The 142,430-nt window shown below is 33.0% G+C and overlaps 15 protein-coding genes, 2 long non-coding RNA genes, 1 other non-coding gene and 1 pseudogene across 21 annotated transcripts; 10 read left to right on the top strand and 9 right to left on the bottom strand.

Moving 5' to 3' along the window:
- Window positions 1-1,134: 1,134 nt before the first annotated feature.
- Window positions 1,135-6,515, top strand: LOC133679486 (abscisic acid 8'-hydroxylase 2-like). The gene is made up of 8 exons (XM_062102091.1): window positions 1,135-1,772; window positions 1,927-2,245; window positions 2,365-2,514; window positions 2,755-3,006; window positions 3,342-3,431; window positions 3,633-3,818; window positions 4,409-4,527; window positions 6,214-6,515. The coding sequence occupies exons 1-8, from the start codon at window positions 1,537-1,539 to the stop codon at window positions 6,320-6,322; spliced, it is 1,461 nt and encodes a 486-aa protein (XP_061958075.1). The 5' UTR covers window positions 1,135-1,536; the 3' UTR covers window positions 6,323-6,515.
- A 2,735-nt stretch (window positions 6,516-9,250) lies between these two features.
- Window positions 9,251-14,878, bottom strand: LOC133679557 (uncharacterized). Of its 2 annotated transcripts, XR_009836172.1 has the most exons (3): window positions 13,527-14,878; window positions 9,703-13,001; window positions 9,251-9,585 (listed from the first exon to the last, which is right to left on the bottom strand). XR_009836172.1 is itself a non-coding variant. In XM_062102184.1 (2 exons), exon 1 carries the CDS (start codon window positions 14,754-14,756, stop codon window positions 13,539-13,541), a length of 1,218 nt encoding a protein of 405 aa, XP_061958168.1. In that variant the 5' UTR covers window positions 14,757-14,878; the 3' UTR covers window positions 9,251-9,585; window positions 13,527-13,538. The 2 variants fall into 2 exon arrangements, 1 of the variants encoding a protein (XP_061958168.1); XM_062102184.1 differs by lacking the exon at window positions 9,703-13,001.
- Window positions 14,879-21,278: 6,400 nt separating this feature from the next.
- Window positions 21,279-26,088, top strand: LOC133679708 (ATP-dependent zinc metalloprotease FTSH 10, mitochondrial-like). Its single transcript, XM_062102381.1, has 8 exons — window positions 21,279-21,532; window positions 21,611-21,836; window positions 21,925-21,996; window positions 22,080-22,219; window positions 23,178-23,660; window positions 23,794-24,561; window positions 24,749-24,976; window positions 25,262-26,088. The coding sequence occupies exons 1-8, from the start codon at window positions 21,482-21,484 to the stop codon at window positions 25,733-25,735; spliced, it is 2,442 nt and encodes an 813-aa protein (XP_061958365.1). The 5' UTR covers window positions 21,279-21,481; the 3' UTR covers window positions 25,736-26,088.
- A 6,044-nt stretch (window positions 26,089-32,132) lies between these two features.
- On the top strand, window positions 32,133-34,351 carry LOC133679588 (uncharacterized protein C24B11.05-like). The gene is made up of 9 exons (XM_062102230.1): window positions 32,133-32,242; window positions 32,553-32,635; window positions 32,733-32,798; window positions 32,913-33,010; window positions 33,112-33,149; window positions 33,251-33,338; window positions 33,442-33,750; window positions 33,940-34,005; window positions 34,115-34,351. The coding sequence occupies exons 2-9, from the start codon at window positions 32,575-32,577 to the stop codon at window positions 34,268-34,270; spliced, it is 882 nt and encodes a 293-aa protein (XP_061958214.1). The 5' UTR covers window positions 32,133-32,242; window positions 32,553-32,574; the 3' UTR covers window positions 34,271-34,351.
- A 604-nt stretch (window positions 34,352-34,955) lies between these two features.
- On the top strand, window positions 34,956-37,653 carry LOC133679587 (uncharacterized). The gene is made up of 5 exons (XM_062102229.1): window positions 34,956-35,186; window positions 35,401-35,501; window positions 36,311-36,392; window positions 36,509-36,591; window positions 37,186-37,653. The coding sequence occupies exons 1-5, from the start codon at window positions 35,145-35,147 to the stop codon at window positions 37,445-37,447; spliced, it is 570 nt and encodes a 189-aa protein (XP_061958213.1). The 5' UTR covers window positions 34,956-35,144; the 3' UTR covers window positions 37,448-37,653.
- A 1,141-nt stretch (window positions 37,654-38,794) lies between these two features.
- Window positions 38,795-41,610, bottom strand: LOC133679956 (scarecrow-like protein 14). 2 transcript variants are annotated; one of them, XM_062102700.1, is made up of 2 exons: window positions 41,315-41,610; window positions 38,795-41,220 (listed from the first exon to the last, which is right to left on the bottom strand). In XM_062102700.1, the coding sequence occupies exon 2, from the start codon at window positions 41,143-41,145 to the stop codon at window positions 39,004-39,006; it is 2,142 nt and encodes a 713-aa protein (XP_061958684.1). In that variant the 5' UTR covers window positions 41,146-41,220; window positions 41,315-41,610; the 3' UTR covers window positions 38,795-39,003. The 2 variants fall into 2 exon arrangements, with proteins under 2 accessions (XP_061958684.1, XP_061958685.1); XM_062102701.1 differs by having other exon boundaries at window positions 38,795-41,251; window positions 41,315-41,530.
- Window positions 41,611-41,733: 123 nt separating this feature from the next.
- On the top strand, window positions 41,734-44,048 carry LOC133679957 (uncharacterized). Its single transcript, XR_009836245.1, has 2 exons — window positions 41,734-42,612; window positions 43,341-44,048. It is a non-coding gene; the product is annotated as an uncharacterized LOC133679957 (long non-coding RNA).
- Window positions 44,049-47,230: 3,182 nt separating this feature from the next.
- LOC133679128 (uncharacterized) lies at window positions 47,231-48,964 on the top strand. The gene is made up of 3 exons (XR_009836107.1): window positions 47,231-47,367; window positions 47,686-47,837; window positions 48,733-48,964. It is a non-coding gene; the product is annotated as an uncharacterized LOC133679128 (long non-coding RNA).
- Window positions 48,965-52,531: 3,567 nt separating this feature from the next.
- On the bottom strand, window positions 52,532-54,707 carry LOC133679162 (scarecrow-like protein 30). The gene has a single exon (XM_062101670.1). The coding sequence runs from the start codon at window positions 54,581-54,583 to the stop codon at window positions 52,613-52,615; it is 1,971 nt and encodes a 656-aa protein (XP_061957654.1). The 5' UTR covers window positions 54,584-54,707; the 3' UTR covers window positions 52,532-52,612.
- Window positions 54,708-62,927: 8,220 nt separating this feature from the next.
- LOC133680114 (scarecrow-like protein 14) lies at window positions 62,928-64,904 on the bottom strand. The gene has a single exon (XM_062102937.1). It carries the CDS (start codon window positions 64,902-64,904, stop codon window positions 62,928-62,930), a length of 1,977 nt encoding a protein of 658 aa, XP_061958921.1.
- A 12,172-nt stretch (window positions 64,905-77,076) lies between these two features.
- On the bottom strand, window positions 77,077-80,689 carry LOC133679272 (scarecrow-like protein 33). Its single transcript, XM_062101815.1, has 2 exons — window positions 77,662-80,689; window positions 77,077-77,486 (listed from the first exon to the last, which is right to left on the bottom strand). The coding sequence occupies exon 1, from the start codon at window positions 80,129-80,131 to the stop codon at window positions 77,753-77,755; it is 2,379 nt and encodes a 792-aa protein (XP_061957799.1). The 5' UTR covers window positions 80,132-80,689; the 3' UTR covers window positions 77,077-77,486; window positions 77,662-77,752.
- Window positions 80,690-93,151: 12,462 nt separating this feature from the next.
- On the bottom strand, window positions 93,152-96,434 carry LOC133680301 (scarecrow-like protein 14). The gene is made up of 2 exons (XM_062103159.1): window positions 96,018-96,434; window positions 93,152-95,758 (listed from the first exon to the last, which is right to left on the bottom strand). Exon 2 carries the CDS (start codon window positions 95,756-95,758, stop codon window positions 93,497-93,499), a length of 2,262 nt encoding a protein of 753 aa, XP_061959143.1. The 5' UTR covers window positions 96,018-96,434; the 3' UTR covers window positions 93,152-93,496.
- Window positions 96,435-98,281: 1,847 nt separating this feature from the next.
- Window positions 98,282-103,494, bottom strand: LOC133680113 (18S rRNA (guanine-N(7))-methyltransferase RID2-like; annotated as a pseudogene).
- A 4,009-nt stretch (window positions 103,495-107,503) lies between these two features.
- On the top strand, window positions 107,504-108,225 carry LOC133679631 (uncharacterized). The gene is made up of 2 exons (XM_062102285.1): window positions 107,504-107,985; window positions 108,064-108,225. Exons 1-2 carry the CDS (start codon window positions 107,571-107,573, stop codon window positions 108,177-108,179), a joined length of 531 nt encoding a protein of 176 aa, XP_061958269.1. The 5' UTR covers window positions 107,504-107,570; the 3' UTR covers window positions 108,180-108,225.
- Window positions 108,226-110,312: 2,087 nt separating this feature from the next.
- LOC133679349 (large ribosomal subunit protein P3-like) lies at window positions 110,313-111,322 on the bottom strand. Its single transcript, XM_062101918.1, has 2 exons — window positions 111,043-111,322; window positions 110,313-110,648 (listed from the first exon to the last, which is right to left on the bottom strand). Exons 1-2 carry the CDS (start codon window positions 111,241-111,243, stop codon window positions 110,475-110,477), a joined length of 375 nt encoding a protein of 124 aa, XP_061957902.1. The 5' UTR covers window positions 111,244-111,322; the 3' UTR covers window positions 110,313-110,474.
- Window positions 111,323-113,713: 2,391 nt separating this feature from the next.
- Window positions 113,714-116,237, top strand: LOC133680112 (probable xyloglucan galactosyltransferase GT14). The gene is made up of 2 exons (XM_062102936.1): window positions 113,714-115,763; window positions 116,108-116,237. The coding sequence occupies exons 1-2, from the start codon at window positions 113,776-113,778 to the stop codon at window positions 116,235-116,237; spliced, it is 2,118 nt and encodes a 705-aa protein (XP_061958920.1). The 5' UTR covers window positions 113,714-113,775.
- A 246-nt stretch (window positions 116,238-116,483) lies between these two features.
- TRNAG-UCC (transfer RNA glycine (anticodon UCC)) lies at window positions 116,484-116,555 on the top strand. Its single transcript has one exon. It is a non-coding gene; the product is annotated as a tRNA-Gly (tRNA).
- Window positions 116,556-119,281: 2,726 nt separating this feature from the next.
- On the top strand, window positions 119,282-124,759 carry LOC133679404 (PGR5-like protein 1B, chloroplastic). Of its 2 annotated transcripts, none has more exons than XM_062101992.1 (7): window positions 119,282-119,572; window positions 119,727-119,789; window positions 119,879-119,965; window positions 120,209-120,389; window positions 123,514-123,587; window positions 123,751-123,849; window positions 124,406-124,759. In XM_062101992.1, exons 1-7 carry the CDS (start codon window positions 119,336-119,338, stop codon window positions 124,484-124,486), a joined length of 822 nt encoding a protein of 273 aa, XP_061957976.1. In that variant the 5' UTR covers window positions 119,282-119,335; the 3' UTR covers window positions 124,487-124,759. The 2 variants fall into 2 exon arrangements, with proteins under 2 accessions (XP_061957976.1, XP_061957975.1); XM_062101991.1 differs by having other exon boundaries at window positions 120,209-120,446.
- Window positions 124,760-125,034: 275 nt separating this feature from the next.
- On the bottom strand, window positions 125,035-128,602 carry LOC133679405 (uncharacterized). The gene is made up of 5 exons (XM_062101993.1): window positions 128,265-128,602; window positions 127,961-128,064; window positions 126,078-126,207; window positions 125,220-125,933; window positions 125,035-125,149 (listed from the first exon to the last, which is right to left on the bottom strand). The coding sequence occupies exons 1-4, from the start codon at window positions 128,391-128,393 to the stop codon at window positions 125,895-125,897; spliced, it is 402 nt and encodes a 133-aa protein (XP_061957977.1). The 5' UTR covers window positions 128,394-128,602; the 3' UTR covers window positions 125,035-125,149; window positions 125,220-125,894.
- Between the last annotated feature and the right edge of the window lie 13,828 nt (window positions 128,603-142,430).

The following is a 142,430-nucleotide window of genomic DNA, read 5'->3' as shown; positions in this document are numbered from 1 at the left end:
TTACGAATCAACATGTATCTAACGTGTCAAAATATTGGATTAAAACTCGAAAACTAGTAAAATCGGTCAAACTCATTCAAACTTGGTAAAATCGGACTGATTTTACGAGTTTGAAAAAAATATAAAATTGTGCATTCTGATAATTTGTACCTTAATATTTTTATTGTTTTAAATTTATATCTTGCAAAACTTGTGCAATTTGATAATCAAGCGCTTGATTTTGACTATAATTATTATAATTTTTTTAACAATCAAGTTATTTGTGGATTTTATTTCTGTAAAATTAAAATACCTATTCATTCTTCACAATTTCTTATGTAAACTATTAACATATCAATTGATATATTATTATGTTTTAGCTGGTAAATATATAGAATAAAAGTTGTAAATTGGCATGCTTGACCCTTGAAGTAATTAATGTTAAATGATTTATCAAAATTTGAAAGGACTCGTTTTTTATAAATGACGAAGTAAATGGGTCAATTTGTTCAAGAAGTAGAGGAATCAATGTGAATAAAATAAAGGTGTTTGGACTTTTTCTATTGTTTATTTTATTTTAATTTTAATTGTATTATATTATTAATTACTGTTTAATTAAAATTATTAACATATAATTAGTTAAAATATTTTACTTATAATTTTATAATTTTATAATTTAAATTTATATTATATATTCTATATAGTGTATAAAAAATATTTTTGACAACCGTGTACTAGAGCATTAATTGAAGTCAACTGGGGTGAGTGGATTTAGTTTATATTCTATCGGTGCAATTATAAATTAATTAAGATGACTTGTGTGGTGATATTTGTAATGTAAATTACTAATTTGTCCGTTCTTTTCTTTTATATATACACACACACGTTTCTTTTTATTTTTATTCTATCTTTTTTGATAATGCATTAATTTTATTTTTCTACAAACGATCTTTTAACTTTTTAATTAGAGGTTATTTTTAAAATTAATACAATATTCCATTATTATAAAAAAGAAGAAGATATCATTGGTTGTCGATTGGCTTGGCTATTGCATGATATATATATATATATATATATATATATATATATATATATATATATATATATATATATATATATCATTTGTACTGGATGACTTCTCATCTTTTCTTAATAGAATGACTAAGTAGCAAGTAGTATAAGAATTAGTTGTTGAAATTGAAGATTTGTGTGCGGCAAACGTTGAATTCATAAGGTATGATATGGTGGAGGTATTCATCGCGTGAGCCGTACATCATCGTCCGGAAGAACGTGTCCAAAGAGAAACAGTAGTATCAAGTCAAAAGGGCGAATGGAAAATTATTGTAAAGGAGGGGCTGAAGAGAAAGGTGCTCCATAAACGCGGTGACGCCTGTCCCTTCTATATAAGCCCCACAACTTCACCCCATTAGCCTCTCCCTCTCTCTAAGTCACCACTACGAGCACCTGTTCAATTTAGCCCCTGCCACATCTCTCTCTCTCTCTCTCTCTCTCCCCCCCTCCACTTCTTTCTGTAGTTAACTGTTCTTTATTACCACCATGCAACTTAGTTTATCAACACCTTTTGCTTTTGCAACTTTACGATATTCTCAGGTTGCTATTGTGATGGTACCAGTCCTGTTCTGCTGTTTTTCGCTGTTGCTTCTTTTTCTTCAATGGCATCACCCCAAAGACAAACGCCTACCACCTGGATCAATGGGCTGGCCTTATATTGGAGAGACACTCAAGCTATATACCGAGAATCCAAATTCCTTCTTCTCCAATAGGCAAAAACGGTATACAGAAGTTACACTATATATACATACCATATATAGCATCAAAGAGACATAGAACACATCCCTGACGTTCATATAAATATACTCCTACGTGTATAAATATGTTTTGTTGCTCGATTCTCTTTTGATCTCGATAATTAAGCTCATTTTGTAGGTTTGGAGACATATTTAAGACCCACATCTTGGGATGCCCTTGTGTGATGATTTCAAGTCCAGAAGCAGCAAGAATTGTTCTAGTGACACGGGCTCATTTGTTCAAGCCTACATATCCGACCAGTAAAGAAAAGATGATAGGACCAGAGGCTCTGTTCTTTCATCAAGGGCCCTATCATTCAAGACTCAAGAAGTTGGTGCAGGCCTCTTTTTTACCCTCTGCTATAAGAGGGTCTGTCTCAGAGATCGAGCAAATTGTCCTCAGACTTCTTCCCACTTGGAAGAGTAACACTATTAATACTTTGCAAGAAATGAAGAGGGTATGTATGCATACATGTCGGTTTCTTAAAAACTAGATTTATCTCTTACTACTTTAACTTTTGTCCCATTAAGATTCTAAAAGAAACGTACTTTTCTTTTCCTTTTCCCTCCCTTTTAGTATGCTTTTGATGTGGCAATGATTTCTGCCTTTGGTGCGAAACAAGACATGGAAATGGACGGGATTAAGCATCTGTATCGGTGCCTGGAGAAGGGATATAATTCTATGCCTCTGGATTTACCAGGAACACCCTTCCACAAAGCAATGAAAGTAAGGAGCTAGCTAGCTAGCAAGGTCCCCTCTCTCTTCAATTTCTGTGGTTATTGCTTCATGCTAAATCGGTGCATGTCTTTATCCTACGTTGTCCTCAAGTGCGCACACATTGTATTGTCGACAAAGTAATGAAGAAATAGTGTATGATGACTTTTCTATATATTAATTTATTGATTTTGAAAAACAAATAACAATGTAATAATTATGAGTGCTGGGTTTTGATGTTTGTTTGAAAAGGCAAGGAAGCTACTCAACGAGACATTGAGGAAATTGATACAGAAGAGAAGGCAAAGCGGGAGACGTGAAGGAGGATTGCTTGGAGTGTTATTAGGAGCTAAAGATCACGAGAAGCTGAATCAGCTTAGTGATTCTCAAATTGCTGATAATATAATTGGAGTGATATTTGCTGCTCATGACACGACTGCTAGTGTCCTGACATGGATCTTGAAGTACTTGCATGATAATCCAGATTTACTAGAAGCTGTCACAGTAAATATCTCCCACGTTAATCTAACTCCATCCCTTTTAATTAACTTTCTCCTCCTTCCATTCTTCTATCATTCTTTGGAACCTGCATTTTACTATTTTGAATGATTGTACAATTGTGTCTAGTTTCTTATGTTTCTACTCTTTTGTCTTATTAACTTTATTTTTTTTTTCGATTCATTTCTTTATTTATTAGTATGACCAATCAATATTGGTCTATTAAAACAATGCCTTGAGCAGAGAAGCTTGCGGCATAGAAAGCAATCAAATCTTAGATTTATCGATTATGTATTGTGTGGTCTGTATCACTCATGCAAAAAATTAATTGTTTGTTGTAGAGAGAACAGGAAGTGATTAGAAGCAAAATAGTAGAGGCAAATCGAGGGCTTACGTGGGAGGATACAAGGCGCATGCCGTTGACTAGCCGGGTACAAATATCAATTTTGGCATATTCAACTTAATTTAGTTTTCTTCTTCTTCTTCTTTTACTGGACTTGAATTAATGTAAGAATAAATAAATAAATAAAAGGAAAAAAAAGTCTTCGTTTTCAAACAAAAGAAACTAGTTTAATTTATATATAACTATAATGTGTTATAATTCTAATTGAAGGGATAAAAAAATATTTCAGGTGATCCAAGAGACGCTAAGAACAGCAAGTATACTGTCTTTCACGTTCAGAGAAGCAGTTCAAGATGTTGAGTTTGAAGGCTACTTTATCCCCAAAGGTTGGAAGGTTCTTCCTCTCTTTAGAAGCATTCATCATTGTGCAGATTTTTTCCCTCAACCCGAGAAATTTGATCCTTCAAGATTCGAGGTGAGGGCCAGAATGGTTAATCCACTTGCGTACGTACACTTAGCTACATACCAAAAACATACATATGCCCATATATATATATATATATATATATATATGTAGGTTACCTGTAATATTTGTATATACATGTGTGTGTGTGTGTCGACCTTGCATACTGTGTTTCTGAGTCACTGACCAAATTTCATGAAGTGGGTCATGCACTGCTACATTCTATCTTGTTTCTGAATGGAAATATAAGGTTAATAATTGCTAGATTATCCTGGTTGGCGAGTAATGTCCTTTTCAATTTTGTTTATGTGAATCTTTCCTGTATTTAGATGATCAATCAGCTGGTCATGAAATCTTTTAAATATCAGATCACGTGAGTTGGTTTTTGTAGGCTAGTACCAAGCACAAGCAGTGACTGTAGCAGTGTGATGAGCTAGTATGGTCTTGTTTGGAATCACCTATATGATATATCATCTCTTATTTGTGGAAAAAGATAAATATATTCAGAGCTTATGTAGTTGATGATGATGATGATGATAGGCAAGGAAATTAAGAGACGATATATAATGGGGTGTAAAATTGTATTTTCTGTGATGTTGCAGGTGCCTCCGAGACCTAACACGTACATGCCCTTTGGCAATGGAGTGCACTCCTGTCCAGGAAGTGAGCTAGCCAAGCTTGAGATGCTCATTCTACTGCACCATCTCACAACCACTTACAGGTCCCCCCCCTCATACAAACTAATCTATCAAGCTCACATCAAGAGTACTAAAAATAAGCTTAAGACATATAATATGAAAGGTTGTCATTATGTTAAAACTAGCATAGAGAAACAACGTTGTGATTAACAATGCTAGCATATTCTCATAGAGTTTGGTTCTGAGTACGATGTTTTATTAGAGAGTTGACATTTCTACTTTCCATTAACTTCACATTTCTATATATATTGTTTATATATATCCACAATATACACCCACTTGTAGGGGGGGGGAACAGTACTTGCATATATATGTCTACTGATTTTGTTTTGAAATGGGAGATAAAGGTCGAGCCACGTACGTAGGTTAGGTTTTCTTAAAAAGGACTTCTGTCTACTGTTGGTCGACTGGGGAGGCTTTGATGGAGGTGCTGTGGTGGTCCTCTTGGTTTTCCTTAAGCCGTGGAAGTGGTCCTTGTTCACAGGCAAAAGCCATCGGTCTTAGAGATATTTTTTTTGGTTCAAGTGGATTCGAATAGTGGATACCAGTCTAGCAAAAAACAGAATTCAGAATCATTCTAAAGACGCATGGCTTTCATGCACGATGTATTTATCTAACGTATACTTTAAGTCTATGGCCTTCGCACGAGACATACACGATGAGTTAGAATTAGAATTAGAGGATCAGCTAGCAGTTGATAATGGTTGAGTGGTGTGTATATATATATATAATTGCATGCTTGTAGATTAACGCGCGGATGTCACATACTCCACAGGATGCATCCTGATATGTCGAGTAGGCTTTATACATGATATATTAATGCATTAATGTGGTAAAGGATCGATATACCGATCGCCATACAATATTTTCTGAGATTTTCATTACCACATGTGCATATATATCCCAGAAAATATTTTAGTCGAAAAATACTTGGCTTCCTCTCTTATCTATATATAGCTCTAATCCATATCAACAGCGGCTCTTGGGAAATAGTAGTGAAGCACGCAAATCACAATCACACACACTCCTTTAGTCTTTAGTACTTAGCAAGCGACACAGTTGCCAGCTACGCCGTCTTAAAAATCAAAATGGCTACGAGCTAGCTGTAGAAATTAATTGCTATAGACAAATTCAATGGCGTGTTACCGATGAACGGAGTCAGGATTAGTTGACACCACAAGCTTAATTTCTTCTTAACCTTTAAAGTATGCCACATAATTTCTCTTCTCTTGTCCTCTCTGTTATGGGATCTACAGACTCTATTTTGTTTTGATTTTTTAACAATTAGGACAAAACTAGATCATCATGTGATTTAGAAAAGTAGATCAGATAGTAAAAAATGTTTGTTTTCTCTCTTCATCTCTTAAGCTCGAATCTTAAAATAATAATCAAAGGGAGATATTTTTTATGAATATATCTGGTTGCTAATATGAGAGGTGTATTTAAGAGTATTTAGTAGAAAAACTTGGTTTCAAATGACGTACAAATTCATTCAAAATATCCTTTACTGTTGGAAAAAAGAGGGTTGATGTGTATATAGTCATAGACTTTAAAATTGATCAATTTTTTAATAAAAAAAAATTAATTTGTTTTCATTTTTTTAACATTAGCATTGCAAGATTTTGACTTCTACTGTCGATTATCTTTACCTTTCTTTGCTTAAACCTCTGTTTTGATTTGTAATTTTGTGGTGCTCTTGGTATGATCAGGTGGCAAACAGTGGGAGACGAGGATGGTATACAGTATGGCCCTTTCCCTGTGCCCAAACTGGGGCTACCTATAAGGGTGAACCGCAGGAACAAAGCAGCAACATCCTGATTGGATAGAAATCGGATTCTCAACCGCGATCGGAGCTGTTTCAATGAGGCCAAAAAAAGCAAAATGGCCCCATTGAGTTTCTTCTTTAAATTTTCTCTTTTGTTTGTTTCCCTCTAGTTTTATTTTGGTTGTTAAAAATCGTTGTTGGGGATCCTTAATTTGCTAATTTGATGGGCTGCGTATGGTTTGTTAATATAGGTACGTAGGTTGGCAAGTCAATGTCAAGAGCATCCTCACGTCTAATTCTGCCTTTAATTTGACGTCTTGTAACATATAATTGCTTGCAGAAGAAACGAAAAAGAAGTAATAAAAGAATTGAAAACAGGGAACAAAAGAAATAAAGGAGGAAAGAAAGGTTTGTTTGAACTATGAATTTGAGCTTTTGGACACGAGTTCGTGTATTTCGAGGATCAAATGTATGTGGCTTTGAATGGTGAATGAAGAAGTCATCATGTCCATAGATTTTTTCTTTTGCTCCTCTGGTCTACAAAGAACCCAGAGAAAGATAACATTGGCAAATGTAATCAACTGGGTTTGCGCCACGTGGAATTACTGGGTTTGTGCTCGGTAGAGTTCCACGTCGGGCTGGCTGTTCACATTGGAGCAGAGCATGCATGTGATGGTAGGAAAATATTCACAGGGAGAGATTCTTTTCGTCGCGTAAATGTGTGCTTGAAAATTTCACAGGATGAGATAATGAATCGTGACTTGGAAGGATATTTAAACATGGTCCAGTCCTTGGTTTGATGCCTTGAATCGCCATGGCTTCCTCGAAGAAAATCCCAAAATTACTGTTGACTTTTTTAAAGTTAAAGAATCTAGCAATTTTCTTTAAAATCTCTTCTTCTTTTTTTCCATATAAAGCAACACCCAAATATATAAGAAGACCACCGATTTTGTCACGGGTGAAAACAACACCAAAAACAAGCAATAAAGAATTTCTACCGAATAACTTCACATTACCAGCAAAATGTGTGATGGTTTCTCCTCCAAGAGAATTTTTAGATATTTCCTTCACAACTTTTATCATCTACAATAAAAGGGAGGCACATTCTCCGCAATATACTTGATAAAAAAACCACATCTAATTTGATGTTCTTTTCATATATAATTTTATTATTAAGATTAGAGTTCACTTAACTGAGATCGCATGGAGTCATCAAAGATTAAAATTTATATATTGAAATCTTCTCCTTTAGCATCATCTTAATCATTTTCATCGAATTTTAATAATTAATTCAAATTCATTAAAGAACTAGAATCATAAAAAAATTTAATATCAAAATCATATTCATCTTTATCAATATATTGTCTCCAGCTTTTCTTGTGCCTATTAAATAGGTTTATTTGTGACTACTCTTCTCACAATTCTTTAGTTTTTTCTTCTTCAGCTTCACTAATGGTAATTCTTCAATTAGCCTATGCAATTTCATCGCCTCTAACTAAAATGTCAATCCTGCCATCCATCTTTATATATTTTCTATCATTAGTTCTTGATCATTTTTTTTTAAGAGAACTTCTTTATTTTCTCCTACATAAACATATTCTATTCTATGATCATCTCTTAACATCATTGTTATTCAACAACACACAATAATTAACCATAAAAAATCACAAGGTTCTGATATCAACTGATAAAGACAGAAACAATATAAAAAAGACAACAAGGGCTACAAACAAAAACTCTAATTTAAATTTTTATTACTCTAATATTTTCTTTAATCAAAACTCAATATTACAATTCTTTGCTTATATACTAGAAAAAACATTATAAACAAAGTTGAAAAAAAAATAAAAGAGTTCAAACCAAAAAAAAAAACTAAAATTAACTAAAAAAAATATAGTAAATCTTGAAGAATAACTTTCAAATCTTATTTGAAAGCATTCCCAACATGAAATAGCTATGAAATTCTAACACTATAGCAAACAATGACTCTAAAATCTAGTATAAATTAAAATCTCAATCTGTTAACAGAAAGAAAAGATGTGTGTTAAGAAAAAATCTCCTCCAACAAATTCACATGACCTTTGCCCCTTAGGTATTTTTTATTCTTGGTTTTTATTTTTAAAATTCTAAAACAGTCTTTAAAAAACAGAAAAGAGAGAGTAATATCAGAAGAACTAATAACTATATCGACAGGGACATAAAAAGTTCAAAAAAAAAAAAAAAAAAGGTTAGCATGACTAGTTAAAATCTTGAAAAAGGTTTTGTGAAAACTTTTATGATAAAAAAAGGCAACAGGCGAAGTTCTAGTGGTTTAAGCCACTGGAACTTGATATATGCAGAATCACAGCTACTGCTAGCCCTAATCATATGAAAAGCATAGATGTACCAGATGATGTCTTTAGTCAAATGAGAAGGCACCATCGTGCAGAACAATATTACAAGTCCAGAGAAGCAGCAGTGCCCATGATTTTTGCATGTCCTTTATTGTAAGATCACCTTTCCACTGTCGGGAGACTTGCAGGCTATACTAGTTGGGAGACTTGCATGCGCATTTAAAACCCAGAGACCATCTACAAGGATTCAACTCTAAGTTTTCAGGCTATAGACAACAAAACTTTCAAACAAAACTCTTCGACCACTGTGCTACCAAAACCAAATCATATCCAAAGTCAAAGTAAACATTCTAGCTGTTTCCTCGTACGTAATTTTTGTTATATAGATCAACCAGGACCCAAAACAACCAAATTCCTCTTCCCGTAATGACTGGATGATTTTTTTTATGAATATTATAGCTTTTATGGTGGGCTTTTTGTTTAAAAAATGTATTTAGTAGAGCTTGGTCTCTCAGACGAATTAGCATGTCCCAGACAGAAGAACACGAGCAAAGGAAAATGGAAGTTTCCATATAGTTTTACATGCGCTGCTAATAGCTTTACTAATTTGTTATATATCAATTTCATATTTGAATTATGGAAAGCAAGTACGTAAAACCCATATCCCTATTTCCATATGTAGCAAGGCTACAAGATTTCGTTAAGGAAGTGAGTACCAAATAACATGTAAAAATCATAGCCCCTTCCCATCTATCACAAGACTAAAAATGACACTTGGTACGAACCAACTTAAAAATTCCTGAAACGGGGAAGCACATGGAGAAAAATACTTAAATTATAGCGCATAGCTGGGACTGAAACTGGTAAACTTCCAAGAAACACGTTCGCAAAACATAGAAAAGTCATGCCAGCCAGCCTCCCCATCGTACACTTAAAAAAGAGATCAAAAGGTGATAAACGCAAGTGAGGAAACCTGGACATCCCTGCACGGAAAGTTCGACAGGTATATGAAGCCAAAAGAAGACCGGTTACCTATTTGCATGATAATGGAAAACATCAAAGAAAGTGATCTAGAATGATTTCCATCAGAAGAAAACAACCTGCGTATTTTCAAGTGATATATTTCTTGCTCTATCTTGAATTTTTCAACCGCCTGCTTACAACGTGGTGCAAAGCAAGTGTTAGTTGATATGCTTCTCATCATGATGAGCTGATTATCATGTGCATATGAGCTGGCTTCCACAATGCCCAGATTTTCTTTTTCTGGGACTGAACTTAAAGTGTTAATCTATATACCAATCAAATTATAGGGGATATTGGGTCAGCTTCCGTGAGATGTAGGCTTGTAAGAGAATGCAGTCCGCGTCACAATACTACAGCTTCAGCACGTGGCATAACAGTTCCAGCTGAATTGTAGATCATAAAAAAGATAAGGATCCACCTATACTGCATAAACTTTGCTCCGTGGTGTTGTAGGCATCAAGATGTGTCTTACAACAAGTCGTCCCTGTTGGATTGAGATACACATGTTTCTCCTAAAAAGTCAATGACCCTAAAATAAACAAACTTTGCTCCATGGTGTTTCTACAGAAATCATAAACTGCTGAATCCTATCCAAAAACAATGCTTCATAACTAACTATATGGAAGAGGAAACCCCCAAGCGGCCACCTAAACTGCACCGTAATCAAGTACACTTCAATTCAAGTCATAAAGGGATGGGGTTAAAGTTCGTATTAGGATCAAATTTAAATTATCATACATCACAAATGGTTCATACAATTTCTATCCTTTCAAATTTCAATGGACAGTCGAAATGAAAAAAATGAAATGTATTTGTCCTAATAAGGTCTCGTTAGATAATAGGGAACTGAACTCCAAGCAGAGAATGGAAGACAACAAGTATATTCAACAACACTTATATTTCCTAACAACATGTGCTCGATAACAAAAGATTTGACATGCACACATCATGCATGATATCACGACACCATCTTTCTCATAAAAAGTAAGTTGAGAAAATTAATGAATCATTATTTAGAATTGCAGGACGCACTTTATTTACAATTTATAGCTGAATATAACATTCATAATGCTACATATTTGTGCTTCGTTGCTTATGCAGGACAGCTTCAAGAATATAGAAATTTTAAGTTTTTACTTAGGATTTGGGATCAATCTGAACAGTCAATACGTGATTTAGCAATGCTTTGATAGAATTTGATCTGATTTTGTAGAAGTAGAAGGTGAGAAGGAATAAATAAGAAGATAGGGTATCGACGAGCAAGGGGGGAAACCCTAGGCATCAAGTCTATAACACAACTTAAAAACTCTCAATACCGTTCCATGAATCTGATGACAAAAAAGTTTGTGTAGTATGTTTTATAATAAGCAAAGTACCTCTAGATAGGTAAACTCCTTGTTCATCAAGAATTCCAAAATACAATTATTACTGCTAAATAAACTAGCCTTTTAAAATGAATGATGACTCCCAAATGGGAAAACAGCTAAACATGATGACCAAAGAAATCCCTCAATAACTTGTAAAGCAAACGCCCAGATTAGAAAACTAGAAACCTGAACTTGTCTTTAGACTTCACAAGTCTCTGTCGATGGAAAATTACTTCGTTAAGGTGTCCAAATTGAACAATTAATTTTCTAACAGTAATATAGTTGCGTCATCATATTGCTTATAAATACCCTTGAGATGAATGACTCTTTAATTATAAAGGAAATTCTTAGATATGACAACCTATACCATCTTGTCTCGTCACTGGTAGGAGCTGATTGTAGTTCCTCATAGATAGAATCAATTTCAATGCTCATTGTTGTCTTGTTACTAATTCATCCAAGTATTTTGATTTTAGCTCTTCACTTAAAATCATTAAGGGACTTGACTAACCATCATTATCAACCAGGATAGCAGCTGGTTTAATAGAGCAGAATAAACTATTCCCGGCATTTTCATTTCAGTAATCTATACAAGTGGAAGAAACTGCATTATAATGCTGCATATCTGACAGAGACTTCAACCTGAATTGCATTTGATTAATGCAAACTCTAAGCAAGAAAATGGTGAAAGCAGGGAACTTCGAAATTTAAAACAGAAAGTATTAATCACACAAACTTTTGCTGACCATCACAATTCTTCCAAAGCAGTGGTTCTATGTCTTTCAATTGCATTCTTAATATAATGTGTGATTAGTAAAGACACCCAACAAAAGAATTAAGCATTTTCCCCCAACTCAAACATAAATATCTCAATAACCTCAAGGCAGTGTGAACTCTTGAAGCAAGTCATCTCCAGAAGATATATCAGATGACACGTTACAGGATGAAAAAAAGAGGCTTATTGGTTTAAGCAAATTTTCAACAGATTGGAGATTTAAAGGCTCTTAGGCACACTATCAGTTCAACACAACTGCACACCAGGCAGGTCTAGCCACACCATTCTATGCTTACACTTTGCTAGACAAGACATACCAATAGAGGATTCAAATCATTGTGATTGCAAGTTCTATGACATTTCTCCTAAAATACCATTTGGACTGTTAATGATGAAACACCAACTCCAAAACTTCCATTTTTTTGTGTGTTATTAAAATTTTTAGGAACATAAACTTGGGATAAGCATCTTCTGAAAATCCTCAAAGATCTAAAATATTGATTGCCTTATTTCTACCATTTGATGCACGTGGCTAGTTCCTTTTAGTTTATCAAAAAGAGCAAAGGAAACAGTACAATCAAGTTGAGGGAGGAGCTTTCTTTGAAATTGTTTTTATTTTATTTCTGAAATAATGCTTATTTAATTAATTTAGGGTCATATGATTAGCATGTTAACTTTTAAATATTTCCTTGGAGGTTAAGTGTTTTTTCTTGTTGAAAAAGACTAGGGAACCCTTTTCCTACAAAAAGCTATAGAATTTTAATTAGTATAGATAGGATGCTGGGGGGTTAGTTTAATAGATGATCTTTTTTTATTTATCAATCTACTCAGATTTTTAGATGTTTCTTTATGTTCCCTATGCCTTATTGTCTTGTTCCAGCTTCAATTTTGTTCAATTTTAGCCATTAGATTGCAGTTATCTGCTGTTCCTTTTCCTACCCTACATCAGAAGTTCTAATAACGACAGACATTTGATAATCCAAATAATCACAAACGAACATTCTGCCAGCACTTTACTGTAGACTTTAACAGGGGTTGTTAAAAAAACTTAATTTTTTATCCTCTTCTTGAAACAACCCTATATAACTCAATAGGCAAAAGACAATGGCTAAGAGCTCAAATTTTTGAAAGCCACGGGCCATACATGACAAAGCAAGGCACCATGTGGAGTGCTGAAGATCTCCAAAGACCAACACCCACCTACTTTAATGTCCAGAATAGAAGTGTTCTTTAGCTTCAAGAGAAAAACACACAACATGCATGCGTAAATAAACCACAATTGATTCCCTAGTCGGAGCTATTAACAACTATCTATCAAATACTAAATAACGGATAAAACAGCAAAATGGCATGGGTAGTGCCAACACAGCCAACTGCTAGAGCAACAAAATTTTCAAATAAGCACTGTGCTATGGCAAAGTTGGCAATTATATATGCAGGAAACATGGAAATATTAAAAGATGATCACTTTTGTTTTTTTTTGTAGAATAAAAATGACCATTGATCATTCAAATGCTAGAAAAAAGAAAAGAAAAGAAGAAAAATGCCCAGACCAAATGGTATGCCCAGCAAGCTTATCTCTGGAAAACCATAACTCTTTCATGCAAATTACATGATGCATAGACTTACATGAAGAAAAGCTGAAAGACATAAATAACGATAATAAAATTGCACATAGTGTAATCTAATTTTTTTCCTTCTCATTCAAAAATCCAACTACTTATATCCGAGAAATCATTGAAAAATCAACAATGCATACCTGGAGGCCATCCTAATAAACCAAAGGAATGAACTTGTACTGAACTTTACTCATGTACTCTAGATACTTCTCCCCGAAAGTCTCGATCATTAAACCCTCCTCCATTTTTGCCTTCTGTGCATAATACATCAAACATACCGCTACCACAAACAACAGGCTCAAAGGTGCACGAAGCGCAATGAAATAAGTCACAAAGAGAAGCAATGTGGACGAATAGATAGGGTGCCGGACCCACCTATATGGCCCAAACTGCACAACAGCAGAAGGCACCACCACCTTCTCTGAATACTTAGCAAGGTAAAATGTAGAATTATATTGCATTAGCAAAGTTGCCAATATAAAAATCCAAATCCCCACATTGATCCACCCACCAGGAATAAGGTGCAGCTCTGGCCCTTCAAAAGCTGCAAGCCAGTGCCCAGCCATGACCCCAACACAGAACAAAAGGCGACACCATCTGGGCGGGTTTAAATCCCACTTGGGGTCATGCGGACGTGCATAATAATCCCCATACAAACGTTTCCTCACACTTACATTGAAGAAGAAGAAATAATGATACACAAAAAAGAACACAAAAGGCCATCCTTGTAGATATCCACTGAAATGGGCAGGAGGGACTAGAGTTAACCAAGTGAACACTGATGTAACAATTGCAAGTTGCTCAAAAATGCTAGCTTCACCGATTGAATGCTTATAGAAGCAGTATAACCCATAAACAGCAAGTGATATAGCCGCAAACCATGGCCAAAACAACCATGTCCAGCTAAAATACATCCAGAAAAACGGGTTAATTACCAAATTCACAGTCCATTTTGTGGCAGCAATTGCAGCCGATAAGATAGCAGACCACTTGATGATATCAACAGGGGTTAATTGCAAAAGGGTAGCTTTCAGTTTCTCAAGAGAGAGGTTTTTTAAGGGTTTTAAAAATTGGTGGGTCTGAAGCCCCTCTGTGCTTACAGCGCCGGAATATGAGCATTTGGGAGGAGATAACAAGTGGTTTCCCGTTATTTTCAGAGATGAAGTTGATAGATACAATGAAAAAGGAGGGTTTGATAGGTTTTTTACGGGTTTAAGGTTTTGACCAGAGAGTACACTGGTATTTGATAAATGGGATTGAAGGTGTTTGTCGTGATGCCGGAAAGAGAGTTTCCTTTTTCTGTTGTTGATGGAAATAGTGAAATTGAATGGAATTGTTTTAGAGTGAAGGAGAACTGATGTAGTTTCCATGGTAAAGTGCAGTAAGAAAGCAGCGAATGCCTTTGTAAGGAACAATTAAGGAAGTCTAACGTTAAAATAAACGGGATGCTTCATGTTCAACTTCCAGGAACATGATGATCTAGTCTGGTCTGGTCCAGAGTATAGGTTTAAAATCTAGCAGTGTTCTTATCTGATGACCTGGGCTAGCTAAGTCCAACTCCAGCCTCCAGCCTCCAGCCTCCAGCCCATTCTTCTGATGGTCTAGTGAAATTAAAGGGTCGAGCTGGGCCTGCTGTGGGCAGAGCAACTGGCAGATTCTGAGGGATGGTCTTCTTCTTTCTTTCTTTTTTGGTTAAAAAAAAAAGGATTTTAGTTCAATAAAAATTGTACTAAATAATCTAACCACGTACTTTTTAAGATTATTTTAGCTTAAGAGGACAAAAACCATCCTATTTAATTTATTCAAATATAAAAAACCCTTTTTTAATACTATAATTCCATTAAGAAGAAATTCAAATTTAAGGAATGTTAAGAGACTATTAAAGTAGATGATGAAGAACGTGAGAATTTAATTAAACATTGTATCATTGGATTATATAGTATATCACTAGTCAGTTTTCTATGCAGTGTTGTGAGGCCCTTTCTAATTTTCTTAATTAAATTATGTGGCAATTAAAATAAATATCAGCTAAAAATATAATGATTTAAATTCTAGATAAAAAAAATATTTTTTATTGATAAAAACTCTTATTTCTTATTCATGCGTTTCTCTTTTTATATAAAACATATATTTTTTATTAATAATATATTTTTTAATATAAAATTAAGATAATTAAAATAAATATTCATAAAATTTATGCTGGTTTAAATCAATAAATAAATACATAATTATTTTTTCAATCAAAACTCATTCCTTATTTATGGTTTTTTTTTCATGTTATTATGAAAGCATATCTTTTTTTAATTAGAAGCTTAGGTTTTTAAACAAAAAATTATCATGATTTGAAAACCAAAATTCAATAGCATAAACATAATCCATAACCTTCAAAAATGCAAAAACCCGTCTTAATCAATATGAAATAAAAAATCTTTTCAAGTTCAGATTTGTTTTTTAAGAGATTTCAAGATTAAAAAAATTCTAATTTGACCTCCCTGGTTACATAGAATCATTTGGCACAAAAATAAATTATTTTTGTGGCAGGAATCATTACAACGACAAGTTTCTTTCTATGGTGAAATCTGATGAGCTCCTCTCTCTTCCCACCCAAAAAAGATTTGAAATAAATGTCTGATATGAAAATTAAATTTTTTAAAATTAAAGGGATCGATCACCTAATAACGACTAAAATAAACTTTTCAAACAATTTTAAAAGTTATTATCTATTTTACTCGCTTTATCCATTTTAGACTTGTTTCTTTTAATTAAACTACTCTCCATCTCAAAAAATAATGCAATTGGATAATAATTTAGTTTTAAAACAGGTTTAATTATACAAAATAAAAATTCAAGGATCAATGTAATGTGAAAAAATTAAGGAGGAGTTTTATGATATTTTAATCATTGGTTCAATGAAATTGCATGACACATTAGAAAATACAAATGAATGGAAAACCTATTAATATACTCTTATATGTTATATGTTTTCTCAATGGCATCTTAATATAAAAAAATCAATCAATCATAATCTTGAGTTCAATTATATTTTCTAATATACTTTTTAAAAAAAGTGCTAATTAACAAGTCCACTTTTAAAAAATAAATGATCACGAAGTTCTATGATATTTTTTAAGAGCAATAAATTCATTTTATAATTTATCTTCCCAAAAAAATTTATATTTAATTATGATATCGATATCTATATCTATATTATGATTATTATCTTATATATATATATATATATAACCCTAGGTCCAAATATATTCCAGTGGTTATTTTGTTATTTTGTGTTCCATCGCGCGTTGCATGAAAATTAAGGTACAAGTGCAACTTGATGGTGCTCTGTCTAAGTACACGTACCCAAATCCTCCATCTTCAATTGGGGTCAAACCTGTTAGTTGAGGATTTGAGCTCCTCGAAGGTGAACATAGAAGGGAAAAGATTATCAAAGCCATAGATTCCTTTCTTAGACGTGGTGCTGGTGTGGTGCAGCTACGTACCGTAGTTGATGGTGGCTGACGATGGAGGTTTGAGTGGCTGGCGTGGAAGGCTGCTGTGTTGGTATTGCTGGTTTTGTGGTGACGGGGTGGTGCGGTGAGTGGGTTTTGGTATTTGCAGTGGAGGCTGGAAGGGGGGCGTTGTCGTGTGACGACGTTGGTCTATTAGGCAGTGTCGAGAGAGTTGATGTGGAGGCTAGTGGAGAGAGAGGGTCTGGCTAGTCGCCATTTTCCAGTGAGAAGGAGATGATGTGAAAGAAATGATAAGGGTGGTGTCTTTGTGAATAATATTTTTAAGCACTCATTAGGTATTAAAAACTTTATAATGTCAAGTCTGTAATATTTTAGATATTTTTTTGTTGATCGAGTTGACGAAGCAATGACTCAGTATGAACTGTAAAATTAATTATTTTAAATTGACATCGACTGGATACGTAAATTACAATGTATAAAATGTTGGTAACCAAAATGTTCAAAACACAAGATATTTTTAATAATTTTCCAACAAAATATGAACTTATTTATAAGAAAATGTTGAAAAGTGAATTTATTGATATTAATAAAATTTATTTATCATTTTATTTTTAAAAGTGTATTATACTATTAAAAAATAAAAAAAAACATTATCTTACTGTGTTGTTATACTTTGCCCACTCACATTTGCCTTTTCACCCCACTATTCATAACTTTTTTTTCTTTTCGGTTCCTTAATTTTTTTTTATTTTTTACTCTTTGACATAGAACTTTTTATTTTTAATTTTATCATTATTATCGTGTTGTGCACAACAACGAATGATGAAGCTGTCTCCTGATATTAAAAAAGAGTTTTTAGGTTTAATCATAAAATTATGATTATGGGGTTCAAAAGTTGTCACCTTATATTATAGTTATTAAAAAACCTAATGATTTGCGAGAGTCCGGGTAAGGAGGACTCGTTGTGCAAGGAAAAGATACATCACCCCAAGTACACCTTACCTAAGGTAAGTTGTATTGTTGATCGATTATTTTTCTAGTTCATGTTTCTATTCGTTGGTCTCATCTATTGTTCAAGGTAGATCTCTCTTCATAAAGAAATCTCTATCTTATTAGATTAAATATTAATCGTTCTAAGGCCTAGATTTAACATCGCATTTATTTCCTAGATATAACTAATTCCTAACGTTCTGAATAACAAACTAATTGTTATGACATTTTTGGTATTTTAGTCAAATCCTAATGGATAATTATAAATCGAATACAATATCCTTTTTTGTATTTTTTTTTAAAAACATGATAAAAATATGATTTTATCTTTATAGAAGATATGAATGAAAAACCTTTAGGATTTGGCTATATGCATGAAAACAATTTTTTTTTGTTTTTTGAAAATAAATTTTATTTTTGGATTTTTTTCTTTTTTTTTTTGGAATTTTGGAGAAAAATCAAATATTTTTTTATATTGGGTCCATGTCTTATAGTGTAAGTCTACGATCCGATATTAAACAAAATTGTTAGGAAAAAGGGCAATAGACCCACATAAAATTTTAAAATGATTTTTGAAAAGTTTAACAATTTTTCTTTTAGTTTTTTTTTATATATATATATATATATATATATATATATATATATATATAAAGAAATGGGGTGGACTTGACCCAACCATCTCGGTTAGCCTGAAATGGGTCCAGCCCATCTTGGTTTTTTCTACAAGACATGAATTAATTCACGTCCTGCATGCAACAAGAGATAAGATGCAGGAGAGAAGGACCCGAGAAGCTTACCTAGGCTGGATGGGGGTGTTGCTGGTTGACGGTCTTATTGGCGGCTCACGATGGAGCAATTAATGGCCTGTGACAACTGTTGCCTTAGGGAGGTGTTGGTCTTGCCGAAGATGTCATATTGGTAAGGGAGATGTCATTGCTCAAGGTGGAGGTGGCTACTGATGAAGGGGATGCATGACTGTTGGTGTAGGAGGTTGGTGTTGGTGAAGGCAAAAATGACAGGAAGATAGTTTGGTGGTAAATAGAAGATGTAGGGAGGTTGAATTGAAAAGGACCACAAAAAATCATGAAAATAATGATTTCTAGCTCTCTTTTCTCTCTTCTTTCTTGCCCTCCAATGCCCAAGATTCACTCTTACTTATAGAGGGTGAAAAAGAGACATTTTGTCTTTATTGGAAACCAATATTGGCTTTTGATTCAAATGAGAAGGATCTCAATTGTTAGCTCAAAGGTGTCATCATGAGCTGTAAAAATTTGGCTGCTAAAGGGTGATCGGGTTAGCCTCTTTGGGGTGGCGGCGTGATGGCTATAAAGGCAACTAGCTGACAAGAATTATATTAGGGTGTACTACGATATCAGGTTATTAGAGTGGTGTATTATTTGTCCGGTTTAGTGAAGAGATGAGACATTAAATACTCTTGAAAGATAGCCAACCGAGCAGCATTTCTGGTACAAAAAATTAAAGATGATGAACAGTAGCTAGATGACAAGTCATCAGGGTTTTTTTTTTCTGTGCTGGTCAAATAACATCGTTTTGTACCAAAACAATCTGTTTTAGTCAAAATGCAACATTTCATTTAAATGAAAAGATGTCATTTTAGGGTTTTAATTAGGGATTTGACTAAAGTTTAATTTATTCCTTCGACTTTTGATTTTTTTAATTGTAATCCTAGTAGACCTCAAACTTTTAATTTTATGCAATTTTACCCTTGTCAAACTCCAATATCAACAATGAATTTCTGCGCCTTTTCATTTTGGTTATTGGGTTTAAATTTCTTCAATTTAACCCTAATCTTTGATTTTCTAGCAAATTTATCCATGATTTAAATCAACTGACTTTGTAAAAATTAAATTTGGTCCTCTAAAATTTTAATCTTTTTTATTAAGCTCAAATTAGGCTCCTAAACTTAATTTTTTTAACAATTAAGTCCCTAATAAAATTAATTTAACCCATTAAAAGTATAATTAAGTCTTTGCACCTAATTAAATCTTTTAATTTGACCCAAATTAATTCTTAAACATAAATAAACTCTTAATTCGACCCATAATTAAATCAAATTGACCTATTAAAAATCTAATTTGGTTCTAGAACTAATTTTTATATGGATTCTTTCAATAATTATTTAATTTAACCTTGAATCTGTATTGTTTTGTCAGTCTTGGGTACAATAAGGTATGATGAGGCTTATAATTTTATCCAAAACTCCAGCTTGATTCTTTTACATATTTGAAACCTTGCTCAACATGTTTTTGCCAAGTTACCAATCTTTCTGTTATTGTTAGTTTTATTTTTTAAATGGAAAAAGATAAATTTAGGGGGAGGAAAGGAACCAAAAAATAAGTTATGACAATTACAACTTATATAGGCATGGCTTTATATATTGTAATCCATTTCGATTTGTATGTTCTCACATACTTGATATGTGTACATGATTGTTACATTAAATTAAAGATTGGTTTTATAAAATTAAAATTTAGATTGTTCTTGAAAATAAAATCCAAAAGCCAAAGATCGAAATGAAATTAAAAAAATAAAACGTCCTCTCGTATATATTGTTCAAAAGGTGAGAGAAATACAATTTGGTTCCTTAAATTTCATTTTTCTATCTTTAGTCTTTATTGTTTGAACTTTTTTATGATTTGATCCTAAATTTTATTTTTTACTTTTCAGTTTCTAGATGTTGAGAGATGAGGGAGAAAGTCAACAAAAAAATAAAAAGGAAAGCGAAAGCTCTTGAATGACCAAATTATAATTATCAATACTGTGATTTTGATGTTTATAGATTTTTTTTAAGTAAGTAGGGAGCTCAATAAGAGAAATCTCTTGAAATATGTTTTGTACACAAATGGGGGTTTAGATGTTTATATGATGTTATTTTAATGTTTTTAACTAAAAAGGTTTAAATGCCGGATTTATAGGATGATACAACTTGAATCTTGATTTTTCAATCACCAAAGCCACCTCCAATGATCAAAAGTTATGGTAGGTGGATGATATGTGGTTTTTTTAGGTGGTTGACTATGTTATTTATTTCTATTAATCCAATTGGTAAATGATGAAATTGAGAAAAAAAATCAATTACAAAAAAAGATAAAAAAACTCGAGTAAACTCAATTAACTCATAAAAATAATGACTCGAGTTATAAGACTAAGATAATCTTATAAAAAGTAAATTAAAATAAATTATAAAATTTAATTTTCAATAAATATAATCTTAAAAGATAAAATTTTAAAAAATATTACTGTTCCATTTGGACAATAATTGACGAGGAGAGGAAAAGTGATATATTCTTGTTAATAATTAATTAATTAATTAATAATAACTAGTATTTCTTCTAAGTTGAAAAAATAGTTATAGACTGGAGGTGGGTGGGAATTGAATATATCCATGGGTCTGTCTTGTTAAGCAAGTAGTCCAGTTAAAAATCTAACGCCTTGGCTGACCTCAACAATCCCTGCCCGCCCATTGCCCAAATATCCCATAGCCATCCCTTCTATTTCTCCTATAAAACCAGGAAGACAGACCTTGCACGAATATATTTTTCCTCTTTATATTCCAAAAATATAAAGGTCCCTGATTTCTTACCTAAACATCTTTCATTTTACATGATCCAGAAATAATGATATTTTCGAAGCTGGGCCGTTCTCTTTCTCGATCCTCCCGCTCTATTGTGAGTTCTTTTTTCTTTTGGTTTTGCTTGAATTGAATTGTATTGAGATGATCGATTGATTTTTTTTTCCATTAATAGAATACACTGCGTGCTGGAAATGGCGGTGTTTTGAGATCCTCGGCGGTTATTAACAACATAGAAGGAGGGTTCATCGATGGAAGGGGAGGGTTAGGGTTACTGAGAGGTTATTTAACTTCAATTGGAAGTAGAGGAACTCATAATCCTTTTTTATCCGATTTAAATTCCATTCTTGCAAACCCTAGAATTCGACGCTTTTTCTCCACGGAAGCTCCTAAGAAGAAGAGTAAGCTTCTGCTTTCCTCTTAATAAGATTTGTTTGGAAGTCAATAAGACATTTATCATTTCCTGGAGACTTTTTGATTGATTTGCAGATTATGAGAATTTCTATCCCAAGGGAAAGAAGGAAGTTCCGAAAGGGGAAAAGCAGAAATCTGAATCCAAAGGTAATTTTTTTGGATTGCTTATTTTGGAGGGCAAGCCCTAAACCAATTTGCCTTTTATTGATTCTTGCTTTCTTCAATTTCAGAGAATTCTTCGAATGCAGACCATGACGAGTCAGACTTTAATAAGGGAACATTCATGAAGGCATTCTATTTACTTGCCCCTTTATTTGTGGTTCAACTGCTTTTTTATCCCTTCTCTTTTGGTGATGGTGACAAGCAACAGGTAATCGTAGTAATAATAACCTTTACAGCATTTTGTGCTGTTTTTGCCTCCACTCCTATTAAACTTTTTGGCTTGGCATGCTAAAAGCTTCTTGTTTTTCATGTTATTTATTTTTTCTGTGTACCAAACTACATTCGGGTCAGTTTCAACTGCACGTCAGAATTGTTTTCTAAATCAGTAGGATCATCAAAACTAACCAATTTATCGATGTATTGTTGCTGAAGTTACGGAAATAACAGACAAAATTGACATTAAAAGGAATGTAGTCCATGTGAAGTTTTTGAGAATGTTTTTCTTTTCTTTTTCATAATATATTTTGGAAAGGATCAATTATTTGTGTCCTGATAGCTCTGAGGAAGAATGTCATATTCCTCTGCAGGAGAAATTGTGGATCTGACAGTAAAAATCTCGTTGAAGTAGAGCCATAAGTTACTAATATTATGACTACCGCTGAAGGGAACTCAAAACAGTCTACTTGCACAAATTGCCTAACAACTTCTTCTTTTGCAATTTAATATGTACAGTTCTATCTGCTAATGAACTTTGTGTCTTTTAACCAAATGATTTTCTGAGCTAGAGTGGTTTATGCCAACAAACCTGGTTCCATCATCTTAACTTCATAATACCAACTGGCAGTTAGCATTCAATTAATGTGGTTTCCTAAGCATCAACTACTTGATTTTAATTATACGTGTAACTAGTTCATTTTTTTTTCATCGATATCATTCGGGTTTGAATAGTAGGTGATAGGTTTCCTTATTTAACCTGCTTGCATGGTATCTCTTTGAGCAATTCTTATGGAACCTGTCCACTTGTGGTTTTGTTTTTGCATGGCATAACATTATGCAATTCATAACGTGTGTTTCTTTTTTCCTTTTCCATGTTCATTTGGTCCTAATATGAATTCATCAAGTTCATTTGTTTCTTAAATTTTCTCCATGTACTTTATTCTTGACAGATTAGTTTCCAAGAGTTCAAAAACAGACTTTTGGAACCAGGGCTAGTGGATCACATAGTTGTTTCTAATAAATCAGTTGCAAAAGTGTATGTGAAGAGCGCAGCACAGAATCAAACGAGTGATGATATTGTTCAAGGTCCAGTTAATGGTGTCCCTGCTAGAGGTCACGGGGGCCAACATAAGTACTACTTCACTATTGGAAGTGTTGACACTTTCGAGGAGAAGTTGGAGGAAGCCCAAGAAGCATTGGGAATAGACCCTCATAACTATGTTCCAGTTACATATGCCTCTGAAATGGTTTGGTACCAAGAACTGATGAGGTTTGCACCTACGCTATTGCTTTTGGGAACCCTCATGTACATGGGACGGAGAATGCAAGGTGGATTAGGTGTTGGCGGTGGTGGTGGTGGAAAGGGTGGCCGTGGAATATTCAACATAGGGAAGGCTCATGTAACCAAAGCGGATAAAAACTCCAAGAATAAGGTTAGCTTTCCATTTGTTTTGTTAAATATAGCAATTTACCAATTTATTGCAGTACCCATGTACTTAGCATGAAGCTTATTTTGAAAGATATTGATTATAATCTGTTGTTTCTCCCATCCTTTTGGGACTGCAGATCTATTTCAAAGATGTTGCTGGTTGTGATGAGGCAAAGCAAGAAATCATGGAATTTGTGCACTTTCTCAAGAGCCCTAAGAAGTATGAGGAGCTAGGTGCGAAGATTCCAAAAGGTGCTCTTTTGGTCGGTCCTCCAGGAACTGGAAAGACCCTTCTAGCAAAGGCAACTGCTGGGGAATCTGGTGTACCTTTTCTATCTATATCTGGTTCAGATTTCATGGAGATGTTTGTTGGTGTTGGACCATCCAGGGTGAGAAACTTGTTTCAAGAAGCAAGACAGTGTGCTCCTAGTATCATATTCATTGATGAGATTGATGCGATTGGGAGAGCTAGGGGGCGTGGTGGGTTCTCCGGTTCTAATGATGAGCGGGAAAGTACCCTTAATCAATTGCTTGTAGAAATGGATGGCTTTGGAACTACTGCTGGAGTTGTTGTACTTGCTGGTACAAATCGGCCTGATATTTTAGATAAAGCTCTGTTGAGGCCTGGCCGATTTGACCGCCAAATTTGCATTGACAAACCTGATATTAAAGGCCGTGACCAGATATTTCAAATATATTTGAAAAAGATCAAACTTGATCATGAGCCATCATATTACTCTCAAAGGCTTGCAGCTCTTACTCCTGGATTTGCTGGAGCAGACATTGCAAATGTTTGTAATGAAGCTGCTCTAATTGCTGCAAGGAGTGAAGGATCACTGGTTACAATGGAACATTTTGAGGCAGCTGTAGATCGAGTGATTGGTGGTTTGGAGAAGAAGAACAAGGTAAATCTTCTTTATTTGTTGTATTTGAGCTGTCTGATGTAATTTAGTTAAGAGGATTCTCTCGCATCTGGAGTTCCAGTTGTGGGTGAGGATCCTTAATTGGCAGAATAATGGTGATTCTTTTTGCAGTCCTCTTGTTTTGAGAGCTATAATGATCAATTTTGATGTTCCTGTTTTGTCAAATCAGGTAATAAGCAAGCTTGAACGCAGAACGGTTGCTTATCATGAATCAGGTCATGCTGTTGCTGGCTGGTTTTTGGAACATGCAGAACCACTTTTGAAAGTGACAATCGTCCCACGAGGAACAGCTGCTCTGGGATTTGCCCAGTATGTTCCAAATGAAAACCTACTCTTCACCAAGGAGCAACTCTTTGATATGACCTGCATGACACTTGGTGGCCGAGCAGCGGAACAGGTATCTACAATGCTGTCCTTTCCTCAACAGATAATGTTGAATTGTGATATGCTCAAAAGAAATGAAATGCTGTCCTTTCCATTGGCAGCATTGAACTGTGGTTTGCTAGTGTTTGTTTAAAACAACCCACATCCCTTCACATGCATCTTTTATAAAGTTAAAAACAGTTGGAATTGGATAAAGGGGCTAGGGAAACTAAAAATTGGTAAATTGATGAACAACTCAGTTGAATGCCCCCAGGGTCTTAGCTATGAAACTAATGCGTGGGATTTCTCTTGGATGCAGGTTTTGTTGGGGAAAATCTCAACTGGAGCCCAAAATGACTTGGAAAAGGTGACGAAAATGACATACGCCCAAGTTGCAGTGTATGGTTTTAGTGACAAGGTTGGTCTCCTCTCTTTCCCACAAAAGGAGGACTCGTTTGAGATGACCAAGCCCTACAGCAACGAGACAGGAGCAATTATTGACAGTGAAGTGCGTGAGTGGGTGGGCAAGGCCTATGGCCATACAGTACAACTCGTAGAAAAGCACAAAGAACAGGTGGCGCAGATTGCAGAGTTGTTGCTCGAGAAGGAAGTTCTCCACCAAGAAGACTTGATTCGAGTTTTGGGCGAGCGGCCATTCAAATCAAGTGAGGTCTCAAATTATGACATATTTAAGCAAGGGTTTGAAGAGGAAGAGAAGAAAGTCGAAACCGCAGCAAGTACTACTGACGGGGATGAAGACCAATCATCACCCATAGAGGCTGTACCGGCTTAACCGTGGGGACATTGGTGCGTTTGTACAATAAAATTTGTAATCTGCTTCTCTTTTTTCTTAGGCAAGTGAATTTTTTGTATACTGGCCATTTGTGATCATTGTAATCTTTAATTCAAAATTCTCAGAAGAAAAGCAACACCAAGCTACCGTGCTGCTCCACCCCCCATTCATCCTTGGAGAAATAATTTGTTGACCCTACTTCTTTAGTCGTCGTAATATTTTGTTATTATCGTGCCTTTCTGAGCCAAAGTCATGGTCTAGCTAGCAACAAAAACAAAAATCCTGTATTGATTCTCTCTTTCCTGGGTCATGATTCTTGAATTGAATTGAATTGGCAAGCAGACTTTCAACCATGTGTTTGAGTTGATGTTAGTTTGTACGCTCCTTTCGGGGATTAATCATATGCATATCTGGTTCTTATACCCTTTGACACTTTCTTCTTGTCATGATTCCTCTACTTTTTTTTTTAAGCTATCCTCTGCTTTATGGTTTTCTTTTGGTTTTTCTCAGACCAACTTCCATTTTTGATATCATGTAAAAAAACAATTACAAAAAAAGACGAACCAAAAATATATGATTAATCCTTCATTGGCTCCCAAATCTGATGCCACAACTTTCAAACAAGACAGGATTTTAATGTTTTAAACTTCTAATGGAAGAAAGCCTTGTTTTTCAGCAACAATTTGCTAGTCCGTGTTGTGGAGATAAATCAAATCACTTTCCATACAACTCTATCAAAATTTAAGTCCATTTTGATGTAATAATATCATTCGGTACATTAAACCCACCCTAATCGTGGATCATAGCACGTACGTATTAGCAAATTATAACTTAGCATATAGTAGGGAGATTAGGTTGGTAGGCTCGGAGCAATGCTTGTTAAAGAAATGCCTCATTATTACTTTATTTATCCTTTGCTAACAATTTAAAGCAATTTAACCCCAAAAAAACTCAATTTCCCTGTAATCTGACTGTATAAACACTGATGATGCGCGTGATCCTAGCCATCTTCCTTTATAAATACCAACCTCACAACTATTACAAGGGATATTTTGTAGAGTCTTGATATCTTGCTAAACAGAACTCAAAGCTCTCCCACTCTCCCATCACATAACCTTTAAAGCTCTATATATCTGTTTGGACATTGACTACTCACCCACTTGCCTACCACTCTGACTTGCTCCTTGCTAGCACCGCCTGCTCTTCCTCACATGTCTCTTACTACTTTCACTCCTTTTACTTTGCTGGTGTGCCATTGCTTTTTCAAGTCACAACACTAGCTCGTGGTATGTTGACCTGTCTTTAACTTGTTCTCAAGAACCCTTACCTATAGTTTATCGACTTCATTGGAGAGTTAGTGATCATGAAATCCCTTCCAAGACCTCAAATTAAGAAGAATGTTAATCTTTTGTGTGCATTGATGATGGGACCTTGCTAGATCCCAACAACAATATTGACAAGTCAACCTTCTCAATGTTAAGGATGGACACGTAGGCCAAGTCCCCTAAACTAACAATGGCAGTTTGACAATGCCCTTAATTAAGAGGTGGTGTGCCTCGACCCAGCTTATGTGGAACAAGTAGATGATATTGAAGCCTCCATTACATAGTCTTTACTGAACATTCTAATTTTTTTCAATTTTGTTAATATTTTAGGTTTTGATAAGGAACCCAAACAAGCAAATACAATAGCCATTATCTAGATATCCAAGTGACAATATAGGTCAAGTTTTATTGCGAACTATATAGTACGTAGGAAACATGGTAAGAAATAATGAGAATGGCATGCTCTTCACCAATGCTAATTACTGTGTGGAGAAGACTAACCATAAGTATCCACATCACGTGGAGAGTAGAGTGAATGATTTGCCCCATTTACAGGATCCTCGTTGATAATATTTCCTTGTTAAATCTTATACCGCTTACCACCTTGCGAGGTTCAAACATGGATGAGATACTTATGAATTAGACATCGACTCTCAAGGCCCTTGACAACATCTCCTTCTAAACTTGAGGCCCGACATGCTTTTATATCATTGATGCTCCTGCATGTGTTCTGTCACTTACTAATTGAGAGGCCTCTTCTCCAAGAGTATGATTTGATCCCCTCCTTTAAACACTAGTATATGAAAGGGTATTGAGGAAAGATGAACGTCTTCATTCCTAGTGCAAGCTGGGCACCTTCTGAGAGCCACGAGTCTCAATTTATTGAAGCATCATTATTTTCTTGCAAGTGTTCAACTGATGGAGAGCTAAAGGCTGGAAAACCTAGGGAAATTTCTATTAAGCCAGTGGCTATCAAGAATAACCACAAGAACAAAAGCACAGGAGGTTGTGATAACACCTATACCAAACAGCTTAATACATAGATCTTGCACTTGTCATTTTTTAATATATCAATCTACATTATATGTAATGAGCTTGTTCTTAGCTCTTGTAATCATTGAGTGTTTTGTGCTCATAAAATGACCAAGTCATACTTTATGATGTATGCACATTAGTCTCATCCTGCTAGCGGTACATAAGGCTAGCACAAGTTCATTTGTTTTTGTAGGGATTTTAAGTTGGATCATTTTCGTAACTCTAATTTTCTCAATCTCAATATACAAGATTGCATGAACACCTTCGTTAACAAGGTTGTTTAAGTAGGGGATAAATGTATATACTTGATTTATCCCAAAAATTAATTAATTATTAGTTAATTTTATTAAGTATTAATCCATAACAAATGGATTGATGATAAGTTTCGTTCTAGTATAGGGTTTGGGCTGTACAAAGTACATGAAGGTTGGCTAAAACACCCATATTAATATATATAAAAAGATGGACACGTGTATTATGACATGGCTTGTGTCTATGCCAATATCTCCCAACTCCTTAATTGGAACACATATCTATCAAGATATACAGCAGATTCTGACAAACAACAATACTAAAAGATGAGGACAATCCAACAGCGAACGGGAAAGATATAGCTCCGACAGCACCCCTTTCTCTCTCTCTAAGGGAGTCGTTACACTTTTTTCTTTAAAAAATTCCTCGTTTCCCTCTCGCTTAAAAAATTTATCTTCTGAGCTGAATCTTTATCAAAAAATTTCAGAGTTATGTTTCATTTAAACCTTGCTAGGACGTTGAAGCAATTTACCGAAAGAATCCAATTTCTTTGTTTAGTTCAAATTTGACTGTTTGAACATAGATGATGTGCGTGATCCTGACGATCAAGGACATCCTTTTTCTTTTATAAATACCAACCCCAGAATAATTGTGAGAGATCAAAGCTTTTCTCTCTCTCTCTCTCACACACACCATGTTTGAACATAGACTTGCTCCTTGTTAGCATTGTCTGCGCTTCCTCTATGCCTCTCGATCGGTACTTGCACTCCTTTTACTTAGGTGGTGTGATATTGCTTTTAGAAATCACAACTAGTCGTGTAACCTAGTATTTAAAACACGATGTAATTCAATATGTTTTAATTTTAGTATTTAAAAAGTATTTTTTTTGTTTAGTATGCATTAAGTTTTAGATTTCTTAACATTTCAATATATACTTAAAAAAAATGATTTGCCCATGGTGGTGTAAGTGAGCTTATTTTTTTTCTAAACTTAAAAAAAATACTAAGAACAAATATGAAGATGGTGACATGTTGGACAATATATTAAAAAAAAAAACAATGCAACTAATTTAATTTAATTTAAAAATCAAACTCCCTTTAAAAAAACACATAAATTTAACAGAAACGATGAATTTAAAAATTTGAGATAGCTTGAGTTATTTTTAAAATTAGTAAAAAAAATGAAGCATAATCCAAAAAAAAAAATAAAGGATAAAAAAACGAGTCGAATCTTCAAAACCTAGGTTAATCGCTATGTTATGGGTGGGCAAAAATTATCCTGAATGCAAAAAAAAGTCATTTGACGCTAGCATTTTAAAGAACTCAAAGACAATTTGAGACTCGGGTCATCGAACTGACTAAGTTGAAAAAATTTAAAGTAGCTAAGACTGAACTTAAAATGTAAGAAATGAACACTTGTCAATATGATGAAAAGATATATATATATATATATATATATATATATAAAAGATAATAAAAAAAGTCTCTAGTAAACCCAGCAATCAACCCAGATCAACAAATTAAATACATGACTTAGGACATGAAATTGTGATGATCCCATTAACAGGAAAGTGAAAAAAATACCAGCTAAAAAAATATTTGAAAAAAAATGCTTTAAAAAAAGACTGAAGTTGATTCGAGTTAATTTTTAAAATCTATAACCTGAGTCATGAGACCGGGATGACATCATTAAAAGAAAACCCAAGAAAACAAAGAAGTAAGATTATTAATCAAACAAATATTAAAGGATGAAATTGAGAAAAATAATTAACAAAAAAAAAACAAAAAAAAAACAAAAAAAATATAAATTAAAATAATTATGACTAAATTCGATGTAAAAATTAACTAAAATTAAACGTTTAGGAACAATTAAATGAAATTAATGTTTAGGGATGCAGTTGAAAAAGAAACTCAATTAAGAAAATGATTCAAAAAAATAGCAATTAAGGGAATTAGGACCAAGTTTGACATAAAAATTAAATGAAAATAAATGTTTAGGGATGAAATTGAAAAAAAAATCAATCACAAAAATAATTCGAAACAAAAAAATAGTAATTACAAGAATGACAAATTTGATAAAAAAACAAAAAAAAAACAAATGATCAGGGATGGAATCGAAAATAAAATCCAATTAGAAATGATCAATGTAATTAAAATAATTGCAATTAAGAGAAGATGGATTGAATCAAAAGAAAAAAGAAATTGAAGGGTTGGTATAATGTTTTGCTTGACCAGCACGTGTTCCGAAGAAAAAAGAGAAGAAAAAGAAAGAAAGAAAAAAAAAAGCAAATTGGTGACAAACCAGACCGAACCACTATACATGCACAACCCAGAGAGGAAGAAGAGGCCGAGACGAATCGAGTGATGATGCGGAAGCACGATTAAAATCATCGTAGTCAGCCTCATGTATCACTTGAAGGCGGTAAAATGATTGATACGTGCAAGACACGTATCATTCTTTTTGTATTTGTTCAAAAACGAAAATGCCCTTAGAAATAAACAATAATAACAAAAAAAAACTATTATGAAATTACAACCAAGCCCTGGAACCAAGACTAAAAAATTAAAAATTAATTGTTAAGGGTAATAGAGTAATTAAACTGCTCATTTTAAAATGCAATTACTATAAGGCTCTTGTACCAAGATTTTGATTTTAACTTTTAAGATCAAGATGATAATTGCACTGTTATGAAAAAAAATAAAAAAAATATTATTATTTCAAACAAATAAAAAACAACAAATTAACATCATGCAAAAACCACTTTACCTCATTTGATTTTTCAGCCATAGACAGGAGAGTAATTCCTTTAGTATATTCCACGGTCATCCAAGGCTTTTCTACTGTAGATCACAATTTTACCTTGATTAGTTTTTGACTTGTTCTTGATGACCCTCAAGACCCAGACGAGGAACGTTTACTTGCAAAAAGAAATGTGAATCCATGACAAAACAGAGGAAACATTAACAAATCGTTAGAACTAGAAAGACTAAAATGGATCAAAGACGCGTGGGGTCTAAATTAAAGATTTTTGAAAACGATACCTCACCAAATAATTATCAACGCTTTTTTTTTTATATATATATAAGAGAATTAATTAACTAGCTCGACTTATTAAAAAGTTTAATAAAGAAAAAAAAGGCAGTCTTTCTTGTCAATTTTTTTTATTGTAATAACGATGATAATTTAAAGTGTTTTTATACTTAAAATATATTAAAATAATTTTTTTATTTTTTTTAAATTATTTTTAATATTAAAACATTAAAACAATTCAAAAACATATAAAATCTTTTATTTTAAACTCGTATAAAATTCTTTCAATCAGCGAAGAAATTTATTATAGTACATGAGTTAAAACATGTATTATTTGAACTCCAGTTACTTTTTAATTAAATTATTTTTTAATAAAATCACAAAACCAACTGAAACAATAGTAGTCTTGTTTCGTAACCTCTTCTATTGATCATCGATGGATATAAACAGCTAATATCCTCAAAAGCATGCAAGAAATGTTAACGAAAAGGACCTTCCATATACAATGCGTATTAATTTGGAAGAAGGAATAATGATGCTCGAGACCTTTCTATATGTGAAAGTTTTCTTCGTTCATCATGGAGTCAAAAAGAAGCTGCTGTGTTTTTTCAATTTACAGAAGCTGGTCGTGTTCTGGTTTCTGGACGTTGGACCTGGTAAGAAACAGAGATGGAATCCCTGTTCTCTTCCTCGCACCATTATAAATACATGCCAAAGCCTTCGGCTTTCTTCCCCATTATCTCTGCTCTCTTTTCTGTCCCAACTCCTTCATTGATTTCACTATTCAATTTCAGCTCTCCTCTCTCTCACCTGTCTCTCTCTCTCTCACACACAGACACACTTGCTCCCCTTTTCTCTCTTTCAGGTACTTATTCCTAAATTTATCTTGCAACATTAATTGCATATATACGCAAGGTTGGTGTTTACATTAAGGTGGAATGAGGCTTTGAATTGGTGCATGCCATGGATATTTTCAAAGCTACAAGGATAAAATCTTCAAGTCTGATATTTTTTATTTATTTATATAATCGTCACCTGATCAGATTTGAACGTGCCCCGTGTGCTTGATGCATTAATGGAGTCAATTAGCTCTACAATTCTAAGAACTCAATTCAGAATCGATGACACGATGTTTGTCAGATTAAGTAATTATTTCCTACCATTTTTTTTTTCAGAGCTCTTTTTTATCTTATCAAAATGGCGGACGAAGATCAGTGTCAGCAAGGTTTGAAACCAAAATATGACTGTCTTCTCTTCGGTAAGCAACCCTCATTCAAGCAGACAGTCTCTGACAGTTCATAATCCATAGCCCATGTATTAATAAATTCATCACATGAAACGTGTCTTGTTTGTAGATGTTGATGATACGCTTTATCCTCGAAGTTCGGGTCTGTTGGAGGAAGTTACCAAGAATATTCAAGGTATATATAATGCCTACACCTTGACGACTCGTCAAATATTTCTTCTTATTGATAACTCCTTCCTTAATTAATTTGAGCATATATAATAAATCACCTCTTCATGTCCTTGTCCAGAATACATGATTCAGAAGCTTGGTATAGAAGAAACTGAAGCCTCTCAAATGAATGGTGTTTTGTACAAGAGTTATGGCACATCCATGGCAGGTCTCAAGGTATGTCGTCCTTGAAAAAAAAAAACGAAATCATCTTGACAAACCTTTTACCAAAATCCAACCGATTTACTGATGTCTTGCGATTTCTTTCCTCTTTCTAGGCCATTGGTTATGATTTTGACAACGATGACTACCACAGGTACCGAGTTAAATATCCCCACATATAGCTTTAGTTTTTTTTATAACATAAAATGGATTATTGCTATATAAACGATCTTACTTGCATTTTCATGTTTACAGATTTGTTCATGGGAGATTGCCATACGAGAGGCTAAGGCCTGACCATGTTCTAAGAAATCTTTTGCTTAGCTTGCCAATTCGTAAAGTTGTAAGTTCCTTAAGCTACCTTCTAATTAAATACAAGTTGATAATCAACTACAAATCAAGCTTTCTTAGTTCTGATGATTTTTTTTCTGGGTTTTATGTAATAGATATTCTCAAATGCCGATCAAGCACATGTGGCTAAAGTTCTCAGCAGGCTTGGGTTGGAGGATTGCTTTGAAGGGGTTATATGCTTTGAGACCCTCAATCCCTTCAATTACGAAGACATAAATGCTTGTGATGGAACTGGAGCTTGGAGTCCCAGCTATGCATCCAAAAGCCAAATTCTCGACATCATTGAACATCCTTGTCAGTCTAATCCTGTTTCAGCACTTCCAAAATCTCCAGTTGTCTGCAAGCCTTTTGAAGACGCATTTGAGCAGGCCTTTAAGCTGGCCAACATCAATCCTCAAAAAACAGTAAGTACCATTTCAAAAGAACTCAGAAATTCAGATCATGTCTGGTATGATTTTTACAGATTGTTTTAAGACTGTATCTGGAATATAATGATATTGTTTCTTTAACAATTCTAAAATATTCCTTATCGATCATCTTCCATGCCATATGCACATATAACAACACTACTGATACTCTATTCCTTTCTGGAGGTATTCTTCGATGACAGCGTTCGTAATATAATGACCGGGAAGCTAATGGGCCTCCACACCGTGCTGGTAAATCAAGTTCTTGAGTGGTTCTTATTATGCTGTTCACCTTTTGCGATCTGAGAATTTTATATATCTATATTTATTCTGACGAATCAGAAATACTACATGGTTATAGGTGGGCACAGCCAACAGAGAAAATGGAGCTGATTACGCGCTAGAGAGCATTCATAACATGAAGGAAGCATTGTCGGACCTATGGAAAGCAAATGACAAGTCAGAAGCTAGAAGCTTTACAAGAAAGGTTTCCATGGAGACAACTGTGACTGCATAGTTAGCTTAATTACCACCAACTTGTGCAGTACTGATGAATTTGTATCTCTACTTATATACGATCGTGATTAATAAAGCTCAATTCATTTTTAATATCGAATATGATTTGAAAATATAAGAAAAATTAAATTTTGAACTACCTGTATGGACTGCACTCCCAAGGAGAGGCTAAATCTCTCTCATATAGCTGCCTACCGTGAAGATGAAAATTCAGGACAGGATGAACACGTGGAGCTACTTGAGTAACATAAAAACCACAATAAACACAGTTTCTTTTAATTGAAATAAAATTTGGATTTAAAAGACTCGAGTTTCGTTGATTGTGATACGATAGAATAGAATAATTATTCACCATCTTCATTATGTAGTTCAAGACCTTAATTAATTACTTACATCTAATTATGAACAACAATAAATGAAAAGGGGAATCTCGGATCAAAACCTTTAATGCTAGGCAACGATGAAAATTGGGTGAGCTGCGAAAGAGAAACCAGTCGGTGAAAGAAGAAGAAGAAGAAGAAGAAAAGACGATGCTTTGCTGTCTCTGGCTTTTGTAAGTTTAGAAAGGAGGAGAGTTTCTTTTTTCGCTCTAAAAAAAATCCTAATAAAATCGGAGTCTTTCCTTTTGGGTTAGCCCATATAAATTTATTGGGCTGGGCCAAACCAAGACCAGTACCAGGACGAGAAGGGTAGAGCGTGATTTGATGCCCTAAAAATTATCAGATCGTCTTCTACGACTCAAGAAAAAGGTTTGCCTTTGCTTTCTTTGCCTTTACACAGGCTCACGAGAGGGAGAGGAAGACGGAGAAGGAAAGGAAGCTTGTAAGCTTATTTTTATTTTGTGCTGTCTTGAAAGAGAACTCAACTGGGAAAATATGGCTAAGCGGGAGCTCTCCAGCACTTTGAAGAACTTGAAGGTAATAAACACTTTCTGTTGTTTCTTCCATTATTGGTTATTTTCTGCTGCTTTTTCTTTTTTGAAGTAAAAACTTGGGATTTGAGTTGGGTATAGCTTAAACTAATCTGGGTTTACTTTGTTTTTATCAGAATTTGGTTTAATTGTTTTGTGAATTATGAATTAGTGAGTACTAAGCTTGTTACATTATGGGTTCTCTTTTGTTGGAATAATAGTTCATGCAAAGAGCAGTTCAGAGAGAGGAGAAAACTAAGAAACAAGAAGAAGAAGTCAAACCTGATGGGAATTTCTTTTCCCCTGGTACCATTAAGAAGTGGTAATTTTGAGCTGATATGCTTAATCCTATATGTTATGTATACACGTTTTATTTTTATGTTGATTTTATAGGTTATGAGTTTGTTTTGGTTTGTGCTTTTACTGGATATTTGCATGCTTAAGCATAAACATATGATTTTCGACGTTGGTTCATCTTGTTATTTAATGCTTATTTTATCTATGGAACCTTTTGGAGTGAACAAGTGAAGGAATGAATACAGAGCATTTTATCTGAAATTTCTTAAAAAAAGATTTTCTTAGAAAAATTTCTGGTTTTTTGGTTGCTGAATAGTGCTTGCCATTGGCATAAATATAAGGCACTGGATTGAAGTTGGGTCTTTTGCATAATTGGGTTCCATGCTGCATGGATTTTGTACCTGTGACAATGGAGGACCGTAGTAGGTTGATTGAGGCTGAGAACTTGAGACTTGAGAGCACCTCTATTTGCTTAATATATGCAATTGATTGAGGCTGAGAACTTGAGACGTGAGCACCTCTATTTGCTTAATATATGCAATTGATTGAGGCTGAGAACTTGAGACTTGAGCACCTCTATTTGCTTAATATATGCAACCGGTGTTTTGAACTAGCATTTTAGATGTCCTTGTAATTCAACCAAGGTCCTTCATGTTATTGCTGTATCTGCTATAATTTGGTGATACTTGCTGTCCAAGTTTAAAGGCCATTATGTTGCAAATTGAGATCCCTAGGTTCTTAATTGAGCAGCTCAGCTGCTTAGCCAGTGACTCTTGATATCACTGATTTATGCTTGGAGTACATCACTTAGATTGATGTTTTAAACATTTGCAGTGTGGTAGTAATGGAAGGGGATCCTCACCCAGGAGCAGTTTTAGGACGAATGTCATTTCAAAGTTTCAATCCCTCTGTTGATGTGAGTATGAAGGTCAAGTGACCTGAAAATTTTTATTCAATGAATAGTCACTTCCCAAGCTTCTCTTCTGGCATGTGCTCACTGCTCTCCTCATGTCAAAACCATTATCTTGGTAGAAACTAAATGAAGCAGCAGCAAATGAAGCATCTGATGCACGTGCCTCTACTTCCAGCCATCAGAGTGGAAGAACATCTTTTAGGTGGGTAATTTGATTTCTCAAATCTTGTTTGTTCTATCCTGATAGTTGTCCTTCAGTGACTGTTTGTAAATTCTACAAAGTAGAGAAAAATAGTTGCTTTTGTGAATCTTATACCTGGATGGAATAGAAAAGAAAATGTTTCGTACCCAGGTTGAGCAACTGTCAGTTGATACAGGCTGGACATGTGATGCCATTGGAGTGGTCAATTCATAACTTGGAATATCAATTTGAAAGTTTTTCATTGTGATGCTGTTATGCAATTGATTAAAAATGTGGCGTCATAGCAAGATGGCCACAATACATCTCATAGTTATTTCAGATGGTAGATGTGATACCATCTGAATTGGGATTGTTTAGCTTGTTCTTTGCATCCACTTACTAGTTTCCTTTTACTCTCTGATTGAAGGGGAGTTACAACAGTAACTAACTGTAGTTTAAGGAGTGAGTAAACAGAGTGGTCAGACGATTAAATAAACAAACAGAAACAGATCGTGGGCGATTTAATTATTTACAAAATAAATTGACTTCTACAATTCAACACGTTGTAGATAATTTTCTCCTCTAATATGCATTTCCTTCTCTCTATATTTTCAGAGAAAATGAATCATCACCAGATGGAGTAGAGTGCTCAAACACTGCCAAACCGAGTTCTGAGGCAAATGGAGATCATAAAAGAAAGCAATATGAAGTAGCATCTGAAATACAAAATCAAAATAAATCACCGAAAATGGTTCAAGATGGTCACCAATCATCACCGAATAGCAGTAAAGGCTCCTTCAAGCAGCCAAAGCGTGGCAAGCTGGACTGGAATGTTCTTAGACCAAAAAGTCAACACAATCAAAATAGAAGAGGGTGAGCATTAGCTGGTCATTCCCTTGGTAAAAATGAAATTTCTTGTCTCATTAATGTCAGGTTGAGCATTTGCTTCTGTAACTGGGTGTACTTCTTTTCTAGCCCTTCAGCTTTCTTTTTTAGTGAGTATTGACTTATACAAAATGAATTAAGAGATTGTGCAAACTTGTTGTCATATCATTAATGGCCAGATTTTCTTATTGAGCCTTCTGATTCGTTGGTTAAAGAGTTGCCTCCTCGCTCTCACTCAATTAGTAAAACATGAAGGCATGGATTATTTGTCTCTGTCCAGCCTTCTTTATTGACATGTACATTCAATATGTCACTGGTTGATTGGTGGTCTTTTCTTGCAAATGCAGTTGCATGTACCTCGTATACTTCCAAATTGTTTGAAAATCATAAAGTTTTAGTGTGCCAATCTCCACCATTAAACTAGTTTGTCAAGTACAATACCAATTCTTGGTCGTTTAAATTGTGCTTCTGCACCTTTAGCTTTAATAATGAATTTCACTTGAAGGAAACTAGTTAAAGCAATTGTTCTGGAAGGAGACCAAATAGGCATGCTCAAATTTCCCAGATAGACCGTAAGTGTTCATCCCAAACATCACCGGTAGTTATGCAATTGCTCCTTTGAAATTCTCCTGCTTTGGTCTCTGTTATGAGTCAGTCCGGGTGCCTATTCGGTACTGGAGTAATTTTGTTTGGATGATATCGGACAATTTTTGGGGCTTAAATGCCACAAGCCCACAAGGTTTTCCCTGCTGCAGTATTACGAATCATTTTGATATCGATGTATAGTGGGGGATTAGAGGGAGCTTCCTAGGAACATTTGCATGTGTAATGAAATGGAATTTCAGATGTAACTGGATCTCAAGAACCACCGTGATTCATGTAACCATTTTCTGCACAGCATGAACAAATACTGCGGAACCACTAAAGGAAAAAATTGCAGAAGGCCAAAAAATGAAGGGTTAAATATTTTTTCTGCTTTAATTTCTATGTATCCAAGTCCAAAGTGAAGTGGTCGCCTCCCTCCAACCCTTTGTAAAGGCTCCAATCCCTGTTGACGCCTGCCATTCTCTTGAACGGGCATGGTATGCTTTCAGGAAATTAGCAGCTAATGTATCTCTCATCTACAATGGTGGTTCAGTTAACTGTTATCTCTCTCTATCACCTAGGTCCACCCCAATTACTATGTTTCGGGCTTGGCAATTTGGTGTTTGATTGACAAGGTTGCCCACTAGAATCTAGCCGTCTTCACTACAACTTGTTGCGTTGAATCTCATGGCCGACTGAAAATTATTAAGACTTGTATCTTTGACTTGCACTCCTGCTTTATTCACATATACAATGGACTGCAATTTGAATGTATTTTTGTTTGGCTAGAATACGAATGTTCAATACATGAGGGTAAACCTATGAACAAAATCACTGCTAGGAATTAGGATATAAATTACATCAATACTAAAAATATCTGACGTAAAATTTAACATATATAACAATGTAGAACAACTTCTAGTAGGATCTAAAAAACCAGTAATTCTTAAGTATTTTTAAGCATTACTCCTGGAATGGTTTCCAGATTGATAGAGCATAGATTATTCTCCCCTTCCATCCCTGTAGCACCCACTGGCCATCTGCATCAACAACAAAATCTTTATCGTACTCTGATTTCACCACAGATCTCACATCCTTGAAAAGCTCTTGATCCAATGGAAGTTGCCTGAACCCGGCTCTTAGATTCCTAGACTGCCACTGCTTGTATGTCTCTGGCCTTTCAACTCTTGCTTTACCCTCACATGCTATCACATTGGTAATATCTCTTCCGTATTGCTCTTTTTCAAACATCATTCTGTGTTCATCTTCGCGAGACACAGTAGCCTCGAACATATCAAACAATGATGAAAAGTGGTAGAGCGCCTCTCGAAACCGAGTGACAAAGAATGGCGCATTGAAATTACCATTTACAACCCCATGGATAAACATGTCCGGTTTGATCTTGTTGATCAATTTCAAAACAGCATCCCTTGCACTATTCTCCACAATTGTGTCGTCCGGGAGGTTCCTTAGCCGATATAGACAGTTGACGACAACCTTCTCGTCTTTGTCAATTTTGAGATCCTCATATCTGATGGTTTCCCATTTCTGTGCTATGGGAATATACTCAAAAGGGACTTTAAACCTCTCACAATATCTTTCTAAGCGACGGCCTGTCTCCTCAACCCTTTCTGCAGGCCGGAAACCTGGTTGAGGAAGCTCAATTCCTGTAATACGTAACTTGGGAGGTCCACCAGGCCTTTCCGAGAGACGCTGGATTAGGCAAGGCCATTGAAAACCATAAAGAATACCAAAATCAATGATGTGTAGTCTTGTTGCTTTCTTTTCTAGTTTCAGAATTGTCCTGTTGGCAAAGAAATTAGACATCCTTTTGAATGGGCACGCTCTGACATATACCTGGTAAGCTTTTAAGATCTCAGCTGCTGATGTTCTGGGGTTTACAAATAGTGTAAATGTAGGTGTCGTGGTGCCTGCTAAGCGTGTATCAAGGGCATTGGCAAAGTAATGCGCCAATCTTTGGTTTGCATCACCAAATGAAGAAGAGTGTTGCCTAATCTGCTGAAGTATCTCACTTGCAGTCCTTTGGTCACCAATTGCCACAGCCTGTGCACATTGGACGAGGAGAGAGCTCAAATCCACAACTTCTCCTTTCTTTCCCCTTTTCTTTCCTCGTGTTGTTCTACCATTAGACCCTTTTCTCTGCTCATTCCCAGCTGCTCCATTTTGTGAATTTCCCAGAAGAGAACATGAAGTCGACTCATTTTGTGCAACATGACAAAGCAACACCTCATCAAGTAACTCTGACAGCTCAGACTCTGCAGGAGAAAGTGCAGAATGCTTCTTGCTCCTCTCTTCTTCTAGATCATCACTGTCTTCCCGCTGATGATTTTTTCTTCCCCGTGAACTATTTGGTGAGTAGTCTCCCTCGTCCTTGTCCGGAGGGTTGGAGGAGTTGCTCTTTGAAGATACCATGAAATAATCATTACCTGAAAGAAAATTGTCCGCTTCTCCTCCCCCTTTGCTGAGCACCTCAAAAGGGTGCGGGTGCACCGGACTGTGGAGATCTGGTGCTAGAAGGGTTCTTTCGAGGGGGAGAACTGGAGAGGTTTGCACTTGATATAAGTCTAAATCAGCTTGATCAAAAATCCAATCGGATTTTTCAACCAAGTTATTACCAGGAGGATTGCTGTTGCTGCTATCAATACCGCTACTCCAAGTGAAACCATTATCCGGGCTTTCAAAATTTTTATCGAAACAAGAAAGAAATTGATTCGACGAATGGGGGTATTCCTGACCAAGGACATCATAGAAGGGTTTCTCGGCAGCTTGGAGGGCTAAACAGTCCTGCAACATACAGGTCTTACCCTCCAAGTCCTCTTCCAAAAGCACATCACTTATGAACTTGAGAGTAACATTATTGCTTGGACCATATCCTTCAGAGGATGAATTTGAAGAGGAAGATGACGATGTTGAGTCATTAGGAGGTTCAGGATTGAAAGAATTAAAAGAAGGATTTGGATCACTCATGGTATCATTGAGTTGATATCCATTAAAAAGATTCCTATTCGAAGAGAAAGAAACCGAGGCATGGTCAAACATGAATCTATTCATGGAATTTGGGTATTCTTGTAAAAGGGTATCCATGAACAATATGAGGAAATTAAAAGAAAACAAGATAAGAAACTAAATGGCTCAGGAATCAATCAAGAATCAACAGTCCTGCAGAACAATCAATCAAGAATCAACAGTCCTGCAGAAAAACTCAAAAGATCGATATGCGAGCAAAGAATAGGCGTAGAAAATTGGAGCTTACCTGAGTGAAACCAGAGTAATTTTCTTCTTGAGCAGGAGTTCACGCACACTTATTTAAAGGAAATTGGTCCGCGGAGTCATTTTTAAGGTCTTAGAATACTGAATATTGAAGTTTCCAGGAAGGGGAGGGGAGAAGGATCGAGGCAGCCGCCACATCAACACTAGATTTGTGTGTCAGAGATTTGAGTTTCGTCTGTCAAAAGAGATAAGGGTGTTACACTATGTTTGGGAGCTAAATGGAGGGAGGGAAACAAAGACTATTACCACGACAGTTTTTCGCTTGTATTTTCTCAGCCCCCTCTATCTTTCCTTCCATTTTCGACTCTTCCAAACAAAACATATGACTTGGGGGCCACAGGGACGAGTTATCTTGGAGACCATGTGAACATTGGTCCAAAGTTGGTTTTTTGGTTTACAGGTAGGGTTGGCTTTATAATTATTAATGCTTGGACACCAAGGCTTTGACTGGATCTTAGAATGTGAACGCATTATCCCTCTCTATATTTTATAAATAAAGCTAAAAGGGACACTGTTTACCCACATCTTTTAACACTTATGACGGTATTGTTCAACAAATGTTACTTTATTTTTTTTCTCTTGACTTTTTTTCTTGTTATTCAATTTTTTTTTTTAATTTAGCTTTTATATGATATGTTTATGAGGTTTAGAGTAGGGGAAGTGGTTGCCCAAATCCATTAGCACCGTGAATTAAAATAGTTATTTGTATTTTTTTTATTTTAATCCTTTTTTTATTATTAATTTTTTTTAATTTAGTTCTTATATGATATGTTTATGGGGATTTAAAGTTAATAATTTATTTTAATTTGTATTTTATATGGTTATTGCAGGATAAAAAAAAATTAATATCGAATTAGTATTGGGAAAATATCCCATAATCACAGTATAATCTATTTTTAAAAAAATTTAGTTAAATAAAAAATAATTTAAAAAACTAGATTAATAAATTTTATAGAATCAAAAAAAATTTACAGGTTATTTTGTTAAAGGGGAATGGCTACAGCGATAAGTAAGATATCAATTTTCGATTCACAAGATATGTTTAGAAGTTTTATGCCATTGCCTCTAATTGGATAAGTATCAGGATGATATATTTTTCTCTGTCTGTATGTTGTCGATTGAGTCGAGTTTATGTTTTATGCCATAGTTTTGTGAACCCGGTGCTGCTGGTGTTGCTGCAGCTATTAATTCAGGTTCTGTAAGGAAAAAACAGGATCTCTTACTCAGCTGCTATTGCCGTTATCCCATTTCAAGGAAGAACCTTGAAAATAAAGGAAAAAGGTTAGCTTTTAATAATGTTTTTATTAGTTTGCAATGAATTTACTTCTGCTCTATGTATTAATGTTTTTCCCAGTTCAACTAATTGTTCTGGTATCCATGCATATTCCACTCATAGTGAAACTACCTATTTCCATGGCTTTCTCTTTCTTTACCTTAGATTTCCTCATTGTTGCTTATCCCTCTGCGCCTTTTGCCCCTTTTTTGTGGTTATTATTTGGCTTTTTTGATGTTGCTCTGCTTTTTTATTCCCTTTTTTATCATGAAATCTTGTGCAATCCTACCTTTCGTCATTAAATACTTGCCCTTTGTCATCTTCTGTGGGAGTTGCATATGTGTTTTCTTTTTGTGGTTGGGTTTCATGGCTCCAGGTAGAGTCTCCAGGCAGGACTCTACCTTCCTGCATGATGTCCATATTGTTATGCTTGGATGTGCTGACCTATCTTCAGCACTGTCTCTTTTCTTTCATCATGTTTAGACCAAGCATTTTACAAACCCATGGCACCCATGCTTCTGCTATTTTTAATGTCAGTTTTTTTTTTTTTAGTTTATGAGTTTTGATCTTTGCCAACCAAATATAAACGTTGATTCTTTGTGAAAAGGTTTGCTCCCACTTCAAAAATTAGTTGACATTCCCCAATCTTACTCAACAACTGTTTTGCTGTTCATCTTCAGTTTTGTCATGCTTGATTGCTTCTTCATCCGTTTCAATTCTTCTTCGCTGCTCACAGATAATGGTTGTTTTTTCTTCGGTGGCTGCTCCATATGTGATTCTGCTCGCCACGTTGTTTCAAGAAGCCTATTGATTAGGATGAGTTGTTCCTTTTCAATTCTACCTGTTCATATTCAGCCATGCTAATTTCAATCCTCCACTGCTGATGGAATTTTTTGCATAACTAAAAGAACCGCTTTCGGGAACTTTACTTTTTGTGATTTATGGAAGTCTATGTGGAAGACACCTCCTACCTCATCTACCTCTTTTTTGGCTCTGCAAAGAATATCTAAGCTTGTTTAAAGTTTGTTATGTTTATTAGCAGCCAATGTCACTCCAATCCTTTGCCTTAATCTTTTTGCAAGATGTACCAAATTTATGGATCTGTTGCTCTTCCTTCTGTTGTTGTCTAAAACTGTTTGTGTTAACGCTAAGACCCCATATTTGTGCAGCTTTTATACTTCTTTCTTTGCCTTCCTAGCATGGACTAAAATACTATCATGGTTTCATGAGATGGTATGTCCACTATTCCTTAAAAAAAAAAAAAACCATGTCATGTTGACGTTAGAAAGTTAGAAACAGGGGGAGACGACCATGTCCAACCGTGAGGGGTCAAGGTATTCCCAATATTTGGATAATTTTACATTTTAGTCTTGAAATCTAAAAGTTTTAAATTGTATCGACTTTATATGTTTTGACTTTCAAAAAGCAAAGTATTTTCTTCTTCGTCCCTCCCTCTCCTCCAATCCTAAATTTCTGGCCCCGCCCCTTGAAAAATATTGAATTTAAAGATGACGAGCACTGAAACATTGAGATTTTTAAAATACAAATGATGCAATTATAAAGCACACAGGGTATATTATTGATCTGCAAGCAAGTCTTATGAGACTCCAATATTATTGTTCAAGCCACTTTCTTTAGAGAAATTCCAAGTAATTGGTCATCTTGTATACTTTTCTATCGATGAATGGGTTGAATATTCCTCCTCCGTCCATACCAGAGGAATCCGCACCACTCTACTTTCTGACTTGTCACCCACGAGCACACCTCACGCCACCATCAACCACTACATATTATTATAACAAAAACTAAATAAAGTAGAAAAATTATCATAGATTAAGAGATATTTTATTATAGATTATAATAGCAGTTTTATTTTTTTATTTTTTTATGAGTATATAAATGTATTTTTTAGCTTTCTTCCACAAGGACAATCAAGTTTTTTTAATTTTTAAGTAGAAGCAAATAAAGCTTTTAGCCTCAAAAAAGAAAGAAAGAAAGTTCTGTCTTTGCAGGTATTTTAGTATTTTTACATGGATATTTTATGTAATTAAGAAGATCATGGGGGTGTCTTAGTGGTTTCATATGCCTCAGCCAGTAGGCGGCGCCCACACTATTAAAAAGACACCTGAGACATTTTTTGGTAGCCAAATCTGCTTATCTGTTGTATCGCTAGATTCACAATCGTGCTCTTTTCCACATAGAGTAGCGTGTGTAGACATATTATGGTTGAATTGTTCATCGGTGATCAATTGTTTGAGTTTTTTCTTTCTTTATCTCTCTCTCTCTCTCTCTCTCTCTCTCTCTCTCTCTCTCTCTTGACAGCTAAAGTGCATTATTATCCTCTCTTTATTTGTTGTTTACCTGGGTCTGGTATGAGTTGTTAGACCTAAGCATCTTGAGTCCAGCGACCATGTGTGATGTCAGATCAAAGACGCCTGGGTCTGCCATGACTATTAGACCCAAGAAGCATGGGTCTGGCAAGGTTGCCAGACCCAACTATCGTGGGTCTAGTATGGTTGTTGTTGTTGTTGTTATATTAGTATGATTATGATTATGATTATGATTATTGTTGTTGTTGTTGTTGTTATTTGTATTATTATTATTATTGTTATTATTATGATTATTCAAATGAATTTGGTTTAGACATGTTTGTCAGATCCAAGTAACATGAGTTTAAAAATTATTTATAAATAAAGTATAAATAATTTATAAACAACAAATCATCACAAAAATCTAATTTAACTTTTTAGATTTAAAAATTCAAATCATATCTTCCCATTAAAATATTTTATTTTTTATGTTTATGAATTTTGTTATTCCTTCAATAAAAATTCTATCTTCTATTATTATTATTATTATTATTATTATTCAAGTAAACTTGGGTCAGACATGTTTGCTAAACTCAAATAACATCGGTCTAAAAAATATTTATAAACAAAATATAAATAATTTATAAACAACAAATTAATCATCATAAAAATCTAATTTAGACGTTTTAGATCTAAAATAATTTATTTTTTATGTTTATGAATTTGTTATTTCTTCAATAGAAATTCTATCTTCTCTCTTTTTTTTCCCTCTTTTTTAACAATATTTTTTTAAGTCAATACCTGAGACTAGCACAACCCAAATACTTAGGTCTGGTGGCCATGCCAGACTCAAGTCTCGCCAGACCTAAGATCTATGAGACTTGAGTCTTATCTTTTAAAAACAACCTCCTTTGCAACATAAATCCACATAGAGGGTTTAAACAAACATGATAAAAAGTTTAAAAAAAAACTGCATAAATTGTATAATGAAACTAAACACATATAATCTAGTATTGTTAAAAAAATATAAAATAATATTTTCATTGGTGAAAAATCACAAATGAGCACCCATTAAATAAACCTCCTTTTGCAATGAGTTTGAGTAAAAAAAATATAAAAATACAAATAAAAAAAAGAGAGAAAAGATAAAATTTCCAATGAAGAAATAACAAATTCATAAACATAAAAAAATAAACTATTTCAATAGGAAGATATGATTTGAATTTTTAGATCTAAAACATTAGATTAAATTTTTGTAATGTTTGTTGTTTATAAATAATTTCTGAACTTCGATTTCTATTTAGGATATTTTAAGAATAATTTAAATGTTTTATTTTTAAATAATTTTTTTTAGGTATGCCCCTAAACCCAAGGCTCTTGGGTCTGACATAAATGCTAGACTCAAGAGGTTTAAAATATTTTCTATATTTTTAATATTTGTTTTTAAAAAATGATATTGACCTCTTACGAGCATGAGCCAATAAACTAATTTTTTTCATCAAATGAACTCGTTGGTCCCTCTACAAATTTTGATTTTACTAATCCATGACCTCATCCATTTAATTTCTCATTGTGAGCATTGTACTTCATGATTGTTTTTCAATGCAGACCTTCTATCCACCTCAAAGTTGATATTTCAGTTGGTATGTAAATTATTTTTATTTTAAGAGATTGATCGATGCTAATTTGATGATTTTTTTTTGTGTGGACAAAATACATGTATTGCAAAGAGAAAAACCAAATATGTAGATGAAAAAAATAAAAAATTAATTTTTTTTTATTTGAGCTAGGCCCAAACAATAAGTTGTCCTGCCCATCAAAAGCAAGCTCGCCATTTGAGCCTAGGCCCAAATGACAGAGACCAAACAAAAACAAAAGGTACACAATTAAAAAGAGAAGGAAACAAAAACAGCAAGGAAGCCTGACTCCCACGGGAAAGAAAAAAAAGAAGAAATAACAAGATGGCTTTCAAGGAAAGAGAGAGAAAAGAAAAGAAATTAAGAGAGAGAAAATAAAATATCAGAGACACATTAAAACTCTAATTAGTACACATGTTATATTATTATAAAAAATATATTGAGACAAATACAACTATATCATGAAAGGCCGACATCGAAGTTAGAGGTTATCTACATGCGATACCCAAAAATGGTCGGGCTCACGCGCCAACCAAATTTCTCCTTCTCACCGCTTTAGTCCTTCCACTTCAATCCATAGTCTTTATAAGATTATCTAGTTCAGTCTCTGAAAATTCAGTCAATGGAAGGAAAGGGGGAATGCTCTTTTATCCCAAGCAAACTCGCTCCACAAACCATGCCCATGCCCATGCCTCATCTCATCCACCCTATGACCAAATCCCATACAAATTCTAGGAAGCCAAGCGACTGGAACGCCCTTCATTGCAGCATTACAACATTCAAGGAAGTCAATACCTAGGGTGTTTAAAAAATTAAGGTAATATACAATATTTGTATTATTTAATTTGAACACTAGTAAAAATTAAATAATATAGATAAAATAAATAAAAAGATATTACAAGTCGGGTATGAACTATAATTTTTTACTGAGTAAGTATAAGTAACCTACTTTTGATATAAATAATATTTTTCCTTCTCTGTTTTTTTTTTCCTCCCTCGCATGCACAGCCGACTCTGATCCTCTTAATCCCTTTCCGTTTAAATTCCAGTTCTCTCCCAAGATAATTTTCTGCTCTCGCCTACTCAGCTGCCTGTTTATATCTCAACATCGATCTCTCTCTCGTTTTTATTGCAGAGATTTGGAAAGATTGAAGAAGAGATTGAAATGCTTCAATGCAAACTGAAGAACATAGAAAAGGGTATTGCTTTTTCTGGTAAGAAGACAAAGACTGCCAGATCTCAAGGGATGAAGATTCAAATAACTGTTGAACATGAAAGAACAAGCTGGTGATCCACTTGTTTTACTTTTGTTTTTTTTTTCCTATTTATACTGTATATATCTGGATGCTATTTCATTTTAACTGATGCACGATATTAGGGAATTTGACATGGGCTTACTTACAACATCACGATTATGGTTTAGTTGAACAAATATTAGGTAAACTATTTTTTGACAAAGTTTCGTTCTTTATTTGACTGGGTTTATTTGCTTTTTTTCTTTTTTCTTGATTTTTTTATAGGCCTTGATAGACTAGGATGACGAGTGATTACAAAGTGAAAATGATCAATATTGATGGCATGCAAGTCTTATGTGGAATTCAACGGACCTAAAGAAAATAAGGACATGTTTGTTTTTATATTTTTTAAAAATTTAAAAATTTTAATTTTTTTACTTTAAATTAATATTTTTTTGGTGTTTAAAAATCATTTTGATACGCTGATATTAAAAATAGTTTTTAAAAAATAAAAAAATATCATCTTGATACTTCTTCAACTGAAAAACACTTTAAAAAACAGTCGCAACTACACTTATAAACATGATCAAAACCTTCAATACCTTTTTTTGTCCTTTTTTTTATTTTTTTCCCTTTTTTTTCTGCTATTTTATTTTTAATGTTTTTCTTGATGGGTTCTTTTATGTCTTTCAGATATTTTTTTTAATTCTTGTAAATCCATTTAGATACTTCGGTCATGGATTTGGTGTTCAAGATTGTTGTCAATAAGAAGTTATTTTTTTTTTTTTATGAATTGAACTTTTTATTTTATTGTTTTTGAAGTTGAATATGAAGCAGATTTCTTGACTACTGATGCACGAGAAGAAACTTGTAGTTTTGCTTTTACTTTAAAGCAGAACGTGATTCTAATGGGATTGCATTGCTGTTCTTTTGTTTTTCTGTTCCAGGTTTGCTGCTTGTTGATTTACCTCAATGAAGATAAAGCTCACGGTTCTTTATAATTATGAATATAATCAGAATATTATTTCTTTTAATTTTTCTCCATGGGAACATGGTCAAGGAGGTGTGTGGAAGATACGAGTTGAATTGCCAGATGCTTAGCCTTACAAATCTCCATCAATTGTCTTTTTCAACAAGATCTGTCACCCAAATATCGATGAAATGAACCAAGAAAACAAATGCAATACTCTTTTTTTTTTTTTTTTAATTTAATGGAGTTAGATAATCTACTTGCAAGTGTATGCACTTTGGAGTGTTTACTATTTTGTGATTAAAGATAAAAAAAAAAAAATTAGGGATCCAAACCGATGCAGTAAACCAATTTCTATTGTCCCTAATATACAATTTTAGGGGTTTTGTGATTAAAAACAAAAAATTTATATGCTCAACCCGTGATCTAACCCAATATATCTAACTTGTTCTGGTATAATTTATAAAATATTAAAAATTAGATTAGTTATAATGATGGATTTAATGAACACCTCTATCCCTACTCATGCATGAATTATCAATAATACCACTCATTGATGGATTAATATTTTCATCCAATTTATCTTCGTACATGGTACTAACTTTTTATGCTAATCTTTCATGAGCATCAATTCTTCTTGTTAATAGCATAATAAGACAATAATTAACAACTTAATTTTCTCTACTTTCTATAAGATACCTACAAGAACATGTAATTATTCTCAATTATTACTTCAATTTTAATAAGATAATATAACATGATTGAGGTCTATAAATACTTTAGATCACAAGGTAAACAATTCATTTAAAAACTTCACATGGAACATGACTTCACATACAATCATTCACTCTTATATGCTTTTTTTTGTTATACTTTCATTTTTTCTTATAAATTACTAACTTAAGTATCGAAAGATTTTCTATTCTAAACTTATTTTTGCAAGAAACATCAAGCCTAGAGACATCATCTACATGCAAGCCTAGATAATTCAGCCTACAACAAGTCATGGAAAGTACAAATATAATTTGAAGTTTCACTGTATCATCAATGGTATTGAATGTGAGAACTTGAATAAAAACTAACTCATTCTCATTTCACACCTCATCACCAAAAGTTTTATTCATGATTAATGACTTAAAAACACCAAGTTAAAAAAGAGTAATCAATCTCCTTACCGTATCTGCTCCAGCTCCTTCAGATCTCTAACTAAACACCTATTAAATAAAATTGCTCATAGAAGTTGTTATAGCTACACAACAATAACTTCTCACTCTTTCCCAACAGGTGACACAATAACCAGCTTCATTGTATGCACCATTAAGTGCACGTAAACAACTCTATTTCATTAAAGGAATATAACAGAATGACATATAAATAAGTAGACATGAGAACATTCATACTCTAATCCTCTAAATGAGTTGCTTCTACCATGAAGAGCATTCCCACATTGGACATTCCAGGAACTTTGGTGCGAGCATGAGCTAGAAGGTCCACACACCTAGTCTTTGGTTTTTTAGCTTTGGCCATTCAGGCTAGAACTACATAGACTTTTTTTTTAAATAATTTTTTATGGATTTAGATTTAAACTCACTATAAAAAACTATTATTCAATTTTATCATCTTTTATAAATAGTATTTTAGGTTTTTATGGGATTTTTTAAATTAATATGTGTCTAATATGAAAAAAAACTCATGAATATTTAATTAACATAAAAATTAATTTTTTAAGAACTAATACGCTTTTGATATAGTTTTATCACATTTATCAATATTTTTTTCTTTAGCCATATACAAAATATTGTGACACTATTTCAAGGTTTTATTTTAAATTTGCTTTTAAGACCATAATCAATTTTTGTTTAGAAAATAGTGATTGTAGTTTACAAAAAATTCTGATATTAGGTTGATTTTTTTTTTACAAGTTTTTTTTATTAAATAAAATATAATTTCAAAAAACACAATATATAATCAGAAGTTTTTAAGTTTAACCTGATAAATCGGATTTAATGATAATATCAAAGACTTTTCTTAGATTTTTTTTTTCACATTGAAGAAAATTTTAGTTTCACCCATAGCTATTGAGGGAAATAACCTAGTATTTACCATATCAACATAAGGATCAACCTAATTAAATTGTTAGATCCTTGAAAGTTTGGTGCATGGAAAATCCCAAACCTTTAGTGTTAATGGACTGATTTGATGCTGGTTTAAAAGGTGGGGGATTGTTTTGTAGTTAACCTAAAAAAGCAGTATTTTCTTCTTCTTCTTTTTTTGGGTAAATCAAATAAGTGTACTAGTAGGCTCACCGTACATGTGCTATGGAACATTTTTTATATATTTTTTGAGTTTTTAACTCATATATACATTTCAAGCAGGGATACGGTCCAGTTGGATTTGATTTGGATTTAAAATTTTTAATAAAATAACTTGGACTAAACTGAAAATCAATTCAAACTAAATGGATTCGGTTCAATCAAAGTTTTTTTTTTTGGATTAAAACCAAAAACTTAATCTTTATTTTATGGGCTTATTTTTGGGTTTTTAAAGGCTTTAACAATTTCTTGTAATCTGTTTTGTTTTTTTGTGGGCTTTTTAATTTACATTCTTTTATTAGGTTTTTTAACAAATCTAGCCAACTCAATTACTAAATTAGAAATTGAGTTTAAACATTTGCATTAGACGTGTTCATTCGTCATCCAAACCCAGCAAGGCACTGTAACTTGTAGCAGTATGCATGCATGATCAAATTTGCTTTACTTTCTTGAGTCTTGTATTTTTTCTCTATGGGGTTTACACAAAAACATTTTTTTGTTCCAATAAAAAAACCCATTAAAAATCTAATACAACAAATCTAATATGAACAAATCCAGATTAAAAGAAATTGAAGTAAAAAATCCAGCATAATTTGAATAAAAAATCCCAGCAACAAAAGCAGCATTCAGAAAATCCAACAGCAGTAGCTGACAGAAGATTCCGCAAGATTGATGCTATAAAGAAACAATAAAAAGGTAGCAACAAATTCATACTAATCAAAGAATTAACAATTCAAAATTAAAAGCAAATCAAAGCTCTCTTGAAAGCTTTTTGGTTACCATAAGAACAAACTGATAAATTAATTCTAGCAGCAAGAGCCTAGACACCAGGACTATATATAATCGATACATTATTAAGAAGATGAGTTAAACATAAATAAGTTTCAATAGGCACAGAATTTTTTTTTTTTGTTTTTAAACATTCTACTATATATTTTTAAATTCAATTTTATTTTTGTTGGAATAATAGTTATTTCTCATATTGCACATATTATTAATTCATAATTCATGAAAGAGTCTTGTGGTTGCTCTTATTATAGTCACTGGAGGTTTATATAGTCGTTAATTTTAGGGCCCGTGGAATTAGTTAAGGTGCACGCAAGCTAGCCCGGATATCCATGTTAAACTAAAAAAAAGAAAGTAATATAACTATATATTCCATTGCTTAGATTTTCTTCAATTAAACATTATCTTATAGTTAACATAAACTTATAAATTAATTTAAAGATATTAATTAGTTCCATGCTGATGTTTTGTTTAGCATATAATATTAGTTTCATTAATTTGTTGCATATTTACTAAGGAATTCATGTCTTCTTGGTTCATAATTCAGATTCCAAAATTAAAACAATGAAACTATTCACTAGCTAATCCAAGACAACGAGGCATGTTCAAAGGGCTGACCGATCATTTAGTAATATAACGATATCAGATGCACAGAAAACCATTGAAAGAGGACTGTTATAGTTGCTCAACATCGAAGTATAAGAAGTTGAAGCATAATTTTACTTGTAAAAAAAACGAAAACATCATAGCTTTATGGGGTTACTCCTGGACAGGTTTCCAAGCTGAAATAGCATGAAATATCTTTCCCTTCCATCCAAGAAGTACCCATTGTCCATCCTCATCAACAATAAAATCTTTATGATAATCGGGTTTAATGCTTTTCACTCTGTTTATGATACTTTTATGTAATGGGATCTGCCTAAATCCATTCCTCAAATTCCTCATCTGCCATTGCTTGTATGTCTCTGGCCTTTCAATCCTTTGTGTACCCTCACATGCTACCACATTTATAACATCCCTTCCAATCATTTCTCTCTCGAACAGCAATCTTTCTTGATCTTCTCGAGGTGCATTGGCTTCGAGCATATCAAAATACGCAGAGTAATGGAACAATGCTTCGCGGAACCTTTTGACAAAGAAGGGAGCATTGTAAGAGCCATTACGCACTCCATGGAGGAATACATCAGGATTGATTCTCTTGATCAATTTAAGAACAGCATCCCTGGGGCTGTTGTACGCCATTGTGTCGTCAGGTAAGTTCTTGAATCGGTACATGCAGTTGACAACAATCACCTCATCTCGATCTCTATCGATCTTGAGATCCTCATATTGAATAGTTTCCCATTTCTGGGCTATGGCATTGTACTGAAACGGAACATTCATTCTGTCAGCCAATCTTTTTAAACGACGACCAGTCTCTTCAATCCTTTCTGCAGGCCGAAAACCTGGTTGGGGAAGATCAATTCCCGTAATGCGAATCTTGGGAGGTCCACCAGGCCTTAATGAATGACGGTAGATAAAGCAAGGCCATTGAAATCCATAGCTGATGCCAAAATCAATGATGTGCACGCTTGTTGCCTTATCTGCTACCCTCGCAATTGTTCGGTTTGCACACAAATTTGTCATCTTCCTGAAAGGACATATTGTAACATAAAGCTGATAAGCTTTCAGGATGTCAGCAGCTGTTGTCGAATTTTGTGTAATGGGTCCAGAGAGTAACATTCCAGTGCCGGCAAGGCGTTCCTCGAGGCCATTAGCGAAATAATGTGCCAATCTTTGATTTGCATCCCCGAAAGGAGAAGAATGTTGCCTAATCTGTTTTAATTTCGCACTTGCTGTCTTTTGATCACCTCTTCCTGCAGCTTCTGCACAAAGAATTAGCTGAGTACACAGGTCTGTCTCTCTTTTATTAGCCAGTGTTCTCATGCGCATATGAGATGCTGTTAACTGCTCATTATGCAGAAACTTATTGTACGCTGCACTTCGTGAATTATCATACAGAGGACATGATATGTGTACTCCACTCTCGATACTGTGCAGAAAGTCATCATCAAGAAGCTCCAAGTGTGTGGACTCTGAGACCGAAGGTTGCTTCTTGCTCCTCCCTTCTTCTAAGTAGTCATTACTGTCATATTGATAATTTCTCCTTCCCCTTGTCTGATTTGATGAGTAGCTCTCTCCATTGTTCTGGATTCTGTCTGCTACCACCTCTTCCTCTGGCTCTGGAGGATCCGATGCCTTCCTCATTGAAGAAAATTTCACAGAATGACTATATGGAAGGAGCTTGTTAGCACTTCCTGTGACTCCATTGAACTGCCTAAAAGAATGCGTTTCTGTATGAACATACGGCACCACAAAGACGCTTTCAGGAGAGTAAAACGACTGTAAAACAGATGATTGAACACTTGTAGTTGGAGTGTAATTCTCATCTGGGCTCTCATCGACTTGAGCCAAACAAGGAGGGCGGTGATCCGAAGAAGGTGGATGCTCTTCTCCGAGGACATCATAAAGAGACTTTTCAGCAACTTGGAGAGCGAGACAGTCCTGTAACATACAGGTTTTATCTCCCAAATCATCTTCCATTAACATGTCATTTATGTACTTGAAAACAACATGAGAGAAGTCATTCGTATCACTGTTACATGCAGTATCTTCATCTGAGCTAGACCCTAAAGTAGGAGCTTGTAAAATGTTTGGAAAGGAAGGTGGTTCCATGGACTCAATCACCATTAGTACGGAAATGAGATGTGCTCAAATTCTTAACCGATTATCGAACAAGAAAGTGGAAAAGGTGGACTCAACTTCGTAGTTGTGTTTTTGTTTTCTAATTATTTTTTACAGGGGGTTAGCAAGTGGAAAAGGTGGACTCAAATGTTAAATTTTTTTTTTTAAAATAACTTTTAGTATTATATGACCAAGTCTGGTCTTCAACTTCACAGATATTCTTAATTTTGTTTTGATATAATAATATTAAAAAAATAAAAAAAATATTATTTTAATATATTTTTTAAAATAATATTTTAAAAAATAATATCTTCTCTCCTACTTGAGAACAATTCAAAATGACTGAAGCCGCCAGTCTCCAATTCCCCCCGTCCTTGTCATTTGCTGTGATATCTGGAGTATGGCCCATGGTATCGGTTTGCTTTTTCATGATTCTTTTTCATCACTTCCAGCCCTAGCCAATAGTAGGATGTTAATTATTACTTCTTAAATCCATGAGTCAATTTTAGGAAGAAAAGATATGTTTTTTTAATTAAAAATAGTCTTATAAAAAATTGTGAGGGTAATTAGCCGGACCATACGATAGATAAGTTAAATATAAATTAAACATGTTATAAATAAATATTAAAAAGATTTATTGTTTCATCTAATTTCAGATATAATATATATGAGAATGATTTTTGGTTTGATTAAAGTTTTAAATTAATTTATGATGTGATGTAAGAAATTTTATTGTGTAGTTTTACTATATTGAATATAACTCCAAATCAAATTGTTTGATCGAATTGAAACTTTACCAAAAAATTTTAAATGTATTTTTATATGTTGGGGTAAAATTTCAGGTAAATTATAGTTCTGGAAGTCCTTGCAATATAAATCAAAATAGATTGTAGGAATTTTATTATTTTTTTTTTTTTTACTTCTGAACTTTCTATATGACAATGATCTTTTTCGTATTAAGATGTGACAATTTATTTTGGAAATTTTCTAGTTCTACAAGGATATTTAAAGAGTTATAACATAATTTTCAAGTGTGGAAAGAATTCATTAATGTTTCAAAATCTTTTTCTTACAATAATTTCTTATTCATTCTAGTTATATAGAAAAAAAAGGTTGATGATACTTAATGACAGATTAGTTTCTAAAATTATTGGACAACATTGTAAGCTATTAATAAGCCTTATATCAAACTTATATTATTTTATTTTCTTCTTCTTTTCTCGTATCATCATAGTAAATTAACTTATGGGTTTTACTTTCATTATCTTAACTATAACTTAAGGTTTATTTGGGTTTAATTAATATTTTGGTTTCAGCTAGGATACACGATTTATTTGGATTAGGATTTGAGCTTATTAGTAAAGATTTTAGGTCAGTTTTTGTATGTGAATCAATTCAGCCTACAAGGGTAGATCTGTTAGGATTAATTACTCAGAATATTTAAATATTTGTAAGCCTAAATTTTCAATCTTTGATAAATAATACTTCTGAACTTTTTAGTTTAACGTGTGTGAGAAATTCTTTAATTCTTTGGTTATTTGATTTTTGAATGAACCAAATCTAACTTATTGAAGATCAATTGACTTCGTGACATTATTTAACTTTTTATTCTAATAGTTCTGGTGTCTTGAGAAATTTTTTTATTGTATCACACTCCTATAAGATTTTTTTTATTTTTTAAGATTAGATCTTAATCTTAATTATGTGTTTTGCAACCACGTGATAACAAAATTCACATCATCTTAAGTATAATTTCTAAAAAACCTTTTGAGACAAAATAGTATAATTTTTCCTTTAATCAAATACTGGAATTTTTTAACTTCTAATTGATCACAAACAACATATTATTATGATGATAAACAACCGATTATTTTGTAACTTCTTATATAATTTTGCAAAATCTGATATAAATCTTTGCGAAAAGTTGAGAGAAGAGTCTAGAACTACGTATGAAAGCAAGGAATTATAAATAATAATAAAAAAAATAAAAACAACTCAGAAGATGTCATTATAAGTGCAACACCTGCGAAGATACCGGAAACCAAACAATGAAATTGAATTTCATTTCACTTTTCGTATAGACCAATGCTAGCAGAGATGGGAAGCAACAGATTGAGAGCTCTTTGGTGAGATGAAGAGCGTGGTTTTCTTTGCAGCAGCCGCACAGTATTTTTTTTAAAATTAATTTTTTATTTTAAATTAATTTTTTTAATTTTTTTATATTATTTTGATGTATTGATATAAAAAATAAAATGTAAAAAATATTTTTTTTATTTTAATATATTTTCAAATAAAAAACACCTTAAAATATAACATCTACCGTAACCAGAAACACCATGTAAAAGACAATGCATCATTAAGGTGCTATTTATTTTTGCTGTTGAAACCAGAGTTGCGTGTTTTTTACTTGATATTTTTTAGATATTTTAATATATTTAAAAAAAAATACTAAAAAAACAAAAACACTACCCTTCTCTCCGTCGCTACCTAAACCATGGAAATTATTCTACTATTATTATTTGGATTCCCGTACAAATGCAAATATTTTCAACTCTCAATGAACCCACTTTCTAAAGACATGACTGGCTTCTGGCATGGCCTCAGTATCTAACCTAACTAGAGGTCAGACTGTAAACATTTGTTTAAAGCCTCCATATTAGAAAATTAGCGTCAATGATTGTGTTTGTGAAATAATGGGCTGGCTGGCTGAGACAGCGACCCTCGATTCCAAATTAATATTAGCATGATCAACATGAATGGAAGACCATTTTCCTCGATCCAGATAGAATTATATGAAACCATAATGTCAGGTGATTTGTCTTGATAGCCAGATTCATCTCACCTTCCATGGAACTTTCACCATGCGACTCTGGCCTATAAGATCTCACGTACATGGTTATGACAGGGGAGTTCTTGGAATATGTTCAAAGGTTTAACCATTGGCTGACTTTGTACACTATTTTCAATGATAGAGACAAGCAGCCTCTTCAAAGATAGCCATCTTGCAAAGAATAAATTCAAATTGAATGAATCGTTTCCTGGCTACCTAGGTAATCACTTATATTCCTATCTACTCTTCCAGCTGGTTTAGTATTTTACTGGATATTGTTATTTAAAATAATATATATTTTTATTTTAATATTAACATATCAAAATAATTTAAAAATATAAAAATAATAATTTAAAACTAAAAAAATTAAAAAAACATTTCAGCTATAAAAACAAACACCGCCTTAATTTATGCAAGAAAAGCAAAACCCCATTAGAAAAGTTCATATTAGCAATTATTTATGCATACTTCATGGTTGGCATAAATATCAAGCTAACATAGAAGAGGTAATGAAAAATTCGATTATCATACTTTTACAAATTTTCAAATAAAATGTTTCAACTCTTATATAATTTTCATTTGATTGTCTGTACCTTGATTTTTTTTTCAATCAAGTGTATGTATTATTATTATTAAAATACAAAAAAACTTAATGTTTTTAAAAATAATAATTTAGAAAAATAAAAATGATATAATGATATTATAGTTGATGATGTTCTAAAATTTAATATGCTTAAGAATGTGGTTTTTTAATGTTTGCATAGTGAGTAATCATATATTCATGTCAATATTTCATTCTCCAGAGCTCAAAAAGTAGATGATTGGTGGTAAAAGACCTAACTCCTACAAAATAATTTCTTTTGATGAGATTTAGAGACCATCAGATAATAAACTCAATAACTTTTAAGTAATGAATTGCAATAAATAAGAAAATAAGCTATAAATTCCAAGAATAAGAGTATTTGTTCTTGTTTTAGTATGATAAATGCTCTTATATTTAAAAGTACGAGTACTTAGAGAATATAAATTGTGAACCCTTTACAGGGTGATTCAGAGGGTATTTACAGCTCAAGATCTTGTCGTTTTTGCTGAAGTGGAGGGAATAGAGAATCATTTCCTCCTGATAACTTTAATGATAGATAAATATCTCTTACACAACATCAACGAATGATAAATATCTCTCATACAATATTAATGATGATAGAAATATGGTAGGCCCTTATAAGATTTTTATATATCTAGGGGTGTATAGAGATGAATATTATTGACATTAATATTTTATGCTAAAAGTCATAAGAATAAACAAATGAAGCTTTATGGCCCAACATGGAGCCTATAATGATCGTGAGACCCATACCCACTTGGGTTAGGCATGATGCCAAGCCCACGGGCGATGGGTTTGACAACTCGTCATACTCATGTCTGTTTGGACTCATAGCGTAGTTGAACCCGAGGATATTAGATCTGATAGTTCTTTAGACCCATGTCTATTTAAGCTTAGTGTGTAGCTGAACTCGAGGATGTTGAGTCTGGTAACTCGCTTAGGCTCAACACGTGGCTAAACTCATAGACATTAGGTCTGACAACTCTCCGAACCCATATTCGTTTGTGTTCAGTGTGTAGCTAAACCCAAGGATATTGGGTCTAACAGCTCACTAAACTCATGTTTATTTAGGCTCAGCACGTAGCTGAACCCAAAAACTTTGGGTCTGACAGCTCGCTAAAACCATGTTTGTTTAGGTTCAATTGGGTTTCGCATCTCGCCATACCTATACCCACTTGGGCTCTGCTTTTAACCATGTCCAAGGACGTTGAGCCTAGAAGCGAGCTAGACTTATGTCATTTAGGCCTGATATTCTTTCGAGCCTATGGATGTAAGCCTCATCCACTAACATTGGGTTATCACCTTGCCTTTAAACCTTCCAAATAAGAATTCGAGCTCAAAATTATTTTTTTCAAAATATATTGATCCATTAATAGTGAATATGTAAAAGTTAGAAGAGATTCAAAATCCTCTGTTGGAACATGTAATGCTCTTAATGTTTTAAAAATTTAAGGACAAAAAATGATTTGTATAATATTTACTTAAACATAAAAATAATGTTATGTTAAATATTTAAATATTAAGATAGTTCATATAATTTTATAACATCAATGTTTTTGTAACTTCTCAAAAATAAATAAATAACATCATTTGTATAAGAACATGCGCTAAGTTTTTCATTACCTAACACTACTAGGAATTTAGAACATAGAAATAATAATCAATAGATAATATTATGTTGCTAATTTCTAATGAAAATAGCGATAGGGTATTTTCATCAGTAATTTCAGATGAAAATAACAACAAATTATGTTATGTTGGTAATTTCTGATTTTGTAAAAAAAATAAAAAATTAACAAAAAAATTCATCAAAAAATTAACATTCCATGACTTAACAACATAATATTTCCATCGGAAAATGTAAATAAGTTATAACTAATATTTCCCTCCACTATTTTCTTCTTCTTCTTCTTCTTGTAAAAAAACCAACCAGCAATCTCCTATTCTCTCACAAATCCGACCACCCTAACTCGTATGCATCAATTTACATTTATATTAGTAGTGTCAACATCCATCATTGAATTTGTTTTTGTGAAGTATCAAAAAGTAAACAAAGACACCTATTTTTTTTTAACCGATTTGTGTTTTAAGTTAATTTATTAAAATATTTTGTTGTATTTGTAGTTTGCATGTATATTTAAATGTCTTATAGTTTTTTTCTAGAGAAATCTGTTGTGTTAATACATGTTCTATATGTTAGGGTTTGTTTGAGATTTGAAGGAAATTGAATTTTGTTGTCATTTAATAAAATTGAATTTGATTTTGTAACTTAGGTGTATTATAATTGAAGAAATGATGAGTTGTTTTAATGGGTATCAATTATATTTTGTCAATTTTATTGTTAAGTTGGAGATTTTGAGAAATTGATTTTTTTTATGGAATTGATAAAATTATTTATTGTGTAGCGATGTATTTGTTATTGTAAAATTACTTTTTAATGAATATTGAAATTAATAAAATTTTAATGCTCAATAAAATTGATAGTGTTTGGTTTTATTGTGATTTTTGTTTTTTTTTTTGAAATTTACAACTACATAACTAAAATAAATACTAAACTTCCGACCATATTTGTTTTCTATATGTGATTCTATCAGAAATATAGGTGGTCTTTCATCAAAAATTTGCATAATAGTTTAAAAGTTTTAGACCTTTAAACAAATTGGGAGAGAGACCAAAACAAGTCTTTAAGTATATACATATAATTAGAAGAAATTAGAAGAGAAGCAACATGCTAGAAATGTTGTAAATAATGATATATAAAAATCTTTTCAAAAAGTTTTTTTTTTTTATCCCACATTGAAAATATATTATTTTCTCCTTTTAAATTGAAGTATTTAAATCAAAAAGGTTTTTTTTATCCCACATTTAGAAAACACAACTTTCTTCTCGTAAACATAAAGTATATATATTAATGGACTTCCAACCCTATATTGAAAAAATAAAATATTTTTCTAGTATTTATATAGTGAACTTTGATATGGGTTAATAACTAACAAGGAAAGGGTGGTAAGCTCGTACGTATAAGGTTGGGTTGAGCAAGAGAAAAACCTTTGATTGTCCCCTTGCGCGCAAGGCAACACATAAACTTTATAGACCTTTTTTATTCAATAATAATTTGTTTTTGACCCTTAAATTGAAAAAAATTTCAACTCCTGGAATTAATTTTCTAACAATCACCACAACATCTATATTTCTCAAACAACTATTTTTTTTTATTAATTATTGTAACAACTACATGTTACAAAAATTCTATAAAACACTTTTTTATTCTACCATGTATTTTTCTTATTGGTTATTTTAAACTCTTAACCTATATATATATCTCCTCCACGAACTCTTTGTAAAAGGTAGTACACAACCAAAAAATATTTATTCTATTTTTTTTCTTTTCAAAACAATTGTTGGGTTCTTTATTTTCTTTTACTTGTTATTTCTGTATACCTTGTCTTATGGAGGTACCTATTCAATACTGGGGGATAACTTTGTGGAGAAAATATCATTAAGGACAATGTTTATATACACCTCGGGTTTACTGTTCTTTGTTTCTTTTTGTTTTCTGCTCGTATTATTTACATGTTTCCATTCATCAACATATATAATTCTAACAAGAAGATATAATCTAAAGACTAACTAATTTGTCTAGTTCATTATACCTTCCGAACCCCTGATCAAGTCCATGCCTGTATAACTGAAGCAGACATTATTTATCCTCAACCATAATGCAAGGCAATAAGGGATTAACTAAAAAATATTGTTCCAATTTGATGTCTTTGCATCAAAGGTCAATTTATTTGTTTCTAGCCATTGTTAATCCTAATATCAAATTTCCAAAGCCACCAGCAAGTACTTAAGGTTTAATAATGTAAATGGTAATAAATTTCATTAATATTATCTTGTATTGCGTGATTAGGAATAACTTACAGGAAAAAAAATTAATGTAGGGAAGTATTACTTTGTTGACTCTAGTTATTCGAATGGATTTTTGGGCCCATATAGAGGTGAAAGATATCATCTTTTAGAATTTCATTATAAAAGGCATCCACAAAGTATAGAGAAGTTATTCAATCGGTTTCATTCTTCAATACGATGTGTAATAGAGCAAACTTTTAAGGGTTGGAAAGAAGATGAAGAATTTGCAGAACATGCTAGTATTTCCATATAAGACACAAGTTCAGATTGTTGTGGCGCCAATGGCTCTACATAATTATATAAAAAAGAATTCCAAACAGGATATTGCATTTACTTAGTTTGACCGTCATCCAAATTTTGTTCCTTAGAATATTTTTAGTGATGTGGTTCTACGTTCACAAACATATGGAGGAAGCATATATTCACAAATGGATAGTGTTCATCGTGGGATCGCATGAAGTTTGATGGGACAATAATTGAAGTTTTTATAATACCAGTTAGTCTTATTATATGTATTCGACGTTTAGTGTCATACATTGAATAATTATATGTCATTTTTGTTCATTTTAGGTGTAACTACAATTTCAATCACAATCTTAAATAAATTTCTCATGACATGCTTTTCATCAAACAATAATTTTAACCAAATATAAATTTTAGCTTTAGCAACCATAAGCCAGAAAATTTGATGCTGCGTTTCTCATCTCCGAATCTCTGATACAAGATGCTTTTTGCTTAGCAATAAAGCTTTTCACTTTTTTTCTCAACTTAATTAGATGATTTTACAATAATAATGTGTAAAGATAAATTAAAGAGAACACAATAAGACAATCTCGAAGCTTGTCAAAACGAAATTTTATTCTCATATGTAATAAAGTGTCAATGAGCACATGTCTGAAATAGGTTAGCAATAGCGAGTTAGAACTCCAAATACCAAAAAAAAAAAAAAAACAAACCTCCCTAAGAGCAAAAATCCATAGCTAGCTAGGCATAGATTAATTTCCTGGTTAGGCAGATTTCCAGCAGGAAATGGCAAATAGGATTCTGCCTTTCCATCCCTGAAGCATCCACTGGCCATCTTGATCCATCAGAAAATCCTTGTGATAACTTGACTTCACTTGTTCTCTCACTTTTTCCATGATCCCTTCTTTCAGTGGGAGCTGCCTGAAACCAGCCCTTACATTCCGAGCCTGCCACTGCTTATATTTCTCTGGCCTTTCGATTCTGTCACATCCTTCACATGCTATGACATTCAGGATTTCCTTTCCAAATACCTCTTGTTCAAAAACCAACCTCTCTGGATCTTCACGGGCTGTAATGGCTTCGAGCATATCAAACAATGATGAGAAGTAGAAGAGGGCTTCCCGGAAACGCGAAACGAAGAAAGGAGAATTGTAAGCCCCGTTAACGATCCCATGAATGAAGACAGCTGGATTAATCCTCTTAATTAAGTTAAGAACAGCATTCCTATGACAGTTCAAGACTACTGTCTCATCAAGGAGGTGCCGAAACCTGTATAAACTGCTAACAACAGTTACTTCATCTCTGTCGATCTTGAGGTCCTCGAGTTGGACATTTTCCCATTTTTGTGATATCGCATTATACTCGAAAGGGACATTCAATTTATCACAATAACTTGCCAAGTAAAGTCCTATTTCTTCAATTGTTTCTGCTGACCTGTAACCAGTCTGGGGAAACTCTATTCCGGTGATGCGAAGCACCGGAGGACCACCAGGTCTCACTGAGAGATGCTGAATTAAGGAAGGCCATGGGAAATCATAGAGAATACCGAAATTTATGATGTGCAGCCTTGCTGCATTTTCAGAAAGGTCCATGATAGTTTGCGTTGAGAAGAGATTCGACATGACCATGAAAGGGCTAGCTGAAATAAATCGTCTGCGAGCTTTTAATATGCATTCGGATGTCACCCTGTTAGCAGCAAGACTTGCATATACCTCACTTCCATTGCCAGCCATGCGAGCCTCTAGGGCATTAGAAAAGCAATGGGCCAGCCTCTGGGATCCATCACCAAAAGGAGTAGAATGCTGCCTAATCTGTGTTAATAGTTCAATTGCACTCCCGTGATCGTTGCTTGCTACAGCTTCTGCACAGTGTATCAGAAGAGTCCTCGTATCGACCAATTCCCTGCAGCTAACGTGATTCTTCCTGAAGAGCATTTCATAATTAGATCCTCTTGATTGTTCTTTTAGATAAGGTATCATACCTGGACCATTTTGAAATGTTTCATTAAGGTTTAACCAAACTGGCTCGTCATCTCCACCACTAGACGGAAATACCTCAGCAAACATTCCATATTGCTCAGCTGCTTCAGCATAAACTGAAGAGTGCTTATTTCTCCTCGTTTCTGACTTCTTCTCCACTTTGTAATGATTCTTTCTTTCCTTCAGCTCACATGCCGAGTGATCCCAATAACTTTTCTCTTTAGTCGCCATGACTGGAGTCACTTTGTTGTTTTCAAAATCAAGAATCATTTCATTTGCCTGATGATGAAATTCCCAAGTCTCTTCTGTCCCTCCCTTAAACAACACATCCAATTGGCTCGCACCAAGGGCTACATTTACAGAAGAATCCACCTGCTCAGGGAAAGTTTGAAAAACGCTTTCAGGAAAAAATGGAGGTGAATTGACCTGCAAACTCGAAGGGACAGTGTAGTTAACAGACGGAGTTTCTCTGTTGTGTATGAAGCTGGACACAACCATGTTGTCAGCTGTCTCGGAGCTGTTACAACCATAAATATTGCAACAGTGAGTACTAACAGTCTTTATAATTTGATTTGGATCGGATACTTCACTGTCTGACGAGGAACTTTTCTGATCAAGGATATCAGAAAAGGGTTTTTCAGCAGCCCGAAGAGAAAAGTCCCGTGCAGTAAAGGTTTGTTCATTGGACTCTTCTTCCATAAGAATCTGGCTGATGCACTTCAAAACAGTATCAGCTGTAGGATCTTTAAAAACTGGGTTCATGTTCAGAGATGGATTCAATCTCTTGGGAGTGTGAATTAGGAGGAACTATATATAGAAAGTCAGGAGTTGAGAAGGATTTCTTCAGGCAGTATTTAGATGCATGTAGCATACAAAGAGATCCATTATATACTTCAATGTACTTTTTTATACAAAACGAAGCAGGCAAGAAAAGGCAATAAAGAAAAAGTACTCTGATCACAACTTCATTCTCATGCACTAGGTCTGTTATTGCTTCTTCACATAATGCTCCTTTGTATGCAGTTGAAGCTGTTGGGAGAAATGGCCCGGCCCCATCTGATTAACTGAGATGGATAAATAGATTTCTATGATTTATTAGTAAATATAAGTTACAAAAGTGTGCAGCTTATACAGGCAACGGAGAATGGAAGATCGCTAAATAGGTATCATGATAATTTACCGCATATTTTTTTTCTTTACCTGAATTTATGAGCAGCAGCTGAGTATCCGTGGCTGAGTATCCGTGCAGCAACACGCTCTGCATGAATATGGAAAAATGAAAGAGATCGGGCTAGCTTAAACTTGATATTTGGTTTGTGAATAGTAACAAAATAAAGCCAAAAGTAATAGCTTAACAGGAAGAAACCTAATACGATATCACAATTAATTAATGCACTGAGACAAGGAACATAACCCTCTTTTTATAATGCTGGAATGGTACACAGCATTTTGTTTTTTTCTGCAATATAATGTCATTTCAGCTGTACAGAACAGTGGAGACAGTTTTTAGCTAACTTTTTCCTACCTGAACTTGGCATTGTGAAAGTTTGAACATCAATATCAGGATTTTCATAAATTTAGAAATAAACGTAAATTATTAGACCAAAATTATTATTCTATGACGTATACGTCGTTGAGCTTCACGCTACACAAGTGGAGTTGAGCAGATTTTTTTGACCCACAAGCCAGATACCCCTCGTGTGGGATGTCCAAAGAATTATGCAGGTTAAGGAACAAGATTCATTACAAAGCATGAGGAAACCAAATTCTGCTTTTTCCTACCTTTCACGGGACCTATCTTGTTCGCGAAGGATTTGACCCTAGCTCGAAGCACTTCTGTCTTTTAACATCCCTTGAGTACTTTCAGGCCCATAACTGTGAATAGGAATCAATAATAAGAAACACATAACGTGCAACTTCAATTTGTTACCGATTCCAGATTATACTCTTATGAAACATAAATAACCTGTTTTTGATCGGATCAGTGTAGGGATGCTCTAGTTTTCCATAAATTGTATTATAAGAGCCTAAAACCGGAAGCGAACTGGTGAGGAGTGTGGAAAAGTAATCTCCGTCAAAGCAGTCGCCCAATTCGGAGAGCATCTCTAGTTATATCGCTATATAGATAAATATATTACTTACCATTGAAGGGACAAGCATATTACATTGAACCGATCTTGTCCTTGGCATTCACTTCCATTTTTTCTCCGCATCGGCTCACAAGTCAAAATTCACGGTCTGTAGTCGTAGAGAGTCCTAGAAAGCAAGGGTTATGAAATTTCTTATGCAGTATAACAATTAGTCGCAAAATGCCATTAATAAACCGCAGTGGATTGCACTGTTGTAGAGTAATTAAATCATTGTGGGTGAAGAAATTATGCCACAACTGCATCAACTTCTCTTTGGGCAATTGATTTCTTTTAGGTTTATGGTAATTCAGACACGTAACTTCATTCACATACACATATAATTCTTGAATTATGAACTGTAAATTATTTTATAAGTTGTGTTTTTTACGTTACATAGAAAAGATTGAATCCGAAACCTGTTATGGAAAGACGCCGCTAATGTCAGTTAAGCTACGTACAGCTCCTTGGAATTATTTTGCAAGTTGAAAAAAATATATATAGAGAAATCAAGGCACGTAATATATTAAATGACAAAACAAACCAGAGAACACACGGCAAGCATATAATATAATCTTGACCCAGCACACAAACCGACTTGACAAACAAGCAATTCGAAGCAACAAGTTTTCCCGTCATTTGAAATTGATGCAGCAGAAGATAATTAATTTTACGACAAGAACTGGTGGTGAAATTGTCAAATATTCTACTGCATTCGGCTGCTTTCTGCGTATTCATAAATATTTGAGATGTTGCCTTCTCTCCTGTATACCTGCCAGCAAACTTAAGAAAATAATTTAGGGTAAACTGTATTTTTTGCCCCCGGAGTTTTGAAAGTTCAATGCTTAGTACGTACGTATATATACATGTAATTTGTTTCTATTTAAGTAGATATATTTTTATTTTTGTTATTTGATTATTCATATTTTTAATTATCCTAACATATTAATTAGTAAGGATTTACATGGACATATAATTATCTAACTACTTACTAAAAAAAAAAGGAACTCAAACTAATTTATTTAAATTGGCAAACAATTACACATGAAACAATCAAAGAGCATAATTTATTTTACTTGTGGACCAACAAGAAATAATATTAAATTTTCACCATAAACATTATGAATTAATAAAAGGATGCAGTCTTATATACACACTTTCACACATAAATTAGCAAGGAGATTTAACTATGACTAAATCAGATTGTTATATATATGGACTTGATCAATATAGTTTAAAAAACCAATGATTTCTTGTTGCGTCTTCAATATTAACGGGCTCCATTAATTTTCACCATAAACATTATGAATATAGGTTTTGAGTTATTAACTACTTGACCAATCTCTGTTATCAAATATACGCTTATCAAGAAAAAAAATCACGGGTTCCATTAATTTCTTTTTAGGATTCATAGCTGCTCGACCTGTCATTAAATGTACATTTATCAATAAAAAAAATTCAATAGTCATATGAAAATATTCTAGTTTTAAACTAATTTTAACTTAGATTTAGTCTTCAAATAATTCCACACAATATAATTATTATTTTAAGAAAAAAGGGTTTTCTTGTTACACTAAAAATGATGTCAAAATCACAATAATGAATTTGATTACAAGAAAAGATGAAAACTTTCTTGAGGTACTCTTCATGTTAATGAAAACTTTGAAAAATAACTGTCAGATTTGGATCTTACTTTTGATGGAAAGATTTTTATATAAGTCTGGAAGCTTTAACCGTGTGAGATCTTAACTTAATTTGATGAAAGACAAGGAGTATTCATATTAGTTCGAAAGTTTTATATGTGTGATATGAATAGATTTGACTTGATTTGATGAAGATGAATAGTATTCACACGAGCTCGAAAGCTTTAACCATGTGATGTATAGATTTGACTTCATTTCATGAAGACAAAGAGTATTCACACAAGTCCAAAAGTTTTAACCATGTGAAATCTTAACTTGATTTGCTTTGATGAAGGAAAGGATTGTGATCCCTTGTATCTTTGATTTGGTTTGAATGAAGGAAAGGATTTTGATCCCTTACTTCTTTGATAAATTTGAATTTCTTTGAAAGAACTTCCAGTATGTTTGCTTGTTCTTCAGTTTTTCTTTTTCTTCTCTTCTTCTCTTCTATCTCGTATGTTTTTGTGTTTTCTTGTCTTCTATACTTATGTTTGAATTGATAGCTTTGTTGTCTATTTATAAATAGATCATGTGTAATTTACCTTAAATGTCCTTCATGTAAAGGGTGTTTTAGGAAATTTGATATGAAAATTATTTAAAATACCCTTAATTAGAAGGATATTAAATTAAAAATCATAAAATTTATTTTGACTAAGTTTTTAATTTAATCTGGATCCAAACCCAATAAATTTAATTTTTTTTCATAGAAAGCTTTGGTTCATGGGCTAGACTTATTGAAATCCTAATGTCAACACATATATTATAAATAATTGCATTATTTGTATAGTATTATTTATTTTGAAACAATTAGCCTTATCACTTCTATTATTATGATACAATCTTAAAATCAATTAACTAAGAAATTCATATATAAATAAATAAACTCATAAAAATATAAGTTTAACAATGAAATTATTTAAAGTTCATTACAAATAGAATCTTGTATGAAGAAAATATTTCATAAATGTTATAATTAATAATAAAATTATACCCAAAATTATAATATAACTTATCTTTAATCTTAATTACATGTATTCCAAATATTTTTTAATGAAGTTGTGAAAACTTCAATTTGGATTGGGTTTTCCATGACTGTCTTGGGTTGATGGAGTTATTAGGTTTGACCATTGGTTTATGAGTTGACATGGTGACTTTAACGCCCACTTGCAAAAACAAGTGTTATATAAGAATAAAGGACCACTTGATGCTTAAGACAATAAATGTAGAAAGATAAATAATATACATAAAAGTAAGAGAGTGAAAAATAGAAGAATAACAAATAGGGCAAGAGAAAAGTGTATTAAGAGTGGAGTAAAAGTTGGGGAAATGCAATGTGGCGTTGTATGGTCTGCTCTGTTGTTCTTATATATATTAGTTCATATGAACTTATCTCATGGAGTGTGGAATTGTAAACATCATATGTAGTGATGTAGGTGCCATATTGAGGGAGGTGTCACACCACTGATGGAAAATTTGGGCACCCTTGGGCATAGAGAGAAAAGTTTGAGTCTTCTAATAAGATATATTGGCGAGAAGTCATTGGCAGGGAAGATAGGCGCCACACTAACAATTCATTGCTGATCTAATTACTTTTCATGAAGAATTAACACTAGTGAATGATTGTAAGGCATTGTATTAACAAATGATGCTTCCATAAATTGTATCAGGTGTTTGGGTGGTGATTATACCAATAAAGGTGGTTACATGGCATTCAAGCTGAGTATTTTCTCCTTTATTCCCCCTTCTCTCTTAGGAGACTAAATTAGATAATTGCGGGAGAATGAGGGGATAAACTAAATAAGAACAAGAAAAATTAGCTAGCTCGTGTAATACACATGCCAGTAAGTGAGTCAGGCTCGTCGCCTTTAGATAGTGAGTGTGGCTCGCATCTACCTCCATTGATTGCCTTCCTTAATGTCATTGAAATTATCTTATCGAGATCTTGTTGATGATGTTGTAGATGTGTTGATCATTAGTTGGTCGTTAAAACCCCTGAAATATAATTCTAACTTTATTATCACAATCAAAATAAATTCATCATATGATCATGAAAACTAGGTCGAACCCAAGAGAAATTATGTTTAATCTTCCTACAATATACTAAAATAAAAAGGAATGGGAGATTTGAATAAAGAATTAAAGAAATAAAATTCTGAAAATAAAAATAATAAATTTATATGTCGTTAACTCAGTTCAAGGGTCCACACATCCATTCATATAAATCTATTAATCATTGAAGTAAAAATAAATATCCTTTCATGTCAAGCAAATAAATTTGATATCCTTTAAAGATGAGGGAAATCGATGAGATTATGAATAAATTAATTAGATAAAGTTCTTTAATCAATTTCTTACCTTCAAGCAAATTTAATATTGAAAGTAATACTCATTCACTTCGCAGTAGCCTTAGTTTATTCCAAGCAAACGTTTAAAAGTTTGACAATTTAACTTAGTTTATTCTTCTCTAATAAATCAAGATAAGAGTTGTAACAATCAAATTAATTCTTTTGCTTCTTACTTTAGTCCCCAACAACAATTACGGATTGAAAAAAACTAGAAAATATACATGTCATCTCAAATAAATTCAATAAGCTTGAATAACAATCAATAGCATAATTTTAAACAAGAAAAAATAAATACTTGAATCTGAAAGAATTATAATGATAACATTACTTGTCGTAACTTTCTAATGGAGATGGTGTGTATTCCACTTAAACTGAAAGCTAAAGTTTAGTTCATAACTGCTGAAAAATTGAAAAAAAACAGAGAAGAAAAGAATATTGCCGAGCCCCTATTTCAGCTGTGTTCTGCTTTATTTATTCTTTCCCTTGACTGCTGAATTTCTTTAGAATTCATAGGCTAATTAAAAGTCCTTTTGCTACTTAATTCCTTTCTTCTTTATCGGGTCCTTAAGATTAGTTAAATCACTTAGAATTTGTGTTGAAAACGGACTCTGCTGCTGTCATGACTCTGCTGAAAAATTGAAAAAAACAGAGAAGAAAAGAATGTTGTCGAGCCCCTATTGCAGCTGTGTTCTGCTTTATTTATTCTTTCCGTTGACTGCTGAATTTCTTTAGAATTTATAAGCTAATTAGAAGTCCTTTTGCTACTTAACTCCTTTCTTCTTTATCTGGTCCTTAAGGTTAGTTAAATCACTTAGAATTTATGTTGAAAACGGACTCTGCTGCTGACACAACTCTGTTATAATTCCAACTCTACTGCAACTTAGACTTTATTTTTTTACTTGGTTTCCAATATCCTACTATCCTAGCTATATTCTTTCATTCATGGTATGTTAGAGGATTGATATGCACCTTTCTTGGGTCGTAAAACCTATAATTTATATGTCAGACTCTCATTCGTAGAGGGATGCTCAACATCGTTAGTTTCCTCATCAGATCAGGAGACCAATCTTGTTCTTCAAATTGCATCCAGGTTTTCGCCTTTGAAATAATTTTATCTGACTTGACATCTTTTATAAAAGTTGTGGTCCTAGGTGTGTAGATGATTTTGAGATTTTGAATCGTATAATTTTGATGTTTAAGGCTTAAGAGATACTCGTTTGAGTATGTAGTGTGAAAGTAAAGAATCTTGCTGTAAGGAGGATTTCAACTTGATTTTACAGGTCTGATTAGGGGTCTAAACAAACTTGCATTTTTGCCCATAATACATTCTTTAAAAACTTGATATATGTACTTTAACTTTGATTCGGCTCACATTCACATTCTTAAATTATAATTAGGTGAAAAACCTATTACAAAAAGCAAGGTCTGAAACATAAAATGCAGAAATTCTTATGTTTTAACAATTAATTCATAAAGTCTCTTAGGCATAACAAACTCATAAAAATAACTTGTGCTCCGATGTGCACCATCTTTGTAGCTCCTTTTCTTTGGTGTGTCTGCATTTTTGTTATGGCCAGTCGATTTGGGCTAGCCCAAACGGACTGACCTCGTGCAAGGGAAGCATGTTCGGGTTAGCCTAAATGGATTGATTTGTCTTTTTTTCTTTTAAATTTGTTTCATTGTTATTTTCTAACTTACTAAAGTAGTAAATTTTGTTAACATGTATTGTAACAAAAATATCCACGACATTTTAAAAATATATCTCAATCATAGTATATAGTTTGATATTAAATACTTGGTTAACCTCTTCGAATAAACTAGCAAGTGTTTACTAGTGCTTCGCCACGGGTCAAATATTTTTATTTTTCATTAAAAGTTATATATTTAGATTTTTTCAACATATTTTTGTAGTTCAAAAAATATAACAAATCAAAAAGTTTATGCACACATGTAATCAAATAGACTAAGAGTTATGTGTGCTAATAAATAAATAAATAATTATTAATGACACATAAAAATAAAAGTTGAAAAACCGATAGATAGATGTAAATTAAGATATTTAATCTTGAAAAATAGGATATTAAATTGATTGAATAAAATAAAAGGGAATAACATGTAAGGCTACACATATTAAAAATATCATTTAAAAATAATTTTTTTTTTCAAAAACATAGTTTATCTATATAAAAGATAAAAACAAAATCATAGATGAACCATAAAAACCTCTTTGAAAATTAAATGTGTAACAAAAAAATAAATATTATTCAAAAAAGATCCTCTGAACAAAATAAAAAAGAAGAGGTTTTGTCCATTTTTTTTGTTTTTAATTTTTTAACCAATCACGTCGCTTTATCACTTTTCCATTGCATTCTTTAAAGTTATATTTTCATAGTAGTCATGTTAGACCCAAGTGTCTTGAGTCTGATATCCATGCCAGAACAAACAATGTATCACTTGTTTTGCCTAGATTCCGACCACTGTGGTGGCTGAAAAATCAGGGTCTATGCTTTTTTGACCCAAAAACCTGTTTTGCAACCTATTTTTGACCCAAAACACCTATAAAACACCATAAAAACCCCCAAAACCAAACTCAATCTAAAATAAAAAATCAACTCGAGCTCAAATCTGTTTTTTCATGAACTTTTAAGGTACAAAAACACCTAATGTGAACTTCTAGCATCAAATAAAATAATTTGACACAAAAAATCCTTATTTTGATGTCCTAAATCGGTGCCAACGGCAAGTTTCTTTTTCTACTGCTGAAATCCGACGACTCCTCTCTCCTCTCTCAACCAAGGACAAAAAAATAATAAAAATAAATATCTGCACCAAAATGGAATTGGAATAATTTTGAGGGACTGCAATTGTATAATTTGTGAGATTATTTAAATTGGTGGACCAAAGTGAATGTTTTCGAAACTTATGGTACGCCACCTATGTTTACCGTATTTTTCATTTTGATCACTCATCTTCCAATCCCACCATTTCATAAGAATTTAAAATCAATTACTCACTAAATAGGACTTGCTCACCTAAAAACAAAGTTTGAGGATCAAACTAAAAACAAAAACAAAATTTTGCACGGTGATAAATGTACAGTGAAAATCCCACTTGTTTTAGCGTATAAGTAATTTGAGCATAATTTTATTAGCAATTAAAGAGTTAATTATGTTTTTAAATGATATAATTGAAAATATTAACATATTTATTTCAATTCTCAAAAGGAAAAAAAAAAGACTTAGTCTCTTATATATTATATTATGTATAAAGAGAGTTTTTTTATTGAGTGTTTTCTTCTCCTATTAACTTTATACATGTCATTTTTTTTAAGTCTACACCCTACAGCATGAGTAAGAAAATAATGTATCCTCTGACCATTGCCATAGAGAATATCTTGATGAATTAACCATACGTAAAGAAGTAAAAAAAAACAAATTGTTATCTAATTTTATGATAATTAAAATTTTTAATTAATTTTTAAAGATTGGGTTGGTTATGTGATAAAAAAAAAATAGCAATCATCCTATATATCCTACTTAAGGTAAGTGTTTTGCATTTGTTTTTTATAATAAATGTATATATTATATTTACATGCTAAAAGTTTGTCTAAATTGATAAATGCATGTTTAAAAAAAAAATGAAATGCTACTAAGATATAAAACAATGATTTATGACCTGACCCTATAATAACAAGATCCAATTCTTTTATTTGAAATAAGGATGTGTGGATTTGAAAGGATGATGAACAGTCGATGAATATAAATTTATCTAAAATTATATTAATCAAAATGGATCTAAAAATCATCACTCACACTAAATGAACATATAAATATTGTATCGATTCAGTCCAAATTTGCTTGTGTCAAGAAAGGATATCTTGACAACCAAAAATAAATTCACACATATCAACATGAGTACATAGAAATTAAATTTTAAAGAAAAAAAGGATTAGTTTAAAAAAATCTTTAAAATATGTTTAATTTTTAAACATAATAATTTAATGTGTTAAATGATTTCATTACCCATCAATATATTAAAATTGTTAATTTTATAAAAATAATTAAAATTTGTTGGCTTTTTAAATTGAGATATAGATTTAGGTTTGTATGGTTTGTGAAAAAATGGGGGAAATTTAACAGTATCCTTACGTGTTGATTTTTATTCTTATTCTCTTTTCGTTCAGTGAATTTTCTTATTTATTGTTTTGGACTTGTTCAAATATGGTCAATTAAGGATGCGAAATAAACACTTTTAAATATTACCAAGGGATTTGAACACAAGCACTTGCTTGATAGTTTTTGGAAATTCAAAAACTTAAAAATTAAAAAAAAAAAAAAACCTTGATGCATTCTTGGCTAATATTTCAGTAGGGATCACCAGTGGCGAAGCAGCCTGGGGAGGGAGTGAATCTATTTTTATCATGAATGTATTCTAATTATTTCTTGTATATATGCTGCAATCTATCATGGATAAAACATTACCTCCATGATAAAGAGTGAAAAATCAAAATTAAAAGAAACTCTAAAAACATATGGGAAAAATAATGTGGATATGCACAGTGAATCCACGTTGTTTTTCTCATTTTATCCCTCTCAACACAATATTAAGGCTAATAATAGGGGTAGTTTAGTCTTTTTGCAGGGACATATGTGCCTTTTAAAAACTTATTGGGGTCAAAAAGGTGTTTTTGCTTTTTTTTTAATAATAAAATTATTAAAATAACCTTTTAGGAAGGAAAAAAAGCTTTTGTTAAGGGATTTTGTCGCCATTTTACTTTTTAATGGATAGTAAAACCATTTATATGTCATTAGGATTAAATAATTTTAAAGCGTCTTTGGAGGGACCTTTTTGTCTTTTGAATCTAAGTTTTTTGTAATTCTCAGGTAAGGTTAAGGGCATTTCTATCTTTCAATAATATAAAATATTCAAAAAAAAAGTTATTACAACATGATATGCACGTGCCTGCAAATGAACGTCATCCACACCTTTTTAAGCTACTCATATTATGGCTTCTAGTTGTCACATGTTGCCTTCAATAGTATTGTTGGAAGAGTCATCTCTTTTTTTTTTCTTTGGGTGTTGCACGTGTTGGTGGATGATAGATGGATTGTCACCGGTTACCATTTCTTTTGTTTTTCCTTTCTTTTCTCCCCCCTAAAAGTACACATTGATCCCTTTTTCTTAATGTTTCAATTTTAGTCTTTATTTTTTATTTTTAACTTTTTTTCTTGACTTTCTTTATAAAAATTTTATTTATTTTCAATTTAGTCCTTTAATTACAATTTATCATATTTTTTTTTTCAATTTTGATTCCTTGGCCTCTTAGTTAAAGTTTTATTGATTTTTAATTTCACCTTTCAATCAAAGTTTATGGTGTATTATTTTTTTCAACTTAGCCCTTATTTTTTTTTTTGTCTTCCTTTTGTTAATGTTATTTTTCTTTTTAATTTAACCCTCCAATCAAAAACAATTGTTGCCCTCTCATTTATTTTTTGTTTAGGTTTGCACCCTCGTTCTTTTAATTTTAATTATATATATTTTTCTTATTTTTTATTCTAATTTTCAGTTTTATTTTAATTGATACTTTTTATTATATTTTTTTTATAAAAATAATTTTTAAATTTATGTTCAAGTTAACATCCCTCCTCTATGATTTTTTTATTTTGTTTATTTAGCTTTTTTTAATTTTTTTTAATATTTTATATGTATTTAATTTTTGAAGATACTATTATTATTTTTCTATATTTGTTTATGTTTTATACAAATGATATTTTTCTAAAAAGATAAAAAAAAAATATTTATTTTAATATGTGCAGCATACTTTGTGATTTGTAGTGTTTCTTGTTTTTTGGGGGGCTTTTAGCCCTGTTTCCTATAAATAAAATTAAGAATTCATTAAAATATTTATTAATTTAAGAATGCATGTAAAGGAATAAAGTAATAGAAGTAAAAAATATAAGGATAAAAGGATGTATAGTGCGATACAGTTTTAATGAGATGAACGGGAAGAAAGGAAGTTATAATATATTGAAAAGGACATTGAGAGTTTTTCTCTTTTTTTTCAACAATTTTTATTCTTTTCTTTAAATAAAAAAAAAAAGAGAAAATTTTCAACATGCAAGTCCGAGGAGGAAATTTAGTTTTCTTTAGATGAGAAAAATCATTTATTTTTTCTTGGAGTAAAGAAAGTTTATTCAATTTAAAAATATATCAAAATAATGTTAAATAATGTTTTTATTTTTGTAAATGTGGTTGCGGTTGCTTTTCAAAGTATTTTTTTAGTTAGAAATGTATCAAAATAATATAATTTTTTTGTTTTTAAAAAATTATTTTTGACATCAGCACATCAAAATAATCTAAAAATATCAAAAAAAATATTTAAAGTAAAGAAAAAAATAAAAAAATTTCAAATATTTTTAAAATACAAAAACAGAGATAGCATAATCTTAAAAAAAAAATATTAAATCAGTTGCCCGAAACCATGAAATCTGCATATGCTTATATCCAAATGACATTTCAAAATTTTGATGAGAAATAAATCAAAGCGACTCCAACAACATCCATGGGCTATAGCCACTTGCCACTACATTGAGAAGTCTCATCGTAAACTTCAGATCAGAGAACCACAGCTAATAAGCCTTTAAGGTTTTAAGGTTTTTTTGCCTTTTGGTTTCAGTTTCCAATCAGCAGTAACAATTTATCAGGGCGAGGGTTTTTTTATTGAAGGAAAAGGTTCATTCATCAAAAGAGAAGATATGCACAAATTAACCTCTTAGATCAGTTTAAAGGGAATAAATTTATGATTTATTAGATACTGAGTTAAGCTGAACCAAGATGAATTTATGTATAAATACTTGGTCTCAAAACTCCCTTGATCACCGCTCCAGATGGAAAATCTTCTAGACAAAAACTACATGACTTGATTACCAAATTTCCCAACAAAAACCAGTTGTCAGTAATGAATTTACATCCTTCAAACATAAGAGGGTTTCAAGCTTGTTCCCAAAGCTCACTGTAAGAAGCACATCCTCCCCACTGGCTTTCGGAAAGTAAAGCTTTAGACAAAGACGAACAAGCCATCAACCATCGGATTTTTTTATATATACAAGGATAATGATGGTCCAGAAATTACAAATTAAGTCTAAGACTTTAAAGGGTTCTTCTCAAGAGCTAGGTAGCACGACGGATCATCTGAAAACATGGAAGGAGCAAAGTTAGAACCTATTATACCCTGTCTTGCATTTGAACACCAGTAAAATGTTCAGAGTTTGAAGCACTAAAACTAGCGTACAAGGATAAAAATTGTCAGATCATAAGAGAGGAGCTAGAACAAAAACTATATTATAACTCTTTAAGGCTTTCATACCTTTAGTCTGAATTTGAAACTATTTGTTCCTGTCCAGCTAATGAAGAAACTTACAGCTCTCCATTCCAAGTACAAATTCTGTCCAATGCTCCTATGCAGGCACCCAACAAGAGGAAGCAAAAATTATTCGACCCTTCCATCCCTGCAGCATCCAGTGGTTGTCTTCATCAACTACAAAATCCTTGTGGTAACAGCTCTTCAACTTACCCCTAACCTTTGTCATGAGCTCCTGGTCAAATGGGAGAGGCTTGAACCCGGCTCTCACAGTCCGGACCTGCCACTGCTTGTATGTCTCAGGCCTCTCAACCCTTTCCTGACCCTCACAAGCTATAACATTCATTGCATCCTGTCCGAAGAATTCTCTCTCAAACATCATCCTCTCTTGATCTTCTCGAGGTAAAGTAGAATCAAATATGTCAAATAATGAGGAGAACTGGAATAGTGCCTCCCGGAACCGTGTGAGGAAGAAGGGAGCATTGTATGATCCATTTATAATAGTATGAACAAATATATCAGGATTCATCTTCCGAATTAATTTAAGAACAGCATCCCTTGGGCAGTCCACATCTACTGTCTCATCGAGTAGATTCTTAAACCGACATAGACAGTTCACAGCAAGCACCTCATTTCTATTAATCTTGAGGTCCTCAATTGGGATTTTTTCCCAGTTTTGTGCAGTAATAGGATTGTACTCGAATGGAACCTTAAAGCGCTCACAATACTTGGCCAAGCGACGTCCTGTCTCCTCAACTCTTTCTGATGGCCGGAAACCATGTTGGGGCAGCTCTATTCCAGTAAGGCGTAGCTTTGGGGGGCCATTAGGTAGCAGAGAGAGTTGCTGGATAAGAATTGGCCATTGAAAACCATAGAGGACACCAAAATCTACAATATGGAGAGTAGTTGCTTTCTCAGCAGCATGCAAAATCATTTTGATTGCGAAAGCAATTGAAAGTTTCTTAAAGGGGCAGGCTCGAAGCTGGGTTTTGTAGGCTTTCAACATATCAGCAGCTGTTATCCTCTTTGAAGCAAGGGAAGAGATAAAATTTGGGGTTCCGTTCCCACTACCAGCCAAGCGTGCCTCAAGACCATTGGCAAAGAAATGAGCCAATCTCTGAGTCCCATCACCAAATGGAGAAGAGTGCTGCCTGATCTGTTTCAGTAGTTCATTAGCAGTCCTGAAGTCATTGGCGGAGATAGCTTGAGCACAGAGGATAAGGAGAGTCCTCAGGTCCACTGTTTCCATCCTTTTGTTCTGTCTTTTAGCACGGTTTTTCCCACCACTGGATCCATTTGATTGTTCATCTGGCTGCAAGCTCTTGCATCCTACTTCCTGGTCAGCGTCATTGCCACAGCATTGTCCCCCAGTCCAAAGCAATACCTTATCAAACATCTCCGATAGTTCACCCTCTTCCACATACACCGCGGACTGCTTATTAGACCTTCCTTCTTCTGGATCTGAATCCTCTCGCTCATGATTCTTCCTACCCCTCGAACCATTCGGCGAGCTGTCCGCCTCAGATTTCTCCTCCTTCACCACCACTCTAGGAGTCTTCTCCTTTTTCCATGTGGAAAATGCATTTGTCTCCAAATCAATTACCAGTTGACTGGCACTAGGAAGGAACTTACTAGCTTCCTCTAACCCTTTCTTGAACTGCAAAACAGATTCCATATCACTAAACATATTCTGCACCATCTCACCCGCAGAGGAACCCATAAGGCTGTCACGCGAATCGGTGAAACCATATGGACTCACTGAAAATTGCATATTGGGCCGCAAATTGGACTGGAGATGGTTTTCACCGAGAAGAGAGATTCTCTGGAAAGATGGATTCGACCCTCCAACATCGGCGTCACCACCAACCCACTGAGGTTCTTTAGAAAAATCAGTGGTAAAACTGCTAGTGACTGTGCTAATTCCATTACTGGTATTATCACCACAATTACTGCCAGTTCCCGAAATATTACTGTCAGGGCTCTCATGGTTGAGATAAGACTGGGACGAATTGAGAGAAGGAGGATACTGCTCACCGAGTGCATCATACAATGACTTCTCGGTGGCGCTTAGAGCAAAGTGATCATGAAACATGTGTGGCTGATCTTTCATGTTCTCTTCCATAAGCATCTGGCTTATGTACTTGAGAAGCGGGTCAGTGGAATCACTATCCTCAGAAGGAGAGGAGGCTTCCGCCTCGGGACTCAAGCCCGTTGAGGGATCAAGTAACCCTCCATCCGGGCTCAAGCTCATTGAAGGAACAGATGACTCCCCCGCTGGATTCAAATTAAAGGATAGTCCAAAACTATCAGGATCACTATGAAGATTGATGAAGCTGAGATCAGGAGAAGGGGTATTGAATTCAAGTCCGTGCTCAATGACTGGGTATTGGTCTGAATTTGGGAACATGATCGTTTCATCAAATTTGGAATCATTTTGATAATCAGAGAGTCTTGTGTAATTACGATCCATGACCATCCTATCTATATCTATCCCTCAAAACCCTACGAAAAGGATGAAACCTACAAAGTCAAGCTCTAAACTTAATACTCCTAAATTTCTAAAACATCAGTAGCCTACACAAACTCAAAGGAATTAGTAAATGGAAACCGATTAAGTAAACACAGAAAAACAAAACATGGAGATATATCTAATGGAGTGATTAAAGAGGCTAAAGCCAACAAGAAAGATTATTTCACCTTAGGCATTTGTAAGGAAGCAAACTGGTAGAAGGAAAGGTGAAAGTAGCAAAGAATAGATGCCGAGCAACTAATAGACGGAACAAGCAAGGAAAAGGCTTAATTATAGTGGAGCATGTTCATTTCAACTAGCTTCTTGGAACGTAGAGAAGGATGGAAGAGGAGAACAGGGTTCTTGAAATTCAAGTGATCAGGCGAGGGTGGCTGCATTTATATAAGCAGTAAAACAGAGCTGATGAGGGAAGGGAGAGTGAAACAGTGTCAATAAAGGATCCTTCATGGAAGTTGGAAATGTTAGAAATGGAGTGGCGATTGAGAGAGACAGTTTGAGGGTTGCCATCTTGTCACGGCATATTAGATAGATGTATTACCGGTTATAAGCGGTCTCGTCCAAATTGACGTTGCTTTTTTTCTTTCTTTTAAGAAATATTTTCAACTTTTGTTAGAGATATTATTAAATATATCCAAAATTATATCTCATCTTTCTCATAAAAAAGATATGAAATTTATTACAAGAAAATCTTTAATCTCATGTTTTTATGAAAAGAAATACAATTTTTAATATATTAAATAGACTTGAGAGGTGGGATCACATCACATGTATATATCCGACTATCCGAGCCTCCCAATCGTGTGCCATTGACTATTAACAAGTCCAAATATAGGGTCCAATATACAGATGGCAGGTGACCATTGTTCACAAAAACACTGTTTACACTCTCACATTTTAATTTTAATGTGGATCATACAATTTTTAAAAATTTTAAATTTAGTTCTTGAATTTATTTATTTTTTGCACAATTGAGCTTTTTTGAAACTAAATTAGAGCTTAATTGCTTTTTTTTTGTAAGGGAGGGTTGAATTAAAAGAAAAGAGCCTGAAATGAAAAAAAAAAAAAGTAACATAGATAGCAAATTGAATTTTTTTGTTAAAAGCTCATTTGAGTTCCCTTTTTTTTTTAACTATTAGGTGACTAGTCTATTGAATTTTATAAAATTTAATTTTGATACCAAACTTAATTTTACTCATTTTTCAGTTTTTTTTTGTTAGAAAAGAAAGAGAGAGTCGTTGGATTTCGACTTAGAAAAAAAAGTGTTTGTTGGTGAAGAATCAAGTCACCAAAACGATTATTTTTTTGTGTTAAAATGGTTCCATATGATGAGAGAAGTTAAGATTATGTGTTTTTTTAACTTGAAAACACCTAAAAAATCATATATGAGCTCGGGAATTTTTTTTTGTTTTGGATGGATTTTGGATTTTAAGGCAGTTTTTTATGCTTTTCATGGCTATGAATTGGTTAAACAAGGTCTCTTGGGTGTTTCCTACATGTTTTGGGCCAAAAATAGGTTTTTGAGTAAAAAAAAACAAAGAATCATGTTTTTCCTACCAATTCTAGTAGCACCTGACTTGATTCTTTTATAAAAAATTCCTTATTTTAAAAATTAATGTATTAGTTGATATTTTTAAAATAAATTTTGGATTTATGTTTTAATTAGTTTGTGATAATTTTTTAATGATATTGAGTGTGTTTAGTTTTTAAAGAGGTTTGTGTGATTTATCTGTGATTTTTTCTTAATTTTTTATAGATTAACTTTTATAAAAAAAATATCGATTTTTTTATAAGATTTTTCATATATGCATCCTTGTATTTTTTTATTATTATTCAATAAATCTTATGTGTACGTCGATTTCTATTATAAATTTTATGTGTTTTTTTATTACAAATTTATTTTGATAGAGAGTTATTAAACACAACAAGGTAAATTACTTGTGTTGCAATGTTAAGTATCTTTATCTTCATTTGTCGCTTAATTGTTCACAGCATCTCAGTATTATGTTGGTGTTTTATTTTGCGATCTTTTTTTTTTGTTATGTAGTTAAATAAAAATTAGTTTTGGAAAAAAAATTATAATCCCACTAAAGTTTATAACCCGGTTCACAGGTTTGGCATACTAGCCCAAGCTACCTGGTTTATAGGTTTTGACGAATTCACCAACTAGTTGGATATGCTTTTTTGGTTTTTGGTCTATTAATTTTTTTAATAGTTTTTTTTTTAATTTTATTCTTTAATATTGAATTGATTGAGAAATAAACTACATGATTTATTTATTTATTTTGTTTTCTTTATGGTTATCACTATCTCAAATAAGTTTTTATTTTTGGGTTGGTACTCAATTTTGTGACCATATATTTTTATCATATAATTTAAAAAAATATTTTATGAAAAATGAATTATTAAACTCAATGGAATTCATGATAATGTTTGCTTGGAGACTGAGATCAATCTAATTTGTAATTGTCTCAATAGTTTTTATGAAAAATATTATTATTTGTTAAAAGTCAAGTCATGTTTTTACCGGTCATTACAATGTTTTTTTTGTTTTTTTGTTTTTTTTAATTGATATTTTTTAAAAATTCCATCATTAAGTATTGGGCTGATTATGAATTAGACTTTGTGATTTATTTAGGTTTGCTTTCTATGAGATTACCTCAATCTTATGACTCGGGTTGAGTTTTTGCGAGTTAATTTGTGTAGACTCAGGTTATTTTATTGTGTCCTATTTTTTCTCAATTTTTTTACTTTCTACGATATTATCTCGATCTCATTACCTGGGTCATGAGTTTGATAGGTTAACTCAGGTTGCCTCAAGTTTTTTTTATCTTTTTTTTAATTGATAATTTTTTTCAATTTTATCATTTAATACTAGATTGATTGTGAATTGAGCTTCATAATTTGTTTTGATTTTCTTTGTATGGAATTATCCTAGTCACTTAACCTGGGTTGCAGCTTTGACAAATTAATTCGAGTTTGACTTAAGTTGTTTGTTTTTTTTCTCTTTTTTTAATTAATTTTTTTATCAATTTCATCCTTCAATATTGGTTTAATTGAAAATTTAGATTTCATATTTTGTTTTGATTTTCTTTTTATGGAGTTATTCTGGTCTCATGATCCAGAATGTGGATTTTGCAAGTTAACCCAGATTAACCTTAATCGATCTAATATGTTTTGTCTCAATATTTTTTTTAAAAAAAATATCACTTTGAAAATTTTTTTTTGTCAAACTATATTTTTAACGGTTGTCCGGGTTATCTATAGACCCGTCAAGTTGAACAAGTCACACTATGTCAACCCCTACATAGTTTAATTTTTTTTTAATTAGGAAACACATTGGTAACTTCTAGATTATTTTTTACGTTAAAAAATTGATATGACTCACTGTGTCATATTTTGCTTAATTTTTCTCCAATTTCATGCTTGAATTTATTTTTCTTACTTATTTGTTTTTTAATTTCATCATTTAATATTTTGTTGATTGTTAATTGAGCAATATAATTTATTTTGGTTTGGTATTTTTATCCAGTTGCCTCAATAATTAGTTAGTTTTTAATTTTATAAGTGTCTATTTTAGATAATAAAATTATATATATATAAAATTATTTCATCCAATTAAGTTCATGACCCAAATTACAGTTTTGATTGATTAACTTTGGTTAATGAGTAATTGGATTTCATTTATTTTTTGCATGAATAGGTCTTGGTTGGTTTATTTAATTAAATGTATATATGAACCTTTTGATTTACAATTAATATTTTTTAAATTAAAAAACACGTAGAAAATGTTTTTACGTATTGAAAAGAATGTATCAAATTCATGGCAAATCACGAATCAAATAATTAGTATATGCTGAAATTCAACTGGGCGGCCTCCATTGAACATGAAAAAAGCAGCTTATGGTAAAATCTATTAATAGTACAAAAATCTGACAAGTCTCCTAGCGTAGAATTATCTGAATACCCAATTATTTGAACGGGCACATTGATTCAAAATAGCATCAACATCCAAGAAACCAAACACACAAAAGTAGCTTGCGGCCCAGGAGTCAAAAGAGAAATTAAAAAAAAATATTAAAAATATTTTAGGAAATATAATTTTTAAAAAATATTTTTGTTCCCACAGCGGCAATCGAAGACAGGTAAGAAAATGATATTGCTGTGAAATATCTTCAAAGATGGCCAAGTATATTTATAATAATTAATCCGAAGGCACGTGCAATATATAAAAATCTGGTGATCAAAAGGATTCATCCAGAAATATTAATTTTATCACGAAACGACATGTGACGAACATAGACTACTTTGTTTTATTTGGTATTTCGAAAGAAATATCATCCACAGTTATCACTTTAAGCAAACAATTTCATGACTTCAGCTTGGATGAAGTCAAACAAGCGAAAACCACCGGTTACCTGCCTGCCCGGGTGACCAAGTCCAACCATCTTCTTCCTCCATCGTTCTAATTTCGAGGTCAAAAGCTTCTTTCTTCCCAAAACGTGAGAAGCAAGTCTTTCCAATCCTCACAGCCAAAATAACATGCATGATCATGACCCACACCCGAAATTATACTTTTACACTGGATCTTACGAAGACCTATTGTTTCTTACTTCTCCATGTCATTAAGTTTCTCTAATAAATGTAAAGTAGACAAAGGTAGATCTTTTATCTATTTGATCTCCTATCCACTTAGCATTAGTGTACCCTTCTACTTTAAACTCTATTAACAAGAAAATTGCAGTCTAATTTGACTAATAAAACCCTATTAACAAGAAAATTTTAATTTGGGAAAAAACAATTCAAAAGTAGTTGTTTAAGAACTCAATTAGAATTTTTCAGGGTTTAATTGAATTTATTGAACGTTTAATTGTAAGAAAAATTGGTTTTTAAGTTCAATTTGGGCTTTAACTCAATCAAAAAATTTAATTTGAAGTTTGATGGATGATTAGGGATTTCATTAAAGAAATTCAAAATCAAGGACTAAACTAAAAAAGGCATGCGACATAAGGGACTGAAATCGGCAAAGTTAGGGGCCAAATTGAAGAAAAAATAAAGTTTATTAATCAATTAAGAGTCAAAATGCATAAATCAGAAATCAATGACCAAATTGGAAAAGACATTGAATTCTAGGGCTGACAGTTGAGTTTAGCAAGGGTAGAGTTGCAAAAAATTAGAATTTAAAGGGTAATTAAGGATATAATAAAAAAATATTTGAGAGATCAAGGACTAAATTGAATTTTAGCCAAATCTCAAATAAAAACCCTAATTTTTTGTTAGTTAACCTAGACGACATGTCGTTTGGTTCATGTTCAAAATGCACCATTTTGAATAGAGGGCAGACAACGTGTGGTCTGTCCACTATTCATCTTTTTTTTTGGGTAGTTTTAGGCTGATCAAGTTGGTATCTTCAAATGAATGAATGTGAAACTACAAACCTCTAAATTGAGTAAGGTTGGATCTAAACAAAAGAAGTGCACCTCCTCTACCATTTTCAAGTAGTCTCCGATGATGTTTATAGCGAAGTTGTCGGTGAAGCCTCGAAAGTGGTTGGCTTAGTCAACCTTGACCGTGACACTCATTTTGCAAAACCATTAAATTCTTCGTGTGTTCACACTCCCAACCTTTTCGGTGGGTTCTTATCAAGTCTTGACCACGTTTCTCTCTAGATCAAAAGGCTAGAAACAGTTCTTTTGCCTCCAAGTTTAGCAAAACCACCAAGAATCTTCAAAACCAAGTTTGTTGTCACCATTGCAAAACCAGCAAGGTACAAAGCATCTAGCTATTAAAACCATTCCAAAACCTTCCCATTTCAATAAGAGGGTCAAAAATTGATCAATTATGATCAAACCTTGATTGAAACCCTAGAAAAAACCTATACATTCCCACTGAAAAATCCAAAAAAAAAAGGAAAAAAAAAGAGAAAGGAGAAAAAAAAGGCAGGAAAATCTTGATAAGAAAGTTAAATGTGAAGGTGCAAGAGCCTAGCACAAAGATTTTTTAAGCTTTGAGTATGGTAAAGCTAGACTTTACAAAGGAAAGGTATAAAGGGGCAGCAGCTATTAATGAAATTTAAAGGTATAAACTTCATTTAACCTAGTAGGTGATGTCCATGAGACACACCTCTAGCTTGTTTTACATGTTTAATTATGTTTTTGAACTTGTTTTAGTATTATAATATCTTTAGTTTTAATTTTTTATTAATGCATAAAAAATATTGTTTTTTCTTAATTGATCTTGCTTTGAGTTGGTTATTAATGTATGCTGGATATTTAGAAAATGTTTGGATGATTTGGAATAGTTTAGGAATCTTTTAAAGGTGACAGTAGGCTTTTAATGTTTGTTTTGACGTATATTCTTATTTTCTAGATTTGTGTGAGTCTTATTTACTATTAAAATGCCAATTTTAGAACCCAAATTGTTGAATATGATTATTGTTTAGGTTTAATAGTTTGGGGAATTGAAACCCCATAGATGTTTTATATGATTTGTTGTTTTTTGTTGTTTGTTTTAATTTAAACATGTGTAACTATGACAATGTGGTTTATGGGAGCAAAAGGCAATAGGTTGGGAGGGCTAAAAGGCCAATTCTAGGTTGAATAACATTTTTGCATTTCTAGGCAGATTCTAGGCAATGTTCTTCGTATGAACATTGTCTTGGCTACTTGATTTTGACCATTTTTAATTTGTTTATTTGCATCAACATCTTCACATGAGTTTGTTAATCAATAATTAAGGGTTTGTTTGCATTAATAACTATTTTTTTCTAAGTTTCGACCCTAGGGTTTTGTTTTTGCATCGAAATCTATTTTGATCAAATCGTGATTATTGGTTGATGATTGTTAATGTGTGATGCTTGATTATTTTTTAGTGAATGATTTCCAACATCATATGTCTTCGGTTTATTCATATCTGGTTTGGATCTTGATTCATGTTGTTAAGCATGTTCTTTATTACTACCCTATTTTTTACCCTATTTTTCAAAATTTTCAAAAAAAAACCCTAGAAAATATGTTCTTGACATATTTGCACCATTTTCAGTGTTTTTTCCAAAGAAATTAAAATTAAAAAATCTACTTTCAATGCATTCAGTTTTTAACACGCACATTTAGTCAACGTTGATGTTGCATTTTTTCAACATCTTTTAGACTCTGAACTTGTTGCCCTAACTCCATCAAATCTCATACAACCATTGTTTTCTAGGTGGTATAATCCAGGTAAGAAATGTGAATATTATGATGGAATCCTAGGCCATTCGATTGAAAATTGCAGAAATTTCAAGTATCATATCTGGAGGTTGGTGAGCAAGGGGCAAATTGGGTTTGTGAAGAATGGTGGTATCTACTACATAGTCACTTAACCATCTTCAGTATGATCAACAACTTGCAAAATGCTAACAAGGGATAGATGATGTGCAACTGCCTAGAGAATGAGCATTGTATTTTTGCTTCAATATATTTTTCATGTGTACCGGGACAACATCACATTCTTTCAATGAATTATGCTTTGTTTTTTGTCTTATGATTGTCTTGAAATAAAAAGATGTTTCTTTCAAAAGGTATTTTGAAAAAATGATAAAATATTTTAATAAAACTCAAACATGCGAAATTAAGGATAATCAATCTTGAAAGATTAAAAGTGTTTTAGTTGCAAAAATAACTAGACATTCGTTAAAATAGCATGACAAACAGTATAGGGTGACAAAATAATTTTGAGCTCACATACAAAATTGAACCGCATCATAAAGCTAAGCTTTAGTGGTATGCATAATGACATATAGTGGATTCGGTAGTTATGGACTTACGAATCATAATTCTTTGCAAATCCAAATTATTACACTGGACGATGTCAAAATTTATTAGTTCTAACTAACCTTACTTGAAATGAGAAAAGGTCATCTTTATTTATTCCTTTTAAAATTCATAAAATATATATCTTTTGCAGTCCCAATCTAAGCATGATATAATCTTTCTTTTGAAGGGAAACCCAGACCTAGATCACACCCCATACTAGGGGTAAGTGAGATTTTTTATTGAAAAGATAAAAACAATAGTAGAATCAATGGTAAAGGGAATGCTGAGAATAAAAGGCCAATAATTGAAAAAAGGCTAAAAGTGAAAAAAACCCTAAATTGAAGGACACCTAAGAAAACTTTGAGAAAGGCGGTGAGAAAACCAAAAATAAAAATTGCTCGCACTTAAAGACAAATTAAGTTTTGATGATCGATGGAATGTCATGAAAAGCTTAAAGGTAGAAAAATACTTATCAAGTCTAACTCTGTCATTCTTTATGGCCTAGTTCTCAAATATAGGATCTTCAAGTGCATATTGTGCCTTTATTATAGTGAGATATTCAGTCTTGCCACGATTACCAATATACAATTTCATGATGAGAGCCCTCCATTAGTTAGGGAAAGGGACAGTGCCTTAATGGGTATTTAAAAATGTAGTAATGGTTGCTTTTCAAAGTGTTTTTCGTCTGGAAATGTATTAAAATAATATTTTTTTTATTTTTAAAAAAATTATTTTTGATATCAACACATCAAAACAATTTGAAAATATAAATAAAATTAAATTTAAATCCAAAAAAAAATGAAATTTTATGGAATATGATTTACACCGCGTTTTCAAATAGTGTCTAAAACACACTAGTATAATGATTGTTGCGGCTAGAAAACTGTTGCATATTGAGTGATTTACTGCTACTGGGAAACAGCTCCAGATTGAGTGATGGTCTTGTCTTCTATTAGAGCACAAAGTTTGGTGTTAATATTGTTGATGGATCGATTGCAAATTGTTGATGGATCCTTTGTTTTCGTTGTTGGTATTGCTAGATGGCAGATAGAGAAATAAAAAGTTTGAGTATGTAGCGAATTTGTGGTGAGAGTTTGAATTCGCTGTGGGTTTTTTTTGTATGAGAGTAATTTGTCTTCTATTAGAGCACAAAGTATTTTACTTGAACGATATTTTAATACATGTCAGTCAAACTGTGGGTTTTTTTTTTTATGAGAGGAATTGGTATCCAGGGATTCTTTTTTTCTATGTTTTATTCTTTTTTATTGGAGGTTCATTATACAAAAAACAATATTATTATTTAGGAAAAAAACTAAATATTACAATCTTCTATAATTATATCATTTTCTATAGTCATGGAAGGGAGAATAATTCTCCATGATTATAAAATATACAAGTCATTTCAGGTCTCGAGGAATTATATATATTGGTGTGTCAATGTCAATTCATGGGTCAATGTCAATTTACGTATTTATATTGCAGTTGAACAGGAAAATCAATCTCCTTATCCGCATGACTTTTAGAACCACACATGCTGTCAGGATAATTAAAGAGAGTATAATTTGTTTAATAATTCCCTAATTTTAATTGTTTGTATGCTTCTGGTTGAACAGCAAGCAAATTAATTTGAAGGGATTTTTTTATTAATTAAATAAAGTTGAAAGGGTGTGGAGAATCAAAGTACACGTATATGATTTCATTACAAGCTTAAAATCGGGCAGTGTTCCTTATAAGATACGATGTACCCTTTTGTTAATAATAAGATCATCAGCACCACTGAGTGGGCCGCACATGCACCGTTGATTTAATATGTAAAAGATTCGTCTCTGTCCTGGGAGAGTTCGATGGTCCACCTTCAACCAGGTGAAAGCCGTTGCTCATGAATCATGATTGATATCTGTCCATTATTGCTTTTTAGTTCATTGAGAGAGATTCATTGATTTTAATTGCTAATTAATACCAAGCACTCACATTAATTGCTAGTTTATTGCATGCAACATTAAAATAAAAAATAAAATAAAAACACTAAAACGACTCGGGATTGGCATGTGAGGAGAAATATTATGTATCCAGACAGTGTATTGATTATTTTGTCCTTCACTATACTTGATAATTATCTTGGCAGCGGGATAAAGTCTTTTTCTATTTATATATATATATAGCAAATTAATAGTGGTACCCTTAAGAGCTTAAAAATATTTACCTTGGAAAGACGAGTTTTGTTTTCTTGATATATTTAACCTTAGACTTCAAAAAATCTAAGGCTAGCTTCAGATGGTGTTTTCGTCTTTGCAATATGATTTTTTTTTTTGTTATATTCATGTGCCTTTAGGGTTTGTTTAGTAATTTTTATTATTAAAATATTTAGTAATAGCACGCATTAGGGCGTCATCGTCTCTCGTGCCATTCTAGAGGTGCGTGTGGAGTATTCTAGTGGCCAAAAACTATCGATTGCCATCTCATCCGATTTGTAAGGTGGCAGCACAGCTGTTGGAGTGGTGTATTTGGTCAAGTCGATGGCAATTCGATAGCAATGGATTTTTTTTCTCCTCCTCTTTTTTTCTCTTTCTTAGGCCTTGTTATTCGTATCAAGCCTTTAAAAATTCAGTTATGTCCTCCAGTTTATATTTCTTTTGAATTTGGTTTTTATTTTTTTTATTTCTATTTGTTTTGATTTTAATGCTTCTTGAAGTGTTTTTTTTTTCAATTTCATCCATCGGCATTTAGTTTCATTTAATTTTTGTATCCAATATGGTCCTCATTTTTTTGATTGATGTTTTTTAATCTTTTGTATTTATTTATTTTTTCTTATTTTGTCCTTTAGAATCTTATTTCATTTTATTTTATTTCCAATTTTGGTTCTTATTTTTTTATTGCTCTTTTTTTATCATTTTCTTCATTTATTTTGTTTTTCAATTTAATCCCTAAATATTTTCTTTCAATTATTTTTTTGCAAGATTTAGTGCTCTAATTTTTATTTTTTCATGATTAAGAATTTTGCTTTGCAATTTTTTTCATGTTTACCTTTTACAATGTAATCTCATTCTCATGATCCAGTCGATCAATTTCGATGATTAACCTGGTTTAAGTTTAGTTTTTCTTAAATCATTTTTAAAAATCTGTTTTTATTTTATTTTCATCATTTGACATTGACTTATTGGGCCTTGAGCTTCGTGAATTGTTATGCTTTACTTTTTATGGGGTTATTCATATCTTATATCTCGAGTCACAAGTTAGTCGAGTTAACCTGGGTTGGCTTGTTTTTTTAAATTGATTTTTTTATTTTATCATTTTCCATTAAATTATTGATCTTGAGCATTGTGATTTTTTTTCACTTTACTTTATGTAGGGTTATCTAGGTGTGGGGTGGTCAAGTTAACACGTATTGACTCGGTTTTTTTATCATTTTTTATTTGACTTCAGTCTTTTTTTAGGTCTTTTTCTTAAAAAAATCATTTTTTAAATCTTGATCTCATATCACTTTGACGGGTTCGTAAAATTAACCCGACTTGACTCGGGTTTTTTTCTTTAATGTATTTTAAAAGAAATTTTTTTTTTTACTTTCATTCTTTGACATTTAAATATCCAACCTTGTACTTCTACTTTGTTTTTTTCTTTTTTTTACTTTATATAGAGATATTTTAATTTTATATTCCAGATTACCTATTTATCAAATTGACTTTATTATTATTTAAATATTTTTATTTATTTTATAAAAAAATTGATGCAGTGGTAGTGGTCACCGCTACAGTGTTATTGAAAAGTGAACAAACATTGTTATTATTATTTTTATCATAGAGTAAGTAGAAGGAGAGAAGAGAGTAGAAAGTAGGCTCAAATTACCAGGATGTTCTAGGTGGTGGAGGGAGAGGATTGGACAGATCTGCATAATCATTTTCGCCACTCTTGTCTTGAAGGAGCGTGTGTTTTTATATTTTAAAAATATTTTTAATTTTTTTTAATTTTTTTTATTTCAAATTAATATTTTTTTATTTTTTTAGATCATTTTAATGCGCTAATATCAAAAATAATTTTTAAAAAATAAAAAAATATATTATTTTAATATTTTTTTTATGAAAAAAACTTTATAAAACAACTGCAATCACATTTTCGTACAGTTGCGCACCAAATACCGGTTCGTATTTTAGCAATTTCTGCTCTAAACAAATCAGAAGACCTTGCTGGGATAAGAGAGAGGATCGGCTTTTACCAGGATTAATTCATTTAGTCCACAAGGGTCCAGAGATCCAGATTTGATCTTGTAAAATGTAAATAAATGCTGTCATGGACAGAAAAAGCCATGCGAAACGGGATTTGCCTCCACCCAACATTACCAATATCTTTGTCTTCGAGTTTTATTTGTGGACGGCGACCTTCTCCATGTAAAACCAGATTAATTAGATGGGAACAAAAAATAATAATTAAATAGATTGTCATCTTTCAAGCAATTTTTTTTGTTTTAAGCTTGGAAGAAGGCAACAATTAGTTGATTAAACTATACAAAAATACACGTCAATGCTCCCCACTATCGGTCATGCATTGAATGTAATCCATGTATCCAAGGTTAAGGCTTGATACCTAGGACCATTAGTATTAATTCTGGATTTTTATGCTTTGACTTAAATAACGATCGGAAGTGTTTACTTCAGCGTTCAAGCCGGCCAGCGTTGTGAATTAATTAATATACTAAACGGTCGTATAGCGGATTGTGTGTTTATCTAGCATTTACGAGTAATTAAGTAGCTCCGACGACTGAATATACATTGACCAGAAGTAACTAAATTAGCAGTATATTTTTTCCAGTAATTTTGTTTACAGAGAAAAGAAGACACTAATATCAGTTGGGTTATAACTCATTGTATGAGCTAGCAGTAATTGCTCTTTAGTAACTGCAGGCAGAATAGACTGCTTACGGGTATATAGTTTGTCAAATAGCCCTGATGATGAATATAACTGGGGTCTTATGATCCAGCATTTCCTGAGTTTTGTGGGCAGCAAGCTGTCAAGTTGGTTACAGATATCAGAACTTCTCTAATGACCAGCAACCTTGGCTAAATTAATGAACTGGGGTTTTATGAAACTACCAGCTCCAATCTTTTGGTAAAAATAAGACATTTTTTTATGGATGTGACACGCAAAAGAAACCAAGTAGCAGAAAATGCCAAAAAAGACAAGATCACATCAAACAGCCAAAGCTTTGGCTAAATGACAGTGTCAGTGCACCATCTATCGAGTTAAAACTTAAAGAGTAATAGCGAAGAATCAGATAAAGCTACCAGTTGCTACCAAACTCCCATACTTGCGACAGTTTAGGTTTGAGTGAGGATTACTATACACAAGAAAATCATGTGTGACAACATGAAATCACTACGTAATCAGCACAGATGCTTCACTGACAGTAGGGTGTGGTGTGCTGCAAAAACCTAAATGGTAACTAGAATCTGCTGACATGGACTGCTTTAACTAAGAAAAACCCTTGTCTGCCAACTTTGCGAGCTCTCATAAACAAGCTACCGCATTCCTATGCAGGAATCCAAGCAGAGGATGCATAGACAATCCGTCCCTTCCATCCTTGCAGCATCCAGTTGCCATCTTCATCGACCACAAAATCTTCATGGTACCCAGCCTTCACCTTACACTTCAATTTCTTGATGACAAGAGGGTCCAAGGGAAGCTGCTTCAGCCCAGCTCTCATGTTCCGAACCTGCCATTGCTTGTATGTCTCAGGTCTCTCAACCCTCTCTGAACCCTCACACGCTATGACATTCATAACCTCCCGACCACAGAACTCTTTTTCAAACTTCAACCTCATCTTATCTTCACGGGGCATATTAGTATCTAACATATCAAACAAAGCAGAGAAATGGAACAGTGCCTCCCTGAACCTTGTGACAAAAAATGGAGCATTATACGATCCATTGACAATAGCATGGACAAATATATCTGGTTTTGTCTTCCTGATTAAGTTTAGAACAGCATTCCGGGGACTGTTAACTACAACTGTCTCATCAAGCAGATTTTTAAATCTAAAGACACAGTTTACAGCAAGAACTTCATTGTGATCGATCTTCAGGTCATCAATTTGGATGGTATCCCATTTCTGAGCTATGGCATTGTACTCGAATGGAACATTATAGCGCTCACAATACTTTGCCAAGCGGCGACCTGTCTCTTGAACTCTCTCTGCTGGCCGGAAACCACTTTGGGGAAGCTCTATTCCTGTAATGCGCAGTTTGGGAGGACCACCAGGTCTACATGAGAGGCGATAGATGAGGGAAGGCCACTGGAAACCATACAATATACCAAAATCTATTATATGAAGTGTAGATGCCTTCTCAGCCACATTCAGAATACTACGGTTTGCAAAGATAAAAGCAATCTTCTTAAACGGGCAAGCTGAAATGTAAGCTTGATAAGCTTTCAACATATCCACAGCTGATGTTTTTTCAGCAGACAAAGCCGTGTATATCTGGGTACCAGTTCCAGCTAAACGTGCTTCAAGGGCATTAGCAAAACAATGAGCCAACCTCTGAGATCCATCACCGAGAGGTGAAGAGTGCTGCCTGATCTGCTTCAGCAGTTCATTAGCAGTTCTGCAATCATTCACAGAGACTGCTTGCGCACAAAGAATTAGAAAAGTCCTCAAATCAACAACTTCCTTGTTATTTCCTTGTCTCTTAGCCCTAGTCTTGCTACCATTAGCTCCCCTTGTTTGCCCATTCTGCTGCAAAGTCTTGCCAGACTGACGTTGTTCAGCCTCATGAAGTATACACTGAGGAGGCTGGCATCCATCCCCAACTCCTAATAGCATATCAAACATCTCTGACAGTTCACTCTCATCTACATAAACTGCACTCTGCTTGTTACTTCTTTCTTCCTCAAAATCTCCATCCTCCCGCTCATGATTCTTCTTTCCTGTCAACCATTCAGGCAAATACTCCTTGTCTTCCTTCTCAGCCTTCACTACCACATTTGGGGCATTTCTGTTCATCCCTGGTGCCAATGAACTGTTCTCTAAATCAATAACCAGTGGATTACCCTTAGGAAGGAACTTACTAGCTTCCTCTACACCTCTCTTGAACTGTAATGCCAAATCACTGTCACTGAAAATATTTTGTACCACAATGTTACCCACAGAGGGCTTTATGGCACTATCACTGTTACTTGCTAACCCATTGTGTAATTTGAATGATGATTGTGAACTGGGATTTGCAGCGGACTGGAAAACAAAATTAGTAGAAAGAGGCATTTGCATAAACGATGGTTTGGATTCCCCAGACTCACCATTCCATTGAGGATCAACCAAACTAGCAGTATTAGAAGTAGAACTGCTATTGCTACTCCAAAAACTATCATCTGGGCTATCAACCAAAAATTGATCACCATAAGAAGGAGATTCATGGGGTGAGGAGGGCAGGTTCTTCTCACCAAGAATATCATAAAGTGATCTCTCAGCAGCTTGAAGAGCCAACGGGTCATGAAACATACAGGGCTTCTCTTCCATGTTCTCTTCCATAAGCATCTGGCTTATGTATTTGAGGAGATTCTCCGAGTCGTTATCATCAGAAGGAGAATCTCCATCCATGCTCGTGATCGATGACAAAGCAGAGTTACCCGGATCGGGGTCAGGCAAAACAAGTGGATTTTCTACATGGTCGAGGTCTAAATCTTCAATTTTGAATCCATTAGTAACATTTTGATACTGATTCGAAACCGGAAACACGATCTCATCCTCAAATTTGTTAGAGCCAGGGAATTCAGTGTAGCGAGAATCCGAACCCATCTATTATCAAACCCCAAATCAACTCAATCAATATCCAAAATTTAACTGACAGAAACTGAGCTTTTGAGCTCTTTAAACGTATAAAGTTACAATCTTTTTCATTACTTGAAACTAAAACTCAGAAAAACATCAAAACCCATAAGAAAAAACTAATAAATTACAAACAGGATCCAAAGTTTCAGCTAATAAGATTAAATAAACATGACAAACTGAACTCTGAGACAGTCAATGAAAGAGTAAAAGTGAGTGATTGACGCACCTGAGAAACCGAGTAAACCCTATTAAGGAAGGGTAAGATTAAGAGAGGCGCTGACTGACTAGCAAATGAGTGGCGCGTTTTCCCTCGTAAAAGGAGTAAGACAACCCATTTTGCTTCTATATATCTTCTTTTACCTGTTTAGGTCCTCAAAATATCGATACCAAAAAGAAAATCTCACCGGCCACTACCGCAAGACTTTGGACTTTCCCAATCACATCTCCGATGTTGTAGTAAATTATCTGTTTAGTGCACAGTTTGACTGGATCCCGTCGTAATATATTTTTTTTACTGGAATCCCGGTTCGACTCAAGTCCTGTGTCACCCGGGTCATAATTTAACCCATTAGTTCGGATCGGGTTTTAAAATAATGGTTTGTGGGTGCCAGAACAGCAGTAATATCTCTTACACGGGGCGTAATAGTAGCACTGGCTGCTCGAATGAATCTACAGGTAACCAGTCGAAGGAACTTTCTTGCTGTGGAGGATAAAGCGACAGGGGCAGTCGTGGAGTGATGTGTCGTTACTTGTAATTGCCGTGTTGACTTCGGTAATTCGATGACACGTGAGAAGGCTGTCTCTTCTTTTGTCCCGTGGTGTCATATTTTTGTATTTAATTTAATTTAATTTAATTTATCCTTCATGGGATATCTTTCAAGGCAATACTTGTATGGCAAGTATAACTTTGTCCTCGAGATTAGGTTTTAATTTTTTTTAATATAATTACTTTCGTTGACTTTAGTTTTACTAATTACTAAATTAGCGTCGTTCAAACCCATTCTATGTGTTTTCTCGTGTATTGATTTGACTCTTAAGTGGGACCGCATACCATGTTGTCATCAAAAGCAGATCTTTATAATTTTTCTACCAAATCTCCTAATTGTGTCAAAGAAAATAGAAATGATAGATTGATTGCATTAAAAAAATCTAGTTAAACTGAATTTCTTCAATATCATAATTAAAGAAAACTAAAAAGCATCATTAAAGTAATATAGATATAGGCATGGACACTTCTCATTGTTCATCTATAAATATATATTTATTATTAATAAAAATTTATTTTATTTTTACTATTCATATAATATTATATTAATAAATCTAGAATAAATATAAAGTTCATGAAACAAAAATATTTTACAAAGAAAATTATAAAATTGTTAGAAATATATGACTCCTATTGCATCAAAGTATTGTTCTTAAAATGTTCATGATCGATACTCTCTTAGATACTAGACATTCATTAGAGCTGTAAAGACTGATAAATATTGTGTTCTTTTTCTTTAAGAAATGAAACAGTTGTTCTTATAAGTTGGGGTATAAAGGATACCTAGAACTAATATGTATTTTCTTGTCATAAAACATGTACACTAAACTGACCCGCATGAAAATTACATATAAAGAGATCACTTATGTCTATGGAAAGAGTCACGTGATGGTTATGTAAGTGATCCTTAGATTTGAGATCACCAAATCATCTTATATAGAGAATATTATACTTTGATCATGTTACATGTTATCTTAATTAAGGTAACAAAATGGAAGATATTAGTTATAACATGAATTATATAAAAATACTTGAGTGATCAAGAAAATATTTATCACCCTATATGAATCAGGAAAAATATTTCATCTATTATTAAATTGATTAAAAAATCATTGGTCAGATGAAATGAAATTTGAAAAGAGTTTTAAATCTTATTCAAACGATTAATGACTATTATGTACATAACAAACATGATTTAACATAGCAGACATATTATATCCTTTAATGTTAAATCAAAATATTATTGACGAAAGGATATTAATTACATCGAGAAACCAAACACTGAAAAAGTTAAGTTTTTTTTATTTAATAAGTTGTGAATTGAGATATATAGTTTGTTTTTTTAAAAAAGATTTTTTCTTCAAGTTATCCTAATCACTTTTCTTTTTAAATTTTTTAAAATTTGATTTATTTATTGTTTTTTTTCTAATTAAATTAAACTCATCTTATTTGATTAGTTGAGTCTATAACCTGAGTCAAGTGTTTTTTTTTTTAAAAAAAATTGCTCCAAATAGAGCTTTTGTATCTTACTCTTGACTTGATTAATTGCACGAAACTTAGGGATGTTTGGTGTTGTAATTGAACTGTTGTTTCGTTATTTTTTAAAAAAAATTGCTTTAAATTAAATTATGTTTTTGAATTATTTTGATGTGTTAATATTAAAAAAAAATTATAAAAAAATATATTATTTTAATATATTATCAAATAAAAAACACTTTAAAATACTATTTATATTTATAGAGAGGCAATAAACTACTAACAATTGTTTGAATGGTTTCGAACCAGTTCTTGGAAACTGCGACGTCAGTAGTAGCAGTATCAATACCCATGGCAGGCTTGGAGATTGTAGCTGTTAGGGTGGCATGAGTTAAAAGAGGGTTTGAGAGAGAACCACCGCGGTTGGGATCATGTTCACCAGTCTCATCATCACTGCCAAAAGTTCTCCATTCGGCCTTTTCATCGACGCAGTAAGGTTCAAGAACCAAACTGTGTCCCCATTTGTGTGATTAACAACATTTGCAGTGTATGGCTTGCAATCTTGGACACTAACCCTTGTACTAGTCATTGATATTCTAGGGTTTTTGCTTGTTTGTTTTTCATTTTGGCGAAAAGTAACAAAACACGGCGGGGGGATTTGTATCTCTGCCTTGGTCATCTAGGAAAAGAAGAAACCGTATGTTAAGTATGCTCAAGCTGTTTGTAACTAATAGATAGATATATTATAAGAAATAGATAAGACACTAGATTCATGCGTTGGCTAGAAAAATCATTTTCCGCCCTCTGATTTCACACTTGCCTGACCAAGTATTTTATGCTGGCTATCCCCCCGATGTGATTGATCTTCAACATGGATTTCACTGAGCAGCAGCAGGAACGGGCAAGGCAATGCATGAAGGTCAGCATACAAAATGATGTATAGTTTTCCTATAGGATGGCTTCACATGTAATGTAAAGATCAAAATCGTTCCTTTCGTTTTCGACCAGTGTAGCTGGGCGATGTTTTCAGGATACACTTGAAACACTGCTCTTGCTCCTCTTGCCAAACATCTATATAATGATCCAAAGAAAGCCCTGCGATAAAAACATCATTCGATTTAACAATGGGGAAAAAATAGGCATCAGTGATTCAAAGATACTATATCAAATGGGTAGTTTTGATCATTAGCTACTGTTGATTGAAATCTAATCGAATGCAACAAAATTTGTTCAAATTTGTGAGTTTAGTCGTATTGAATTTCTTGTAAACTCAAATTTAGATTGTTGTTCAAGTTTTTCCCAAGTTTTTCCCTAAAACTTTTAACTTAACAAGAAATTGAGTGAAATTCGAGTAATATTCAGTTATGATGAACAAGTAAAAAATCAAAATACAGTACGGTTTTTTAAAATAAATGACATAACCACTCCAAATAATTCAGTATGTTTGGAGTTTATGAGTCAGCATCAAGAGGCGCACCAAAGTTCTCCTTTCCAAACATGATCAGATAAAGCTTGAGCGTGGATCCCTTTGCAGGCTCCTATATATAAACTCAATACTGAGGCTGCAATGTTTGATGGAAGCTCAGTTGGTTTGGGTGGTGTTGTCTGTGCATGGAATGAACATTAGGGATGCATCAAAACAATAAGCGGTCAAGCATCAGTGGAATTTTTTGAAGCTCGATCAATTTTATTTTGATTTCTGCTGGTCAGGGATATAGGTTTGCTTGAATTAGTTATTAAAAGTGACATTCAGACTGTCACCATGGCAGTAAACAGCAGAAGCAGACCCCAGGCAACTTATATTGGACTCACCATTGCAGATATCAGAGACATTGGCTCAAACTTCCAGGACTCAAGTTTCAGCTTCATTCCTCAACAATCTAGAAATTTAGCTCCTTATCTAGCTCACAACACATCAGGGAACCGAGAGATTGTCCTTATCGAGAACAAGTTTCCGGCCTTATTTTTGAGTTGTCTGTAATAGATGTATTAAACTAGGGGTGAGAAAAAAACCGAAAAAACCGAACCGTGAAAAAAAACCGATTAAAATTTTGAAAAAACCGGCCGGTTCGGTTCGGTTTTATAAGCCTAAAATCAAAAAAACCAAACCCAAACAAAAAAAAAACCAAAAAACCGAGCCAAACTGGCAAAAAACCGAGCAAACTGAAAAACCGAGCCAAACCGGAAAAAACTGAGCCAAACCGGTTTGAACCGGTTTTGTCCTAAAAAACCGAACCGAAATCTGTCGATTTGAACCAGTTTTGGTTTTTTTAAAAAGAAAAAATTTTAGTTTGGTTATTTTTTTTTATAAAAACCAAACCGAACCGAAAATAACCATCCATGTATTAAACTTTAATTCTTTTCATTAATGAACTCCAGTTTGTCTCTAAAACTATACAGAAGAAACCAAGCCCAAAGTTGACCCCAAACAAGATTTGAGTGATGACAGACTACATAAACCAAAAACAGAAAAGAGAAGAGAAGGAACTTGCTTCAATCTTAGTTTTGGCTCATGCAAGGACTTATCTGCTTTGCATAGCCACGAGGAGCCAAATTGAAAGTCAAAAGAACAAGGTGAGCAAAAAGCACTCCATAGACAAACAACCCAGTACAAAGGATATGCAAAAAGATATGGAAATATAAGAGGCTAGGAGAAGCATCACTAGACCAGGTTACCAGCTCCAGAGTGCAATTCTGTAAAGATTGACAGTTCTATTGGAATAGATGTTCAGGTTTATGTATTATGGAAATAAAAATTAAAGAAACAAATCAAATTCAGTTAGTGACTTTGACGGGGAAACCATAGACCCGTAATCTTAATATCATGACTTTTCTAAAACATCCTCCCCAAAATCTCATTTTTTCCCCCCATCAACCACTTCAAGATTTATTGCTAATTGTCTGTCTGATTAAAAATTCCTGCCATCTAGAATGGTCCACCTTGCAACACTAGTTTACTTTCTCTATAAAGATCTCAGTAAGAAAGAAAGGGGTAAAGCATAAGCATGCTTTGGCTCCTAGTCCTTGGTTGAAGTGATAAACAGGTAGGGTAAGGAGAGAGACTAGTCATGACCTTCCAACTAAAAACTAAATTTAGCAATCTATCAAACGTTTTGCCTTGAAAAACTGTAACTTTCTCCACAATTTCCACTTTTTCAAGGGAAGGTTATGACTAATTCATGAATGTCGACCTTTTCTTTCTCTCAACAAGTGATGTGTTAATTAAAAAACACAAGGAAGATGCAAGTTAAACAGGATGAGCAAAAGACAAGCCTGTGCCTCACTGAAATAACTTCGTATAGGTGGAATATGTCAGAAGATGACTACGGGAAGCAGAGTAAGAATTGGAAGAGGTTCGCCAAGAATACTGAATTGCACATGAATTTTATGGACAAGTTCTAAAATCAAACACTTGCATACATGTCAAAAGCATACAAGAGAGTAAAACCTGAACAGCTGAAATACTGATGGCACCCTCAATAACTCCAGGTGTCGAAGTGGTATGCCCTGCAACAAAAGATAATCATTCCATTGATAAATATAAATTGAATCCCGTGGAAAATAAGCTTGCAAGTTTGATTGCATATTATTCCTTCGTAGTAACAATAAATTAAGGACTTACACTGAAATAGTGTCCACAAGTAAGAATATTCACATATCATAACTGCACAAGTCATTGAGTTTTAAACATTAAGTCATGTTTGTTGGTGGAAAATAATTTTTTTTTGAAAAGTAAATTTCAAAAAAGTAAATTATTTTTCGATATTCAGTAGTGTAATGAAAAATAAGTTGAAAAACACTTTCTAGTGTTTGGTTATGTCATGGAAAATGAGCGAAAATAACTTATTAATGTTTTATTTTTCTCAAGTTTAGTAAAATAATGAGGAACAAATCTTACAAATTAAAAGGTTGAATGAAAATGAAATTGAAAAAAAAATATAATTTCATAAATTATATCAAATAAAATAAATAATAATCAAAATAATAGAAATCAAATCTAAAAAATAAAAAAAATTGAAAGATGAAGAAATTAAAATAATAATAATTAATATTTCATAAATTATTTCAAATAAAATAAGTAACAATCAAAAGAATGAGGACTAAATTTGATAGATAAAAAATTTCAATTAAAAAATAATAACGGAAAAGCAAATAACAATTATAAAAATGAGAATCAAAGTTAATATACAAATTAAATCTAAGGGATAAAATTAAAAAATAAATATTCAAAACAAAATATATATATATATATATATATATATATTGCAATCAAAAGTTTAAGGACCAAATTTGATATAATCAGCAAATAATATAATATTTCTAAATTTTTCACAATTTCTATAAAGTGTTTTCCGTCCAAAATAAAAGAAAAATACTTTCCTGAAAATCAAGCCAAATTTTCTTTTAACTAGAAAGTATTTTTCATTGACTAGAAAATATTTTTTGTTAATCAACTTTTTTAATAACAAATAAATTCAAAAAAATAATTTTAAAAAAACTACTTTTTAAAAAGCAAACACAGCCTCCAAGTTAAAAATTATATGACACGGAATATTGGGTCAAAAGTGAATCCACAGGAAACAATAAAAGAGAAGAGTGCATAACCGCAAAGTTATATTGTGCTTCGCTAATTTATGTTTAGCTCATCAACCTTACACCTGACTCCTTTCAGCAAGTAAAAGATCACCCTTTACCTCCCGCTCCAATGCAATATCTAATTTAACAAAAAAGAGAAAGAAAATAATGTCAAAAATCCTATAAGCAAAAGAACCTAACATGAACCTCTGATGAAAAATTACAAAATTGAAAAATTGAACAAACTCAAGCATACATACAAAGCATTGACCGTGAAATGTCTAAGCCGATGCATCGATTACCATTTTCGCCTCCCCACAAAGTCCTGCTCCACAGCCTGAAAAAGTCCAAAATATGAGGAGGAGGAGGAGGAGGAGGAGGAGGAGCACCTGAATATCGATAATATGAGAAGAGGAAGTGTATTTATGAGCCTCAGAATCATCATAAAAAAATTCAGATGGAGCTAGTAGCCGGGCTGATTCGACATGATAATGACTCAGCGAAGTTAATTATTAAGAGCTACGAAGGATGAAAATTGGTCAAGAACTGGGGAGAGGGACACCCTAAGAAGTGCTCTCTTTTTTATTTATTTTTAGCGCGAAAGAAAAACCCTAAACAGCTGAGCTGAGCTTGCATCCCTGCCAGTTTAGTTAGGGAGATAGGGATAAGCAAGGTCATGATTGGACAAACAATCTCGGTCCATTCCGATGATGTCCAAATCTAAACCCAGGACGAAGACCAAACAATATCGACTTGCACGTTGAATGTTTTTTTATATATATAATTTGATTTTTATTTCAGTTTAAACGGTCTGAGAGCTACCTATTTTGGCCAAATAATTCTCACGAAGTATATCCCTTCTCGCCAAACATGGATGAAGCGCCATTGATAAGGGGAGTAAAAATAATGCCTCTAATCAGAAAGAAGTAAGGTTTTGAGACTGAAAGAAGTGAGGTTTTGAGACTTCCACCAAATGACCTAATCAGTAGGGCTGAGCAATTCCGATTCGATCTGGTTTGGGATTAAAATAAACAACTAAACTGAATTTTTTAAAAAAGTTTTTGAACCGAACCGAAAACCGTTCAAACCAATTAATTTCGGTTCGGTTTGGTTTTTTTCCCTTCCAAACCAATTCAAACTGAAATTATTCCAGTTGCAAACAAATAGGAAGCAATTCCCAACTGCAACGCCTCCAACTTGTTCACAGTCCCAAAAAAATCCCCACGTCGAAGAAGACAACTAAAAATCTTCCTTATTTGGGCATTTTGATACTCTGTGCCCCGACCGCCCATAATTAAAACAAGAGCCTCCAAATCCAAAGCTTCTACTTTGCACAATAAAGATATCATGTATGTTGGCTGAAACTTGTATGAACAAATATGTTCAAACCCTCAATCACACAAGCCAGTAAAAGATAAGAAACACAACTAGGGAAAAATAAGGGGGAATGAAAGGGAAAAAAATCCACCACTTGGCACTTGCCCACATCATGCATGCACCCCCTAAAACCTGTAACTTTAGGTTTACAGAGAGTAAAGGGAGGGGAGAAAAATCAATAGGAGAGATGCAGAGAGTAAAGGGAGGGGAGAGATATGCAGAGAGCAAAGGCAGGGGGGCGACTGAATGTTACTTTAGGTTTAGGGTTAGAAAACATCCTATTTATACTTGTTTTTTTTTAGTGTTGGCCTGGTTGAACTAGTTCGATTCAATTGGTTTCAGACTTTGGAAACCAAACCAGAAATTTTTTGTGATTTTTTAATCGGTTAATTCAGTTTTTTTCGGTTCGGTTTTTTTAGTTATATTTTTCCCGGTTTTCTCGGTTTATCGGTTTTTTTGCTTACCCCTACTCATCAAAATCTGCTTCTAACTGGATTTGATAAAAAAAAATCCCACAACAAGAATACCCAGTGTTATTAAACCCGAACCGGCCCGACAGGTCGACCCGAGACCCGGTAGACCCGGGGCCTGGATCGGTCCGGGCAACATAAAAGACCGGTGCAAGGAAAAAACCAGCCAGACCCAGTCTGACCCGGGTGACCCGGACTATATATACTAACTCACCATCTCATGAAAATTGGGAAAGCAAAAGGAAAGCTAAATTTTTACCCTAATTTCTTTCTTTGCAGTTCGAACAATCAAATTATATTCTTCTGTTGGTATCTTCTACTGGTCGCTCTGTTGGATTTATCTGTTTTTTCTTGTTTGAATATTCTAGCCCCTCCCCTTACTGGATCTTGTCATGTTCTTGTAGAAAGCTGCAGTTTGCACTAGTGGTTCGAAACGAAAGAGAAGCTAGATTCCACTGTTATAAGCCAAGTACTTCATCTTTTTTGCAATATTACAGCTGCTAAATTGAGTGAACTATTATTCCTTTCAAGTTTGAGTGGACAATGTTCAATTTTTAAGAGTTATTTCAAATTTGTTAATGGTAATCTTTTTTTTTTCTATTAATGATTTCCATTCCAATTCCCAGAAACTAACTAAATAATTGTTGAGAAAGATCATTAAACTAATATTATTACTGCCTATAATCTTTATCATTTAATTTCATAAATTAATTGTTCAGGTAATTCTTACTGTACTAAACTATACCATTAATAGTTAAAACCTGCAATTGCTTAAGAAAACAGGTAAATGTTCTTTGCATGCTGGGATTGATCACTTGGACAGCCACTTGCTACTTTATTTACAAGCCATTTCTGGTCAGGCAATTCTTATAACTTTCCCTAGCAAGTCTGCTTAGGGGCCATTTCAACTAGAATTGAGAAAACTGACTCAAGAACAAAGAGAATCTATTATGCACTGAAAGTGTTTATGAAATAATAAGAAACGTTAAGTGAGATGAACAGTTTCAGAGCACAAATTTTATTTTATTTTTCTCTTTTAGAGAGAAGACATGTTGATGTATCGAGAGGACGTTTGTGCAAGTATATCAAAAGAAAAACGAGTCTAGCAAGTGGAAATATTTAGCAAAGGGAAATAGAGGGATAAAACAAATACTAACACTTAATAGAAAACCATGCATCATTTACAAACACAGGGAACCACAAATTTGCTAAATATTTCTCATTCATGTTGATTTGGTTTTTGTCTTTTATGATATGATTATTGATTAGCCAATTAATCACAATAATATGGTCTGAATATAACACTTCTTGATCTAACACCATGTTGAATAATTGCTTCTAGTTCATGTTCTAAATTATTGTTCATCAATAATGTTTGGTGTGTCTAGCTATTTATCATGTGATAGATTAATTGTTTTGGAACTGTTATCCTTAAAACCGGATTATTAGTTGAACATGATCAATGCATCTTTTCTTCTTAAATATGTTGTTACATTACTAATTCAAGTTTTTTCATATGCATTACATACTGCAAGTACCACTTCCAACACATGCAACCTTTTTATTCATCATATTAGTTTGATTTGATTTACTATAGGTTTGTAAAATGGCTTCTCAACATGGTAGCACTTCAAATAGCACTCCTTCAACTACTCCATCATCTGAACCTTCAATTTCCATATCAACACCAAGTGGTATAAGAGGAAAAACAAATTTGGCATGGGGTCATTGCAGAGAAGCTCCTGAACTTAGTATGGGATGTAAGAAAACCAAATTAGTATGCTTATATTATGCCAAAGTTTTTGCGGGTGGAGGCATTAATCGATTCAAGCAACATTTAGCTGGAACTAAAGGAGAAGTGGAACAATGTCGCAAATGTCCTCTGGATGTTTGTCATCAAATGCTTCTTAATCTTCAGGGAAATGTTGAAAAGAAAAGGAGAGCTAGAGAAATAGAAGCATATTTCAATCCATATAACACTAAACAAATAGAGCATGAGGAGAGGATGATTAGACAATTAGAAGATGATTGTAAAGGCGATAATGATGATAATGACGACGATGATGTTGAAGCTGATGGTAAAAAGCTAATGTTACCACCGAAGGTTGCCAATAAAGGAAAGAGTAAAATCACTGGTGTTGTTAAACAATTGTCTGCAAGTTGTGGAAAACAGAAAGAAAATATAACATTAGGGGCATATTTTATTCCAAGAACAACTCATGATGCTCAAAAGTCTCTCCAAGGTTGTTGGAAAAACAAAGAAGCTATCGAACGATGTGATCTTGCTATAGCAAAATGGTGATTGATGCATGTGTGCCATTTAATGCTGCAAACTTTGTTTACTATCAGCATGCTATAGATGGTATAATAGCCATGGGTCCTGGTTATAAAGGACCAAATTTCCATGCTCTTCGTGGTTATTACTTAGTAAAGACGGTTGATGAAGTGAAGATTTTTGTTGAGAGTTATCAAGAAACTTGGAAGAAGACCGGTTGCACATTAATGGTTGATGGATGGACAGATCAAAAGAGGAGAACTTTAATTAATTTCTTAGTATATTGCCCTAAATGAACTATTTTTTAAAAAACAGTAGATGCATCGGAGGGCTCAAAGACTACTGTGTTATTGCATAAATTGTTTAGAGAGGTTGTTTTATTTGTTGGGCCTGAAAATATTATGCATATGGTGACTGATAATACTTCTAATTATGTTACTACTTGCAAGTTGTTGGTGGAAGAATTTCCTTCAATATTTTGGTCTCCATATGCTGCTCATTGCATCAACCTTATACTCCAAGATATTGGTAAGCTACAGTCAGTTTGTTCTGTTGTTGATCATGCTTCTAGTATTACAAAGTATATTTATAATCATTGTTTTCCACTATATTTGATAAGGAAGTTCACTGGAGGGAAAGAAATACTTTGACCTGCTCATACTCGCTTTGCTACTAATTTCATAACTTTGCAAAGCATTTTAGTACACAGATAATTTGAGAGCTATGGTGACATCTAGAGAATGGGTCTCCTCTGCATATGTTAAAGATAGCAAAGGAAAAAGGTTTGTTGATAATGTATTGAACTCTACGTTTTGGGAAGAATATGCATCAATTGTACGAATGACCGAACCATTGGTTCGAGTTCTACGAATTGTTGATAGCGATGATAGACCTGCTATGGGATATTTATATGAGGCTATCCATTCTGCAAAGAAAGAAATGTTGAGGAGATTTCAAAAGAAAAGAACTAAGGTGCAACCTTTCATAGACATCATTACTAATAGATGGGATGGACAATTGTATAGGAAGCTTTATGCAGCGGGATTTTGGTTGAATCCTCCATTTCAGTACGATGTCAATCTAATGGATAGATATATAAACATAATTTCTGAACTTCTAGATGTTGTTGAGAAGTATGCAAATGGAAATGCAATTCTGCTAAGCAAGCTTACAAGTGAAATGAAGTTGTTTAGGAATGCAGAACATGACTTTGGTAGAGTGTCTGCGAAAAATGATCGCACCCTTTTACCTCCAGGTATATTATTATTTTCATATTCAAAGTAATTTAAAAATATTATCTTGATATAATCTAACTTATTAATTTTGTATACAGATGAATGGTGGGTGCTGTATAGAACTTGTGCTCCAAATCTCCAAAAGTTAGCTATACGAGTTTTAAGTCAAACTTGTAGTTCTTCAGGATGCGAGAGGAATTGGAGTATTTTTTAGCACATCCACTCTAAGAAAAGAAATCGATTAGAGCATCACAGACTTAATGACCTAGTTTATGTCCACTATAATCTGAGATTAAAACAAAAGTATTTTCTTTTCTCTAATTCTTCAAAAGTTATGTATATTATTACATAGGATCATTGATACTTATATTGTGTACCTTAACTTTGATTTTGTAGAAATTATTGTAAATGACGGAATTATGATCCAATTAATTTTGAGGCATTTTCTAACACTGAAAATTGGATAGTAGAAGATGATCCATCATCTTTAACAACTGAAGAAGTAGAGATCTTTCGTCGTGATTTATCAACCATGACTATTCAAGATACTTTAAATGAAGGTAATGGAAGATTTGATCTTTCACTTTGTGTCATGACTATAATGTTTATTGATTAAGTATGTTTCAATTGTAGATTTGATAAATATAAACGAGATTGAAGATGACTGTGATGATGAAAGATACACAAGAGCATGATGATGTTTCAATAGGCATTAATGAGGTTGGCTCAATTCCATTGGTATTTGATTCAAATTTTGCTCCTATGGACACTGAAGAACTCAATGCCTATATTCAACCAAAGTAAAGATGTTGTGTAGAAAAAGTGTGATTATTCCATTGAGGTCTTGTACTTTACCATTCTTTTTTTAAAAAAATTATATTAGTGTTAAGTATTCAACATATTCTAAAATCTTTTGTTTTCTTTATGCAGCTGAAGATGTTGATTTATGGATTCTAATGCAAAATGAAGTTAAAATGTTGATTTATGGATTCTAATGCAAACTAGAGTTTGAATGTTGTCACCTTATATCTATTATGTTAAATTATATATCTCTAGAACAACTTATTATTTTATTATCCTTATCTTTAAATTATGTTAAATGTTTGTTTATTTGAAGATAAATGCACCTTCTAAATCTATTGATGCTAATTAATTATGCTAGTACATATGTTAATGTGATATTTTCTTGTTAATTATGCTAGCATATATATTAATGTGATATTTTATGTCAAAAGAACCATATTAATGTGTGTTTTTGTTCTTAACTCAGGTTAACCCGGGTCAATTCACAAAACTTGTAACCCGGTTATTTTACCAGGTCAACTACCGGATCGAGTCTGATAGCTACGAGAATACCCTCTCTAATATCCCCACACACAATTCTGCCAGCATTACAGCTGCTGTGCCTAGTTTGCGACATCCATTTGCCTTTATGGTCACAAATGACAAGCCCTCTCCAGCGTTGCCGGGGTTGCGTATTGAGGTGGCAAATGTCATCGGTGTTTAGCTTCCAACCAGTTAAATTGCGATTGGCTCCAAAAGACGGTTGTGTCACATCTCAGTATCTTTACACTTGCTTCAGAGGTAAATTTGAGAAGCACCGTCGATAAATTTTTGCAGACTTGGGAAGCATGACGAGCCAGCCAAATTTCGCAACATGTTTCATACGGGCCTTGTTAGCTCCTCCGGTTAGAGCATTCCCGTCCGCGCTACCTAAAAAAATGCCCTACCATTCAGGAGATTGTGTCCCAAATTTGAAAGAGGACATGGAGATAATAATCCATGGGAGTCTTCATGCAAGTTGCAAGGATCTTCGACGATCCTTCCTACTATATTACCGGCAACAATGATGAATCCAGTTGTAATGTCAAGGCCTAGGAAAATATGTTGCTCTGGAGCTTGCTTTAACATGTACTTTTGCTACCATTGAAAATATGTTGCTCTGGAGCTTGCTTTAACATGTACTTTTGCTTTAACATACTAACATCGGAAGCATCTGTGGCTATCCTACTGAAGGGGTGTGAAATAGAAATACCATTGATCATCTTTCATTCAGCATGCTAGAACCTTTCAAAACACAAATCTTGGGAGTAAGGATATCCCTAATTATATTACATGTTATTAAAATCGGAGGTTGGAGCCAAGTCGAATCTCACAATTGCCATGAACAACACTTGCAAACGAAGTCATGCTAAACCCAAAACTTTAATAAAGCAAACCACACTCTAGTTAAATCAACTATCAAACCAGAGGCAGGAACCGATTCACATGCATCACAAGAGCCAGCCATGAGACACGTAACAATCGACACTCCAATAACCAACCAGAAGCTTAAAACATGATAAAATGCTAAATATGAACTCATTCAATATACCCATCTCTGATCCAAAAACACTTAATCTGATCTAAATCCAATTCACCAGGGCTAGTAAAATTTTGCAACACGAGTCAAAACCATACAGAATGAAACAAGACAGATCAACAAAGACACAGTAACTAAGCAATCGCCTTAATCAAAAAGAGAGAATCCCATATCATCATCACTCTCTGGCTCCTCTTCCTTCTTCTTCTCCTCAGCAGCAGGTGCCTCAGCTGCAGCTGCTGCACCTCCTGCTGGAGCAGCTGCTGCACCTCCACCACCACCGCCAAAGAAGGCTCCACCACTGCCACCACCAATGATCACCTGCACCAAACAAAATTTACCCACCTCATTAGACAACTAAATCTAACATCGAATGTCACATCCACATATATTTTGCACTCTTATATGACAACTGTTCTTGCCTATAAATTCTAATTTAGATGACTAAATTATATTCCAAATTAGAAACAATCGTTCAAGTAAATAAAAATAACTTGAAAAAGATCACATGAATAAGTTTCTCACTGCAGCGCAAGCCAACACACATACATGCATTTATGATTATGAGATGATGGTTCAAAACCCTAAACTATTTGACAAATTGCAAAGGATTTATTAACAAAACGGACAAAAGACATGATGAGATACTAAATCAGATAATTGTTGTTTAAAGCAAGAAAATAAACAAAACGATAAAGAGAGAAAATGTTAGGACCTGGAAAACGGCGGATGAAGGAGTGACGTAAGAGAAAGAGGACTGGACGCCACCGGAGGAATCAGCGGAGAGAGCAGATTGGACAAGTTTCCTTTGCAACTCGAAGGTGGAGGAAGCGGAGGCCTCAATATCGCCTTCGGCGATCTGCTTGGCACTCCACTCGTTACCGGAGCACCTGCAAACGAAGGTGAAAACTCCCATTTTGATTTCGAATTGATTCTCCTTAAACCCTGAATTTGCTATGAATCTAACAGAGTGAAAGAGAGACGGCTCGCCAGTGCTTCGAGTGTGGTATTTATATGATGGAAACCTAGGGTTTGTTTTTTTATCCAAAAGGCCGGCTTGTCCTTAAACATCTTTTTTAATTTCTAGACTGCCCTCCTCATTATTTCTCCCTTCTTTCAGGTTTATTTTGAAATTGTTTTATTTTTAATTAATTTTATTAAAAATTAAGTTTAATAAAAAAAATTTATAAAATTATCCTGATTTCATGATTTAAATCACAAGTTTAGCAGTTTAATTGGGATATTTTGATTTTTTTTTTAGCTATTTTTAATTTCTCATATTAGATTAATTGAAAAATTAAATTTTATAATTTTTTTTATTTTTTCTATGAAATTTAATTGTTGTGAAGTTATATGTTGATCTTAGGGCAGCTTTTAAAATAGATTGTCATAACCAGTTGTCTATTGTTAGATCAACTATTCTTTAGCGGTGATGATGTGTTTAATGGTTATGATATTTATGATTACTATCATAGTTTTATCCTTTTTGTTCTTTGAATTTTGAATTAGTTGCTTGACATTCGAATAAGTTTTGTTAGGACTTTAGGCAGCCATTTCAGTAAATGTTTGGAAACATGGTTATACTCATATTTTTAAAAAATTTAATTTTTTTATATTAAAAATTAATTTTTTTATATCTGTTTTAGATCGTTTTAATACGCTGATCTTAAAAATAATTTTTAAAAAATAAAAAAAACATCATTTTATATATTTCAGCATGAAAAATACTTTGAAAAACAACCGCAACCACACTCTCCAAACAGACATGCGTTGAGTTGTAGTGCATGGAGCAATTCATTTGCCTTCAAAGTATCTTTTATAGCCTTTTCTAATGTAGTGTGTGTTTGAAAGTGTGGTAGTTATTGTTTTCTAAAGTGTTTTTCATTTAGAAATGTATTAAAGTAATATTTTTTTTAATTTTTTTACACCAGCACATTAAAATAATCCAAAAACATAAAAATATTAAATTTAAACAAAAAAATTTAAAATTTCATGAAACGTCGCGTTCCTAAATGAGACGGGATACAAAAAAAGGCTAATATCGTCTGAACATGTTTCTTTTTTTTTAAGGATTCTATATGATTGTATGCTATTTTTAATGATATATAAGGGTTTGATATGCAGAAATGGAAGGAGGTGAAGCACAGAAGAAGGCGAACAACATGGTTTTATCTGATCAAGCTACAAACAATAAGCTTTCTGCTGAACTTCTCAAGTATAAGTTTTATTTTTTATGTGGGTTAATTAGGTTTTAGAGCTTGTTCAAAATGCATCAAGGGATAACAAGAAGAACAAAATAGTAGTAAGGCATCTGTTGTTGGCTTTGAGGAATGATGGAGAACTTGGAAAGTTCTCAGCATATGGTGGATTGCTGCCTAACATCAATCTTGTTTTTTATTTTATTTTTTTTTGCCTAAGAAATCTGAAAGTGCAATCAAATAGCCCACGTCGCCTTCCAAGGCCACCAAATTACCAAAAAAGATTTATAGCGTATTCAAAAACACCATTAAAATCATGTTTTAAAAAAATTTAAAAATTTTTTTTACTTAAAATTAATTTTTTTTTAATATTTTTAGATTGTTTGGATGTGCTAATGTTAAAAATAGAAAAAATATATAGCTCAAGTTACTTAAAAAACCTTATAGAGTGTTTGGAAACGCGGTTGAAATTGTGCTTTTTAAAAATTTAAAAATTATTTTTTAAATTTTTTTTTAATTTTTTAACGTTTTCAAATTGTTTAGATATGCTAAAGTCAAGAATAGTTTTGAAAAAAATAAAAAAATATATTATTTTAATATGTTTTCAAGTAAAAAACACTTTAAACTGTAATTGTTACCACGTTAACAAACACTATTTTAATAAAGAATATTTAGTTTAGTTATATATATATATATATATATATATATATATATATTTTGCTCTTTATGTGCCTGTAGGTGAATTCTTTTGAATTATAGAAAGAAAAAATATAATTTAATTGGAAGCACCAATTAAGAAGAAATTAAAAAGAAAAGAAAACCCGCTGCCCGTTCAAAAAAAAAAGAAAAGCACTCGCTCGCTCTGAACTGTTGGATTGTAAAAATCAGCATGAATTTTATGTTCTTTGTTTATTAATTAATTATTATCGTTGGTATATTTTTATTGATGAAGGAAGTTACAATTAAGGACAGACTGGACACTTAAAACTGATTAATTATTCTCTGACATTCGATGGATCAAAATCTTTGAATGCTTCAACGCCACCACAATTATAGAGCTTCTCTATTGTTTCCTTATCATTGGTTTTCTCTATAATATTTTCTTTCTGAAGGGAGATCCCTTCCCTAGAAATTAATCAATTCCTACGTGCATTTCTTTTTTTCTTTCATATCCTTAAACACCAAATCCCAGCTGATTCTCTCTTCAATCCCATTTCTTACAGCAAGGGCTTATCAAGAAGAATAGATACATGCATGATCAAGAGGGATTGATGAAGAAAGTGCCGATACTTAAAAAGGGTTGCAGCAAATTCTGGTATTTTACGGTCGTGTTTCTTTTATGGTTCTTATTGCTTTACTTCTTCTTTAATTCGGGCTCAAAACTTGACAAGAAGGATGATTTCTTGTTGAAACACCATTATGATAATTTTGTTGATACCGATGAATCGAGTTTTGGTGGTGTGAATCGGAATTCCAATGAAGAAACAGGGCATGTTGCATCAGACTCTATTATGGATATGGATACGAAAGCAACAGGTAATCCTGTCGACAATTTTTTTACCGGTGGTGATTGGGACAAGTATCTTCGTGAAGTATCTAATGCTGTGAAAGAATCAAAACCGGAAAATCAAATACATCTTACAGAAAATGAAGCTCGATCGATCAACAAAGTCTTTGGTGAAGGAAACAGAGAAGAATCTGGTAATGCAAGCAGTACAGCAAGGGAGAACCAGGTCAAAAAACCGTTTGATCATTCACTTCCTAGAGAGGCTAGGAGGAGACGGGTCAAGAAACCGGCTAGGGAGAAACGGGTCAAGAAACAGGTTGATCATTCACTTCCTAGAGAAGAGAAGGTAATCGAGGAGGTCATCGAACAGCCTATCAAGGAAGATCAAATAAGGAGGCAAACCAATTCGGATTCACATCCCGAATCATGTGTAGGCCGATACATTTATATCCATAACCTTCCAAGCCGATTCAATGGTGATTTGGTCAGGCATTGTCAATCACTTAACGAATGGTCTAATATGTGCCCCTACCTTTCAAACTTTGGCTTTGGTCCCCGGCTAAAGAATTCGGAAAGGACGCTCTCAAACACTGGCTGGTATGATACAAACCAATTCATGCTAGAAATCATTTTCCACCATAAAATGAAGCAGTACAAGTGCTTAACCAATGACTCTTCATTGGCTTCAGCAATCTTTGTCCCTTACTATTCTGGGCTTGACGTTGCTCGTTATCTGTGGAATGCTGACAAGAAGATGAAAGATTATTATTCTCGTCATCTTGTCAGGTGGCTAAGAGAAAGCCCCGAGTGGAAAAGATTGTGGGGTAGTGACCACTTCATGGTTGCTGGAAGGATCACTTGGGATTTCAGGAGATTAACGAACAACAACGATGACTGGGGTAACCAGCTTATGATTTTGCCTGAAACTAGAAACATGACAGTGTTAACTATTGAATCAAGTCCGTGGAACAACAATGACTTTGCAGTACCCTATCCAACATACTTTCATCCTTCAAGTGACAACGAAGTGTTTCAATGGCAAAACAGGATGAGAAGACTGAAAAGGCAGTTCTTGTTTTCTTTCGCAGGTGGGCCGAGACCTGACCTCCCGGATTCTATCCGTAGTGACATTATTGAACAGTGCCAGGCTGCAAGGGAAAAATGCCTATTGCTAGAATGTATTACCGGTTCAAGCAATTGCTATGAACCAGTTAATTTGATGAAAATGTTTCAAAGCTCTACATTCTGCTTGCAGCCTCCAGGGGATTCCTATACTAGGCGATCAACTTTTGATTCAATCTTGGCTGGGTGCATTCCAGTTTTCTTCCATCCAGGTTCATCTTATGCCCAGTATTTATGGCATTTCCCGAGGGATTATACTAAATACTCCGTGTTCATACCGGCAAACAAGATAAAAGACGAGAAAGTCAGCATTGAAAGGACGTTATCTCGGATTCCCATACAAGAAGTATGGGCTATGAGAGAAGAGGTTATAAAGCTGATTCCAGGCATGGTGTATGCTGATCCAAGTTATGGATTGGAGACCCTTAAAGATGCATTTGATCTCACAATTGATGGGGTTCTTGAAAGAGTTGAGAAGATTAAGATGGATATTAAAGCTGGAAAGAATTTTTCTGAGGATATAGAAGAGTATACTTGGAAGAAAAATTTATTTGGGACAGAAGGGAAACATGAATGGGATCATTTCTTTGATAGGTCGAAGATGATAATGTATTAGGATTTTTAAATTTTAGAGGAGATAGAATGTACAATCTTTTTTATATATATAAAAAAGTTTTGGATATTTATATTTTTATTCCGAATTCAAGTGTATATTGGAATGATTTTAACAAAAATAAGTTAGAAACATCAACTGTTTCGATTAGATTCTTATCATACAACATTGCCCGTCTTTTTTTTTCTTTGAAAGATCTTGGATCAACATTGAAGGTCTCTCATAATCAAGCACATGTTACAAGAACAAAAGAAACAAAAAAGATATGGCAGATGAGTTCTAAATATGATTGTGCTGCATCCATGCTTCTGATATGAGTTCAGTTTGACTTGGTGGGTAGTTTGGGTTGTGAAGCTTATTTAGCCAGTAAGATTGGCCTCCAGCCCCAGGGCTTTGCAAAAGCATTGCAACAGGAGGCCATTAAAGACAAGAACTTTGCTCTCTGCAGAGATGGGAAGTCTAAGGTCTAGCTGATAAATATGAAGTTTGTCGCAGCCCTTATGCAAGAGGAAAAAAGACCTCTGATTAAAAAACTTTTTTTTTCATACAATCTTATTCTTGTATATGATTATGAACAACGCAGTGGAACTCATACAAAAAAAAAAGTTCACTGCTGAGTTTGGAGGTTCTCATATCGGTGCCTGTCAAAATTTGATGCCTTGCATCACATAGAAATAACTATTAGGATATTTCAATCGAGGTTTTGAGCAAACCAAGCGTTTGTAGTCCAACGGTTAGGATAATTGCCTTCCAAGCAATAGACCCGGGTTCGACTCCCGGCAGACGCAAAGATGTTTATATTTTTTTTTCTCAAAATAAACACGCAATATAACATAAAAATTATTAACGTTATAAAAATTATTATAATTGTATTTTACATTATAATCTCATGTACACTAAAAATCCAAATATAATTGAAAAATTATTAAATACATCTGAAATTGTTATTTTCTCTTTCATAAAAATACAAAAAGCATTACTCATAAATTTAATTTATGAAAAAATTACAATTTTAGAGTTGCTTTTAATTAGTGTCTCCATAGAATAGACAAATACAAAAAAGACACAAATATATTTAATTGAAAATACATAAATGAATAAAATAAATATGTTTATTCAATAATTTTTAAGTAAATTTATATAATTTCAAAACAAAAAATACAAGAATACACACACGCGTGTAAGAAAAGCTAAAGCCGAAGACAAATTCACTATGCTACTACAATGTAGTTACTATTTTGCTTTTCTAAAAAGTCAATGGCATCGAAGGGGGTGTTCTGATCTTTTCACAATATTAATTAGTCATTACACAACTAATTAGGGGTAGAGTTATCTTTTTATTTTTTTTAAAAGTACAGTGAAATCACTCATTTATCTTTAAAAGCAAAATTTTAAAACTAACAAAAAAGTGCTTCTTAATCATTATTTTTTTTACACCGTAAAATGATTTTATTTTCTTTAAAATCAAAATTTTTAAAACTTGCATCCAAGGAGTTTTTTTTTTTCTTTCATTATATATATATATATATATATATATATATATATATATATATATATATATGTTATTATGAAGTTGATTGGTGGCAATTTAGTCTTTTAATAAACATAAAATAATATTGTAATAAAAAGGTTACCGGAGCGTGGGAGGTGACATCGAAGGGGGTATTCTGGTCTTTTCACAATATTAATTAGTCATTACACAACTAATTAGGGGTAGAGTTATCTCTTTATTTTTTAAAAAAGTATAGTGAAATCACTCATTTATCTTTAAAAGCAAAATTTTAAAACTAACATAAAGGTGCTTCTTAATCATTTTTTTTACAACGTAAAATGATTTTATTTTCTTTAAAATCAAAATTTTTAAAACTTGCATCCAATGAGTTTTTTTTTTTTTTTGTCTTTCATTATATATATATATATATATATATATATATGAAGTTGATTGGTGGCAATTTAGTCTTTTAATAAATATAAAATAATATTTTAATAAAAAGGTTACCGGGGCGTGGGAGGTGACATGGTCCCCCCCTCCCTCCCTCGCCTTTTTCTCTTTCTTTCCATAAAAATTGTGGTGACTATTCAAATTTTAAAAGTTATCCTTTTAGTTGTTGATATTTCAACTTTGATTTTTAATTTTTTTTTGTTGATTCTTTTGTACAATTTTTATTTGACTTCAATTTCATACTTCAACCTAAATTTATGATATATTATTTCTTACTAATTTAGTCCTTATCATTTTTATTTCTAAATATTTTTCTTTACTCTTTTATAAAATTTTTATTTATTTTTAATTTCATCCTTGAATTTCAATTTGTGATTTATTATTTTTTACAATTTGATCCTCATTTTTTTTATTGTTTTTGTCTTTTTTTGTTAAATTGATACTTCTTTTTAATTTCACTATTCAATACAAAATTTGTAATTGCTCTCTAATTTATTTTTTATTTTAGTTTTGACCCTCATTTATTTAATTACTATTTGTTTTGGATCTTTTTATATAATTGAATTTTTTTATTTGATTTCATCATTCAACATTTGATTGGTTGGGTATTGAACTTCATAGTTTTTTTTAAATATTTTGTTTTTAGTCTAATAAGCAGAGTTATAAGTTTGAAAAATTGGCACAGGTTAACATTTTTTTTTAGAAAAGAGAAACTTATTTTCGTTTTTGATTTTATCATTCAACGTTTTTTTTTAATGGGCTTTGTAATTTTTTTTATTTTTTATCGGGTTATTTCAATCTCATGACCTGGATCGTAGGTTTAATGGATTAACCTGGTTAACTCGCCCCTTATTACCCCTGTTATAAGTTTATCATACTAACTCGATTTGAATCAGGTATTTGTTTGTTCTAATCTCATTCTTCCATATTTAATGAACTAAGAGTTAAATTGTATTATTTATTTTATTTTTTGAAAAAAGGTCTTTTTCTCAGGTTATTGTTATATTATTTTTAAAAAGTTGGTCTATTTATTATCATTGTTTATTTTTTTATTATTTAATTAAAATAAAATTAATTTATTTAACCGAATCTATAATTTGAATGGTGTTTTTTTTATCCAAACACACTTATAATTTTGAATATATTTTTTATATAAAAAATAATCTAACCCCACGAAACACAGTCCCATATTTGTTTTTTAGGCATGTTGAGAGTGTGGTAAATATTATATTTTAAAATAATTTTTATTAACATTATATTAAAATAATATTTTTTTATTTTTAATATCAAAAAATCAAAACAATTTCAAAATACTAAAAAAAATAAATTTAAATGTCAGTTTTCTAGCCGCACTGACGTCGCATATCATTCTGTTTCAAAACAGACGCTACCTCAATATTTTGAATAATTTATTCAACTCAACTAAACCAAAAGCCGGCAAGAGATAATTCTAAGGCGCCATGATAAACCAACAGATAAGAGCCACAGAAGGGGGCATTCTCGTCATAAAACAATTCCAACCATTTAAAAACCCAGTTCCTTCCTTCCGTGGCCACAAACCATTTCAGTGGAGCAGAGCAGAGCAGTGCCTCTTGTGCTCGGCAACTGTAGTTAGAGAAGAGTAGCATGGCAGGCACGTGCACATACATCTCTCGTCACGTGATCGAACTGTCATCCTACAACAGAGCTAGCAGGTCTGGGAGAGAGGGTGCTTCATTTTGTTGGGCTCGCCTCTCTGCGATGAGTAGCAATGGAGTGTCAAGAACGCGTAAGGTTGCACTTGCACCGGAAGGACCGTCTTGCTTATTCGTTGGCCCAATAGAGACTGCAAGCCAAGAAACTCTCGAAGCTCTCTATCGTCAAGTGCGTCAGATTTCTTCATTATTTTAATTTTGGGCCTAATTTGAACATTTTCTCGTTACTTTGGTTTCATGCTTTTTATCTTATTGAATTTTTTTGTGGAGAAGATGAGGAGAAGTGGGCTGACTGTGCGGTATTGAATTGATGTTTGTTTTAGGCACGAGATGCATATTACAGTGGTAAACCTTTGATAATAGATGACATGTTTGATAGAGTTGAGGTAATAAAATTTGATTCTGTACATTTGTGGATCAAACTTTTAGTTTCGACAGCTCTCGAATTCCTTACCCCAACAATTATTTGAAGCAGTTAAAATTGCGGTGTTATGGTTCCAAATGTGTTGTCAAGTACCCTCGCTGCAGTATTAGACGACAGTCAACATACTCTGATGCTGAGGTAATGAGCTATCGAATCGTTTCTTTATATGCGTAAAAATATTCCATTTGTGTAACATTGACTAAAAGCAGGGAAGCACTCTGCTGTTTTGCATGATGCCCACCATAAAGGGGGGAAATCATGGATAATTATGAAGGTTTTTTTCTCCCGATGTTGTTTATTCATTTTAGTTGGTAAGATGCAGCCTGGCCTTTTTTTTTTTTTCTCTCGACTTGAAGATTGATTGGCATGGCTGTAGGGCAGGCAGATATATCACAGGCGTTTGCACTAGCAAGTATTTGGATCCTGTTTCTTACAGTTGGCTGTTCAGCGTGCGCTCTGCCTATAATCTACACAATTGGCCTGGCTTACCAAGATGCATTTGGCTCGGTAATATCCCATGGCAGCCAGACGCCTATTATTGGGTTTCTTGCTACAGTTAATGGTATTCTCTTTATGGCAGTGAGTGCTTTGATTGGCTATCCAATTGCATCTGCTTCGGGTAACAGCTTTTAATTTAACCTTATCTTCTGTAATTCAGTAATCAAGAAATTTTGTGAAATAATGAATTTTAAGTTACTTTTTAGGGAGGACTCTTTACCACTAGTTAGGGAAATTCTCAATTTGTCACCTTCCATAACTTCCAGTATATGGGATCCTTAAAAACGGACGAATGATTGCAGATGAATCTTCAAAAAGATACTCAAATCTAAAAAACTTTACCTATCAGGGATAAATCTTGGAAGTTCAAATGTATGAGTGGCTTGTCTGAGCTGCGTGTACTATTATTTACAGTTTCATATCCATTCTATAGGTTCATGGAACAAATTGTCAACTATAGAGAAAGAAACCAAAGTTTTCAAGTCTAAGGTTACAACCCTTAACTATGGAGAAAATTGTAGAGAAAACTCTTTTATATTTTGAAGGGTCTTTATTTCATAAAATCTCATTATTCTTCACATAATATATGAAGTTGTTTATATAACTTACCTTGTCCCTTTCCAATCATGAAAATCTAAATCGGAAAAAACCTAAATCAAATAAAACTTTGACTCCTAACTAGAAAAATCAAATTAAAACTCTATAACTTAACTAGGAAAAAGAAATAAAATTCAAACAACTTCTACTGGACGATTATAGTCAATCAATCACTGTCTATTGATCATGGTCAATCATTGTCTAATATTGTAGAACCTGTTAGAAAACCTTGTTGACACGCTCAGACTTCTTCTAGAGCTTTGTTTTGTCCACCTGGCCCATAATTAAAAAAATAACACCCCGTGTCAGGCGTTTCCATTCGAGGAGAACTCATCATCGAGTTCATGGTTAGAAACTGAACTCTCCCAAGCCATTTGGATAAATATTTGGAATAAATTAGCTGCTCCAATCTCTTTCCAAATCTGCATGTAACTTGTTCAAACCGATTGCTCCTGAAATCAACCCTTAATCTTTTTGCCATACTATATGATAGCATATCCACGTCATAATCAAATTAGTCCAAACCAATAAAATCTATATAGGATAGCTTTGCGACACTAGGAGGATTGAAGATAAGAATTTTAAAGTTACCTTCAAATTTAATCAGATATTTATCCCCTTCCACCATGGACTTTTCAGCAAGCATCTTTAACTTGGAAGTAATCTTTTTTCCCATAATACAATTCTTCTTGAACTCATTCATAAAAATATTGACCGACCTATTATCAAAATCTATACCACCAAGTATCCATCGGTTGCTCAATGCTTTTTTGAAGATGCAACCTTGTCAAGTGTCTCTAATGGCAAGTCAAGCTTGCTTCCAGAAATGCTTTCCGTCCAGACTCATTTGTAGAGGTAACGCCAACAATGTTTTCATGTTTTGCCATATGAGCCCCTCCAACAATTTTGACTTCCCTAACTTCCTTGTCAATTTTTTTGCGGTCCTCTTTGACATCTAATGCTTGAGGTTGTTTCACATATCCCTCATCCATTGCATCTTCATGGTTGTCATTTTTTTCATCTTCTATGACAAAACCTAGTGTTTGCTTGTCTTGGTCCTTCATCTTCTACTTATAATTCTACTGCTGCTGTTGTTGCTGTTGTTGTCACTGCTGCTGAGATTGTCTGTTTTGAAGAGACAATATTTCCTTTTAAGTTTTGCCTCCTTGCTAATGGTGATGGTTGAAAAGAAGGCAAGTAATAATGGCACGGTTGCTTAAATGCCTAGTACAAGATCTCTTCATAATCATCTTGTACAAGCTCAAGATTAATAATTTTCTCAAAATTTGTCATGATGAAATTATAGGTAACAATACAAGCTTTATCTTCTAGAAATTCAAACCACCAATCTTCAGCACCATAAATAAGCTTAGGAATGGCAAATTCTAGTTTTTAAATAACAAGTAATCTTGTTTAAATAAAAGTAAGCTTCCACTTCTAGCAATCATCTAATAAATCTCCTTTTCGAGAAATTCCCATAAAAAAGGAATTTTATCAAAATTAGGAACACTTTTACAGAAAGGTTGTTGCGAACTGAGTTTTCGATGCATCGCCTATTGCATACGCCACTCTTTCAATAGAAATGATGTCCATACGACAGGAATAGACCTAGGATTTGGTTTGCCTCTAGGTAAGTCTTTGAGCACATCTCTCTTCTCTTCACGATTCTTGTTTGTGCCTCCTTATAGTTGATCCATCTGCCCAATTAAGTATGCTATAGAATGCTCTCATTGATTAAATCTTTGTAGTGTTGTGTGAGAAGACTCAGCTAATATCTTTGTTCATTGAATAGGCCAAACTACTATGATACCAATTGACACATTGTATAGTGTTAAGGTTTCTCAAGCCTTAAAGTTTACAACTCTAAACTATAGAGAAAGAAACCATGGTTCCCATGCCCTTAGGTCATAACCTTTAATCATGGAGAAGATTTTAGAGAAAACTATGATATATTTTGAAAGATCTTTATTTCATAAATTTTGATTATTCTTTAAATAATACATAAAGTTGTTTATATAAGAACTTAAAACCATCCCTTTCTATTTAAGAAAATCTAAACAAGAAAAAACCTAGATCAAATAAAACTTTGACTCGTAACTAGAAAAATCAAATCAAAACTTCATGGCTTAAATAGAAAAGAAATTTTAATATAACTAGGAAAAAGAAATGAAATTCAAATAGCTTTTACTAGACAATCATGATTGATCGATCATGGTCGATTCTGGTTGATGATCGATCTTTGTTGATTGATCATGGTCGATTATTGTCTAATTTTTTTAATTATGTTAGAAAACCTTGTTGACTTGATCATTTTGTCCACCTAGTTCATAATTTATAAAAAAAAACACCTCGTGTCAGTTGGGCTAGTGAAACATGTCATATGATAAGGAAATATTATTGCATATATGGGTTTGTGCATCTGTGTGTTTAAAATAAAAGCCTGAGTGTTTTTATTGGATTCATCAGCTAAACCTTGAACACTGTCAAAACCTAAACCTAAATAGGAGAAGATAGATCTTTATTGGGGAAAAAATGTCAATTCTTTTACTTCATTCAAAATAAGGTTTTTACTTGAGAACCCATTTTCACAGTGAAGGTGCTGCAAGGTCTATGGAGGAATGACTTGGTGGCGCTCAAGGGAGCATGCCCAAATTGTAGCGAGGAGGTTCGTGTTAACAAAGCCTTGTATTAATATGAAAACGCTTAGAAGCTTCCACTTCATTTTTCATCCACGATTCGATAGAAATGTATTCAGCTGTTTCCAACTAACAAAATCAGGATCAACTTTGAAAGCTCCTTCTCTCACTGATTTTGGTGTCTTTGTGCAGGTATTTGCCTTCGTGAAATCAGATCAATCTAACAACTCCACACATCGAGCAGATTGTCATGTATGTGAAAGTTTACTAGAATTCCGCACCAAGGTTGAGGTAATTAATCTTCTGATGCCAAAATTATTATTCTGTTTCTTGTTCAAGGAGCTAAATATGTAAATATTGATTGTAAGACTGCTTTATGATCTCATTTATACAGTTTCTTGTTATAAGGAAGTATATTCAAATCATGGTACTGCATTTTGCATTCCCCCGAAGGGTTATTACTCAATTATGGTCCCATTCAATGTGGGGCTCTGGGATAGAGGGTTGGAAATATTCTTTCATGACGAATTTTTGCATCAGATTCCGAGCCTCCAACTACTGCATTTCCAAGACCCTTTATCTTTACATCGAACAACCACCTTCATTCAGAGACTAGGCATACCATAGCCTGGCATCTATTTCTGAAAAATCTATATTCTTGTTTAATGGCCACAAGGTTTTGCATATTGAAACTGTATAAGCTAGCCAGCGTTTTGCACTAACTAAGATGTGCTTGTTATTAATCTGATTTGATCAACTTATAAAAAATAGAAGAAACAAATTCAAGAAACAAAACAAGACTATTGAAAACAATTATCCGACTCACATGATTGGTATCCATTTGCAGCAAACCATTTCAAGAGTAGGTAGACGGTGGGTGTTTGGGCGCATATACCTTGTATCTCGAAGACATCAGAGATTGAAGTAAGATCTCAGCCTGAAACATGGCTTCTGGAGCGGTTGTGTACAAAATAATGATTCTTTCCTCCTTATATATATATATATATATTCTTGTTTTAGTGGCAAAATTGAAACAATCTGTTACAAGTCAATGAACTACTTCCCATTTGCTATTGTAGAAATGTCTGAAGGTCGTAAAAACCTATTGAACAAAAGTTTAAAGGAAAAGCAGAGCCTTGAATGACCCCCATGGATGTTTATGTTTTGCGACTGCTTTTCAATAATAGAATTTTTCCAGCTAGATGGCTGCATGTCCAAATCATAATAAAAATCCATTCTCTCCCTTGGCTTCTGGGTAGCTTTTGAAATGCCATAGTCATCACATGTGCACACACTATACAAGAAAGAACAACCACTCACGAAGAAATCTGAGAGGGGCCAGCAATTTTTGAGCGAGTTGGAATCGGTTCTTCGTTATCTGGGTTTTTTGAGACAGCCCAAGTTATATTATTCTGTTTTTGCGGCGAGGTGAGACGCCGGAATGGATCAACATTGGCTTCAAATAAACGAAATGGGTTCACAAGAATGAACAGCAACTTATTTATAGCAATGCTTCAAAAGCGAATTAGCTTTTGCGAGAGTGGGAGCCTCTTACAAAGGGAAAGTTTCATTATCCAGTTGCACAATTCACCTACAAGGGAAAAACTGGAACAATTAAAAAAAATCAAAGAAAGAAAAAGGCAAAAAACAAAATGCCAGACATTGTTGCCATCCAGAACCGCTCCAGGGTGATCTGACTCGTTTTTTTAGCAAGAACAAGAAAAGTGGTAAACGTCTCTAATCTGTCAAAACTGAAATTATTGTTAAAAACTCAACTGATTAAACCCCATTGAAAATAACAAGGATAGAAAATAGCAAGTGGAAAGGGGAAGGTAATCCACAGAATCACATACAATATACAATACGCATAGCACAGTAAACATTCCATGGATTGAAATGCAGTCAGGTTCAAAAAACCACGTGCTAGTCAGGACTACATGAATCTGAAAGTACTTTTCCTAAAGAAAATAAATAATATTTGGACCCTTGAAACAGCATTCATCATTCTCCACTCCACCACAATTTTGCTATCAAATTTTAATGTCTTTGCCACACCTCAGTTTTGATTGTCAGGTGTCCAAATCATCAATCGCTACATTTCGAGGAAAAATTATGAAGAAACTTCAAAATAAATACCATGAATCAAAAGTTAGCATGTTCATGCTACGTGTAATGATGGTGCACAATCAAAAAGTAGACAACAGACAATAATTGCAAGCAACTTTCTCATTGTTCTCGGGGCATAAGCAATGGTGCCTTGTAGATGTGATTAACAGAGTAAGAACATTGCTTAAAGATAGATAGGCAGAAGCAGCCAGATTGGTGTATCAATCCAATCAGAAGTGGGCCAGGCTGTACACTAGAATCCACGATAGCTGTAAAATAGAAAAAAAAGATGAAGCTGGGTGTGTTAGTATGGAAACCAACCAAGGTTTCCTTTTGTTGACTTTTTGTGCTTGAAGGCAGCCCTACTTTTGAGAAAGAAAAAGTTGAATAAGAAAAGGAAGAAGCCAAACTACCAGGAATAGAGTGATAGAAGCAAAGAGCCCTTCTTGGAGGAGAACTGAATGACCACCAAAATCTTCTTCGTCGATCTTTAATATCATTGCATAATAACCATATATAATCCCAGAGGAAATCAACAGAAAACTGTCAACCAAAATTAACAAAGAATTTAGCCAGAGAAAAATAAAAGATTGCAAAAATTAGAAACTCAGCACAAGAAATTTCTGCACGTTGAATGTTAGCTTATCTATTTGTGTACGTGTCTATGGACATAGTAGCACAATATCAATGCCCACCATCAATACTCAAATAATAACAGGAGGCGCATGCATTTTAACTCCGAAGGAAGTTCCTAATATGAATCGCACTGATATGGATATAGGAGAAACTAACATAAAGTTAACAATGCCAGTCACAACACTGTGCATTACACTTGATAAACCTTTTTCCTCTTCAAGGAAACATAATCTTGTGAACAGCAAGAATTCTCATCACACTGACTGACTATAGTCCCGGTCCCTTGCTATGCTGTTTATCCAATTGTCAATTTCAATAGTTAAAAAGACGAGCAGAGAAAGTCCCTTTAAACTTCCTTTCTAATGAAAAAAAAATATAGTAATTAGAAGGAATTAATTGTTTGGAGAGAGGAGACGGCGAAAGGAACCAAATTGCCTCTGACTGTCAAATAATACCTACCTCAATATGGTCCTAGTATATCTCAAAGATATTAAATTATAAGTAATCACAGGCCCCACCTCTTAGACCTGATGAGAAGGTTTTGTTTATCAAAACAATGGAATTGATACTGCTTTGAGATTTGATTCAGCTAATACTGGCACTTAAGATAAATCATGCACGTCACATCAAGGTCCCTTTTTAATAGTTCAGCAAAACCCCTTCGCTTTAGAACCACTAATGTCTCTACACCAGTGACCAGTCTCATTTCAAGGACCATAAATAAAAAAGCCCATGCAACTAGTGTCTTAAAACACTATTGATCTCTCTATTCTTCTTTGCATCTTTGATTAGTCACACTAGTAGTGTAAAAGCCACTCCCACAAAACATGATTAAGTGAAACTCCAATCACACAATTAATATAAAAACATAATTCTAACTTCTGCAGCAAAGATTATCATGCCCTAGCACAAACTACACTTTTCTATAGATTAGTTCACAAAAAGTAACGAATTTTTTCAACAAAAACACCAAAGTACTAAACATAACAAGCTATGATTTCAGCAACCTAGGTGTAACTTCAGAGCATAAAAGGAAAGTGCAATCATGCAACATAGGTTTCAATGTCCTGCTATTCATGGTTCTTAATTACAATGAAATTCCAATACTGGTGTTCTTCAGAGGAAAAGGGTCCTGCACATGCAATATTTTAGTTATTGCAGTAAATTTTGCATGTAGTACTTCAAAGATGTTCAAGCTATGCCAGAGAACTCATCCAAACCCCCCAGATTAATCAGAAGCTAGAATAGCTAGACTCATCTAAAGCACGACTAAACGATATTCAAAATAATATTGGTGACAGTCATATTAGTACTTTCCCTTGAAGCATTCACATGGAACTTTTATGGAAAGGGCAAGGAAAAGGACATCCACATCCATTAAGCTAGAAGGAAGTAGTGTAGTAGATATAAAACTGCAGTAATTATTAACAAAAAGAATCTACACTAAACTGCTGGTTTTTCTAGCATTGATACCAGGAATACAAAAAGAAACAAATTTGAGTCTGGCACCTATGTATGCATGAATCAGCCACTTCTATTTCCGGGAAATAAGACATGAACAACAACAACAACATATTCACTTAAGCTTGGTAATGAAATATTTATTATAAGAGCAAGAATTCACAAACTGAAAGATCAGTGAAAAGAAAAAACAACTCACAGGCCGATCCAAATACCGCCGACCAAAGGGATAGTACCCCATAGCATACCGCAAACGAGGGCAACAACTTGCCTAATCCAATGCAACACATCTCCCAATTGATCCTGTAGTGAGCAGCGTATCACTACTACTCCTCTTAAGTAATAACCCAATTTTTATTTCTACTCAAGAATTAAATGAATTATTATCAACTGCAATTAACAACACAACTTTTAAGCAACATTAAAATTATATTGTATGTAAGCTTGCATTCATTAATTCAAAGCTAGAAATTTTACAAACACAGTACAAATAGAAAGAGTACCTTGTCCCAAGAGGCCTCAGGATCCAACAATTTGGCGAATTTGGAAGGAGAAAAGTGCCCATTTTGATGCTGGTGTTGCTGATGATTATTACTGTTGTTCAATTTAGCAGCAGATTTCCCTTCTTTCATTGTTTTTTTAGATCTACGAGGAAAAGAAAAAGAAAAGATTGCTTGGGTTGTGGGTGGAGAGGTCAGACTCAGCGAGAGAGCATATGCCTTCCCTGCGCACTTCACATGCTCTTTCAATTTAACTATGATTTTTATTTTTAGTTTTTAGTTTTCTTTTGGACCCTTTTTTTTTTTTTACTTCGAAATCATCGTCTCAGTCTCAGCTGCTTTCAATCTATTCATTTGGGCACGACCTCTGGAAATGCGCAAAAGGTTTTTCTCACTATATCGGAAGAAGCCCAATAATCTACTTCCAATAATTTTTTTTCTTTTCATCTGTTTGTATTTTTTTTTTGTTAGAGTGCTCAAATAAAAAATATAAAAAAAATATAAACATGTTTGTTTTAAGAGATAAAAATATAAAATAAATTTTTTAACACATGAATTTTTATTAACATGTTTTAAATATTTTAATTGTTTTTTTCTCAATACAGAACAAATAATTCTAAAAATATAATCAAAATGGATTAGCTAAATATTATTAAATGTTCACCACATTCTTTTATATTTATAAAATCATCCTCTATAAAATCTAGAATTTAAAGTTTTTGCAACCTCTTCAGTATTAAAATACCAATTTATCTACATGAAATTAATCTTCTATCTTTATTGAAAATCTTATTTCAACTAAGTGAAAATGCTTGTTTGTTTTATTGTTGTTGAAACTAGAAGAATTGAGATAAGATGAACCAATCTCTTTATGAGATAAAGGAATGTCTTGAACATTTATTTTTCAATCGATTCTTTACATCAATGACAATTGTATATTTTGAATGAGTGATTAGTGATGAGGTCCAAATTTATCCCATGGGCTTGAGAGCTAAGATGATATTTAGAATATTTGATTAATTTTATGATTTTGGTAATATAATTTATTCTTTCTAGATGAAATGGCTTGTAAATCATGCTTGATAAGTAAACTGTATTGTAACACTAGGGTGACGTTTATTCCATCCAAAGTAATCATTGCACCGGGAAGAATGGATCTATCCTATCCTTGGAAGGTCGAGGGCCTTATGCCCTAAAGAGAACATAACCATCCCTGTTGTTGAGGCAGTGTCCATCCCATCCTTGAAGAGATGTGCGATTGCATTATGCTGGGAGTCGTTCATTTCTTCCAAAGTAAATGTGATATTGCACTAGGAAGAGTGAACTCATCTTATCATTGAAAGATTGAAAGGCTTATGCCTTGGGAAAACATATCCATCCCTGCTATTGAGGCAATATTCATCCCATTCTTGGAGAGATATGCAATCGCACTAAGGAGGCCATATCAATCCATTCAAAGGTAAAATATGTCGTAGCATTAGGGACACATTCATTCTTTCAAAGTAAATGTGTTATCGTACTAGGGAGAGTGAATCCATCTCATCATTAGAAGTTTGAGGGGCTTGTGCCATAGAGAGAACGTATTCCACCCTATTGCTGAGGTAATGTCCATCTTATTCTTGGAGAGATGTGCGATTGCACTAGAGAGATCATGCCAATCCCTTTCCAAGATAAATTATGTCATAGCACTTGGAAGACATTTATTCCTTCCAAGGTATATGTGTTATCACACCAAGAAGAGTGAATTCATCCTATCCTTAGAAGATTGAGGGATTTATGCCCTGAAGAGAATGAATCCATCCTCGTTATTGAGGTAGTGCCCATCTTATCTGTCATAACCTAATTTTGGGTTCCTCAAAAAATATTTTTTTTCTTTATATAAAAATTAAAAAAAAGAAGATAAAAAAGGTTGAAAAAAAATACAGGAAGACGAGCAACTTGGTTGGTAAGAACAAGCTGAAGAGGGTTCTGCATGTATAAATAAGGGGTGGAGAGATCAAACTGAATCTTTAACAATATTAAAAACTCAATTGCCCCATTTGAAGGACTTAAATGTGAAATATAATGCAAATTCAAGGTTAACTTAAATGGATATTAGATGAGTTTACATAAAAATTAAGTTTGAAGAATTAATTAGATTTTTAATAAGCTAATATGATTTAATCATAGGTCTAAATAAAGGTTCAATTAAGTTTATAAATTAATTTTGGCCAAAATTAAAAGAATTAATTAAGTGCAATGACTTAATTATATTTTTAATTGGTCAAATTAATTTTTATTAAAGACATAATTGGTGAAACAAATTAACTTGGGAAGTTTAATTTGGGTTTAATTGAGAAGATTAGAATTTTAAAGGACAATACTTAATTGGATGAAATTAGGGATGAAATTGCAAGAAAAACAAAGTTTAGGATTCAATTAAAGGTCAAAGTAAAGAAATTCAAGAACAAGGACCTGTTTGCAAAAGGTGAGTAACATTGGGGGCTGTATCAAACTTTTTCAGGGACTAAGTTGAGCAAAATCAAAGTTTAAAGATTAATTAGAGAGACTAAATAGAACAAATTGGAAAACAACGACTACTTTAAAAACAAGCATCAAACTTGAGGGGTTTCAATTAATTTTTTGACAGGAGCCTAATTGCATAAAATTAATCAATTTTATCCAAATTTAAGATGTTTGAGCTTAAATTGAAACAACATGGATCAAATTGAAATTTATCAAGTTTCCAATTAGAAAACCCTAATTTTTTAGGGTTTAAGCAAGTGACATGTCACTTATTTTTAATGAATAAATTAAGTGACACACCGTCTATTTTTGTTTTATTGTCTTTTTTATTTGAGAAGGTTAATCAAGCTGCCACTTTTAAACAAATAAACATGGCATCTGCGACCACCTCAAATGCTCCAACTAGTACCACTCGACCAAGAAATATATCTCTTACAAGGATTTGATATCCTCATCACACTTTTATACCTTATTTGGCTCAACGAACTCAACAACATCTTGTCACTGATCAACTTCCCTTGCATTTGATAGTTTCAAGCTGATCGAGGGCTCACCTTTCAATCAATGAATGTGGAGTTCTAGATCTCCAGATCAAACAAGATTTCATCCTCATGTTAGGTATGCATCCTCTCAACAAGGTATATGGTTTGTTTGGTTTAAATACTCTTCTATTTGCTATGATTAATTCATGGAAGGTGCTCTCCCAATTAGTCATTTTCAGCCAAGTTTCAGTTATGAAGTTCCTAACATTTTCTAGAAATTTTAAAAGTTTGTAGACATCTAGGGAAAAGGGAAACAAAAGAAGAAGGGAGAAGAATGGTCTCCTAACATATCAGAGGCAAAAAATGAAAAAAGAATTTCTTATGACCTAATTTGAAAAGACCACCTTCAAACCCACAAGTGGTTTCACAACCACCTACTATTTTAGGGCTATAAAAAGAGAAGAAATCACATAAAAAAAAAAAGCCATGTCAAGCTATGCTAAGGTATGGTATATGATAATGTATCATGTTGTTTTGCATGCTTTAATGTTTGGTTAATCATTTAAAAGTCATGTCAAGCTATGTTAAGTTTGATGTTGATGTGGATTAGGTTGTTTTAGGATAGTTTGTTGGGTTTGTTAAAACTGTAGGCATGTTGTTTAAGCTTCTAGACAATAAGTTTAATCAATAGTACATTGTTTATGCATATAGAATGTTATTTTTGCTTATTGTCATTATAGACTTCGTTTATTGTTTTTGCTATTGATTTTTCTTTATTGTTTCTTTTTTTATTTTTTTGATTATTCAAACAAGTCATTTTAAGCATGCTTAAGCATTGTTTGCTAAGTTTAGTTTGCTTTTTGATTAGTACTTAAAAGTGTATTTTTATCAAGGTTCTATATCATTATTTTGCACTTAAAATATCAATAACTCCTTAACTAGAGCATGTTTTATAATAACAAGTCTGATAATATAAGATACCTTTAATTTATGGTAAATATTCATTTTAAATGCAGGCCTATCATATAAATCAAAGGATTGATTGATGAGTTTAACTACTGAAATTGAGAAGACACTTTTCTAGGATAAATTGTGTTTTTCTAGGTTTAGGTTTTGTGGCTGCATTTCTAGGTTTTTAGGTTGGTGTTCTTCGATTGAATATTGCCTTAGGTCTGTGATTCCGTATCTTTTTTTTTATTAATTATTGGTTCTTACACATGCGCACAAGACTTATGATCACTAATCCAGGATCCTGATGGTTTAAAAACACTTAGATTCTGTTGTTTAATCTTTGGTTCTTCGTCTATGTTCTTAAAAAAAATCAAATAATCATCATGATTGTTTGATTGTTATCCTAATCCACCTTTAAAATCTTGTTTGAATGATGTCTTTGCATGTTTCTTTGGCTTCCATTTTTCATAATCTGGTTGGATCTTGAATATGTGTTTCTAGGTTCATCTTTCTTAATCATCATGTTCTTGGCAAAGTTCGAGAATTTTTTTTCTTTAATCTTTGTTCTTTTTTTTTTTGGGTAGTGTTTATAGGCTTAGGTCTTTGGGCTAAGAAGTCCATCTCATGTGATTGGGCTAAGTCTATTTTCAATAAGGCAGTGTCTGGCATGTTCAATTTTTATCAAAGAAAAAATGCAATATTTTATCCTTAAAACGTGTTTGCCAAACACGATCTTAAGACATTTCTTAAGCCTTGATTTTTAGTTAAGGGTGTGTTTAGTAAACACGCTCTACTGATTTTCCAGCAGTGTTTCTTTTCTTATTTTTTATACTTTTGCCAAATAACATGTTTAATTTTTATCAAAGAAAAAATGCAATATTTTGTCCTTAAAACGTGTTTTCCAAACACGATCTTAAGACATTTCTTAAGCCTTGATTTTTAGTTAAGGGTGTGTTTGGTAAACACGCTCCACTGATTTTCCAGCAGTGTTTCTTTTCTTATTTTTTATACTTTTGCCAAATAGAACTAAAATATTTTTCAAAAAAATTCTTAAAAAATTCAAGGACCATTTTAAAATTATTTATGAGTCTCTCGCGTGTTTTTTAACATTTTCACTTTATATCAGGGTTGTAGACTTATACTATAAAATACTAACCCAATATTAAATATACATGTTTTTCTTTAAAATAAAAGAAAAAAATACTAAAAACAATTTCCATGTTTTGAAAAATACATTTTTATTCGTGTGTATATGGCCAAGTTTTTAACAAATAAATCATATTTATAACTTAACATACTAAAAATTAGAAAAAATAGTCTTTTTTTATTTTGCATGCATTTTGGATTTAATAACTAGTATTAAAATTATGAGAATTTAACCTATATTTCAAAAACACCAAATTGTTATTATTTTTCTTTTAATAAACGGGATTATATACTTATAAGTAAGATGTATTCCTGATATTGAATAAAAAAACAATTTTTTTTCTCTTTTTATGTTTTGACTCTAGATTGGCTAAGATTCTAATCTTATAAAATAAGGACTTCCTTATCAAGAGGAGTTTCTCTTAAATCTTAGACAAAGTAAGGAATATAAATACCATCTTAGAAAAAAAAAATAATAAACAATGCAACTTATCATAAATAGGGTGCACTGGGGGTGATGTGTTTTTTCCATGCACAACGAACTTCCTTACCTAGACTCTTATATACCATCAAATTTTCTAGTGACCATGATATTAGGTGGCGACTTCTGAACCCCATTAATCCTTTTTTCCCAACACTTCTAAAACTCCCTCGATCTAGGAGCTATACCCATCATTGAATGTTATGCATGACACGACACCATCATTGGAGAGATGTGCGATCATATTAGGGAGACTATGTCAATCTATTCTATGGTAAATTGTGTCCTAACACTAGGGAACGTCCATTCCTTTCAAAGTAAATGTGTTATCGCACTAAGGAGAGTAAAATCATCTCATCCTCGGAAGTTTGAGGAGCTTGTGCCTCGGGGAGAACGTATCCATCCTCTATACAGTGACAGTGTCCATCTCATCCTTAAAGAGATGTGAAATTGCACTAGTGAGACCATGCCAATCCTTTTTAAGATAAACTATGTCATAACACTAAGAAGACATTCATTCATCCCAAAGTAAATGTGTTATTACACTAGAAAAAATAAATCTATCTCACCCTTAGAAGGTTGAGGGGATTGTGCCCTAGGAGAACCTAAAGAGTTGAAAGCATCATTACTTTGAATAATTTAACTCATATACAAGAAACTTACATTCTTAGTCATTGATCCTAATACATTTTTATCTCTCCTTAAGGTATAATCAACCAGAAAAACATTATATTTCGGTTTAAAAAGTAGGGGGAATGACGTTTCTCCGATAGAGGTTTTTTAGATGGTCACTAAAAAGACTCCTCTTAGATCAACATAGCTTTTTGGGTTGTTGTGAAAGTATGACTGATGAATAATAAAACAACCCCTATACTAAGAGATAATCTACCATGCTAGGTTCAAAAACTTGGATTAAGTCCTTGACTTGTAATAACTCCTGAAATTGTATGATTTGAACCAACATTCTGCTAATACCCGTTGAAAGCTTTTTAAAACCTCAAGGATTCAACTCTGATGGTAATTAAGGATGATAATAGCCCGACTTTTGAAAGAGTAATTGAAGGCATTTTTATCAGCTTCCCACAGACAGTGCCACTGATAAGGTCTGGATTTATCCCACAGGCTTGTAGGCCAAGCTGATATTTGAGATATTTGGTTAATCTCCTGGTTTTGACAATCTAATTTGTCCTTCCTAGGTGATGTGGCTAGTGGATCATATTTGATAGCTACAAAAGGTCCCTTTTTATGTATTTAAGGACTCTCTGATGATTAAATAAGTATCGTATAAGAGAAAAGACAATTATAATTTAGAAGAAAGCCCTAAAATAGTTCTGTTATTTGTAGTAGAGAAAAAAATGAACAAACCTACTTTTAAAGAATATATATAGCCCATGAAGCTTTATTTAATGAAGATAAATGATATCTCCTCTTTTGAAGGATAAAATATCTCTGAATGATAGTCTAAAGAGGAAATCCAAGATTATTTGGAGTTAAAAAAGAACATACATCTTAGCTCAGCACTTGGCTGGGCCAAAAGATGGTGGATCTGATAGCTTGCCAGACATACTTAAATTTGGGTTCATGCGCTTGGTTAAACCTAGAGATGGTGAGTCTCACAGCTCGTCAGACCTATATATGTCTGGGTCAACGCTTGTTTGATTCTGAAGGTGATGAATTATTATCTTATTTCTGGCTATTTTTTTGAAAGGCATATCCAAACAAAAATAATAAATGTGGATTGATCAATTAGGAGTCTCAATTTCAAAATTGCTACAATTAAAACTTTAAATTCTCACAGAGTTTGCCCTTAATTTTGGTATATAGCCACCAATACAATTGGTTTGATGTTTAACGGAGGCTTATTTATCCTGTTAGAAATATCTATGCTCAAGGTTTGGCTTGTGGTTTTTTATGGCCTTTTACATTGGTTTGAAGGTCTCAAATTCTCCACACCTGCAAATGGCTATCCTTTGGCCATATTCTTTTAACTGTGGGGTATTCCATTTTACTGAATTAAAAAAACATTTTATACCCAAAAAAAAAAACAGAGAGAAATAATAAAACGTATCCGCTTTACTTTACTTTGTTTATTTATTTATTTTGATATGGTAATGAGTGTTTTTTACCTGTTAGGAAAAAAAAAGAACTCGAATCTTTATTAGTTATACATACAGTCTTCTTAAACCTACTTAGCAGGATGTCCGAAGGTTACAGGCTTACCGTTCTAAGACACACTAGTTGTTAGTTATGTCAAGTAACTGTCATGGTTTATGCTGCCCTTAAAAATGCACATGGTGATTTTGGGACCATATAAGTGTTGGAATTTGTGATAGTGATTGTTCAAAACTCAGGTTTAGCGCACGGCAAAGGCTTGCCCAGCCTAGCACGCGAGCCACTTTACCCAATTCTTTACTATTATTATTATTATTATTTCTTTTTGTTTTCACCCTTTATTTTACTTGTAATGCAAAATTATGATTATAATAGCTTCCAAGTATTTAAATTATATGCATCATTAAAATTAATTTAGAATTTTATTCTCAAAATAGGGATATAGAGTTTAACAAAATCAAGCACATTTAAGTTTTACTCTCTGTAATAAATTTTTAATATATAAAAATTATTACAATTGCATATAAATTGAGTTTTATAATAATAATTTAATTATTGGTAATTTTTAAAAAGTAAAAATGTATTATTCAAAAAACAATATTTGTGCTCGCCGAATATTAACAATATCAAATAAATAAATAACATTGAGTTGTTCATTAATATAAATTAATATAAATTGAGTTTTTTTTCTTTCGTAAAGGTGATTTACTAAGGAACGAGTATTATAAGAGATTCTCAAGGAATGGAGCGTGATGACAAACGGCTTGAAATTTGTAAAGTAGATCTCAAGTTCAAGTCAGGACGTGCATCTCTTATAAGAACATGGAATAGCCGAGATTTTACTCACTCACTTATAATTATAAAACAAGCTCTTCGGAAAGTGAGATTTTCTCATATCCACAAATAAAAAAATAATAATTACGAGAGCTTATTCCAGCCACCAAGAACACAGCATGTATACACCTATGCGTAAAGTAGATGCAATGTCAGCAAAACTTGGCCCTTTACATGTACGGATTAAAACAACATGAATAGGATACAAAAAATGTGTTAAAATGATTTTAAGTTGAAAGTGTATTTAGGTAGAAATGACTAAGAATAATTTTAAGGAAAAAATATAGTATAAGTTATAATTTATAAATTAAAATTTAAAATTTTCAAATTTTGATTAGATTAAAATTTCTGACTCAATTTTGTAACATTTTTTTTTATTTAAGTTAACAATCATTTCTAATTAAATATACTTATAACTTTTCTTTGAATTAAAAATTATAAAAATAACAAAAGTTAATTTATAAAAATCATATCAAACATGATCTTAACATTTTTTTTTCTTTTCTAGAACTAGAAAAAAAGACCTTGTAATATAAATCTTTCCCCAAACATTCTTATATGTAGAGTTTCATGTTGTTTAATAATTAATATTTAAAATCTTGAGAAAGGTGATTGGCATTTGAGGAAGAGGTAGGGCTTCTACTCTCAAGGCTCGTTTAGGATTATAGGATGCATCGCAGCGGCATTCTTTTTTCCAAATAAGTACTCTACATGTTTGGATATACAACAATATATTTTTTTATTTTTTAATTATTATTTTTAATATTAATATATCAAAATTATTTTTAAAATATAAAAACAAATATGTTGTTTTGTTAATATTCGCTTCATATTTGTTTTTAAAGCAATATTTAAAAAATCTTCGCAACCCACCTTCTGGGTTCTATAATCAAGTTAGAAAAAAAAAATTCATAATAAAAAAAATTTAAATAGATGTATTTTTTTAAAAAAATACTTTAATAAAATACATCCAACCTGCATTCAAAGCACACGAATCGAAATTCTGTATCTTAAAAAAATTCAAAAAACAATCACTATCCACTCTAACAATTAAGTTCATTAAAAATATTTTTATTATATCATCCTTTACCTGCACTATTAATTAAGTTAATTGAAATAATGTTTGATTTAATAAAGAGGATAAATAATTGTATTGTTTGGTCTTTCTAGCTAATCTTTTGGGTAGATGTAATTAGACAATCGTGTTCAGAAATATTAGATAAATTCTGGATCGAAATACAGAAATTGCAAAGCATGACTTTGTCTGCATCTAGCAATTGTGCGAATCAAATCCAATAAGAGAACGTGCTCCACGCATTCGAATAATCTTTTTATAACTTCTTATCTATTGAAATTGTTAAAATAATCTGCAATATAGCATGAATTGTTATAATATTAATTATAAAATAATATAAATTATATAGTTTCAACTAATAATTTAAACTTTTGAGTTGATATATATGATATCAGAATCTTATTAATTAAATAGTTATGAATTCAAATTTCATCACCCTATTCTATTCGATAAAAATAAAGTATAGGGTCGTGTATATCTGTGTAAATTTCAACCCAAAAGGTTTTCACTTGAAATCATATCTTGAAACTTCACTTAATAATTTTATGTGAATATATGCAAGTTCTAAGCCCAATAATCTTTTACTTAAGATCATGTCTTGGAGTTTCACCTAATAACTTAGTATAGACTTATACAATTCCATGTTTCAAAGGCTTTTACTTGAGATTATATCTTGAAGTTTCATCTACCAGCTTAATGTAAACATATACAAATTTTAAATTTAAAGAACTTTTACTTGAAAATATATCTTAAATCTTCACTTTCTAACTTAAATTTTTAGATTAAAAAAGATTTTTTTTAATAATATATATTACAAAGTTTTTTTTTCTATAAAAAAATCCCTTTCATAGATAACCAATGTTGAATGAGGCAAACAAGAGCGAAAGTACCAAAGAGTGTTTCACTTTCAACACACAATCTTCTTTGACCAAAAACTAGACTCGACGAATCAACGTGTACTGGCAGTCGCTTTTACTTCAAGAAATATCAAGACTTGCTTAAACTCCAAACTCATCTAACCATTTTATAAGTTCTTGTTCCTGCACCGTTCAGTAACGTTGAGTGCTACCGATGAGGTTTCTGATCAAATAGCAGCTCCATCGGAGATAGACGTAGGGATTTATAGGCAATATTGTCTAATGAGATTTTAGAGCCGGAAACCATAGGTAGGAAAGAGAGAAATAAAATTGAGGTAAGAAATAAAATCCATCCGTCACAATTACCACCAACGATAGTGAAAACCAAGCTTTCCTTGTTTGTCTAAGGAGATATAAAAGGAAAGCCATTAATAATAACATATATTATGTCACAATTACCACCAACGACCCGCTGTCTTGCTCAAGTACGTACTCCATGGATTAATAGGCACTGGATATTATGGAAGCAAAATAGCAAAGATGTCGGCTAAATAGTGAATTAAATCCCTCCGTCGCTTTTTTCTTATTAAAAAAATTTAAGTATTGGAAATTATAAATAAGAGGAATAATAAGACTTTGAGTGGAAACACTTCATTTTTTTCTCATCCTTCTCCAACATCAATTGTTAGCTAAACATGCCGGAGCTCTAACATACATATATATATATATATATATATATATATATATATATATATATATATATATATATATATATATATCTCAGAACTGCTTAGATATCTGCAAGATGTCTATAACGTCTTATTTGATTTTCTAGCCAACAATTTGTGCGAAGGGATGATGAATTAATGATGCATTTCGATCCATATTCTGCAGAATTTAGTTGAGTCGTGCATTTATTTGGGGTAGCCATATTTATCAATAAACAACAAAATGCAGCCCAATTCCAACCTTCCTGGGGTGATTTACTGATTTTATTTTCATTTCTTGCGTAAAATTTACTGATTTCTTGCCTGACATAGAAGCAATCTTTCATATAGAACATTGCTTAATGCTTACTCTCATTTGCTAAAAAATCTTCCTAACATAATCAAGCAATCCAGGCCTCGGAAATTCACCAAACAAAACATTCTCTGCATGCATATTCCATAGCAATGAAGATTTTAACCCTTTCAAGCATCTAATTAAGATCCTATCTGTTCAGTAGCTCAAACATTGATTCAAGTGATGGAATTTCTTTTGGTCATGGCTCCTCGTCGCCTTTTTGCCGCCACATTCGAGGACCGCGCCCTATACTGCATCATATCACTTGCATTTTTTTTTATTATTATTATTAACGTGGGTGTCGGAGTCAACTTGTACGTACCTCAACTAATCTCACGAGTCTTGAAGATAAAGATCATGTAAGCCTCTAGTGACCCTGAAAAGACTCGAACTCGTGATCATCGAGGAGCAAACTCAAGGTATAACCAGTTGAGTTATTTCCTTTATGATTGTGGTGATGGTAGAATTCGGCCGTAAAACCTAAATTTAATTGTATTCTTTATATTTTTTTAGCAGTGTAATTCAATGCTTTAGTTGTGATATTTTTGCATTACTATTTTGTTTCTCTTTAATTAGTGAGAGAATGGGACTTAAGAGAATTAGGTTTTATAGAGCAATAATTAACCAAACGAAATGTTTTTTATATATACTTTTTTTCATTTCTTATTTTTTTATATTTTTTTATTTAAAATTAAAAAGAAATATAAGTCACCATTATTTTTGTTTAAAAAGAGAAATATTGAGTGATGGGATCCAAATTTCAAATGCTGCATCAACATTTTAAAGGATATTTTCGAGCATTTTTCTTATCTTGTTCTTCATTATATTTCTACAAACACAAATATTACATGGACTCTAAAGCTTCATTACTCCAGTAACTATAGCATCAAAAGATCTTATAGACCTAATAAAGAACTTGTTTTGATGGTGCTCGTGATTCCCTGTAATTACCAAGAAAAACAACTTATCTTCTAGGTTTTTTTCTTAAATCTTGTCAATGACAACATCTATAAGAAATTTTTTTCCAAAAGAAACAATTCAATTCCCTTTCTTTTCCTACAATTTTTAAGTTCTTTCCATGGATGGAAAACCTACAAACTCCAAGATATGGGAGGGTTACAGATCTTTCCATCACATATGCTTTATCAATCTCTCTAAATCTCAAGTAACTAGCCCAATAAATAAGATTGCACGCTTACATAGAATTTTTTGCCATATAAAATTAGTTCATAATCTTTCCTCTTCAACAACAACTGGCTTCTCCATCAGCACCACCTCTTACACCCTTTACTATATATAAACAACTCCAGTTTAAAAGGGAGGTAAGATAAATTAAGGTGCAAGAGAGTGGAAGAAATGTTTCACCAATCTTGTAGCCCACATATAGTCACAATTTTTGTTATAAAGAACATTCTCTAAATGAATGCTTTAAACATGGCAAAGACAAGTCAATATACAACCACAAGAGTAGTCGTTTCCATCACTATTACACTTTATTCAGTTTTTTCTAGCGTAGCATGAATAAGAAAAGAACTCAAAAAGAGGTCAAATTTATGGTAATATAGGCCTTAGATATAGAGGTGTGGATCCCCCATCAAGCAAAAGGTTCTTAATTGGCCAACTATATATTAGACATGTATCTTCTGAGAGACTTCCTCTTTAACAAGAATTTAGATAGCTATAATGAGATAACAAGCCTAATAAAGCATGTATAAAACATCTATAGTAGATTAGAATTGATCATACAATATTTAAATTGCATGTAAAAGATTTTCTCCACCATGTTTCAAGGTTTAGTGCAGACATGGTATCATAATTTGGAACTAGATTAGTATTTGGTTTTTAGAATCTCTATGAAAAGTTTATAACTCACTTTATCATAAGTATCCCAACCAAAAAAAACTTTATAAAGATGTTTTTTTTTATCATCCAGAGGAAGAATATGAGCACTAAAGCATATGAAGAGATTTAACAAACAAATATTATAAGTAGAAGGCCTATTAAATACAGTCACTATAAAAGTCTTGATAAACATGGTCCATAACCTGATCTTTTAAGAAAAGTTATAAGCTCTCAATGATAGAATCCTCTTAAAGGTAAAACAAGTTATGAAAAATCATATTTGAGTGGAAGAAGTGAGAATGGTCAAACAATCTTATACACACTTTTAAAAGTTCAACAATAACATTTTAGGCATGGTCGATCTCTAGATAGGCACTAAGCTCTCAAGAGGAACTCGAGAGTGTCAGTTCCTAATTATCTAATTTTTTTTAACTCTATCATATTCTTAAATACAACCCGAAATGAGATTTTTTTTTGCCATAAAAAGGTAAATATGTTACGTGATACTCATTCCCATGATAGGATATTCTCACACTCGTAACCATAAAAATATTATATATTCATAAGAATGAGGACATGATATAAAGAACTGATATCCATTGAAGAATGAGTTAAAAAAATAATCGATAAGGGTTATCTTTAATAATTTATGAAAAAGAGCAACTAACTTAAGCAAAGAGAAAAGGTCGATACACATCATGAGGTTTTAACCAAGACTAATATGCTATTAGATAGGATGAGTTATCTACAAGGTGATATTCCAGTCAAGAGAGGAGAGTATATAGAAAACAAGTCTTTGTGTCTTATACTTCAAACTTTTAT

This window comes from Populus nigra, chromosome 19 (genome assembly GCF_951802175.1).
Source record: "Populus nigra chromosome 19, ddPopNigr1.1, whole genome shotgun sequence".
Classification (NCBI taxonomy): domain Eukaryota; kingdom Viridiplantae; phylum Streptophyta; class Magnoliopsida; order Malpighiales; family Salicaceae; genus Populus; species Populus nigra.
Note: the sequence above shows the minus strand (reverse complement) of the source record. Positions and strands in the feature narration are given on the sequence as shown.

Excerpts from the sequence above, each read along its gene's own strand:
- LOC133679486 (XM_062102091.1), top strand. The coding sequence starts at position 1,537 with ATGCAACTTAGTTTATCAACACCTTTTGCTTTTGCAACTTTACGATAT. Across the intron at positions 2,246-2,364 it reads CTTTGCAAGAAATGAAGAGG|TATGCTTTTGATGTGGCAAT; the intron begins GTATGTATGCAT and ends CCTCCCTTTTAG. Across the intron at positions 4,528-6,213 it reads CATCTCACAACCACTTACAG|GTGGCAAACAGTGGGAGACG; the intron begins GTCCCCCCCCTC and ends TGGTATGATCAG.
- LOC133679557 (XM_062102184.1), bottom strand. The coding sequence starts at position 14,756 with ATGGAAACTACATCAGTTCTCCTTCACTCTAAAACAATTCCATTCAAT.
- LOC133679708 (XM_062102381.1), top strand. The coding sequence starts at position 21,482 with ATGATATTTTCGAAGCTGGGCCGTTCTCTTTCTCGATCCTCCCGCTCT. Across the intron at positions 21,997-22,079 it reads GCAGAAATCTGAATCCAAAG|AGAATTCTTCGAATGCAGAC; the intron begins GTAATTTTTTTG and ends CTTCAATTTCAG. Across the intron at positions 23,661-23,793 it reads ATAAAAACTCCAAGAATAAG|ATCTATTTCAAAGATGTTGC; the intron begins GTTAGCTTTCCA and ends TTGGGACTGCAG.
- LOC133679588 (XM_062102230.1), top strand. The coding sequence starts at position 32,575 with ATGGCGGACGAAGATCAGTGTCAGCAAGGTTTGAAACCAAAATATGAC. Across the intron at positions 32,636-32,732 it reads ATATGACTGTCTTCTCTTCG|ATGTTGATGATACGCTTTAT; the intron begins GTAAGCAACCCT and ends TCTTGTTTGTAG. Across the intron at positions 33,150-33,250 it reads GACAACGATGACTACCACAG|ATTTGTTCATGGGAGATTGC; the intron begins GTACCGAGTTAA and ends TCATGTTTACAG.
- LOC133679587 (XM_062102229.1), top strand. The coding sequence starts at position 35,145 with ATGGCTAAGCGGGAGCTCTCCAGCACTTTGAAGAACTTGAAG. Across the intron at positions 36,393-36,508 it reads GTTTCAATCCCTCTGTTGAT|AAACTAAATGAAGCAGCAGC; the intron begins GTGAGTATGAAG and ends TTATCTTGGTAG. Across the intron at positions 36,592-37,185 it reads AGTGGAAGAACATCTTTTAG|AGAAAATGAATCATCACCAG; the intron begins GTGGGTAATTTG and ends CTATATTTTCAG.
- LOC133679956 (XM_062102700.1), bottom strand. The coding sequence starts at position 41,145 with ATGGATACCCTTTTACAAGAATACCCAAATTCCATGAATAGATTCATG.
- LOC133679162 (XM_062101670.1), bottom strand. The coding sequence starts at position 54,583 with ATGGTGATTGAGTCCATGGAACCACCTTCCTTTCCAAACATTTTACAA.
- LOC133680114 (XM_062102937.1), bottom strand. The coding sequence starts at position 64,904 with ATGAACCCAGTTTTTAAAGATCCTACAGCTGATACTGTTTTGAAGTGC.
- LOC133679272 (XM_062101815.1), bottom strand. The coding sequence starts at position 80,131 with ATGGTCATGGATCGTAATTACACAAGACTCTCTGATTATCAAAATGAT.
- LOC133680301 (XM_062103159.1), bottom strand. The coding sequence starts at position 95,758 with ATGGGTTCGGATTCTCGCTACACTGAATTCCCTGGCTCTAACAAATTT.
- LOC133679631 (XM_062102285.1), top strand. The coding sequence starts at position 107,571 with ATGACCGAACCATTGGTTCGAGTTCTACGAATTGTTGATAGCGATGAT. Across the intron at positions 107,986-108,063 it reads TCGCACCCTTTTACCTCCAG|ATGAATGGTGGGTGCTGTAT; the intron begins GTATATTATTAT and ends TTTTGTATACAG.
- LOC133679349 (XM_062101918.1), bottom strand. The coding sequence starts at position 111,243 with ATGGGAGTTTTCACCTTCGTTTGCAGGTGCTCCGGTAACGAGTGGAGT. Across the intron at positions 110,649-111,042 it reads CTTCATCCGCCGTTTTCCAG|GTGATCATTGGTGGTGGCAG; the intron begins GTCCTAACATTT and ends TGTTTGGTGCAG.
- LOC133680112 (XM_062102936.1), top strand. The coding sequence starts at position 113,776 with ATGCATGATCAAGAGGGATTGATGAAGAAAGTGCCGATACTTAAAAAG. Across the intron at positions 115,764-116,107 it reads GATAGGTCGAAGATGATAAT|TTTGGGTTGTGAAGCTTATT; the intron begins GTATTAGGATTT and ends CTTGGTGGGTAG.
- LOC133679404 (XM_062101991.1), top strand. The coding sequence starts at position 119,336 with ATGGCAGGCACGTGCACATACATCTCTCGTCACGTGATCGAACTGTCA. Across the intron at positions 123,588-123,750 it reads GCCCAAATTGTAGCGAGGAG|GTATTTGCCTTCGTGAAATC; the intron begins GTTCGTGTTAAC and ends GTCTTTGTGCAG. Across the intron at positions 123,850-124,405 it reads AATTCCGCACCAAGGTTGAG|CAAACCATTTCAAGAGTAGG; the intron begins GTAATTAATCTT and ends ATCCATTTGCAG.
- LOC133679405 (XM_062101993.1), bottom strand. The coding sequence starts at position 128,393 with ATGAAAGAAGGGAAATCTGCTGCTAAATTGAACAACAGTAATAATCAT. Across the intron at positions 128,065-128,264 it reads CTGAGGCCTCTTGGGACAAG|GATCAATTGGGAGATGTGTT; the intron begins GTACTCTTTCTA and ends TGCTCACTACAG. Across the intron at positions 126,208-127,960 it reads GGCGGTATTTGGATCGGCCT|TTTTCTGTTGATTTCCTCTG; the intron begins GTGAGTTGTTTT and ends TTTGGTTGACAG.